General features: G+C 47.1%; 1 protein-coding gene across 1 annotated transcript; it reads left to right on the top strand.

Annotated features, from left to right (window-relative positions):
- The first annotated feature begins 25073 nt into the window (after window positions 1-25073).
- Window positions 25074-92356, top strand: LOC140430422 (cysteine-rich secretory protein LCCL domain-containing 2-like). Its single transcript, XM_072517894.1, has 15 exons — window positions 25074-25583; window positions 26065-26351; window positions 27553-27671; window positions 34407-34539; window positions 36234-36349; window positions 37414-37514; window positions 42232-42393; window positions 65861-65921; window positions 67824-67890; window positions 68507-68640; window positions 69996-70039; window positions 70158-70230; window positions 74059-74134; window positions 83574-83707; window positions 85057-92356. The coding sequence occupies exons 2-15, from the start codon at window positions 26127-26129 to the stop codon at window positions 85106-85108; spliced, it is 1497 nt and encodes a 498-aa protein (XP_072373995.1). The 5' UTR covers window positions 25074-25583; window positions 26065-26126; the 3' UTR covers window positions 85109-92356.
- The last annotated feature ends 51823 nt before the right edge of the window (window positions 92357-144179 follow it).

Genomic DNA, 144179 nt, shown 5'->3' with positions numbered 1-144179 from the left:
TCTTCTCATTAACACAGGTCTGTAAATAGAGGGCAAAGGCAATTGCCAGAACCAGAATCAAAAAATTTAGATTACCCAATTAAAGGGCAATTTATCATGGCAAATCCACCTAACCTGCACATCTTTGGACTGTGGGAGGAAACCGGAGCACCCGGATGAAACCCACGCACACACAGGGAGAACGTGCAGACTCCACACAGACAGTGACCCAAGCCGGGAATCGAACCTGGGACCCTGGAGATGTGAAGCAATTGTGCTAGTCACTATGCTACCGTGCTGCCCAGCTCTTACTGTTTGTGGAAGAGAGCATAAAAGCAGGGATTTAAATGGTTGGAACCAGTATAGAATTATCAAACCTGCGGAAAAGACCTTTGAACAATGTAACCTGCCTCTGATGGGAAGGAAAGAACCAAGTCTGCAGCCAGATTGAGTTACTTCGCGAAGCAAAAGAGAGTTGCCTTCACCTCAAATGAAAATTTTAAATGTCTTTTCCCCATAGTCCCATTTGAGTCTGAAAATCGAAGAATTATTTTTTTTATGGATAAATAAGTTCCAATGTTTTCTTTCTCTACGTTCTTTATGTTTCCTTCCAGATGTAAAACTTTCAAAATGCAGTTGGACAATCTGTATGTACTTTTTTTTGCAGTAAACATTGCTGGATGGCGATAATGTGCAAATATCTCCAGTCTTATCTTGGAACGTGATGGTCTTTTATGCTCAGCTTCCGTTCCAGCTGAGAGAGGTTGCCAACTCAACTCCTGAGGGATAGAACCTAACACTTTTCACAGAATCACACAGTAAAGAAGAGGCCCTTTGGTCCATCGAGTCTGCAGGTGAAAAATACCGGCGATGTCTACCTAATCCCATTTGCCAGCCCTTGGCCCATAGCCTTTAATATTATGACGTGCCAAGTCCTCATCTAGGCACTTTTTAGAAAGGATGTGAGGCAACCCGCCTCCCACCATCCCCCCTAAAGCTCCTGTCCCTCACCTTGAACTTGTCTTCTCCTCATGACTGACCCTTCAACTAAGGGGAACAGCTGCTTCCTATCCACCCTGTCCCTGTTCCCGATAACCTTGTACACCTTGATCAGGTCATCCCTCAGTCTTCTCTGCTCCGAGGTTCCCGCCTCCTTCAAAAAGACCACCACAACGCCAGTACCAAAGAAGAACAAGGTATCCTGCCTCAGCGATTACCAACCGGTGCCCCTGACATCTGTTAACATGAAATGCTTCGAGCAGCTAGTCCTGAGATGGATCAACATCAGCCTCCCAGATGGTCTCGATCCATTGCAGTTTGCTGCAACCAGTCCATAGCAGATGCTATCTCCCTGGCCCTACAATCAACAGTCGAACACCTCGACAACAAGGACACCTATGTCAGACTGCTGTTCATAGACAACAGCTCCGCCTTCAACACCAATATCCTGACAAGACTAAAAACCAAACTCAGCAATCTTGGATTTGACCACTCCTTGTACAGCTGGATCCTTGACTTCCTCACCAACGGACTGCAATCTGTCAGGATAGGTAACAACACCTCCTCTACAATAGTCCTCAACACTGGGGCCCCGCAAGGATGCGTGCTCAGTCCTCTACAGTACTCCCTATACACACACACGACTGTGTGGCAAGATTGAACTCCAATTCAACCTATACGTTTTCGGATGATACGACTGGTGGGTGGTACCTCAACAACAACGAATCAGACAAAGAGGGCAGCAGCGAGGGAGATAGGAGGAATTAGAGACGAAAGGGGAGACACGGTGCGAAGGGCAGGAAAGATAAATGAGGTGTTCAAGACCTTCTATGAGGAACTGTATAGGTCTCAACCCCCAGAGGGAGAGGAGGGGATGCGGCAGTTCCTGGACCAATTGAGGTTCCCGAAAGTGGAGGAGCGGGGGGTGGTAGGCCTGGGGGCACCGATTGGGGTGGACGAGGTTATTAAGGGACTGGGAAGCATGCAAGCAGGGAAGGCCCCAGGACCAGACGGGTTCCCGGTGGAGTATTACAGAAAATATGTGGACTTGTTGGCCCCGTTGATGGTGAGGACGTTCAATGAGGCCAGGAAAGGGGGGACTCTACCCCCGACGATGTCGGAGGCGACGATATCGTTAATTTTGAAGAGGGATAAAGATCCGTTGCAGTGCGGGTCCTATAGACCCATTTCATTATTGAACGTGGACGCCAAATTGTTGGCAAAGGTACTGGCATCGAGGATAGAGGACTGTGTCCCGGGGGTGGTGCACGAAGACCAGACAGGGTTCGTAAAAGGGAGACAACTGAATGTTAACGTGCGACGACTATTAGGGGTGATAATGATGCCCCCAGTGGAGGGGGAGGCAGAGATAGTGGCGGCAATGGACGCAGAGAAGGCATTTGATAGGGTGGAGTGGGAGTATTTATGGGAAGTGTTAAGGAGGTTTGGGTTTGGGAACGGGTTTATTAGCTGGGTTAGACTTCTTTATGGGGCTCCAACGGCAAGCGTAGTTACAGGGCGACATAGATCGGAGTATTTCCGACTATATAGGGGAACAAGACAGGGATGCCCGCTGTCTCCATTGTTGTTCGCGTTGGCAATTGAACCTCTGGCCATGGCGTTGAGAGACTCCAGGAAATGGAGAGGGGTGATTAGAGGGGGGGAAGAACACCGAGTCTCGTTATACGCGGATGACCTATTGTTATACGTGTTGGACCCAGCGGGGGGGATGATAGAGGTTATGCAAATTTTGAGGGGGTTCGGGGATTTCTCGGGGTATAGGCTAAACATGGGGAAGAGTGAATTATTTGTGATACATCCAGGGGACCAGAGTAGAGAGATAGAAGGCTTGCCTCTAAGGAAAGTGGAAAGAAACTTCCGATACCTGGGGATTCAGATCGCTAGGAGCTGGGGAACCTTGCACAGACTTAATTTGACACGGTTGGTAGAACAAATGGAGGAGGACTTCAAGAGGTGGGACATGCAGCCTCTATCGCTGGCGGGCAGGGTGCAAGCAATTAAGATGATGGTCCTCCCGAGGTTCTTATTTGTATTTCAATGTCTCCCTATACTAATCACCAAGACCTTTTTTAATAAAATAGACAGGAGCATCACGAGCTTCGTGTGGGCAGGGAAAGTTCCGAGAGTAAGGAGGGGGTTCCTTCAGCGTAGTAGGGACAGAGGAGGATTGGCACTACCGAACTTGGGCGATTACTATTGGGCCGCCAATGTGGCAATGATACGTAAATGGATGATGGAGGGTGAGGGAGCGGCGTGGAAAAGACTGGAGAGAAAGTCCTGTAAAGGGACGAGTTTAGAGGCGCTGGTGACGGCGCCGCTACCGATCTCACCTAAAAAGTTTACCTCAAACCCGGTGGTGGCGGCAACATTGAATATCTGGGGACAGTGGAGGCGACAGAGAGAGGTGCGGGGAGCCCTGGTGGGGTCCCCAATCAGGAACAACCATAGGTTCGCCCCAGGAAGAATGGATGGAGGATTTCAGAGCTGGTACCAGTTGGGAATTAGGAGGGTGGGAGATTTATTTATAGATGGGACTTTTGCGAGCTTGGGAGCATTGGAGGAAAAGTATAAGTTGCCCTGGGGAAATTTCTTGAGATATATGCAGGTGAGGGCGTTTACTAGACAACAGGTGAGGGAATTTCCGTTGCTCCCGACACAGGGGATACAGGACAGGGTGCTTTCAGGGGTGTGGGTCGGAGAGGGCAAGGTGTCAGAGATTTACCGAGAGATGAGGGAAGAGGGGGAGGAGTCGGTGGACGAACTAAAAGGAAAGTGGGAAGAAGAACTAGGGGAGGAGATAGAGGAGGGTATGTGGGCTGATGCCCTAAGCAGGGTAAATTCCTCTTCCTCATGCGCCAGGCTTAGCCTGATTCAATTTAAGGTGCTACATAGAGCACACATAACGGGAGCAAGATTGAGCAGGTTCTTTGGAGTGGAGGACAAATGTGGGAGGTGTGGCGGGAGCCCGGCAAACCACGCACATATGTTTTGGGCGTGCCCGGCACTGGAAGGGTATTGGAAGGGAGTGACGGGAGTGATTTCGCGGGTGGTGAAGGCCCGGGTCAAACCAGGCTGGGGGTTAGCTCTATTTGGAGTTGCAGAAGACCCGGGAGTGCAGGAGGCGAAAGAGGCCGACGTTGTGGCCTTTGTGTCCCTAGTAGCCCGGCGCAGGATCCTACTCATGTGGAAGGAGGCGAAACCCCCCGGACTGGAGGCCTGGGTAAATGATATGGCGGGGTTCATTAAACTGGAGCAGATAAAGTTTGCCCTGAGAGGATCGGCTCAAGGGTTCACCAGGCGGTGGCAGCCATTTCTCGACTACCTAGGGGAACGTTAGAGGGAAGACAGATGACCAGCAGCAGAAACCCAGGGGGAAGGGGGGGGGGAGGGGGGAGGGGGGTTTAGTTTAGTTTAGGTCAAAGATAAAGGGGTTTTGTTACTTGTGTATTGTTAAAAATTTCTGTATTGTTATTGTTGCGTTTGCTTTGTAAGAGGGGAAAAATTGTTGTTTGGGAAAAAAATTTCAATAAAACATATTTTTAAAAAAAACAACGAATCAGACTGCAGAAGGGAGATAGATCACTTGGTTGCATGGTGTACCGAAAATAACCTCTCTCTAAATGTTGGAAAGATCAAGGAACTGATCATCGACTTCAGGAAGCAGAGTATTTAGCGTGGCCAATTCACCTACCCTGCACATCTTTTGGGTTGTGGGGGCGAAACCCACGCAAACATGGGGAGAATGTACAAACTCCACACGGACAGTGACCCAGAGCCGGGATCGAACCTGGGACCTAGGCGACGTGAGGCTGCAGTGCTAACCACTGTGCCACCGTGCTGCCCTAGAAAAATACTTTTCACTGTACTTCGTTACATGTGACAATAAATCAATCAATCAATCCAACAAAAACAACCCAAGTCTAGACAGCCTCTCGTTATAACTTAAATGTTCCATCCCGGGCAACATCCTGCCGAAACTGATCTGAATGGTGTATCTGAACTACTGACTTTAGTCACTGGGCCATTGCGAGGGTCCTTTATTTCTTTTTAACCATAATCTCTGTGAATGCCAATCTTCTGTTTTTGTTCTTGCAGCTATTGAGTAATGGTTCACTCAGCCTTTGGAAAGTTCTGTTCGTCCCCATAGCATCTGAATTGTTATTTTTTATATCTGTGCCGCACCCATATTGCACTGTATTAAATTCTGAATGCTGTCTATCTGGAAATGGTTTTTAAATTTAACACAGGATGTGTTCCTCAGCAAGATGTTGTGAAATCTTATGCCTGGTTCGACTTGAATTAAGCTTAGAATTTCTGTTGCGCATGCCTGAACCTGTCTTGCAATTTACACTGGTCTATTACTGGAATACAGATATTTTGATTCCTGGCTGGCTGTTGGTAACAGGTCTGGCCAAATGAATAACAAAATTGCTTCGTCGAGTATTCTAGATTTCTTGGAAATCCTCAGCAGGTCAGGCGCCATCCAGTGGGGAAAGAAACAAGAGCCAATGTTTCAGGTCAATGACCATCCATCAGGACTGCCCGACCTAATGAGTATTGACAGCACTGTCTGTTTTATTTCAGATTTCTCGCCTCTGTGGAATTTTGTTTTGTATTTTCAATTTCCTGTTCTCCTCGGTTGACTACCAAGGAAGGATTTGGGAGAAGGGGTGAGGGGGCGGTGGTGATCATCAGTATGAACGATACGTTTGCACAAATAGTCTTGGCTTTTGTAAACAAGAAAGACTAGTTCCAAATGGCAGACACCAGCACTTAATAAATAGGGTCATGTACATTTAGCAGTTCATAAAAACCAGCATTTTTTGTAACAGGAAAGGGCTATTTTCTCTAACAAACCCATCTGCTTGATTAGCCTTCTGCTCTGATCCTGGACCAGACCCTCAAGCGTTTGTTACAATCGGCTGCGGGAGCAGTAACTTTTTGTTTAAAATGGACAAAGTTTGAGATTCTTGGTACTTTTGGTTTTTGATCAAGCAATATAAGCTTTACTCTGCAAAGCCAGAAAAGTAAAATAATTTAAATATCTATCTTACTAACTTTCAGAATTAACATGAGCTACATGTGAATTAGCAGGCGGACTATGGTCAAGCACACCACACTGAATGGCCGCTGTGACCAAGTCAGATCTCTGATTTCTCAGTGAGTAACCCCGATGTCAGTGTCCACTGTGAGTTACACAATCCCCTTAAAAACTGTCTCCTTCACCAGGAAGTTCCAAACGTTTTACTCCAAAGAGGGTGTTAAGAAATGTATTAAAGGGGGAGAGAGGGATAGAGAAACAAAGAGGTTTAGGGAGGAAATTTCAGAGCTTAGATACATCTGAAGGCATAGCTGCCAAAGCGGCACAGTAGCACAGTGGTTATCACTGTTGCTTCACAATGCCAGGGTCCCAGGTTCGATTCCCGGCTTGGATCACTGTGCGGAGTCTGCACGTTCTCCCCGTGTCTGCGTGGGTTTCCTCCGGGTGCTCCGGTTTCCTCCCACAAGTCCTGAAAGACGTGCTTGTTAGGTGAATTGGACATTCTGAATTTTCCTTCTGTGTACCCGAACAGGCGCAGTAGTGTGGTGACTAGGGGCTTTTCACAGTAACTTCATTGCAGTGTTAATGTAAGACTACTTGTGAAACTAATAAAGATTATTATTATCAAAGGTTAATTTTAGGTGTGGCCAAACGGCCTGAATTGGAGGAGAACAGGTGTCTGGGAAGGTTGTAGTTCCCAACTGTAGGAGGTTGCAGAGATATAGAACATAGAATTTACAGTGCAGCAGGAGGCCATTCGGCCCATTGAGCCTGCACTGGCCCCTGGAAGGAGCACCCCACCTAAGCCCACAGCTCTGCCCCATACCCGTAACCCAACAACCCCACCCAACCCCTTTGGACACTAAGGGCAATTTAGCATGGCCAATCCACCTAACCTGCACATCTTTGGACTGTGGGAGGAAACCGGAGCACCCGGAGGAAACCCACGCACACACGGGGAGGATGTGCAGACTCCGCACAGACAGTGACCCAAGCTGGGACCCTGCGACCCTGGAGCTGTGAAGCGACAATGCTAACCACTGTGCTACCGTGCCGCCCGATAAGGACGGATAAGGTGCGGGAAATATTTGAAAACAAGGATGAGAATTTTAAGATAGGGATATTGATTAACTGGGAGCCAATGTAGGTTGGTGATGACATTTGGGGAGTGGAGGGTTTTGGATAACCCTACATTTTTGTAAGGTAGAGGGTGGGAAAACTACCAGAATAACAGTGAATTAGTGAAGTCCAGGAATAACAAAGGCATGGATGAGGGTTTCTGAAGCAGGTGAGCTGAGGGTAAAAACAGGCGATGATATGAATGTGGGTGAAAGATCACTTAGGGGTCAGTTATGGCACAGTTGTTGTTCTTTGAGGAGGTAACAAGGAAGTTAGACAAAGGAGAACCAGTGGACGTGATTTATTTAGATTTCCAGAAAGCCACATAGCAGGCTGTTAAATAAGTTAAGACCCATTGTGTTAAGGGTAAGATCCTGGCATGGATAAAGGATTGGCTGACTGGCAGAAGGCAGAGAGTGGGGATAAAGGGGTCTTTTTCAGGATGGCATCCGGTGACTAGTGGTGTGCCTCAGGGGTCTGTGCTGGAAAAGTTCCTGTGCAACTTTTCACAATGTACATTAATGATCTGGAAGAAGGTACTGAAGGCACCGTTGCTAAGTTTGCAGATGATACAAAGATTTGTAGAGGGCCAGGTGTATTTAGGAAGCAAGGGGGCTGCAGAAGGACTTGGACAAGCTAGGAGAGTGGGCAATGGAGTGGCAAATGAAATACAATGTTGAAAAGTGTACGGTTCTGCACTTTGGAAGGAGGAATGTAGGCATAGACTATTTTCTAAATGGGGAAATGCTTAGGAAATCAAAAGCACAAAGGGACTTAGGAGCCGTTGTTCACGATTCTCTTAATGCTAATGTGCAGGTTCAGTCAGCAGTTAAGAAGGCAAATGCAATGTTCGCATTCATGTCAAGAGGACTAGGATATAAGACCAGGGATGTACTTCTGAGGCTGTATAAGGCTTTGATCAGACCCCATTTGGAGTATTGTGAGCAGTTTTGGGCCCCGTATCTAAGGAAGGATGTGCTGGCCTTGGAAAGGGTCCAGATGAAGTTCACAAGAATGATCCTTGGGATGAACAACTTGTCGTATAAGGAATGGTTGAGGACTCTGGGTCTGTACTCATTGGAGTTCAGAAGAATGAGGGAGGGATCTTATTGAAACTTACAAGATACTGCATTGCCTGGATAGAGTGGACGTGGAGAGGATGTTTCCACTTGTAGGAAAAACTAGAACCAGCGGACACCATCTCAGACTAAAGGGACGATCCTTTAAAACAGAGATGAGGAGGAATTTCTTCAGCCAGATGGTGGTGAATCTGTAGATCTCTTTGCCGCAGAAGGCTGCGACGGCCAAATCACTGAGTATCTTTAAAACTAAGATAGCTAGGTTCTTGATTAATAAGGGGATCAGGGGTTATGGGGAGAAGGCAGGAGAATGGGGATGAGAAAATATCAGCCATGATTGAATGGCGGAGCAGACTCGATGGGCCGAGTGGCCTAATTCTGCTCCTATGTCTTACGGTCTTAATTGTCTGGTTCAGCCACAAATAGTAGGCTTGAGTCTACAATATTTAAATGGAGGAGATTCAATTCATCTAGTACCGGATGTCAGGCAAGCAGTCTGATAACTTAGAGACAGCGTAGGGTTGAGAAAAGTAGCGGCGAAATAGAATTTGGTGTCGTGTGTTCCTGTGGAAACTGATGGAGTGTTTTCAGATGGTGTGACTAAAATGCATCATGTAGATGAGAACCAGGAGGCAAATGATCGGTCCTTGGGTGACACCAGCGATAATGGTGTGGGAGCAGGAAGAGAAGCCTTTGCAGGGGATGCTCTGGCTATGACTGGATGAATTATTGAAACCCAAGATCAGCCATAATTGTACTGAATGGCAGTGCAGTCTTGTCAGGCCATATGGTCTATGGCGCTCCTATTTCTTGTCCCCTTGCGTTCTTATGAGAATTAAAGTAACCCACCCCAGGGTGGCCCACTCGCTTTAACAGATGATGGTGGTTGCTAATGGAAGTTGTCACCCTGCTCTCACTGGATATCAAGTATTCAGGGTCTGGAACATTGATCTCCACGCACAGGGTTGTCTGGAGTGGAGCTTGAACTCAAAATCGTACAACTTTGGGCACAATGTTAAAACTGAGCCAAAGACTCTACCTACGATATAATCTTTTTTGACTTGCCTCTCTCTGTCCCTTTTCTAATGCACACCAGTGCCTATACCTTCCATTGGCAATTGTGTTGATTTACCCACAATAATCTCTCAAGCTTTTACCTGACCTTCTGTAAGGTTATTCCACTTGACACATTTCCTCTTTTGCTTACGTGCTAATCGTTTTACACTCAATCGCAAATAATCATATTTATTAAAAGATGTTCAGTGCTGAGTAATATATTTTCAATTGTATCTTTAATGTAATAAAACAATCCAAAGCACTTCACAAAAAGGTGGGTTGATGTGAATCGACACCGAACATTAGAGGAGGTGACTGAACATGTACGTTATCAGGTGTTTGAAGATACATTTAAAACATTGTGATGGATTTTGATTTATCTGTGTCATCATCAGATTGCCTGAATTTATGCCTATGTGGTGTGACACTACAGAAATTAGAGGTGTTTATGATCTCTGAATTTGTGTGGAAGTTTTACACAGTTGAATAGTTTGAGTCCTTTGTTTTACTTGGTCCCTATGGAGTCCACTAAAAACTTCCAGTATTGGTCAGGTCCTGTGGCTGAAGTTTGTCATTGCTCATCTTGATGCAGAACACTGGGTTATATGTTAACGAGCAGTTTGAATTAATCACTGCCAGAATCTGAGTTTTGCAGCAATTCCAGGAATCACTAATGCAAAACTCTGCTTTGAGAGACATTTAAAATGAAGAAAGGATGGGACAGAGTAAATTTACAAAACAAATCAGACCATTTGTTACCAATGAGAAGTATAACATGATAAAACCCGAGATATAAGATATATGGGTGGCACAGTAGCACAGTGGTTAGCACTGTTGCTTCACAGCGCCAGGGTCCCAGGTTCGATTCCCAGCTTGGGTCACTGTCTGTGTGGAGTCTGTACATTCTCCCTGTGTCTGCGTGGGTTTCTTCTGGGTGCTCCGGTTTTCTCCCACAAGTCCCAAAAGACGTGCTGTTAGGAAATTTGGACGTTCTGAATTCTCCCTCCTTGTACCCGAACAGGCGCAGGAATGTGGCGATGAGGGAACTTTCACAGTAACTTCATTGTAGTGTTAATGTAAGCCTACTTGTGACAATAAAGATTATTAATATTAATTTAAGCCTAATAAAATTTAGCATGGGACACTGGAGAAGTATTTACATAAAAGATTGTGACACTGTCAAATGAACTACTGAAGTTAGTGATTGACACAAAGACCATGGCAACATTAATGAATAGGTCAGATAGACTGGTGAACAAAAATTTAATAAAAGGAAATGGGAATATGAGATTAGGCGTACTGCTCATGTGGCGGATGACGAATGTGATATAAAATAGTTACTTTAGAGATATTAGTTAATGTAATGTAGAAATAAGCCACTTTGATTATGGCAAGTAGAGACAAAGGATTTTAGACCGCATGGAAAAAAGCAGGAAGAGGTGTGTCTATGAGAGTGATGCTGAATTGATAGGGGCCGGAGAAAGGGATTGGAAGTGAGCCAATTAGAATAGATCAAACAAGTCAGGAGGGACATAGGATGACCTATGGGTGTCGAGTATGTGAAACTTGATGCCATTTGAATGTATGAGTACTGATCTCTTTGTCTGGGACATTCACTTAGTCCCGGGGCTGCAGAGAGCAACATGTTATCTGTATCACTGTGGACTAGGTAGCTTGCAAGCTGAATAAAATAACTATTGTTATACTTGCAAATCCATCTCGACTTTTATTGAGGCCAGACTGACGGATAAAGAAATTTGGGATTCAACATTTGGTGCCGAAAACCGGGATTTCTCAGGGCGATCCTGGTCCAACTGCGAAATCAGAATTAGACTGATTATGAACAGGAGGATGGGGAACGAGGGCCCTCAATGTAGAACTGGAAAATGACCGCGCATTGATTGTTCCCCTCTTCTTATCATCTGATTAGTCTGGTCACTCGCGGTTGGCACAGAAAGACCGCCTCGACGAAATCACAGGTCAGTCTGGGGATTAGCAATTTAATTGATGGGATTTCATATTGTTGATTCGGCTTGGGTTAGGGTTTTGGGTTGATGTGACATCTCAAATGATGATTCAATTCCAAGTATAAGGGTTCAGAGGCTGATGGGACTTCAGTAATGAACGTTCAGTCTATTATATGGGTTCAGGGGCTGATGGGACTTCAGTACTGAAGGTTCAGTCCAGTATAACTGTTTTTAAATCTGAAGATGGTTCAACTCTATGTGTGAGTGTTTTAAATATATAGTTGATTAAGCTAAAATTGTCTCCTTGGACTGTATTGGCGAAAAATGCAGTTCCGAGGACTAGTTGAGATTGTGGGGAATGCTGCATATTGGTTGAAGCAGAAGTCTCTCAAAGGGTTAACAGCAGCAGGCAACATCAAAAGACAGACAGTGCTTCTCACTCAGGCTTTGAGATAACAGCAGCAGCCTGTAGTGTAATCGGATACCTTTCCTTTGAGTCAGTGAACACCAGCAAAGTTACGTTTTGAATTAATTAAAGTAAACCAGTGGGTTTCTCCACCTCTTTGATAAAAGTTATTATTTTCGAAAGCAATTGATTGAAATTGCCAGAATCTTAAGTTTTACTTACTTGAAATAATGTTTATCTCATTTTATCAGGAGATTAATAGAAACTTAAAGGAGGTCACGGACAGCATTTTTTAAAAAAGTGTAAATCTGGAGATGATAGTTGATTTTGCCAACACTTATGTGAATGTAAAAGAAAAAAAACTTGTTAAAAGAAAAATTGTTAAGATAAAGAAATAATTAAGTTGTAAATGTTATACAAGTTTGTGTTAAGCAAATTGTAAATTTGGTTCTGAGTTGAGATCAGAGCTAAGCTTGCAAGTTGCAGTAATTCAATTTGAATTTTCAAACATTTTTAAGTTTAAAAAAAAAGCGCAAGTAGAGACAGGAAAGACGTGGGTCAAACAAGAGATGAGCTACGTAGTTCAATGGCTGGCCTTGAATTGACAGAAAAAGAAAAATTCAATAATTTGGAAAAGTAAGCATATCACCTAAGTCTCTCCAAACTAAGCAGAAACCACAAGGTTTGGGAACAAAGGAAGCTGAAACAGATTCTTTTGAAGAGAAAGAACTCCCCCTAGTGACAGGGAGAGATGTTGAAGTCCTGGAACAACCAGGGGAAATAGCTAGAGTGCCCCCTGGTGACATTCGGAGACAGTTACCGATTAGGAAGATGCGAAACCCCGACGCAGTGACTGCGGGAGCGAACCCCATGATAGACGTTTACTTCCCATGGACACCCAGTGAGATGATGGCTATTATGGCTACAATCCCAGATAGAAAAAAATCTCCTGCTGCCTTCGAGGATTCCTTGAGAACTACCATCTCAATTTATCAAGCTGATTCAAGGGACCTCTGGGCCCTAGCCCAGCAGATTTTAACCCCAGCAGAGTACCGCAATTATCTTAACCACCTGAATTATGCTAGTCATGCTGCACTTCAGCAGGCCTATGCGTTAGACGACGATAGAAGGACACAGATCCTGAATGCGTTGAATAGAACATTTCAAAGGCCCATAAATCTTTCTGTTATCTTAGACCTAAAACCTAAGAAGACTGAAGAGCCAGAGGAATTTCTGGAGCGTTTTAATGAAATCTACTGTGGGCAGTCAGGCGACTTGCCACATCAAAATGGTCAGAATTCCCCTCAATATTGTGCTATGTTAATGCATTGCCTACCACCTTCTGTGGTTACTGTTGTGAAATGTAATAACATGAATTGGACAGAGAACGACCCTTCCCAGATGGCAAAGGCAGTCAGATTTTATTGGAAGGAGGGTGTAGGCCAGGAAGGAGGCTCAGTTACAAAGGTTAAGACTGAGTATGTAATGAAAAAGGATGATCTGCGACCCCAACAAGCGGCAGAAATGGTAGTTTACCAGCAGGAGCCCCAATATTGTGACTTTGGGTAGGTGGATCAGCGAGGGGGAGGATATCAAACCCACCCAAAGGGACCCTCAGCTCCTTTTTAATGGCCCACCGAACGAATCAACAGCTCTACAACCGCAGCCCCCTCTGAGGGGCCATTGGTCTACTGGAAGAAGAGGACGGGGCAGATATAGAGGGAGCAATGCATGTTTTAATTGCGGCCGTGCAGATCACTGGCAACAGGAATGCCCCTTTAAAAGACAGGCAGCAGAAGGAGAGGGTACCAACCAAGGGGAGGACAGACGAGATACACTGACTTCTCCCAGGAAAACCCTTTCCCAACACAGGATTGACTAGCTAATTTAGCCATAAGGACTCTCCAATCGGACAGGGAACCTATTATCTCTCTGCAGATAGGAGATCACCATCACTCATTTGTAATCGACACCGGGGCAGCCATGTCTTCTGTGCAATCAGCACTTAAATTACCACTATCCGACCACACGCAGCAATTTTCAGGGTTCCAAGGACAGGTGTGCGAGTATCCTATTTCTGAACCTGTGACAGTCACTTACGAGAATAAGTCTGCAGAGCATCAGTTTGTAGTGACTACTGGATTGGACTGTAACTTGTTGGCCCGAGACTTACTGTGTATCTTCCAGCTACAGCTAGAATGCGGAGATGAGGGGGTAACGGTTACATCATGGAGGATGAGACAACAGTGCTATATTTCTATCACTCCCAGTGGTGGACGTTAGACGTTGAACAGTCACTGCATCACGTTACCCTGGCCTATGACAGAACTGGACGAAACAGGGAGTTGGAGGACAAATACCGGCCATTACTTGAGACCGAATGGCCAGTCAAGGTTACAGCCACAGTCACGGGAAAAGAAGGTACAGACGATTTTGTTACAATATCACCACATTTATGGCCACAGTCAGCTTCGGTAAGCCCTCATATTACACGTCAGGTCCATGACCAGTACCATGCCAGAGATATGGGGCGAATGGTCAGGAGGGCAGTGGATCATTCGGATCCAACAGAGTACGCACTTCAAGTCATGCCGGACGGTACTACCATAAAATATTTTGAGGTCCCTGAAACGATTAACACTCAACTGCAGCATCACAGGGGACATGATGTGTTGGAATACGTCAATCCACAGGTCTGGGCGGAATACCCATCACAAGTGGGAAAGACAAATGTTACACCTATTAAGGTGATGATTAAGGATCATGTAAAGCTACCTTCCATTCGACAATACCCCCTGAAATCGCAAGCTGCTCCATCAATAGATAAATTAATTCAAGAGCTGTTGAAACAGGGTATTTTGGTCCCTTGCCAATCAGAATGTAACACCCCCATACTTGCTGTGCCTAAACCAGCCAAACCAGACCAGTACCGATTAGTACAGGATTTATGTTCAATCAATGCCATCGCATAGCCGTTACATGCTCTCACCCTCCAACAGGATATTATGGTGTATAGCTCCCACTCGGTAATCGCACTACTGAGGCAACTGCAGACTCAGCATCTTACCGCAGCTCGTCAGAATAGGTATGAGATATACCTTTTGAACAATCCACGTCTGACATTTAACCACTGTACCACTATCAATCCAGCCTGTTTTCTTAGTGGTCCCCCTGTCCATGAAGACGCACCTGGCCACGACTGTTTAGCCTTGATTCAGGAAACTACCACAATAAGGGGCGATTTGAGTGACATTTCGTCAGAACAACCTGACATGATTATGTGTGGTCAAATATCCCACCGGGGTTTAGTTAATGACCTACTGCAGGCCCTCCTTATGCCCGCGCAGATTTCCGTTATTAAATGCACTGCCCACACGAATGGTACAACCCCAGTTGACGTTGGTAATGAACGAGCAGATTGTGCAGCGCGAACAGCCGCGCAAATTCAGCAAGTAAGACTAAACGATCTACTATAAATATGTCTGCTTCTGACAAGTCAATGCCAACCATCCAAGACGTCATAAGGTTACAGGAGGACGCTCCTGAGAGTGATAAACAAATGTGGAAACGGTTAGGTTGTACATATGATTCTGTTTCCTCTTTATGGACCACGCCTGCACATCAGACTTGTATGTCTGATGTGCTGGCTTTATGGGTCATTGAATGTGTACACTTTGCAACTCATTGTGGGGCTCGAGGGACTAGTGATTTGTTGCTGGACACTTGGTGGCACCCTAAAATGCAGGGGTTGGCCCAAAGTATCAGTAATCGGTGTTTGATTTGTCAGCAATATAACACCGGAAAAGGTATCCCTTGTGGGATGGGGCAAACCCCGTTGCCCAGTGGTCCCTTTGAGACGCTCCAAATGGATTACATTGAGTTGGAAAGGTGTCAATGTTATAAATATGTTTTGGTCATTGTGGATGTGTTCAGCAGATGGGTCGAGGCGTATCCGACTATCGATAATAAAGCTGCTACTGTGGTTAAAGTCTTGATGAGGGAAATCATTCCCCGGTACGGTATACCAGCTCAGTTAAGTTCTGATAATGGGCCTCATTTTATTGGACAAATTAACAAGGAGTTTTGCTCCCAGTTGGGCATACGCCAGCAGTTACATTGTGCTTACAGACCGCAGGCGGCCGGGTTGGTTGAGAGACACAATCAGACCCTCAAAACTAAATTGGCTAAATTAAGAGCAGACACGGGACTGACATGGCTTAAGTTGCTCCCCGTTGCCCTCTTCCAGCTGCGGGTTACACCTGCGGGACCGGCCCGGCTCTCTCCCGCCAAGATTCTTTATGGCAGGCCTCTTAGAACTCCCTGGAGCCTGCAGGTTCCCAGACTGGTTCAGCTTCATCAGATGACTGAAGAGATGACCACCTATGTTCTAGCCCTCACGCAAGTGCTCAAGGAACTCCATGGCCAGGTCCGCGCGGCTCACCAGCCATCGCCCCCAGTACCTAGCTCACTTTCAGTCCAGCCCGGTAGTTATGTCATGGTCAAAAATTGCACTAGGAAGGGGTCGGAGCCGCGATGGGACGGGCCCTTCCAAGTTCTCCTTACCACCCCCACAGCAGTTAAAGTGGAGGGGCGAAGTGCTTGGGTCCACCTACATCACTGTAAATTGAGTCCATCTCCACTACTGTAAAAGGTCGGATACTAACCTGCCTCCCTTCTCCAGTGCTATTTTACAGGTGTGGAGCATGATGGGGTGGCTACGCACCGTCTGTGTGATATTTGGCCTCACTTCGCTTGGCGTGTTATTGGCGATGGACATGGAAAAGGGGAATATTATGTATCTGTGTAGCCCCAACCAATCTACAAGGTTACATCACCTCTGCAAAGGTGATGTTCTTCGCTGCCCCCATATACGAGGACATGGTATCGACCTCGAGGGTTGTAATCTAGGGATTACTCCCTGTGCCACGTGCCAGTGAGGCTAGAAATAGGAAGATAGAGCAGATAAACACGTGGCTAAACAGCTGGTGTAGGAGGGAGGGTTTCCATTATCTGGACCACTGGGAGCTCTTCCGGGGCAGATGTGACCTGTATAAGAAGGACGGGTTGCATCTAAACCGGAGAGGCATAAATATCCTGGCCGCGAGGTTTGCTAGTGTCACACGGGAGGGTTTAAACTAGTATGGCAGGGGGGTGGGCACGGGAGCAATAGGTCAGAAGGTGAGAGCATTGAGGGAGAACTCGGGAATAGGGACAGTGTGGCTCTGAGGCAGAGCAGACGGGGAGAAGTTGCTGAACACAGCGGGTCTGGTGGCCTGAAGTGCATATGTTTTAATGCAAGGAGCATTACGGGTAAGGCAGATGAACTTAGAGCTTGGATTAGTACTTGGAACTATGATGTTGTTGCCATTACAGAGACCTGGTTGAGGGAAGGGCAGGATTGGCAGCTAAACGTTCCAGGATTTAGATGTTTCAGGCGGGATAGAGGGGGATGTAAAAGGGGAGGTGGAGTTGCGCTACTTGTTCGGGAGAATATCACAGCTGTACTGCGAGAGGACACCTCAGAGGGCAGTGAGGCTATATGGGTAGAGATCAGGAATAAGAAGGGTGCAGTCACAATGTTGGGGGTATACTACAGGCCTCCCAACAGCCAGCGGGAGATAGAGGAGCAGATAGGTAGACAGATTTTGGAAAAGAGTAAAAACAACAGGGTTGTGGTGATGGGAGACTTCAACTTCCCCAATATTGACTGGGACTCACTTAGTGCCAGGGACTTAGACGGGGCGGAGTTTGTAAGGAGCATCCAGGAGGGCTTCTTAAAACAATATGTAGACAGTCCAACTAGGGAAGGGGCGGTACTGGACCTGGTATTGGGGAATGAGCCCGGCCAGGTGGTAGATGTTTCAGTAGGGGAGCATTTCGGTAACAGTGACCACAATTCAGTAAGTTTTAAAGTACTGGTGGACAAGGATAAGAGTGGTCCGAGGATGAATGTGCTAAATTGGGGGAAGGCTAATTATAACAATATTAGGCGGGAACTGAAGAACATAGATTGGGGGCGGATCTTTGAGGGCAAATCAACATCTGATATGTGGGAGGCATTCAAGTGGCAGTTGAAAGGAATACAGGACCGGCATGTTCCTGTGAGGAAGAAAGATAAATACGGCAATTTTCGGGAACCTTGGATGACGAGTGATATTGTAGGCCTCGTCAAAAAGAAAAAGGAGGCATTTGTCAGGGCTAAAAGGCTGGGAACAGACGAAGCCTGCGTGGAATATAAGGAAAGTAGGAAGGAACTTAAGCAAGGAGTCAGGAGGGCTAGAAGGGGTCACGAAAAGTCATTGGCAAATAGGATTAAGGAAAATCCCAAGGCTTTTTACACGTACATAAAAAGCAAGAGGGTAGCCAGGGAAAGGGTTGGCCCACTGAAGGATAGGCAAGGGAATCTATGTGTGGAGCCAGAGGAAATGGGCGAGGTACTAAATGAATACTTTGCATCAGTATTCACCAAAGAGAAGGAATTGGTAGATGTTGAGTCTGGAGAAGGGGGTGTAGATAGCCTGGGTCACATTGTGATCCAAAAAGACGAGGTGTTGGGTGTCTTAAAAAATATTAAGGTAGATAAGTCCCCAGGGCCTGATGGGATCTACCCCAGAATACTGAAGGAGGCTGGAGAGGAAATTGCTGAGGCCTTGACAGAAATCTTTGGATCCTCGCTGTCTTCAGGGGATGTCCCGGAGGATTGGAGAATAGCCAATGTTGTTCCTCTGTTTAAGAAGGGTAGCAAGGACAATCCCGGGAACTACAGGCCGGTGAGCCTTACTTCAGTGGTAGGGAAATTACTGGAGAGAATTCTTCGAGACAGGAACTACTCCCATTTGGAAGCAAATGGACGTATTAGTGAGAGGCAGCACGGTTTTGTGAAGGGGAGGTCGTGTCTCACTAACTTGATAGAGTTTTTCGAGGAGGTCACTAAGATGATTGATGCAGGTAGGGCAGTAGATGTTGTCTATATGGACTTCAGTAAGGCCTTTGACAAGGTCCCTCATGGTAGACTAGTACAATAGGTGAAGTCACACGGGATCAGGGGTGAGCTGGCAAGGTGGATACAGAACTGGCTAGGCCATAGAAGGCAGAGAGTAGCAATGGAGGGATGCTTTTCTAATTGGAGGGCTGTGACCAGTGGTGTTCCACAGGGATCAGTGCTGGGACCTTTGCTCTTTGTAGTATATATAAATGATTTGGAGGAAAATGTAACTGGTCTGATTAGTAAGTTTGCAGACGACACAAAGGTTGGTGGAATTGCGGATAGCGATGAGGACTGTCGGAGGATACAGCAGGATTTAGATTGTCTGGAGACTTGGGCGGAGAGATGGCGGATGGAGTTTAATCCGGACAAATGTGAGGTAATGCATTTTGGAAGGTCTAATGCAGGTAGGGAATATACAGTGAATGGTAGAACCCTCAAGAGTATTGAAAGTCAAAGAGATCTAGGAGTACAGGTCCACAGGTCATTGAAAGGGGCAACACAGGTGGAGAAGGTAGTCAAGAAGGCATACGGCATGCTTGCCTTCATTGGCCGGGGCATTGAGTATAAGAATTAGCAAGTCATGTTGCAGCTGTATAGAACCTTAGTTAGGCCACACTTGGAGTATAGTGTTCAATTCTGGTCGCCACACTACCAGAAGGATGTGGAGGCTTTAGAGAGGGTGCAGAAGAGATTTACCAGAATGTTGCCTGGTATGGAGGGCATAAGCTATGAGGAGCGATTGAATAAACTCGGTTTGTTCTCACTGGAACGAAGGAGGTTGAGGGGAGACCTGATAGAGGTATATAAAATTATGAGGGGCATAGACAGAGTGGATAGTCAGAGGCTTTTCCCCAGGGTAGAGGGGTCAATTACTAGGGGGCATAGGTTGAAGGTGAGAGGGGCAAGGTTTAGAGTAGATGTACGAGGCAAGTTTTTTACGCAGAGGGTAGTGGGTGCTGGAACTCGCTACCGGAGGATGTAGTGGAAGCAGGGACGATAGTGACATTTAAGGGGCATCTTGACAAATATATGAATAGGATGGGAATAGAAGGATACGGACCCAGGAAGTGTAGAAGATTGTAGTTTAGTCGGGCAGCATGGTCGGCATGGGCTTGGAGGGCCGAAGCGCCTGTTCCTGTGCTGTACATTTCTTTGTTCTTTGTTCTTTGTTGACTCATGGAAGGTCATCAAAGTTAAGGAAAATGCAGGAGTCATGAAGCAGTTGCACCGGTCCCGGCGATGGGAAGGGAACATTATATGGACATTGCCTTGTTTTTGGAATACATGTAAATTTGATTTTGGATGTGTTAAGAGTGGTACAATAAAGGTAAAATCAGGCTGTCAGAAGAGCGTAGGAAGAGGCTATGAGAAAGTGAAAGGGACTAGAGAGGATAGGGCGTATGAGAAGGGAAGTACAGCTAGAACGTAGGTTACCGGGAGATACACTGAAGTTAGTTAAAGGCCAAACTAAGGAAAACCCGGGTAGTAAACCTTGGGAGCCCTCGGGGCAATAACCAAGGAGTTGTCTCAGCTACGATTGTTTGCAATGCAGAACCGGTATGCTCTTGACTATCTTCTGGCCCGTGAGGGTGGGGTATGCGCCATAGTGCAGGGCAAGTGTATCATGGGAGTTTAGGACTTGACCGCTAACATCACTAAATTTATGGATCGCATACGGGATCACTTAGACGGGATGCAGGATCTTGGCTCTTGGGGTAACTGGGGATTTGGAGGTTGGAAGGACTGGTTGATAAATATGGTCATGTATTTAGTGGTGGCTATCGGCTGCATCTTTGTGGGCCCAGCCATCCTTAAATGTGTGATGGGTAGAATGCGGGGTGCACTGGAACAGATCAACGCCCCTAAAATCTTAGCTGTCAAAATTCATGAGGGTGCAGCAGATGAAGGGGGGCTACGCCAGGAATTGGAAATGCAGTGACAGATCTTTTTAGATGAGGAACCGTAGCTATGGATTGGATAGTTCGGTTATCATGGAATGATAAAAGGAGGGAATGACGAATGTGATATAAAATAGTTACTTTAGAGATATTAGTTAATGTAGTGTAGAAATTAGCCACTTTGATTATGGCAAGTAGAGACAAAGGATTTTAGACTGCATGGAAAAAAGCAGGAAGAGGTGTGTCTATGAGAGTGATGCTGAATTGATAGGGGCCGGAGAAAGGGATTGGAAGTGAGCCAATTAGAATAGATCAAACAAGTCAGGAGGGACATAGGATGACCTATGGGTGTCGAGTATGTGAAACTTGATGCCATTTGAATGTATCAGTACTGATCTCTTTGTCTGGGACATTCACTTAGTCCCGGGGCTGCAGAGAGCAACATGTTATCTGTATCACTGTGGACTAGGTAGCTTGCAAGCTGAATAAAATAACTATTGTTATACTTGCAAATCCATCTCGACTTTTATTGAGGCCAGACTGACGGATAAAGAGATTTGGGATTCAACACGGATAGGCACGATTTATTTTGTCACTGAACCTTAACATAATTTATAAAAACAGCCACATTCAAAAGATAAATGTCAAACATTTTAACAGTTTATGAAACTTTTAAAGATCTATACTTTAAGATTCATGATTATTCAATAATGGTACCTCCATAGACAGATTTATAAGTTGTTGATTTCTCAACTCTTTCAACTGTCTCAAAGACCAATTGCAATTTTTCCTAGCTTTATTTTGGAAATTTAGATTTGTAAAATTAAGCGATACATGGTACAAAACTGGAAGTAGTTGTCAAAAAATGTATTTCAATAAATCTATGTTAACAAGGATCACAGAATGTGGCCAGTGTTAAATAGATTACTACCCTATTTATGAGCGATGTTAAAATGAAGATAGCTTTAACTAGATTCATTACCACAACCTAGTGAAAGGTAAATATTGGGGAATATAGCTACTTACAGTACAGATTTGAATAAATAGCCCTGTAACCAATATACAATGCACATAAAATTGTTAATTATTATTATATAAAATAATAAATAAACAAATAACCTTTAATATTGTCACAAGTAGGCTTACATTAACTCTGCAATAAAGTTACTGTGAAAATCCCCTAATTGACACACTCCAACGCCTGTTCGGGTACATGGAGGGAAAATTCAGAATGTCCAATTCATTTTACAAGCATGCCTTTCGGGACTTGTGGGAGGAAACCGGAGCACCCGGAGGAAACCCACGCAGACCCGGGGAGAACGTGCAGACGCCGCACAGACAGTGACCCAAGCGGGAATCAAACCTGGGACCCTGGCACTGTGAAGCAACAGTGCTAACTACTGTGCTACCGTGCCACCCTTAGGAAGGGGAGTTGAATGTAAGGGGAATTAAGTGAGACTATCATTGACAGCAGGGCAGCCAATTAGCTCAGACAATGTTTGTGGCCGGTTTTGAACCAGGGACATAACAAGCAGACATAATAACCACTACACTACAGAAACAGGGCACAGCCAATTTCTCCGGGATTCATAGAATCGTACAGCACAGCCTGAGGCAATTATACCCACCTCGTTTGTGCCGATTGTTTGAAGCAAGTATACAATTCGTCCAACTCTCCTGCTCTCTCTACTCCCCATAGCTCCATGTTACAACGTTAGCGAGAAAATATATATATATTAATAAAAAGATGTTTGAGGTTAAAAGCAGCACATGGGGAGTGGAAAACCAGCAGGCAAAGGGTTAAATTGTTGGATCAGCCAGAAACCTTAAGAAAATCTGCGCTCAGGATAATTTAATCATCTTACAGGACATTATTTTTTTTTCTTCTTTTAAAAAAAATTTAGAGTACCCAATTCATTTTTTCCAATTAAGGGGCAATTTAGCGTGGCCAATCCACCTACCTTGCACATCTTTGGGTTGTGTGGGCGAAACCCACACAAACACGGGGAGAATGTGCAAACTCCACACTGACAGTGACCCAGAACCGGGATCGAACCTGGGACCTCGGCGCCGTGAGGCAGCAGGGCTAACCCACTGCGCCACCGTGCTGCCCTTTACAGGGCATTATAATAATAATTGGGAACCCACGTCACAGGAGTATGGCCCCAGCTTGTCTGCAGGAGATTCATTGTTGTACCCAGAGCAGGGAATATAAACCCATTAATGCCTCATCAAGGACTAACAGCATTATTTTAGGTTAAGGGGAACATTCTGAACATGATCTGGTAACTTGCAAAAACCCCACTGTATGAGTAAATCGGCTTCCAATTAAGGGGCTCAGGAAACATCTCTACTGATACCTCCTGATCAGACTGTATTATATGAAATTGATCGATGACGTCAATGCTTATCTGTAACTGTGAACGAACTTAAAATATATATGCATGATACCCCTGTAAAAATCAGAACAGAATTGTGCTAGCTGAAGACAGCAACATCTCCTAGTTCTCCTCTTGTGCACACAGCCATTTTTCGAATAAACAAAAGTTTTACCCACACCACGTGGTCGCAATCGGACTGAGCATTTCTTCCCTCCAATACAACCTAAATATTATTTTGTATCACATGTGAGTATGTTATTTTCCTCTTGCAATACAATTCCCGGCAGAGTTATAACCCTATTGCAACAATCTGTATTCCTTTGATTGACAACTAATTCCCTCTCAGCCAAGTAACCAGGAGACCAAATCAGCCCTTTAACATGAATCTGCATTTGGTTTGCTGGCGTATGAGTTTGTCAGCCACAGAATCTCTATCGTGCAGAAGGAGGCCATTCAGCCCATTGAGTCTGCACTGACCCTCCGAAAGAGCACCCTATTCCCCCGCCCTATCCCTGCAACCTCTTAACCTAACCTATGCATGTCTGGACACTAAGGGGCAATTTGGCAGGACCAATTCACCTAGCCTGCAAACCTTTAGACTGTGGGAGGAAACCGGAGCACCCGGAGGAAACCCACGCAGACACGGGGAGAATGTGAAAACTCCATACAGGCAGTCACCCAAGGCTGGAATTGAACCCGGGCCCCTGGCGCTGTGAGGCAGCAGTGCTATCCATTGTGCCACCGTGCCGCCCCATATCACCAGAAAACTTTTGGTTTCTTTTAGAAAGGTACATGTTTAAAAAGAAAACTGGCTGTTAGGTATTGTACTGGGAGCTCACTTCTCTGAGCTATGGGTGCAGAGAAGGCGAATTCGACCCGCCACCGCTAGAGGGCAGCTTCGGTAGAAACTGACTCCAAGCAACGGGAGCCAAGCATTCAAGGCTACTGCCCCAGCAAAACCCAAACCCACTCCTCACCATCACGGTCAAGCAAGTGACCCGTCCAATTTGTGACCCCCCACCCCCCCTCCAAAAAAACCCACTCAAAACCTAATTTTAAACTAAGCTTCAAACTGTTCACCAAACATCAGGACGTTAACGTTTCACCCAACATAGTTCCTGAATGTCAGAATCCCAACTCGCTTCCCTCAGACATCAATACTTTAATCATCCCTGCACTGCGCACTTTGGTTAAATGCAGGACGGCGGGGGGTGGAATTCTAAAGTGGTGTCTCATTGAGTTGGACATGTGAAAGTGTGAAAGAACAATGGGGCGGCGATGATACATTTTAAATGAATTCTAAAAGGTCCACCCCGCAGCAACATTTCCACCTCGCCTGTTGTTGCAAAGTGCATAATGAACGTCCAAATATCATCTTGGGACGTGGGGGTGACTCTATGTGGCCCCTACCAGCACCGACTAGTCTCCCCCCCCCCCCCGAAGTGCCCTTCACGTTGATGTATTTGGTGTGTATCCCTGTATTTGGGGGAAGGGGGCGTTTAAAACAATTCCCTTAAACTATTGCCTTAAACTTAAGGGCGAGTGAAGATGTGTATTGATTATTGATGCACACTCCAATCAGTCACAATGCAACACAGAAAATGCTGGAAAGTATCAGTGGGTCTGTGTGGAGAGAGAGAAACAAGGGTCATTGTTTCCAGGACAACATGATTCCCAAACCCCTGTTTTCACCCCCGCCCCCCCCCCCCTCTCCAGTGTGCTACCGGACCTCCCGCTGAGCCCTCCCGGCCCTATTGCTCGTTATCCCGGTTGTTATCCCCCTGTCTCCCCCCCCCCCCCCGGCTACAGAGTTGAAAGCCCCTCCGGATAAGGCGCCTCTTTTCTCTTTGGGTCGCGGAGGAGTGGACTTTGGGACAGTGCTGGATGTCAGGGGAAGGGATTCCTTGGGAGAGGGTTTGTGGGGGGCGGGTGGGGTGACACTGCTTACTTCAGCAAACCCCTCTTTCACACACATCAGCTCAGTGGGATTGAAACACAGACACAGAAAATGCTGGACAATCCCAGCAGATCTGACAGCATGTGTGTGTGTGTGGTGGGGGGTGGTGGGGGAGAGAAAGACTGCAAGAGTTAAATTTTGGAGTCCGGATGACTGTGGAAGCTCAGAGAGATAGATTGAAGTGGAGAGAGAGAAAGAGAGAGAGAGACGTAGAACTGTCCCATTGCCTGACCTGGAGAGTGTAAAAGTTGTGCAAACGTGTAGCAGCAGAACACACACACACAACACAAGCCTCAGGTGAAGATGCTGTGGTGTGTGTGTTAGGAGACTCTCTCTGCATCAGGATGCAGTAACTTGTCATTTCTCTCTCTCTGTCTGCAGCGTCACAGCCCAGTCCGCAGCCAACAACATCATTTCACAGGATGTGACCAGCCTGCCTTTTACCCCCCTCCCGCTCTCCGGCACAGATATATATAGAAATTCACCAATCGATTCGTGCAGAGACGCAGTGAGCCGCCATCGGAACCCAGAGACAGAGCTGTAGCCGCGCCGGGAAATCGACCTGCAGCGAGCCGCGGCCCCTTTGAAATCGCCTCCTCTGAGCTGCGGAGATTCCTGAGCGAAGGCGAGCAGCTGGGGGCAGCATCCAGGGGCAACCTTTCCCCTCATCATTCCCACACTAGGGGTGCAAAGTGAGTAAAGGGGGAGGGGGGGGGGGGGGGAGTGAATGTGAAAACTTTCTCGGAGGCAGAAGTTTCTGACTGCCTTGGGCTCAATAGTCACCCCCTCTCCCCCCACCTTCCACCCCACCACCCCCACCTTCCACATCCAAAAAGGGAGCCGGGCAAACACAACCGGTGGGAAGCATTCGGAGCGACATGAGAAAAGACAGATGAATAAAGTGAGCTTTAATCCTTCATCATCAGGTCGAAGCATCCAATAAGGGGAAGCTTCCCAGTCTGTGTTGTGCTGTGCTAAACCACTTCACTTATTTGCTCCATCTGAATGTGCACCATGAACCTTCCAGCTGGTAAGGCCAGGCTGATTTCACTCCATTTCAACATCACTCCTGACCAATGGGGTTCTTTATACCACAGCTGGTACCCAATGTAAACACAAGGTCCAGTTATTTTATCAATAGGTGATTCTGACCTCTTTTTATCTTCCTCCCAGGTTGCTGCCATTGGCTGTTTGGTGCGGTGGTTTGATTTCGTTTGGCTGACCATTTCTCAGACATGGGTCCTACCCTCTCCTGGTTCCTGCTCGCCTTGGGATTGGCCTTGGTACAAGAATCCAGCTGCAGGGCCTTGCTCAACGCCTCGCGTTTCGACTCAGTGCTGGATCATTTCCTCTCCAGGAGCAAGAGGGCCATCCCCCAGATCGACAAAGACGAGGTTTTGCAACTTCACAACCACCTGAGGGGAGAGGTCTACCCGTCATCCTCAAACATGGAATACATGGTGAGTAGGTGCCACAGGGCTCCCCATCCCAGCATACTCTGCTGGCACTCATGTCAGTATCCCAGACATGGAGAGCAGGAAACAATGCATCTATCTGCTGTGAGCAAATGGGAAGTTTTGCTCTTGTTTTAGATTATTTTGCCCTTTTTTGGGCGAGCCGCAATTTAAAAACAAATCAGGCTTCCTTGAAGGTGCGGAATGCTCTGTGTGAATGAGACAGTCACCTAGAGCAGATAGATGTTATTGTACACTGTGCGATTGCTGCATTGCAATTGCTATTTCGATCATTCCAGAAAAAGCAAGGCGGTGCCTCGTGCACTCCTACCTGGGATTCCCAGTGCACTGTCCTGTGGGACAGTCCATCTATTGCTGGACCAGGCCTGGGCTGCACTGCCCCACTTGCCCTATCCTTGAAGCTCCCCGTATTGGGGGGGGGGGGGGGGGGGGCGGTGCTTGACTTCCTCCTTTCCAGATATATGGATGGAAGCATTACTTTACTTGTGTTTGGTTTGCCAGAATGGTGGTGATGCAAACCCAAGTAGGATGAACATAGGGAAAGTGTGAAGAAACCATTATTTATTGGCTTCTGCAAGACAAATCCATGAAATCCCCCTTTATAGCACCTTTTCAGTGTTTGCCCGTGGTTTCTGTTTTTTTCGAGACTTATTTTCCCAATGTGACTCTTTCTAGTAGACTGTGGGTGCCGTTAAAGCAAGATTATAATTCACATGAAGATGTTGGAGCAGGCAATGAATAAAAGTGCAGGGAAGAGTATTTAAGTAATGCATTATATTCAGTACTGTCAATCGAGAAAACTAGACATTTTAATATTAAATATTCGGCTATTACAGCCAACCTCTCTTATTTAACCTTTCCCCGACCAGCAAACGTATTCCTCAAATTCTTATAACTGGAGTTTAAGGTAATTTAGATGCAGAACTAAATGAATATAAAGAGGAATCTAAATGAGTAACTTCATCATCTGTGTTTTCATCTTTCAATTCAGATGCTTCTCAGCCATTATTACTGCACTGAACTGAAATGGTATGTGGGAATGAATGAACAGTAAATGGAGGGGTCTATAATAAAACTTAATGATGGGACTATTATAAGAAATGTTTTAATTCTAGTTGCTGCTCCTGCCTCAGAATGAATTGTTATTTGCATGCCATTATTGAATGTCTGGTGTGTTGTTTTGTAGGAGTGGGATAATGAATTGGAACGGTCGGCCGAAAGCTGGGCCCAGCAATGCGTTTGGGATCATGGACCTTCCCAACTGCTCAAGTCAATAGGTCAGAACTTGGCAGTGCACTGGGGAAGGTAAGAATCTTGCACAGGCACACTGTCACAGCTACAACTCGGTTTGCATGGATCAATTTGAAACAAGTACAGGATCTTATCATAGAGGATCCGATCATTTGGATGCACTACTCTGTGAGTCTAACACTATGGTGTACCTTGTGCGTCAGTCAGGGGAGGCAGTGGTGTGGTGGTATTGTCACTGGACTAGTAATCCAGGGACCCAGGGTAGAGCTCGAATCCCACCACAACAGTTGGTGGAATTTGAATTCAATAAAAAAATCTGGAATTAAAAGTCTAATGGCCACCAGTTGATTGTCATAAAAACCCATCTGATTCACCAATGTCGTTTAGGGAAGGAAATCTGCCATCCTTACCTGGTCTGGCCTACATGTGACTCCAGACCCACAGTAATGTGGTTGACTCTTAAGTGCCCTCAGGGATGGGTAATAAATGCTGGCACAGCCAACGGCTCACACATCCCATGAATAAGAAAAGAAAAATTACATTGCACTCTCCACCTCACCCGTAATTGCCTAGGGGGAAGCAAAAAAACAGATGAAAACTCAGGTTAAATTTGGGGGAACTAAACGCTGAGAAATTCACCTCTGGTCTCCTTTAAGTGATCCATCCATCCATCCATGTTATGATCCAATGGTCGATTTATATTATATTAAAAATGCTCTGACATTATACCGTTCGTGCCATCAAATAATGTTGTCAACTTTTTCCACAATGCATTTTTGCATCTGCATTCATAATGAAAATGACCAAAGTAATCTTGAATTCTGTAATTAACCCCGTCCACCAGTGGTGGCACTGTTTCGCCTTAGTGTTAAATCTCCCCCAGTTCCTCATCCAGTAGTGCTGATGCTCCATGCAACTCCACCACCCTGCATCTCAAATTGCCATAATTCTTTGCCATTTAACTCTAAGACTTTTCAAAGTTCTTATACTGTCCATATTTTCTACAAAATATTACGCATTGTCACAATTTTGGGTGAACATTTTACCATGATATGCCCGCAGCCAATTAATTACCCTGCAACTACATCATCTGACCAGCTGGTGGCTTTGCCTCACAATTTATTCAAAACGTTTTCTGAATAATTTCCAAGTGAAAAATTGCCTGTCACGCTTTCCCAGCAATTACAAATTTTAAAGCTCAAATAAAGATTTAAAATTTTGAAATAACTGTATTTCACAGTAAAATTACATCTCACATTGTCTCTTTTGTGCTGTAGTTCAAGTTTTTAATTTGAAAACTTGAATCTCTTCCAAAAACTTAGGATTGGATTTGATATTTTTGCCCAGAGATTTGATTCTGTGCGCTGAATTTCAATTGTTGCAATCTAAGAATGCTCATTATACCCAAACTCCTAGAAAACGTCAGCACAGCATTGGCATTGATCACATGTTTTCCTTCAGCCCCAAGCACTATTGTCTTTTATTGAGGTAAAGTTTACATTGAATATTTCTTTTCAATATAATAATCTTTATTGGTGCCACAAGTAGGCTTACGTTAACACTCTTACGTTCACACTGCAATGAAGTTACTGTGAAAATCCCCTAGTCGCCACACTCCGGCGCCTGTTCGAGTACACAGAGGGAGAATTCAGAATGTCTAATTCACCTGACAAACACGTCTTTCGGGACTTCTGGGAGGAAACTGGAGCGCCTGGAGAAAATCCACGCAGACGTGGGGAGAACACGGACAGTGACCCAAGCCGGGAATCGAACCTGGGACCCATCGCTGTGAAGCAACAGTGCTAACCACTGTGCCACCGTGCCGCCCTAAAGGGGCGGGTGGAGATGTGAGATAGCTCTATTGACAATGTATCTGCTTCTCACAAAGGAGGCCATGTGATGCAGTGGCAGTGTCTTTACCTGTGGGTGAGAAGCTCCTGATTCAAGTCTCACTTGATCGCTTTGGAAGGTATGTTCATAACATGGCCACAGGTTAGTTATCAGCCTGTTAATCCTTCCAATACCCCTCATGGCAGTTGGTAAGAGCAGGAGAGTTTCCTCGTCAGCCAGGCTGCAGAAGGAAACCGTGAACCAATGCAGTACTTTTTTAAGCCTAAACATGGACCAGTTGCCAATGCCCTCTGAGAGCATGGTACCTGAAGGAGGAGAAAACCTCAACAGGTGTATAAAGGTCAGATAGCAGGCACAATATGATATCTTTTCCATGCTGACATTTGTTCAGTCTTCAAAAAGAAAAATTACTAAGACCAAGTAATTATATCACCTGTATTTTTTGATGCAGTAGTAGCCTTCTGACCCTTGTGCTAGAAGCTCTGGTTTCAGGCCCCATTTCAGAGCCTAATGACCACTGAAGATACATGGCCAAACGGGATGATTATCAGCCAGAAAATCCTTCCAATATACCTGATGGCAGGTGGTAAGAATAGACAAGTTTCTTGCTCAGCCATACTGCAGAAGGCAATCGAAAAGAACTGTAGTATGTTGCCAAGCAAAATGGTGGACCAATCCAGTGGAAGTCCATGGTTGCCAGTTCCCTCTTAGGGCATGGTACCTGGAAGAGGAGTACTTATAGACATTGGAAAAAAAAGATAGTAGCAAATTGCTTACACTCATGAGACAGTGTTTGTAACTATTATTATCATTGGGTCAGAGAGAGACACAGATTGAGGCAAGTTGAATTTTCAAAACAAACAGCTATTCTGAAGGAAACAGGCAAGATGAGGAAAGAATCCTTTGACATCAGGCTCTCTGCCTGGGGATTGGAGTGGGGATCAACTGAATGGAGGGTTAATGATGAGGTGATTCACAGTGGTGCAAGAGGGATGGAAGCATACATGAGGCAGAATGGGAAGTTTAAAGGCAAAGAGGTGAGAGCATAATGGTTGGTAGGAAGGGGAAGAGATAGTGGAGGAGACACAATGGAAAAAGAAGGGGAGGGGCAAGCGTGAATGATTGGAGAGGGCGATTTCATAGAATCATAGAATCATAGAAGTTTACAGCATGGAAACAGGCCCTTCGGCCCAACCAGTCCATGCCGCCCAGTTTTTACCATTAAGCTAGTCCCAGTTGCCCGCACTTGGCCCATAACCCTCTATACCCATCTTACCCATGTAACTATCTAAATGTTTTTTAAAAGACACAATTGTACCCGCCTCTACTACTACCTCTGGCAGCCCATTCCAGACACTCACTACCCTCTGAGTGAAGAAATTGCCCCTCTGGGCCCTTCTGAATCTCTCCCCTCTCACCTTAAACCTATGCCCCCTAGTTTTAGACTCCCCTACCTTTGGGAAAAGATGTTGACTATCTACCTTATCTATGCCCCTCATTATTTTATAGACCTCTATAAGATCACCCCTAAGCCTCCTACGCTCCAAGGAAAAAAGTCCCAGTCTATCCAGCCTCTCCTTATAACTCAAACCATCAAGTCCCGGCAACATCCTAGTAAATCTTTTCTGCACTCTTTCCAGTTTAATAATATCCTTCCTATAATAGGGTGACCAGAACTGCACACAGTATTCCAAGTGTGGCCGTACCAATGTCTTGTACAACTTCAACAAGACGTCCCAACTCCTGTATTCAATGTTCTGACCAATGAAACCAAGCATGCCAAATGCCTTCTTCACCACCCTGTCCACCTGCGACTCCACCTTCAAGGAGCTATGAACCTGTACTCCTAGATCTCTTTGTTCTATAACTCTCCCCAATGCCATACCATTAACTGAGTAGGTCCTGGCCTGATTCGATCTGCCAAAATGCATCACCTCACATTTATCTAAATTAAACTCCATCTGCCATTCGTCGGCCCACTGGCCTGATTGATCAAGATCCCGTTGCAATCCTAGATAACCTTCTTCACTATCCACTGTGCCACCAATCTTGGTGTCATCTGCAAACTTACTAACCATGCCTCCTAAATTCTCATCCAAATCATTAATATAAATCACAAAAAACAGTGGACCCAGCACCGATCCCTGAGGCACACCACTGGTCACAGGCCTCCAGTTTGAAAAACAACCCTCTACAACCACCCTCTGTCTTCTGTCGTCCAGCCAATTTTGAATCCAATTGGCAACCTCACCCAGGATCCCGTGAGCTTTAACCTTCTGCAACAACCTACCATGCGGTACCTTGTCAAAGGCTTTGCTAAAGTCCATGTAGACAACGTCTACGGCACTGCCCTCATCTACCTTCTTGGTCACCCCCTCAAAAAACTCAATCAAATTTGTGAGACATGATTTTCCACGCACAAAGCCATGCTGACTGCCCCGAATCAGTCCTTGCCTCTCTAAATGCTTGTAGATCCTGTCTCTCAGAATACCTTCTAGCAACTTACCTACTACAGACGTTAGGCTCACCGGTCTGTAGTTCCCAGGCTTTTCCCTGCTGCCCTTCTTAAACAAGGGCACAACATTCGCCACTCTCCAATCTTCAGGCACCTCACCTGTGGCTGCCGATGATTCAAATATCTCTGTTAGGGGACCCGCAATTTCCTCCCTAGCCTCCCACAACACCCTGGGATACATTTCATCAGGTCCCGGGGATTTATCTACCTTGATGCGCTTTAAGACTTCCAGCACCTCCTCCTCTGTAATATGCACACTTCTCAAGACATCGCTATTTATTTCCCTTAGTTTCCTAACATCCATGCCTTTCTCCACCGTGAATACCGATGAGAAATATTCATTCAGGATCTCACCCAACTCTTGTGGCTCTGCACATAGATGCCCTTGTTGATCCTTAAGAGGCCCTACTCTGTCCCTAGTTACTCTTTTCCCCTTTATGTATTTGTAGAATCTCTTTGGATTCTCCCTTGCATTATTTGCCAAAGCAATTTCATGTCCCCTTTTTGCCCTCCTGATTTCCCTCTTAACTCTATTTCGACAATCTCTATACTCTTCAAGGGATCCACTTGATCCCAGTTGCTTATGTACGTCATATGCCTCCTTCTTCTTTTTGACCAGAGTCTCAATATCTCGAGTCATCCAGGGTTCCCTACTTCTACCAGCCTTACCCTTCACTCTAAAGGGAATGTGCTTACCCTGCACCCTGGTTAACACATTTTTAAAAGCCTCCCATTTACCAGCCGTCCCTTTGCCTGCCAACAGTCTCCCCCAATCTACCTCTGCAATTTGAAGGGAGCTGCTGAGGAGCTTCTGCCTAACCCAAAGCACACATCTAGCTTGCATCTATTGGTTGTTCAAATTGGCATACCATGCCCTCCCACCCATTCGAAAGAAAAGAAGTCGAGATTTCTACTAACCTGTTTGTGATTAGCACTGCTGCCTCACAGCGCTAGGGACCAAGGTTTAATTCTGGCCTTGGCGACTGTGTGGAGGTTGCACGTTCTCCCCGTGTCTGCTTGGTTTTCCTCAGGGTGCTCCAGTTTCCTCCCACAGTCCAAAAGATGTGCAGGTCAGGTGGATTGGCCATGCTAAATTGCCCCTTAATGTCCAAAGATGTGTAGGTTATGTTAAGGGATTACTGAGATAGGGTGGTGGTGTGGGCTTGGGTGGCATGTTCTTTCAGAGGGTCAGTGCAGATCCAATGGCACGAATGGCCTCCCCTGCACTGTAGGGATTCTATAATTAAGAGTGAGAGAGGTGGAAGAAGAAAAGAAGAGTGAAGATGGTCAACAGGAAGCAGAAATTTGGGTATTTGTCATGTATTAGAATTGAGAGAATATGGGGAGGGATTTTCCACGCTCCCTGTGACGTGTTACCCGACAGCGGGAGGTGGCCCGTCATTGGCCGGTGGCGGGATATTCTGGTCCCGTCACTGTCAATAGGATTTGCCACTGGATCCACCCCAGGCCACTGGGAAACCCACAGCTGAGATTCCCTCTTGGTGAGTCCAGACAATTCCGCCGGCAGAAACGGTCGGGAAAAATTCCGACCTGTGAGTTCCAATCCCAATATAGCAGTTGGGAATTTGGATGTTAACAGAATTGTTAAAAATACTGCTTTTGCTACAAGTCACAAAAGCCCAACAGGTTCATTAATGTCCTTTTGGAGGGAAACCTATCATCCTTACTTGACCCAGCCTGTAAATGACTACAATCCCACACTAACATAATTGACTCCTTACTGCCCTCTGTATCAAACTGATTATTTCTAATGTTTGCCAATACAAATATAAATCACTTAAAGTTAACTTTGTTTTCCTAACAAACTCATATTTTTAGATGGATGTATAAATCCTCCCTCTTATAATGGGAGCTCTGCAAACGCTCTGACCCTGTAATCAAACTCGGAGCCCCACCAGAGCTGGAATTGCAGAACTTCAGCTTCTCAGCCCCTGAGGTCCTAAATTGATGCGAGATTTGCTACTTAAATGAATAATAACATAAAATTAAGGACAGAATTTAAGACTTTTAAAGAGGATTGAATTTTATTCTGTGCACGCCCTGTTTAAATTGAACCCTGCTTCACTTGAATACTTTATCTGGACTCACTATGTAAGTATGGGCAGCATGGTAGCACACTGGTTAGCACAATTGCTAACAGTGCTAACCACTATGCTACCGTGCTGCCCAAAGTGTGGCGACTAGGGGATTTTCACAGTAACTTCATTGCAGTGTTAATGTAAGCCTACTTGTGACAATAATAAAGATTATTATGATTATTATTAACCAGCTGTCCAGCTAACTAAGCTAAATTGACCCCCTCACCAAGCTTGTTTTGGATTAAATAGGTATTAATGACTGGTTCACCAATAATACGTCCTGCGAGTAACGGCTGTGTCAGATTAACGCTTCTGTTGTTTCAGATATCGTTCCCCAGCTTCCCATGTGCAAGCATGGTATGATGAAGTAAAGGATTACACCTACCCATATGCACATGAATGCAACCCTTGGTGCCCCGAGAGATGTTCCGGTGCAATGTGCACTCACTACACTCAAGTAAGTCAAATGCCCGAGAATCACATTACGTTTTGAAACAAATACACAAACCAAATAACGTAAAGGCCAAGTGGTTATTGTAAAGAGCAAAATGTTTGTGTATTCTGGTTGGGATTTACAGCACTTCTGACATTAGTTAGAAACAATTGAATTTTAACCTTTGTTGCTATATCTGCATTGCAGTGGATACATGAGCAAGGTCAGTTAACTTCAAGGGGAGGTGTGACAAAGATTTAAACAATGATTAGTCAAACAATTATGAAGCAAGACAGATTTGATTGGACTTTGCCGAAATCAAACTGATGGCATGGGATCACACTGATGAGATGGTCTTCCACTGCTTCAGTTTGTTCGTTGCAGTATTCACTACAGATGGCAAGGAGATTTCAAAGCTCTCAGGGAGCCTTATTGCTCTAAGAATATTATTTTTAACCATGCTCGTGTTTGTGGACATTACCTGTCCAATGGACTCTGCATTGATGTTAAATTTTGATCAGCGTGCAGGTGCTGGTGACTGTATATGCCTGCGGCCTATGTTGTATTTATGCTCTGACATTTGGGTGGGACACACGTTAACGAATATCAATCACTGATTTGAGATAGCCGTGGAAAATAAAGTGATATGCAAGTTCAAGCAGCACTATGTGGATTAAATATGATCAGTGTAGGGAACATAACACAAGGTGGGATGCAGGCCAGCAGACAGTGTGAGGAAGATACTGAAATTCTGGCCAGCTGGCGCGTGCTGCCAGCTCCGAGAAATACATTAACAGCCCCTCGCTTGGTGCTGTGTTCAGACTGCAACCTCGTTAGCAAAGTTTTTTTTTAATAGGCCATTACTTTAGTGCCAATGATGGATAAACAACTGTCATTAGGATGTGAATGGTGTTCTAATTGAGCTGAAACCTGCTTCAAGTCTTTAGAAGCAGCCACTGGGCCAATAAACGTGGGCTTGGTGTTTACTGTGTCGCGCAGTAAATTTCACAGGAGCTGTTTCCTATAGGGCCGGGTACTAAATCTTAAAATGATTTTTTCCTGGACATCCTGCAGTCTCCCTTTGGGCAGAGGTGAAAAATTGTTTTGCGTTTTCAGATTTCTGGAAACTAAATTTGCCCTGAGACCTTTGTTGTTAATTTTTTTTAAAAAAAGAAGCAGGTTTGGACAGTGCCGACGCGATGCTCCAACTCTACAAACATTGACATCCCATAAAGGTTGTTGCAATTTGCCGCGGGCTGTATCTTGATTCATTTCATAATTAAGAATGGGCTACGCACCAGATCATCTGCCTTTGTGCTTTCACCAATACACTATCCTGAACATCTGCAGACCATTCACTCATGGATCTGACCACTAACTATTCCTTGGCCTTGTATCAAAAGGACAATTCAGCCTTTTGCCTTTCTTGAGCTTGTGTTTGTGCTTTGCACTCTCACTCACCCTCAATCTCATTTCCTCCCATAATCGTCCCTTAGTAGAGATTATACAATGTTGATTATTTTGCAGCCTGTTAAATCAAACGCTTGTCTTGAATGAGTAAAGATGGTTAACTAAGTTGCCTATCTTCTCTTTCAAACCAAAACAAGAAAGTTGCCTCTGCTTATTTTCACTTTGGTTAGCAGTAAGCTATGTTCTGCGCACAAGATGTTCTTAAAGCTCAATTCTTTGTTTAACATTCATTTTGTATTTATTTTCAGTTGGTTTGGGCAACAACAAACAGAGTTGGCTGTGCTGTTAATGTCTGCGGAAGAATGAATGTATGGGGAGAAATCTGGGAGAATGCTGTCTATTTAGTATGCAATTATTCACCAAAGTAAGTTATTAATCATCATCATATAATTTATGCAGATTTATTGCCATTTAGGCAATATGTAACATGGAATCCTTGGATCTGGCGAACAGTTGTATTGCTTTTACAGAGCAATTGGTGAATAACACATTTATTTGTTCTCTATGGAGTGTGTATGTATCAAGTTACACGCAATGTTTCATTGACCTGGTCAAAGAAACAGATGTGAGAGGGAAAACCCATCACTTTATTTTAATCCTGACGGTGATGTACTTCTTTTATTCATTCCTTGGATTTGAGTGTCGCTGGGAAGGCCCCTATTTGTTAGTCAACCCTAATTGCACTCGAGGAAGTGGTGGTGTGTCACCTTCTTGAACTGCCGTAGTCCATGTGGTGTAGATACACCCAGAGTTGCGGAGGCAGCGGCAACATTGGCTTCAGCGCCCCCATTTTACGGAACTGCCAATCAGTCAGGGTCAGTCCGGCGACATTGCGAGATAAAATATATATATCGGAAAATAACCAGATTGGACTTGGATCTCATGTTCGAATAACCTGTCAATTGTTTCTCTTGACATAGTTAATGGCCATTTGGGCAAAATACCAGAGGGCTGCTGATCAGGAATGATAATCCAGAATGAGTCACTAACTTCAGGAGAAGTAGGAAGTAAACTCTTGGGACTAATGTTTATTTTGAGTTCAACACAGCTACCTTTGCTTTTAGTTTAGACATGGACTTTTCTTTTGCTTGAATAAGTGTAGCAAACAGATTTGCAAAAAACTCGGGAGATCCTCCTCTCACCTATAACTTTGAACCATTTCTCTGGATTGTAGGTGATGAGAAATAGCAGGTTTCCCTTCTGTAGTCCAGACATTTATTACTGTGATGGATGGCATGCTGGAGCATTGCTTTATATTACATGATGATAACCATTCTCGCTCAGGATCATACACAAATTTGGCACCTACATTTGGCCTTCATTCAAGAAGCAAAGACACGTAGCTTCATTAGAAAACTTTATTTTAGATTATTTCATCTGAACTGAATTTAGATTTACCTGAATTATTTTCTGTTTTTAACTAACCAGGGGGAATTGGATTGGAGAAGCTCCTTATAAGCATGGCCGACCATGCTCAGAGTGTCCACCCAGCTACGGCGGAGGCTGCAAAAACAATCTCTGCTATAAAGGTACATAAATCTATTGTGCTGCACCCAATAAAATAGATCAGCAAAACACCTTTAACATCCAAAAATAATTCTTACATTTATTTAACAGGAAACACAGGTGGTTTGAACATGGATAAGTGTTTAATTACATTTTGTCCAACATTTTTTGTCACCAATACAACCAAAGTCACTGAGTTAGTGTAGCTCAGCGATCACTGTGGCTGCAAACAGTAACACAAGGGGGGCAATTCTCCGCGGCGCCCGCGCCATCGTGAACACCGTCACGTTTCACGATGGCGCGAACAGGGCCCGGGCACGACCTATTCTGGCCCCCACAGGGGGCCAGCACGGCGCTGGAGCGGTTCACGCCGCTCCAGCGTCCTTACGCGGTGCCAAATGGGCGCCGTGCCAACCCGCGCATGCGCAGTTGGGCCACACCATCCTGCACATGCGTGGGGATCGTCTTACGCACGCCGGCCCCTCACCAACATGGCGCCGGTGTTCTGGGGCCACGCGCGGAAGGAGGTAGGCCCGGGGGGGGGGGGAGAGGCCGGCCCGCCGATCGGTGGGCCCCGATCGTGGGCCAGACCCCATTGGAGGCCACCCCGGTGAAGGAGCCCCCCCCCACAGGCCGCCCCCCACCCCCAGCATTCCCGCAGAATTCCCGCCGGCAGCGGCCAGGGGTGGACGGCGCCGGCGGGAACCTGTCGTGTCGTAGCGGCCGCTCGGCCCGTCCGGGCCGGAGAATCGCCGCTCACCGGTTCTCCGAGCGGCCCGGTGCAAATCGCGCGCCGCTGGTTTCCGGGGGGGGTGGGAGAATCGTGTGCGGGGGTCGTGGGAGTGTGGCGCGATTCGCGCGGCGCCCTGGCGATTCTCCCACCCGGCGTGGTGGGGGTTGAATCGCGCCCAAGGTCTCAGTTAGTGGCTGTCGTTCAGATGAATTGGGTGAAGGTGAAATGTGAAGCTAGCACTCATTTGGGAGAAGGTGGAAATAAAGGCCTGGGTTGAAAGTACCTGAAGTATGAGTAATGGAGACAGGTAAAGTCCGTAAGCAGAGGAATAGACTTAAAGCTTTGAGTTGGGATATGAAAATGAAGGGGCTGGATTCTCCGCCATCGGGATTCTCTGTTACGGGGGCAGTGCACCCACGCCCGGGGAGTTCCTGCCGGCGGGGGCGCGCCACACCAGAAAACCGATGCGGCGGCACGGAGAATCCCGCCCAAGAGGTCAAGTTCAGAATGAGAAACGGCCAACTGGCTCTAAAACCTGGGTAATTATGATTATATTGGGGGATTGAAAACTAAACCTTTCATCCCAAATTGAAGATCAGAGCAGAGGAATAATAAAAAGGGGAGCATAATCGAAGGAGAATAGGACAGACACCATTTTGCACCAACAATGGAAATGCAGAAGAAAATCTGGATTCTTGAAATGGAATATTCTAGATATCATTTGTGCAAAAAAGACTGAATGCAAAATAGCACCAATCAGAATTATAATTAGCTGTAATCATTTAGGATTATTGCTTTCCGCTGTCAATTTAAATTTAATTGAGTTGAACACTCCAACAATTAGTTTATTGCAATACAGTGGCCGCAATCTATCCGTTGCATCCCGCCGGAATCGGGACGGGACACAGCCGGTAGATCCGTGGAGAGGCCTCTCCCGGGATACCCGACGGTCTTGCGCCTCGCAAAATCTAATCAGACATCGCAATCTGAATCCTTCTCATAATAGGCGGGACCCAGACTTGCATGGTTAAAATAGTTGAAAAGCATTTATATCTAAGCGTGCACCGGATGGAGTGGCCACCCGGTATCTATCGGCCTCACTGGGGAGACCCCAGCTGAGCGCCGTTTAGCACTGGTTCCCACAAACCAGGATCAAGCAGAACGGAACTTGGGGGTGGGAGGTGGGGTGGGGATGGGGGGTGGGGGTGGGGTCTCCCAGGCGATCGGAGGCTCCCGGGTGGTCAGCCCTTGGGCAGAATGGCTCCCTGGCACCTTGGCACTGCCAGCCTGTCACCCTGGCAGTGCCACCTGGCCAGGCTGGCACCCAGGTGGCACTGCCAGGGTGTTTAGGTGGCACCTGGCAGTCACTAGGTCACATGCTGGCGTTTTGCCCACACTGGAAACAGGCCCTCGGGGTGCCCTGCCCGTGTGAGGTGGGGTGTGAAGGAGGGGAGGGGGAACTGAAGGACCCTTTTGTAGGTGGGTCAGGCATGAGGGGAGGGACTGGTGGTCACGTCGTGGTTGGGGGGGGGGGGGGTTCGAGACATCGGGGCACCATTTAAAAATGCCGCCCGATCTCTTCCTGCACTGAGGAGCTCCACTCGCCAAAGCACCTCAGTGCAAGAATTGCGGCTAGGTGCGGCCTTGGTGGCGGAGACAGGGAGGGGACGATCCCCGCCGGGGTCAGAGATGGCAACAAAGTGCCATTAGAAAGCAGGGTCATTACCGCCGCTTGTAATCCCACCCAGAAAGGACACTGACTATTTTTGGTTAGATCGTGATCTGTATTTCTCAGGAAGGTTCCTTTTTTTGTAACACTGGGACAGGCATCACATCAGTTTTACATTGGCTGTACAATGCCTAGTTTACTCATGGCGTTTAAAATTTACCTCAGTTTAAATATAAATATGGCCATTAGGAAAAGTAACTGGTGCAATTAAAATCACATTATGCGGTTTCCAGCTTATTTTTCTGTTGTTACAAGTAAAAGATTCCAATGTCTCCCCACTCAGCCTAAATTAATATCATTTTCACGCGACTAATTTTAAATTCTTAATCCAGTTGATTTTGGCTTGCATAATCCACTCAGGCGATGAATAGCTGCTTGTTTCTAAACAGAACCTTTCATTTTGAGCTGCCGGGTACTTTTTTAACAGTTGGCTTGGCACTAACAACCTTCTGAGGAGAATTGAGAGATTATTGTGCTCCAGTTTATTTCTGTTGGGGACAGGTAAGGTGACATGCAAATGGAAGGAAATATAACCCAGCCAAAGAATCAGGAAAAGGACGCGAGAGTTCCCTCAATAGCTGTGACCAGACGGAGCCACACTAATGAGGAAAGTCCCAGGCCCCCATCCTCGCTTTGTGTTGACTGGCCCGACGTATCCTTATTTCTAACAGGAAAATAAAACGGCCAGGATTCCTGCTGCAAAGGGTTGTGCACAGACCCCTGCTGGAAATAGGTGTGGTCAGGTTTGAGATTCGATGTAATAATAATAATAATCTCTTATTGTCACAAGTAGGCTTCAGTGACGTTACTGTGAAAAGCCCCTAGTCGCCACATTCCGGCGCCTGTTCGGGGAGGCCGGTACGGGAATTGAACCCGCGCTGCTGGTCTTGTTCTGCATTACAAGCCAGCGGTTTATCCCACTGTGCTAAACCAGCCCCAACCAGTAACGCCTCCTGAGCCCCTTGCCACTCCACTCAGGCCAGGCTTGTATCATGTACTCCTGTCCAAAACTGCGACTCAGAACGAGGAAAAACCCGATGGGTTGAAGTTTAGTGGCCCTCACTGCCATCTAACCGGAGATACTTTCTCCCACCATCGCTGGTAATGTACTCAGACACAGCATTTTTGCTGTTAAAACTACACTGTACATACAACCAATGGAAGAGAGTTTTTCATGAGTCATAGAATTTACAGTGCAGAAGGAGGCCATTCGGCCCATCGAGCCTGCACCGGCCACACCTCCGCCCTATTTGGATTGACATTTTTATTTTCATACACTTTACTCTTTGATATGTAAAGCAAAATTAGGTTAGATTGAGCGAGATATGGGGGGGGAGGGAATTTCCCACCCGTGTTTCTGGCGGGCGGGGATGGCGGCGAGGTGGAAAATCCACATGGAGCCTCCAATTGGCTCTCATACCGTCGGGATTTCTTGTTGCGGTTGTCCCCGACTCCCCTCCATTTATGTAATGGGATTCCTGCCATGAGAGGTGGGGGATCCTATTAACATACATTGTAATATCATAGCGAGCTTCCCCATCACAGGGTGGGGGGGGGGGGGGGCATAAAATCCAACCCGTGGTGCCTTTGTCTAAGCACTTGAGTATTTCCAAGATGTCCATTTATATTTAGACATATGTATGCGTGTGTGTGTCACGTATGTGTCACAGAGCGTAGAGCATATTTTACAAAGAGATGGTCAGTGGTTGAGCTAGTAGCTGATGTATAAACCTACTTGCTAATACTTGTGCATATTTTGCAAGTAGCCTTTTGGTCTCGGCAGAGGACCTTCCAATCTTTTTTTGCGGGGGACGGGGAAACAAATTGACCAATTCGTTCTGCTTTTCAAAAATCTAGGCTTCTATTTTCAAAGGTGAGGTTTATTATTGGTGTGCAAGTTTATGAGTGTTGGCGTATTAGGGTCGGTTAGTTCAATTGGCTGGAAGGCTTGTTCATGATGCGGAGTGGCGCAAAACAGCTTGTTTTCATTTCCCACACTGGCTGAGGTTGTCTCTCACCTCTTGCCTCTTGCCTCTCACCTGAGGTGTGGTGACCCCCAGGTTAAATCATCACCAGTCCGCTCTCTCTCAAAAGGGGAGAGCAGGCTATGGTCCTCGGGGGGGGGGGCGGGGGGGGGGGGGGTGTAAACTGGGAAGAGGAAATTGAAACACATGAAAACAAAGTGAAAAAAATGTCTCGGTTCACTGCATCTGAATTAAAGTTCTTGGGCCCTGGTGTGCAAAACGCTACTTAACTTTGTTTCAACATTTGTTCTTAGACAAAGCAATGAGACCACAGCACGAGCAAACCAACGAAGTGGAGCCTCCCCAGGTCAACACAGACACATTAATCCCATGGACCGTGCCACATTCCCAACCAAACCCTCAACCTCAACCTCAACCACACCCAAAGGAGGAGCCTAACAGCGTGGAGTACATGAGTAAGGATGAATTTGAGCTTTATGCCTCGTACACTTAAATGCTGCAGTAAGCATCAGGAATGTAAAGTGCTGCTTTGAAGTATAGCCTTGCACAGCTCCCTAGTGTCTCAGGAGCGCAAGTGAAGATTGGTCTTTATTGGAATGCATAATTCCAAATTAGATTCAGAAGCTGAAAGTGGGCTAATAGTAATGTAGCAGTAAGCATTTGTATGGGTGATCCATTTAATTACAAATGGAATCCCCACCAGGCAGTGAGGGATGGCTGTAACCGCATATGTAGAACCAATGATCTGTGAGGAACTTTTGTGCACATGGCCGTAAAGGTGCTTGAGATAGGGACGCATAGCTTCTTGGCACCTTATATTTATAGTTAGAATAGAAACAAAAACATAATTATTCATGAGCATCGGTAATGTCAGTTCTCCTCCTTTGTGTATGCCAGCCGTAGCTAGTTATAGTTTAATATTTTGGCCTTCTTTTGCTGGTCAGTGTTTCCTCTCTGGTCCTTCATTCCATTCCCCTTCCTCATACGTCCTCCTTCACCAATTCCAAAACTTTAGAATTATTTGCTGCGCCTCGTTGTAATGGAGACAAGTTAATGCTTTCTAATATTTATTGTAGAACAGTGCTCAGTACTTTTCTGTCACTTGTCCATCATGAGAACAGTAAATGCCAAAATCAAGACGTTTGTTTGTGAAAGAAAAAGTACACGATCCTTGGACTTTATAAGTAGTAGCTGGAAGCACTAAATCAAGGATTTTGTACTAAACCTTTATAGGTCACTGGTAAAGCCCCAGTTGGAGTATTATGTTTAATTCTGGACGTCACAATCTTTCGGAAGGATGTCAAATCCTTGGAGAAAATATCAAGGAAAGTTATCCGAATTATACAAGGGATGAGGGACATCAGCCAAGCGGAGAGACTAGAGAAGCAGGAGCTGTTCTCCTTAGAACATAGAAAGCTAAGGGGAGATTTAATAGCGATGCTCAAATTTATTAAGGGTCCTGATAGGATAAATAGGGAGAAATTAAATGTAAAGGAAAGACCTATTGTAGGGGCATGGGGAGAAAGCAGGGTGGTGGGGCTAATCGATACCTATCAATGCACTGGCAGAGACACTAGGGCTAAATGACCACCTTCTGTGTTGTAGGACTCTATACTGGTACAGCAAACCATTAACATTTTCCACCTTGTAACATTGGGATCTTTCCCAAAGATTCAACCGTCTTCATTTCAGCTCTCAATCCTTCAGGTTTGTGTAGTCCTGATAATTCAAACTCTACAGTCCCAACTATCCTTTATTAAAGCAATAGTTCCCATGACATTTTCCTGTGTCTCATCTGTCTTGAAGTCTGCTTAATCCAGACAAGCCAAGGTGGTTAAGATTTCTATCGTAACTCCCAAGGCATGATTCAGAGCAAAGGATGCTGTATATATGGTTTATATGTTTATATGGGGCTGGTTTAGCACAGTGGGCTAAACAGCTGGCTTGTAATGAAGAACAAGACCAGCAGCGCAGGTTCAATTCCCATACTGGCCTCACTGAACAGGTGCCGGAATGTGGTGACTAGGGGCTTTTCACAGTAACTTCATTGAAGCCTACTTGTGACAATAAGCTATTATTATTATATGCTACTTATCAGCATACAGGATCTTTAAGATGGGAGATGCCTTTCTCTTTGTGAGCATTCACTAAATGCTTCTGGGAGACGCTATTCACCCAGGATAGATTGAAGACTCAGTAATAGTGAGGTTATTGGGTAATACAAATCTAACCATTGCCCTCAATGCCTTTGTTTGGAGACTCAAGTTTACCTGACTTTCAGCCGCATTATGGGTCTACACAATTTCGAGACTTCAATTTGTGCAGAAGAGATTATCTTGTGAACTAGGCAAGAGGCCGGACCACTAATGAAAGTGTGATTGGATATTGGTAATATATTCCCTGTTCTGAACATCCAATATTTCTTTGATTTGGGCCCCATTTCCTAATTTAGCCAGTACAGATGGGAGAAGGGGGGGGGGGAAAGAGAAAACCCTTCATCTGTAGTAAAGCCACAAGCTGACAAAGTTAGGACAGCCCATTCCATCTTTTGTGAAACAGCTTGAGGTGGTTTCCGGACTCGTCATTCCCCTCGTCCCAGTGGGTTTGGATGATTCAGATTCATCAAGAACTCTCCACTTTAAACGTTTGTCATTCTCCCTCCGCCACCACTGTTTGTCTCGATGCAATTACATCAATGATCAACTTTCCAGGCATACCCGGGTGGCATTGAAAGAATGGGCGTGGAGTGATCACATGGAGCTTTGACACATAAAGGGCTCTGCTGCACCTTATTTTACATCAATTTAGGTCTAATTATATTTATGGATTATAAAAAAGACCCAATTGTCCCCTATGTCATTTAAAACCTTTTTTTGGATCAAATTTAAGAACAACCTTTCAGTCCGGCTGTCCATTATGGCTTTTCATATACATATATATTCTCATCACCTCACCAGGCTCAGGCACTACAGTACCTGCTCCCAGTCCTAGCCATTCTCCTAAATTCCTCTTCCTTTTCCTTCTGTGCCCCCAACCCACATTACACCGATTGATGAAATGCTGTGTAAGTTTAGTCATTTGCAAATACAGTTGCTCATGCTTTTGAGAACACAGGCTTTTGGCATAGTTTCAGCAGTGAAAATGAACAAAACGGGAACAGTGTCAAAGTTTCTTGTGGTCACTTCAAGCCCATTATTTTGGCCACTTTCAATGCCATCCGGGTACACCAGTTCATCACCTGTCACGTTCATTGCCTATGCTTACTATTTATGTACCCGTTCTTCAAACTCAACCACTTCAACCATTCCTTATTTTTGGTCATTCCTCAGAATGTTATTTGTGTTATCTGTGTTGCCTGTTCTTTGATTATCAGTCATGCATGTTAACCCGACTGGATCTGTTCCTTGCACCATCACCTTTTCTGGCAGCGGCTGTTCTGTAATTCTACCATCCTATAAGTGAAATACTGTCCGTGACTCTCTGCAACCACCATGAGAACTATGAACGCCTGTAATAAAGAACAAACAACCGATCGTGTCTCTTCCGGATATGCCTTGAATGGTTTAATTTGCATGAAATGCGATGCCTCTGTTAATTTTATATCTTTCTGTCATTTGGGGGAGTGCATTTGCTAAATATTGACTCAGATTAAGTCATATATTCATAGAGGTCTACAGCACAGAAAAGGCCCTTCGGCCCATCCCATCTGTGCCGGTCAAAAACCAACCACCTAACTATTCTAACCCCATTTTCCAGTACTTGCCCCGAAGTCCTGAAACTTAAAATCTAATTAAGCATTATACCGATAAACTCAGCTTTCTGACTTAGTGGTTGCTTAGTGAACATTGGGGCCGAGCTGATCTGAAAAAAACACTGCTTATGGGAGTAACAGGTTTAACTTCTCCATACCACAGACTGTGAAAATAAGGGGTGGACCCAGCTTCATCAGAGCAGCTTTTGACTTGGGTCGATATCAAGTAAATTAATAGAATCATTACTGGATTAGGAAAAAATACAGATCTCAGATCTAGAAAAGACAGAGTCCTATAACTGTGCGATTCTCCAAACTTTCATTTCTTGTGCATCTAACTGTGGACAATGTTTCCTGTGAAATTAATAAAACCGGCATTCAATTTAGTTCCAAATAAACCAGCAACATGATTTTAAAAGTGCAAATATGGGGCAGGATTCTCCGGTCCGCCAGCCGTGTGTTTATAGGCCGCATGCCAATCACAGGCGGCGGGAGTCCATCTTCCCGCCTATTGTCGAGGGATGTCCTAATGTAAACACCCCATGTCGCCGTGAAACCCGCTGGTGGGGCTGCGCTGCCGGCAGAACATTGAATCGCAACGACCAGAGAAATCTGGCCATGATTTTCTTAATCAAGTGCATATAAATTCTGCCAAATAAATTTCAAGCTAAATTAATCCGGTTCACTCCTCTTTCATTTCAGCTGCATGTTCAATTTTCAAGCAAGGGTTTTCATAGAATTTACAGTGTAGAAGGAGGCCATTTGGCCCATCGAGCCTGCACCGGCCCTTGGAAAGAGCACCCCACCTAAGCCCCACATCTCTACTCCATCCCCGTAACCCCACCTAACCTTTTTGGATACTAAGGGCAATTTAGCATGGCCAATCCACCTAACCTGCACATCTTTGGACCAAGTTTTAACTTTGCAGCATTACATGCTGTATATCTAAACAAGTAGAAGCATGTCAAAATTGAAGAATTTGCATCCTTAATAACACGGTGCGATTTAATAAATAAAAGAGTCCTGTTTTGGGCGGGTTTGCAGGGTCATTCCCAGTGCTTGTAGCACCGGGAACGATCCCGCTATCGAATGAGACTCTGTTAAAAAATGACAGAGTCTCGTTCCCCGCCGAGGACGCACCCAGTCGCATTTCCTTCACTGAGGAGCTCCACTCCCCACTGCAAGAAGAGAAATGGTGCCCGCAATCTCTCGACTCCCCAGTGTGACTCCCCAACTCCTGTTGGGGGATCCTCAAGCCCCCCCCACCCCACCTCCTATGGGCAGGGCACCCCCGGGCCCGATCTCCAGCTTTGGAAAAATGCCATCCGGACACCTTGGCAGTGCCAGCCTGGCACCCTGGCAATGCCCCTGCCAGGCTGGGCACCAAGGCAGCGTCAGGCTGGAACCCAGTCCCAGTCTTATTATTGTTCACTCTTCTGAATTACAGCTACTACCTAGCTCCGTGGTCCCATATTCTACCTAAACCTGCCTCCAAGCCCTGTTACTGTCATTTCTTGTTCATATAACCTCTGCTTAAGGGCGTTATTTTCTCGCACTATCTCCTCTGGTCCTCAATTTAAGTTTCTAATTCCTCCTGACTTTGCATTTCTTGAATAAGCTCTTGCCACAAAATAGGACATTGAGCTCACAGCTAAGCCTTTCCCCATAACTCCTCAGTTGCTCTCTTTATTTCTCTCGGAGGCTGACTGATTGTTGTATCCTTTACACTCCGGCACGTAACTCGGTCTGGGAGGGCCTTTGCTTCTAGAAGCTGGGCCCTGCAGCCTTTGTCTTTCTCTTCAATGTCTCGTGCTTCCTGAAGAGGTCACTCTCTCAGGCCTGCAGTGAGTGGATTTCCCTTCCTCATAAGGGCCCCTGTATTTAATGAACCAATGCCATGTCTAGACAAGCACTTGATAACAGATTCATGCTATTATGTCCCCGCCAGTCCCCCACCACTACCCCCCTCAAATAACAATTGCAATGTTACCAATGTATGCGTAACTAGGTCGTGATCTTAGTTATAACTTTTCAGTGTCCTTTCCGCATTTGTCAGCTGTTGGAATCTTTTAGGCCATTAGCACAATATGTCTGAGTCCTGGAAATGGCTTGCATTTGGGTGAAGAATCTTTTTAATTCTCAGCAACATACGCCATCCAGCTTTCACGAGGAAGATCCAGTCCCATTGCTTGTGTCTGGTGCGCAGGGCAGCCCATGGTTTATGGAACTTTTAAAGGAGTTTCTGTACGGGGTGCCTGTTCTTCCCGCTGCAAATACTAGGGCTGACCGTGAGCACTGAAGAACAAAAACTAAATAACTTTTTAAAGTATTCGCTAAATAAACAATTCCTACACTCAAAAATGCTGACAGAGATGGAGCAATTACTTCCTGGTCGTTGACGAGGCCCCGATCATGTTGGGTTGACTTCCTCATTGTGTACTCGAGTTAGGACCTGGGGCAGGAATTCCCAAATTAGCTTTAAATGTCACCCTAAAATTAAGGTGACCTCAGGCACCAGCAAAAATGAAACTGTCACCAAGCAGCACAGTAATGCTATATAATGATTAAAGTTGCAGCCAAAGATCAGCATATAAACAATACATTATTGTATAAATGATCAATATTTTAAAAGTGCTTTGTAAGAATATTACATGTTTTGTGGGCTCTTGGAGGTTTCACAGCCAGGTTTTCCATGTTCCCGAGTGACAGAAGATTCAGTGAAGCCCATCTACCACTCAGAAGCCCCACATAAACACAGCAATCATCCCCCTCCCCACCAACACACAGCAACCAGCCCCCTCCCCACAACACACAGCAACCAGCCCCCTCCCCCTCACCCAACATACAGCAATCAGCCCCCTCCCCACCAACACACAGCAACTAGCCCCCTCCCCACCAACACACAGCAATCAGCCCCCTCCCCACCAACACACAGCAATCAGCCCCCTCCCCACCAACACACAGCAACCAGCCCCCTCCCCACCAACACACGGCAATCATCCCCCTCCCCACCAACACACAGCAACCAGCATCCTTCATCCCCCCCACCCAACATACAGCAATCAGCCCCCTCCCCACCAACACACGGCAATCAGCCCCCTCCCCACCAACACACGGCAATCAGCCCCCTCCCCACCACCCAACACACAGCAACTAGCCCCCTCCCCAGCAACACACAGTAACTAGCCCCCTCCCCACCAACACACAGCAATCAGCCCCCTCCCCACCAACACACAGCAACCAGCCCCCTCCCCACCAACACACAGCAATCAGCCCCCTCCCCACCAACACACAGCAACCAGCCCCCTCCCCACCAACACACGGCAATCATCCCCCTCCCACCAACACACAGCAACCAGCCTCCTTCGTCCCCCCCACCCAACATACAGCAATCAGCCCCCTCCCCACCAACACACGGCAATCAGCCCCCTCCCCCCACCCAACACACAGCAACTAGCCCCCTCCCTAGCAACACACACCAATCAGCCCCCTCCCCACCAACACACAGCAACCAGCCCCCCCCACCCAACACACAGCAACCAGCCCCCCCCACCCAACACACAGCAACCAGCCCCATCCCCCCACCCAACACACATCAACCAGCCCCATCCCCATACACAGTTATCACCCCCTCTCTCCCCACACACTTAGCCCATCGCCCCACACACACAGCCTTCCTCCCCTCCCTTGTACGCACACAGCAATCAGCCCCTCCCCCCGAACACACAATAATCGTCCCCTCTTCCCCATCCACAAAGTAATCGCCCCCCCACAAAGTAATCACCCCCCCACAAAGTAATCACCCCCCCCACAAAGTAATCAACACCCCACACAAAGTAATCACCCCCCCACAAAGTAATCACCCCCCAAAGTAATCACCCCCCCACAAAGTAATCACCCCCCCCCCCCCAACACACTCACAGTAATCGGCCCCTCTCCCCCACCCCCCACCTACACAGCAATCAGCCTCCCAAGTATGGAGGCAACCCAATAGAGACCCCCTAACTAAGGAGACTTCCCAGTGACACCCTAAATAAGTGACCACTCCCCTCCCCCAAGGGGCCCCTAAATAAGGAGACCACATAGACTGACTAAATAAAGGGCCCCCTCACAGAGACTCCTCCATGAAGACCCCTAAATAAGGAGAATCCCCCTCAGACCTCCCAGAAGAGAGCCCCGTGCCAAGAAGCCTCCCCCCCCACTTCCCCAACACAAAGCAATCAGCCCCTCTTCCCACACAACAGAAAGCTATCAGCCCCTTTCCCCAACACACAGTAAACAGCCTTCCTCATCTCTCCGAACACACAATGTAATCAGCCTCCAGCATCCTCAACACACAGTATTGATCCCCACTCCCCAACACACAGTATTGATCCCCTCTACCCAACACAGAGTATTGATCCCCTCTCCCCAACACACAGTATTGAACCCCTCTCCCCAACACACAGTATTGATCCCCTCTCCCCAACACACAGTATTGATCCCCTCTCCCCAACACAGAGTATTGATCCCCACTCCCCAACACACAGTATTGATCCCCTCTCCCCAACACAGAGTATTGATCCCCACTCCCCAACACACAGTATTGATCCCCTCTCCCCAACACACAGTATTGATCCCCTCTCCCCAACACACAGTATTGATCCCCTCTCCCCAACACACAGTATTGATCCCCTCTCCCCAACACACAGTATTGATCCCCTCTCCCCAACACACAGTATTGATCCCCACTCCCCAACACACAGTATTGATCCCCTCTCCCCAACACAGAGTATTGATCCCCACTCCCCAACACACAGTATTGATCCCCTCTCCCCAACACACAGTATTGATCCCCTCTCCCCAACACACAGTATTGATCCCCTCTCCCCAACACACGTTATTGATCCCCTCTCCCCAACACACGTTATTGATCCCCTCTCCCCAACACACAGTATTGATCCCCACTCCCCAACACACAGTATTGATCCCCTCTCCCCAACACACAGTATTGATCCCCACTCCACAACACACAGTATTTATCCCCACTCCCAACACACAGTATTGATCCCCTCTCCCCAACACACAGTATTGATACCCTCTCCTCAACACACAGTATTGATCCCCTCTCCCCAAAACACAGTATTGATCCCCTCTCCCCAACACACAGTATTGATCCCCTCTCCCAACACACAGTATTGATCCCCTCTCCTCAACACACAGTATTGATCCCCTCTCCCCAACACACAGTATTGATCCCCTCTCCCCAACACACAGTATTGATCCCCTCTCCCCAACACACAGTATTGATCCCCACTCCCCGACACAAAGTATTGATCCCTTTTCCCCAACTCACAGTATTGATTCCCTCTCCCAACACACAGTATTGATCCCCTCTCCCCAACATACAGTAATCAGCCCTCCCCCTCCCCCATACACACACAGTAATCAGCCCCCCCCTCCCCTCCCCATACACACACAGTAATCAGCCCCCCTCCCCATACACACACAGTAATCAGCCCTCCCCTCCCCATACACGCACAGTAATCAGCCCCCTCCCCCAAACACACCCAGTAATCAGCCCTCCCCTCCCCATACACACACAGTAATCAGACCCCCTCCCCCATACACACACAGTAATCAGACCCCCTCCCCCATACACACACAGTAATCAGACCCCCTCCCCCATACACACACAGTAATCAGCCCTCCCCTCCCCATACACGCACAGTAATCAGCCCCCTCCCCCATACACACACAGTAATCAAACCCCTCCCCATACACACACAGTAATCAGCCCTCCCCCTCCCCCATACACACACAGTAATCAGCCCCCCTCCCCATACACACACAGTAATCAGCCCCCCCTCCCCTCCCCATACACACACAGTAATCAGCCCTCCCCCTCCCCCATACACACACAGTAATCAGCCCCCCCATCATACACACACAGTAATCAGCCCTCCCCCTCCCCCATACACACACAGTAATCAGCCTCCCCTCCCCTCCCCTCCCCTCCCCATACACACACAGTAGTCAGCCCCGCTCCCCTCCCCTCCCCATACACTCGCAGTAATCAGCCCCCCTCCCCTCCCCTCCCCATACCCACACAGTAATCAGCCCTCACCCCTCGCCATTCACGCACAGTAATCAGCCCCCCTTCCCCATACGCACACAGTAATCAGTCCCCCCTCCCCATACACGCACAGTAATCAGCCCCCCTTCCCCAGACACACACAGTAATCAGCCCTCCCCATACACACACAGTAATCAGCCCTCCCCATACACGCACAGTAATCAGCCCCCCTCCCCCATACACACACAGTAATCAGCCCTCCCCTCCCCCATACACACGCAGTAATCAGCCCTCCCCTCCCCCATACACACACAGTAATCAGCCCTCCCCCTCCCCCATAGGCACACAGGAATCAGCCCCCCTACCCCACACACACACAGTAATCAGCCCCCTCCCCCACACACACACAGTAATCAGCCCCCCTCCCCCAGGCACACACAGTAATCAGCACCCCTCCCCCTCCATACACACACAGTAATCAGCCCCCTCCCCCACACACACACAGTAATCAGCCCCCCTCCCCATACACACACAGTAATCAGCCCTCTCCCTCCTCCATACACACGCAGTAATCAGCCACCCCCCATACACGCACAGTAATCAGCCCCCCTCCCCCATACACACACAGTAATCAGCCCTCTCCCTCCTCCATACACACACAGTAATCAGCCACCCCCCATGCACACACAGTAATCAGCCCCCCCCTCCCCCATACACACACAGTAATCAGCCCTCCCCCTCCCATACACATACAGTAATCAGCCACCCCCCTCCCCATACACACAGTAATCAGCCCCCCCACCCCATACACACACAGTAATCAGCCCCCACCTCCCCATACATACACAGTAATCAGCCCATCTCCCCCATACACACACAGTAATCAGCCCCCCTCACCATACACACACAGTAATCAGCCCCCCCTCCCCATACACACAGTAATCAGCCCTCCCCTCCCCATACACACACAGTAATCAGCCCCCCCTCCCCCATACACACACAGTAATCGGCCCCCTCCCCTCCTCCATACATGCACAGTAAACAGCCCTCCCCATACACACACAGTAATCAGCCCCCCTCCCCATACACACGCAGTAATCAGCCCTCCCCTCCCCACACACAGTAATCAGCCCCCCTCCCCATACACACACAGTAATCAGCCCTCCCCCTCCCCATACACGCACAGTAATCAGCCCCCTCCCCCATACACACACAGTAATCAGCCCTCCCCCTCCCCATACACACACAGTAATCAGCCCTCCCCTCCCATACACACAGTAATCAGCCCTCCCCATACACACACAGTAATCAGCCCCCTCCCCCACACACAGACAGTAATCAGCCCCCCTCCCCCATACACACACAGTAATCTGCCTTTCCCCTCCCCATACACACACAGTAATCTGCCTTCCCCTCCCCATACACACACAGTAATCAGCCCTCCCCCTCCCCATACACACACAGTAATCTGCCCTCCCCCTCCCCATACACAGTAATCAGCCCTCCTCTCCCCCTCCCCATACACACTCAGTAATCAGCCCCCTCCCCCATACACACAGTAATCAGCCCCCCTACCCCATACACACACAGTAATCAGCCCTCCCCATACACACTCAGTAATCAGCCCCCTACCCCATACACACACAGTAATCAGCCCTCCCCACCCCATACACAGACAGTAATCAGCCCCCTCCCCATACACACACAGTAATCAGCCCTCCCCAGACACACACTGTAATCAGCCCTCCCCCTCCCCCATACACACACAGTAATCAGCCCTCCCCCTCCCCACACACACAGTAATCAGCCCCCCTCCCCATACACACACAGTAATCAGCCCTCCGCCTCCCCATACACACAGTAATCAGCCCTCCCCCTCCCCATAAACACAGTAATCAGCCCTCCCCCTCCCCATAAACACAGTAATCAGCCCCCCTCCCCATACACACACAGTAATCAGCCCCCCCTCCCCATACACACACAGTAATCGGCCCCCTCCCCTCCTCCATACACGCACAGTAAACAGCCCTCCCCCTCCCCATACACACACAGTAATCAGCCCCCCTCCCCATACACACACAGTAATCAGCCCTCCCCTCCCCACACACAGTAATCCGCCCCCCTCCCCACACACACAGTAATCAGCCCTCCCCATACACACACAGTAATCAGCCCTCCCCTCCCCATACACGCACAGTAATCAGCCCCCTCCCCCATACACACACAGTAATCAGCCCTCCCCCTCCCCATACACACAGTAATCAGCCCTCCCCTCCCATACACACAGTAATCAGCCCCCTCCCCTCCCCATACACACACAGTAATCAGCCCCCCCTCCCAAATACACACACAGTAATCAGCCCCCCCTCCCAAATACACACACAGTAATCAGCCCCCCCTCCCCATACACACATTTATCAGCCCCCCTCCCCCATACACACACAGTAATCGGCCCCCTCCCCTCCTCCATACACGCACAGTAAACAGCCCTCCCCCTCCCCATACACACACAGTAATCAGCCCCCCTCCCCATACACACACAGTAATCAGCCCTCCCCACACACAGTAATCAGCCCCCCTTCCCATACACACACAGTAATCAGCCCTCCCCCTCCCCATACACGCACAGTAATCAGCCCTCCCCTCCCATACACACAGTAATCAGCCCTCCCCATACACACACAGTAATCAGCCCCCTCCCCCATACACACACAGTCATCAGCCCCCCTCCCCCATACACACACAGTAATCTGCCTTTCCCCTCCCATACACACACAGTAATCAGCCCTCCCCCTCCCCATACACACTCAGTAATCAGCCCCCCTACCCCATACACACACAGTAATCAGCCCTCCCCACCCCATACACACACAGTAATCAGCCCCCTCCCCATACACACACAGTAATCAGCCCTCCCCAGACACACACAGTAATCAGCCCTCCCCCTCCCCCATACACACACAGTAATCAGCCCTCCCCCTCCCCCTCCCCACACACACAGTAATCAGCCCCCCTCCCCATACACACACAGTAATCAGCCCTCCCCCTCCCCATACACACAGTAATCAGCCCTCCCCCTCCCCATAAACACAGTAATCAGCCCTCCCCCTCCCCATAAACACAGTAATCAGCCCCCTCCCCATACACACACAGTAATCAGCCTCCCCTCCCCATACACACACAGTAATCGGCCCCCTCCCCTCCTCCATACACGCACAGTAAACAGCCCTCCCCCTCCCCATACACACACAGTAATCAGCCCCCCTCCCCATACACACACAGTAATCAGCCCTCCCCTCCCCACACACAGTAATCCGCCCCCCTCCCCACACACACAGTAATCAGCCCTCCCCATACACACACAGTAATCAGCCCTCCCCTCCCCATACACGCACAGTAATCAGCCCCCTCCCCCATACACACACAGTAATCAGCCCTCCCCCTCCCCATACACACAGTAATCAGCCCTCCCCTCCCATACACACAGTAATCAGCCCCCTCCCCCATACACACACAGTAATCAGCCCCCCTCCCCCATACACACACAGTAATCAGCCCCCCTCCCCCATACACACACAGTAATCTGCCTTTCCCCTCCCCATGCACACACAGTAATCAGCCCTCCCCTCCCCCTCCCCATACACACTCAGTAATCAGCCCCCTCCCCCATACACACAGTAATCAGCCCCCCTACCCCATACACACACAGTAATCAGCCCTCCCCTCCCCCTCCCCATACACACTCAGTAATCAGCCCCCTACCCCATACACACACAGTAATCAGCCCTCCCCTCCCCATACACACACAGTAATCAGCCCTCCCCATACACAGACAGTAATCAGCCCCCCTCCCCATACACACACAGTAATCAGCCCTCCCCTCCCCACACACACAGTAATCAGCCCTCCCCTCCCCACACACAGTAATCCGCCCCCCTCCCCACACACACAGTAATCAGCCCTCCCCATACACACACAGTAATCAGCCCTCCCCTCCCCATACACGCACAGTAATCAGCCCCCTCCCCCATACACACACAGTAATCAGCCCTCCCCCTCCCCATACACACAGTAATCAGCCCTCCCCTCCCATACACACAGTAATCAGCCCCCTCCCCCATACACACACAGTAATCAGCCCCCCTCCCCCATACACACACAGTAATCAGCCCCCCTTCCCCATACACACACAGTAATCTGCCTTTCCCCTCCCCATACACACACAGTAATCAGCCCTCCCCTCCCCCTCCCCATACACACTCAGTAATCAGCCCCCTCCCCCATACACACAGTAATCAGCCCCCCTACCCCATAAACACAGAGTAATCAGCCCTCCCCTCCCCCTCCCCATACACACTCAGTAATCAGCCCCCTACCCCATACACACACAGTAATCAGCCCTCCCCTCCCCATACACACACAGTAATCAGCCCTCCCATACACAGACAGTAATCAGCCCCCCTCCCCATACACACACAGTAATCAGCCCTCCCCTCCCCACACACACAGTAATCAGCCCCCCTCCCCCATACACACACAGTAATCAGCCCTCCCCCTCCCCAAACACACAGTAATCAGCCCTCCCCTCCCCATACACACAGTAATCTGCCCTCCCCCCTCCCCCATACACACACAGTAATCAGCCCCCCCTCCCATACACACACTAATCAGCCCCCCCTTCCCCATACACACACAGTAATCAGCCCTCCCCAGACACACACAGTAATCCGCCCCCCTCCCTGATACACACACAGTAATCAGCCCCCCCTCCCCATACAAACACTAATCAGCCCCCCTCCCCATACACACACTAATCAGCCCCCCCTCCCCCATACACACACAGTAATCAGCCCCCCCTCCCCATACACACACTAATCAGCCCCCCCTCCCATACACACACTAATCAGCCCCCCGTCCCCCATACACACACTAATCAGCCCCTCCTCCCCTCCCCCATACACACACAGTAATCAGCCCTCCCCTCCCCATACAGTAATCAGCCCCCCTCCCCCATACATACACAGTAATCAGCCCTCCCCCCTCCCCATGCACACACAGTAATCAGCTCTCCCCATACACGCACAGTAATCTGCCCTCCCCCTCCCCATACACACACAGTAATCTGCCCTCCCCTCCCCCATAAACACACAGTAATCAGCCCTCCCCCTCCCCATACATGCACAGTAATCTGCCCTCCCCCTCCCCCATACTCACACAGTAATCAGCCCTCCCCCTCCCCATACACACACAGTAATCAGCCCTTCCCTCCCCATACACACACAGTAATCAGCCCTCCTCCCCTCCATACACGCACAGTAATCAGCCCTCCTTTGCCATATCCCCCCAAACACAGACACTCTGTATTCAGGCTCTTTGTCTCCCCCATTTACACAGCCATGTTACTCTTTGGTTCTTCCTGCACACTTCCCTCTCCAGCCTGCACCAAGTTGCCGCACAAACATCCGGGGATCCTTTGACACTCGCTGACAGTCAGCAAGGCGCGGCTGGTGAACCATTCGCTTTGGGTTCACCAGCTGCTCCTTGTTGATTGGCAGCGAGCGGGCAGTGAATCCAGGGCTGTCCCGCCAGAGTCTTCTCTTCATGTCTCAGATGAGGGGGAGTTTGTGACCTCATCTCTGTGCACCCCTGCACTGAGGGCTATGACCCACAGTTTGGGAACCCCTGGTCTGGGGGGTAGGTCAATTTAGGGGTTGTATAATTCTGAATAATGCAATGCTTTCAAACAGAACCAGGAAGTTCTGCAGGGAGTATTTGGCTGGCTGGAATCCATTGGCATGGCTGGGTGGAATCGCTTCTCCTACTTTGCTCATTGTGGTGAATGTACAGTACTAGTAATTCACCAGTGTATGAGTATCATGTTCTGCCATTGTGTTACAGCTTTGTTATGTTGTTGACCGTGTGGGCTCCACCTGTGGGCCATTTTGTGGCTTCACCCACAGGGGGATATGTTGGGGCATGTACGGGCTCCGCCCATGTCTCCTCCCCTTGAAAGGAAGTATAAAGAGCAGTTGACCTGTAGGCGGTTCACAGTATTGTACCAGTCGCAGGCAGGCACTGTTCTAAGCTGATTAAAACCACGGTTTACTTCTACTCGTGTCTTTGAGTGAATTGAATGTCGCGTCACTCATGTTGAAAATTAGGCACTTGGCTTTAAATGTGATGGTTTGATGAGTCCCCCGACTGCTCAGACTAAGACTGTGCCTGACCTGGGCTCTTCAACCGAATATTTACCTCCCCTTCCCTGACTACAACCACCCAGCATGTTGGGCACTGAGTGCTGAATTCGGTGCATTTGAGTGCTATAGTAAGAGTTTGGTGACCGAGGGAGTATAAGGCTTCATTTTTATCTAAAGTTTAGTCTTTCTTTTATTTAGTTAATTAACTTAAAAGTTGCTGTTTGGTTTAGAAGAAGGTGAATTTTCAATCAGCTTTAAACAAGCTTCCCCTTGTAAGCACTTGCAGCTGGAGCTTGTTAATTAGTTAATTGGATTAGGCCAGTTTTCAGAGGCTAGATTCACAGTATAAAAGTGATCCCCTACAGTGCAGACTTTGTTTGCACTGAGTGCTGAATTTGGTGCTTTTGAGTGCTATAGTGAGAGTTTGGTGACTGAGGGAGTGCTGAATTTGGTGCATTTGAGTGCTATAGTGAGAGTTTGGTGACTGAGGGAGTGCTGAATTTGGTGCATTTGAGGTGTTATAGTGAGAGTTTGGTGACTGAGGGAGTGCTGAATTTGGTGCATTTGAGTGCTATAGTGAGAGTTTGGCGACCGAGGGAGTTAGGTGAGGAGGGAGTAAGGTGCTCCTTTCATTTTGTTTCCGACATTTCCGCAAAGAGTGAGAAGAGAGCCAGGAGTTTACAGAAAGTGTAGCTGACTGGGAGCAGAGTCAGAGGGCGGAGATCTAGTTAGTCCACAGGGCAGCTATATTCTGTCAGGTAAGAGGGGATGGAGGCTAGGCCAGTTGCATGCTCCTCCTGTAGGATGTGGGTGGTGAGGGATACCACCGGTGTCCTCGCTGACTATACCTGCGGGAAGTGCACCCAACTTCAGTTCCTCAAAGACCGTGTTAGGGAACTGGAGCTGAAGCTGGATGAACTTCGGATCATCCGGGAGGCAGAGGGGGTGATTGAGAAGAGTTACAGGGAGGTAACCACACCCAAGGTACAGGACAAGAATAGCTGTGTTACAGTCAGGGGGAAAAAAACAAACAGGCAGACAGTGCAGGGATCCCTCGTGGCCGTTCCCCTTCAAAACAAGTATACCGTTTTGGATGCTGTTGGGGGGGATGACCTACCGGAGGAAGGCCCCAGCTGCCAGGTCTCTGGCACTGAGTCTGGCTCTGGGGCTCAGAAGGGAAGGGGGGAGAATAGAAAAGCAATAGTTGTAGGAGATTCAATGGTTAGGGGAGTAGATAGGAGATTCTGTTGTCGCGAACGAGACTCCCGGAAGGTATGTTGCCTCCCGGGTGCCAGGGCCAGGGATGTCTCGGATCGTGTCTTCAGGATCCTTAAGGGGGAGGGGGAGCAGCCAGAAGTCATGGTGCACATTGGTACCAACGACATAGGTAGGAAAAGGGGTGTTGAGGTAATAAACAAGTTTAGGGAGTTAGGCTGGAAGTTAAAAGCCAGGACAGACAGAGTTGTCCTCTCTGGTTTGTTGCCGGTGCCACATGATAGCGAGGCTAGGAATAGGGAGAGAGCAGCTGGACATGTGGCTGCAGGAATGGTGTAGGAGCGAGGGCTTCAGGTATTTGGATAATTGGTGCGCATTCTGGGGAAGGTGGGACCTGTACAAGCAGGACGGGTTGCATCTGAACCAGAGGGGCACCAATATTCTGTGAGGGAGGTTTTCTAGTACTCTTCGGGAGGGTTTAAACTAATTTGGCAGGGGAATGGGAACCGGATTTGTCGTCCAGCAACTAAGGTAGCCGATATTCAGGACGCCAAAGCGTGTAATGAGGCAGTGGGGAAGGGAACACTGACAAAGGAGAGTACTTGCAGGCACGGAGATGGGTTGAAGTGTGTATGCTTCAACGCACGAAGCATCAGGAATAAGGTGGGTGAACTTAAGGCATGGATCAGTACTTGGGACTACGATGTGGTGGCCATCACGGAAACCTGGATAGAAGAGGGGCAGAAATGGTTGTTGGAGGTCCCTGGTTATAGATGTTTCAATAAGATTAGGGAGGGTGGTAAAAGAGGTGGGGGGGGGGGTGGCATTGTTAATTAGAGATAGTATAACTGCTGCAGAAAGGCAGTTCGAGGAGTATCACCCTACTGAGGTAGTATGGGTTGAAGTCAGAAATAGGAAAGGAGCAGTCACCTTGTTAGGAGTTTTCTCTAGGCCCCCCAATAGTAGCAGAGATGTGGAGGAACAGATTGGGAAACAGATTTTGGAAAGGTGCAGAAGTCACAGGGTAGTAGTCATGGGTGACTTTAACTTCCCAAATATTGACTGGAAACTCTTTAGATCAAATAGCTTGTTTGTGCAGTGTGTCCAGGAAGCTTTTCTAACACAGTATGTAGATTGTCCGACCAGAGGAGGGGCAATATTGGATTTAGTACTTGGTAATGAACCAGGGCAAGTGATAGATTTGTTAGTGGGGGAGCATTTTGGAGACCACAATTCTGTGACTTTCACTTTAGTAATGGAGAGGGATAGGTGCGTGCAACAGGGCAAGGTTTACAATTGGGGGAAGGGTAAATACGATGTTGTCAGATAAGAATTGAAGTGCATAAGTTGGGAACATAGGCTGTCAGGGAAGGACACAAGTGAAATGTGGAACTTGTTCAAGGAACAGGTACTACGTGTCCTTGCTATGTATGTCCCTGTCAGGCAGGGAAGAGATGGTCGAGTGAGGGAACCATGGTTGACAAGAGAGGTTGAATGTCTTGTTAAGAGGAAAAAGGAGACTTATGTAAGGCTGAGGAAACAAGGTTCAGACAGGGCATTGGAGGGATACAAGATAGCCAGGAGGGAACTGAAGAAAGGGATTAGGAGAGCTAAGAGAGGGCATGAACAATCTTTGGCGGGTAGGATCAAGGAAAACCCCAATGCCTTTTACACATCTGTGAGAAATATGAGAATGACTAGAGCGAGGGTAGGTCCGATCAAGGACAGTAGCGGGAGATTGTGTATTGAGTCTGAAGAGATAGGAGAGGTCTTGAACGAGTACTTTTCTTCTGTATTTACAAATGAGAGGGGCGATATTGTTGGAGAGGACAGTGTGAAACAGATTGGTAAGCTCGAGGAAATACTTGTTAGGAAGGAAGATGTGTTGGGCATTTTGAAAAACTTGAGGATAGACAAGTCCCCCGGACCTGACGGGAGATAGCCAAGGATTCTATGCGAAGCAAGAGATGAAATTGCAGAGCCGTTGGCAATGATCTTTTCGTCCTCACTGTCAACAGGGGTGGTACCAGGGGATTGGAGAGTGGCGAATGGCGTGCCCCTGTTCAAAAAAGGGACTAGGGATAACCCTGGGAATTACAGGCCATAAGACCATAAGACATAGGAGTGGAAGTAAGGCCATTCGGCCCATCGAGTCCACTCCACCATTCAATCATGGCTGATTTCAACTCCATTTACCCGCTCTCTCTCCATAGCCCTTAATTCCTTGAGAAATCAAGAATTTATCAACTTCTGTCTTAAAGACACTCAACGTCCCGGCCTCCACCGCCCTCTGTGGCAATGAATTCCACAGACCCACCACTCTCTGGCAGCACGGTAGCATTATGGATAGCACAATTGCTTCACAGCTCCAGGGTCCCAGGTTCGATTCCGGCTTGGATCACTGTGTGTGCGGAGTCTACACATCCTCCCCGTGTCTGCGTGGGTTTCCTCCGGGTGCTCCGGTTTCCTCCCACAGTCCAAAGATGTGCAGGTTAGGTGGATTGGCCATTATAAATTGCCCTTAGTGTCCAAAATCGCCCTTGGTGTTGGGTGGAGGTGTTGAGTTTGGGTAGGGTGCTCTTTCCAAGAGCCGGTGCAGACTCAAAGGGCCGAATGGCCTCCTTCTGCACTGTAAATTCAATGATAATCTATGATTAATCTAGGACAAAGGTTCGGCACAACATGTGCTGTATTTTCTATGTGCTATGTTCTATGTACACACTATTGCAAGTGAACCCATCTGAAACTATCCACAGAGCGCAGAACAAGACCTAACATCGGCGGTACTTGACTAGGCTTTTCATATTTTCCCACAATTAAAATAGACATAGCTTCTTTAAGGTTAACATGTGGGTTAGCATCTGTCCAATAGTTGTTGCATCCGTTTATTTCATTATATTTTCTAGCCTGTTTCTTCAGAACCAAACAACTGTTCTTAAAAATATTTTCAATCTAAATACATTTTATTTACTACGTAAAACGTGATTTGTGGATTTTTGTGTGCATTAATACATTATATCATACAGTAAAAATACACTTCAGAATCCACACTGTGGATTTGTTTGGGAGATCAAAAGAAGCCTTGTGAAAAAGAATGCTGTGGAATGAAATGCTTATTTTGGTCAAATCTGATCATCTGGGCAAGGTTCAATTAGTTGCACGAAACAAAACATACAATTCGGTTAATGTAATGAAAGACAGCGTTCCCTTCACGCTCCTACTGCCGACAGCCCAAACAGATGGAATGCTCGGAGAGGCTTTTTGTTACAAATTGCCTACTCTTCTGACTGTGCACAAAATGCACCATAATTATATCCTCCAGTCTTCTCCACAAGTTGGCACCTCAGCCAACAACTATACAAGTTGCAAGGTTCAGCAGTCAGCGAGCGCCCTAATGATTTGGTTGATACTTGTGTGTCTACTGCACCGTTTATCAATGTAAGCTGGACAGTAATACATTGGAAATAGTATAAACAAACTCATTGCCTTTACATTGTCTGTCCACGGGTAAAACTGCTCGATTTTTGCTCTGTTGATTTCATGCTATTGGATGCTACAATGGGTGGGCAGTTTGCTCCGACTGATTGTCACCTAGGCAGTGCAGGTTAAAATTGCCTTAATTGTCTCTATGAACCGACTCTTGTCACATCTACCGAATCAATAAGACAGCATTCATAGAAAGACAGGTTTTGTTTCTCCGAGCCGGCTTGTACAACTGATTTTATTCTAAGGTATCCCTAAAATAAATCTAATGGGGTTGGATTCTCTGGTCCCCCCACCGCCCCCAGCCACATGTTTCTCTGCAGTGCGCCATCTGCTGGTGGCGGGATTCTGTCTTCCCACCGCTTGTCAATGCAATTTCCCATTGAAACCACCCCACGCCTCCAGGAAACCCACGCTGCCGGTGGGTAAAGAGGATCCCCCGGCCACGATCTTATCAGCATGATTGATCTTGGCATGAGCAGTAGTCCCAAACTCATGGGTTCACCATGTTCACATATCTGTTTATTCCCAATCAATCACTTATTTAATTTATTCTTAAATGTTGACATGGACCCTGCTTCCATTACTAACTCTGGTACTCAATTCCACAGCCTCATTATCATACAGGGAGAAGCATTTTCTCTCGCTCTCTGTCCCATATCTCTTGCATTTCAGTTCTGTTACGTGGATGGATTGGAGAAACATGGGCTGCTCTCCATGGAGAAGAGGAGTTGGAAGGAGATTTGATAGAGGTGTTCCAAATCATGAGGGGTCTGAACAGAGTAAGACAGGAAGAAACACTTCCCATTGGGTGAAAGATTGAGAACTCTCGGAGGACATTAATTTAAGGTCATTGGGAAAAGAAGCAACAGCGACAGGAGGAGAAATGTTTCCACGCAGTGAGTGGTTAGGATCTGGACTGCACTGTCCGAGAATGTGGTGGAGGCAAATTCAATCAATGCTTTTAAACTGGATTCACAAAATCTTAACAGTGCAGAAGGCCATTTGACCCATCGAGTCTGCACAGGCTCTCTGAAAGAGCATTGTATCTAGTCCCACTCTCCTGCCTTATCCATAACCTTGCACATTCTTTCTTTTAAGATAACAATCCAATTCCCTTTGAATACTTCGATCAAACCTGCTTCTACCACCCTCTCATTCCAGGCTCTAATCACCCCATGGGTGAAAAATGTTTCCTCACACCATTTTTAGTCCTTTTGCCAATTATTTTGAATCTCTGCCCTATAGGTCTTGATGCTTTCAAACAGGAACAGTTTCTCACTATTTACCTGTTCATACTCCCCAGCATCTTGAATACCTCTATCAAGTCTCTTCTCAGCTTTCCAACGAAAACAGTCCCAACCCTCTCCAATCTATCCTCGTGGCTGCAGTTGCTACCCATGGAATCATTCCTGTGAACCTCCTTTGTATTCTTGCCAATGCTTTCACATTCTTCCTCAAGTATGATGCCCGGGACTGGATGCAGTGCTCCAGATGAGGCCTAACTGGCATCTTTTGCATGTTCAATATGACTTCCTTACTCTTGTAATCAATGCCCCTGTTAATAAAGCCTACATGCTTCATTAACTGCTCTCTCAACCTGTCCTGCCATCTTCAATGATTAATGTACATTTACCCTGAGGTCCCTCCCTTCCTACACTCCCTTTAGAGTTTCTCCTTTTATTTTAAACTTTCACTGCACAGTCTTCCTACCAAAATGAATCACCTCGCAGTTCTTTGCATTGAACTTAATCTTGGCCTGGGTAGCATCTTCTTCCTTTGTAAAGACAAAATGAAAAATACTCATTTAATACCACCATTATTTCTCCTGCCCCCATGTGCAAGTCCCCTTTGTTAACCCTAATTGGCCCTAGTATTTCTTTTACCATCTTTTTATTATTTATATGCTGATAGGCGACCTTGAGATTACTTTTATGTGAAGTATTTGAGCTATTTTCATGTTCTCTCCTAACTTTTCTTATTAGTTTTCCACTTCACATCTGGTCCTTCTATATTCAGCCTGATTCTCCATTGTATTTTCTACCTGACATCTGGCGTACGTGCACCTCTTCCTTTTCATCATCATTTCTTCTCTCATCATCCAGGTTCGCTCTGAATTTATTTGTCCTACCTTTCTCCTTCAAGGGAATATACCTCGACGATGCCTGAGTACTTTTTCTTTGAAGGTATTCCATTGTCCAGCCACTGTCTTTTCTGCCAACTCACTCAACTCAGTTGCATTCTCATCCCATCGAAGTTGGCTATCTCCCAATTAAATGTATTATAATCTGAAAAGGAGGAATGGGCAGGGTTCTGGGGAAAAGGCTGGGGATTGTCACTGGGTGAAGTGCTCCATTGAAATGAATGAAATGAAAATCGCTTATTGTCACAAGTAGGCTTCAAATGAAGTTACTGTGAAAAGCCCCTAGTCGCCACATTCCGGCGTCTGTTTGGGGAGGCTGGTACGGGAATTGAACCGTGCTGCTGGCCTGCCTTGGTCTGCTTTAAATGCCAGCGATTTAGCCCTGTGCTAAACCAGCCCCAACCAGACAGAGCAGATAGATGGGTTGAATAGTCTTCTGTGCTATATCCATTCTGCGATTTCACCTTGTATTCATGCCCCCCTAATCTACAGCTTGCAATTGAAGTTATGGGGCAAGATTCTCTGGTATCCCTGTGGTGTGTTTCTCAGCGATGGGCAGCAACCCACCGTTGGCCATTGGTGGGATCTTCTGGTCCTGCTACTGTCAATGGGATTTCCCATTAAATCCACCCACCACCACCAGGAAAGCTGCGGCAGGGGTGTGTTGATGGCGGGGCCAGCAGGTCATACCAACATGAACAGATGGAAAACCTCACCCATTGTTTTTTCAAATCCCCTTTCTCATCCTTTCATAACTTCAAAAGCCTTTATAAAATCACCCGTAATCTCTTCTGATGAAAACTGCCACAATTGTTCTAATCTTTCTTTCTATTTGTGTTTTCTCACACCAGGCAACATTCTAGTGAATATGGTGTTGTACTCTCTCAATTGCCTCAATATCTTTCCTGTAGCATTGAGTCCAAAACACAGTGCAACAACTATGGTTTTACTAAGATTTTACATCGATCCGCCATTGCATCTCAACGTTCACATGCGCACTGTTTCCTTTTCTGATTGACTTAAACTGCTCTGCTTTTGAATTGTTTGTATAAAACGTGACTGTATTCCTACTTTTCAGCTCAAGTCATCAAGTGTGCCACTAAAATGAGAGATCAGTGCAAAGGGACACCGTGCAACAGGTATTGTTGTTGATTCCTACATCTGTATTATTTATGTCTATTCTTGTATTTCCAGTGTATGGCATGATAACTATAAATAACAAGGATACAGTACTTGACTGGAACTCAGGTAAAACATAAAATGTTAGAAATCTAAATTCAGCAAGTCTGAACTGTACCAGGACAGGAGCAGAAGAGCTTCACATAAAGAATGGAAGCCTGGGAAAAATAATCAACTAGACAGTAAATACTTGTAATTGAGTAACCCATGTTGCATCTCGGTAGTGTACAGGCTATGGTTCATCCAATATGTTTCGTAACTTTTGCAGCAGCTTGATAATCGGACAGAGTAATATTGCAATAGGATATAGTAATATTGTAATAGGATATAGTAATAGAATAGAGTAATGTTGTAATACAATATAGTAATAGGATATAATAATATAGTAACAATACAATTGGGTGTAGTAATAGGATATAGTAATATTGTAATTGGTATAGTAATAGCATATGTTAATATTGTAATACAATAAAGTAATAGAAAGCAATATTGTAATAGGATATAATAATAATATAATAGGATAATGATATAGTAATAATGTAATAGGATATATTAATAGAATAGAGTAAGATAAAATAGGATATGGTAACAATACAATTGGGTATAGTAATAGGGTATAGTACTAATACAATAGGATTTAGTAATCGAATAAAGTAATAATGCAATAGGATATGGTTATAGTAATAATGCAATAAGATTTAGTAATAGGATAGCGTAATAATGTAGCCATAGAATATAATAATACAATGGGATATAGTAATATTGTAATAGGATATAGTAATAGAATATGGTAATAATACAATAGGATAAAGTAATAGGCTCTGGTAATACGATATAGTAATAATGTAATAGGTTGTAGTAATAGAATAGAGTAATAATAAAATAGGATATAGTATTAATACAATAGGATATAGTAGTAGAATATAGTAAGAATACAATAGGATATAGTAGTAGAATATAGTAAGAATACAATAGGATATGATAATATTGTATAGGATTTACATGGAGACCCTGATAGAAAGAGAATTGCCCTTTGAGGGACCATTGCCGCAGGAGTCACGTGACTACAAGACACAATTTTATAATTAATAATATCAAGTCTGCCAAGATGCATGACGTTCTTCTATAATAATAGGAAAAAACCCTTCTTGATATGAAACACACAGCTGGAAGCTATATTAACACTTGTGATATGAGGAAAACAAAGTTGTTTTAATGGAAGATGCACACACAGATAACTTGGAAATGGATGGAACACATCAGAACCTTCCATGAAAGCAAAATGCTGCAGATGCTGGAAATCTGAAATAAAAACAGAAAGTGCTTGAAAAACTCAGCAGGTCTGCCGGCTGAGCTCTGAAGAGCCTCAGAGCTCGGAAGAGGAGTCGTGCGGACTCGAAACGTTTCCCTCTCCGCAGATGCTGCCGGACCTCCTGGGTTTTTCCAGCACTTTCTATTTCAGCATCTTTCAAGTGTATATATGGCTGCGTAACATGTGTGCAACAAATCTGCCGTTTCCCCACAATGATGTGACAATTTTGTTACACTGATACCAAGAAAATTGCCTATCGAGCAGTTGATGTTGCCATTAACGGTTACTGCACAGCTGAATGCCAAAGCTTGACATTTGATGTTCTGCTAATAGTTCATCATTAGAAGATTTAATGCATCGGTGCAGGCCAGAAAAAAACTACTTTTAAATGGGCAGTGAGAGCACTTAATATAAATAAATATTTAAAATGTTTTTTTTAATCCATTTGGTTGTTAACATTTATCTTTAAATGCTCTGTGACCTGTTGATATTCAGGTGTTATGCAGTAAACACAGAAATATTGCCTAACAGAGTTCTTGTTGTTAATTAGGTATAAGTGCCCAAGAAATTGCAAATCATCAAAGGCTAAAGTAATTGGAACGCTCTATTATGAAATGGTAAGGACTCAAATTCCTCTCAGCTTGCCATCACCTTAACAACAGGCTCTGGGGTATGGCTACCCCTGCCTGCTTACCTCGCCAAGGATGATAGATAGGGCCAGGAGATGTAGGCCTTTGATGAGGGGGGAAAATAAGGTGCATCTGAGCTATTGTCCCCGGGGGTGGGGGTGGGGGATGTGCCAATCTTCACTCCCCTGGAGTTCCCAGCAAACAAAAACAATCGTGGCTTCCACCCCGATCCTGTGCCAGACTTGTAAGAAGATTACTTGAAAATATATTTTGAGTTGTTCCCTAACTCAGGCCTGGAACTCCATGTAGATCCCACCTCTATGGGAGTCAGACATAATGCAGGCTCCCATTGGAAGGTCATGGTGTGGGAGCACTTACTGTTTTGTGTTCCCATCTCCCATGTTGACCATTTAAGGACAGGCAGTGGCTGCGTTCTGAATAGACCATTCTGGAATCGGGGAGTCCTGGCTGAGCTTGTGGCATTCCATCGGGCTCCCTGTGGAGTTTGTTGGAACCATCATGGATTTGCAGGGGCCAATCATTTTCTTGTATTTTGTCTGGTAGTGCAGCAGATGGACAATACATTTCTTTTGTCTATTTATAGCAATCCAGTATTTGCCGGGCTGCAGTGCACCAAGGAATCATCAGTAACGAAGAAGGCGGGCTTGTGGATATCACTCGAAAAGGAAAAATCCCATTTTTCGTCAAATCGTCTCGAAATGGTGTTCGGTCTCTGAGGTGAGAGCTTCCGATGTATGGGTTAAAGTATTCAAGCCAAATGCTTTCCCTATTTACTGGCTTAGTTTTGAGGCGGCAATTAATTCTTAATAGTTATGCATAAATTAACCAGGGCTAACAGGGTTTTTTTAATTTTCCCGAAACCTTCACAAATACAGACTAAAATTAAAATTCTAAAATAAAATGGACTAGGATTACTGCTTCTGTGGAGGATAAACTCCAACAAAGAATGGTTGCACTGAACGACCTGTCGTCATTTTTATGCAATTGCCTTTCAATATGTATTAATTTATTGGAAGTCACTGTTTGCAGTCTAGACTGGAACGATAAAAATGCATGCATCTTGATCTAATTCCAATCAATATGAGTTATGAGCAAAAACTATGGTACAACATGGCACTAAATGGAGGAATTCGCCATCTTTTGCCATAAAGTTATCAGGAGATTGGCTAAAGCTCTCAAAAAGTTGGATAAATGGTTGTTGTCAGCCACTTTCACTTATCTTTTGGGGGATTGTGCTGATCTCCTGCTGGACATCGCTATGGAAATTTCAAGTAATTATGTAGAGCATGTCTAAGCATGTGGCCACTGAGTTTATTAATCACTGCTTATAAAGGCTAATAAAGCTGGTATATATCAATACGTCAATGATGCCAGTAACTGCTTTTTAGTGACCCTTTTGTAACCAGTTTGCAATAATAATAATAAGCTTTATTGTCACAAGTAGGCTTACATTAACACTGCAATGAAGTTACTGTGAAAAGCCTCGAGTCGCCACATTCAGGCGCCTGTTTGGGGTACATCGAGGGAGAATTCAGATTGTCCTAATTACCTCGCAGCACGTCTTTCGGGAATTGTGGGAGGAAACCGGAGCATCCGGAGGAAACCCACGCAGACACGGGGAGAACGTGCAGACTCCGCACAGACAGTGACCCAAGCCGGGAATCAAACCTGGGACCCTGGTGCTGTGAAGCAACAGTGCTAACCATGCTCCGTGCCGCCCAATCCCCTTTTATCTCACTTATTCACTCATGCACACCCGCACACAAACACACTTTCCCTCAATGTGAGAGATATGAAGATAGCATCCATATGTGTACAATTAATCTACTTGACATTAGCCAACTGTGATTTTCTTGGCATCAGCAATTCACCAGCAAAGAAGGCAAAAAAACAGAAATGCAGGCGTGGGTAGTCAAGATTGGATTCCACAGAGTTTTATTTTTGGTTGTTTTCCATTATGGTACAAGATATCTGACTAATTGAGGGGTAGAAATCGTGACATTAGTGACGTTGACTGTCATTCAAAATGCATCACTGACCTGCAGTTTAATTCGTATTATATTTATTTACAGCAAGTTCAAGTCAGCAAATGGGTTTAGTATATCCAAAGTGACGAGTAAGTTTATTTCTTCAAATTTTCATAACAGTTCAAGAAGTTTCAGTTTATTGCGTACAACCTTCACTTTTAGCGATGTCATTGCCCTGAATGTAATTGTTTGATTTTGTTTCATCAGGCCGGACAGTTGACTGTTATGCTACGGTGGCCCAACTGTGTCCATTCAGCAAGCCGGCCACCCATTGTCCCAGGTAAGAGAGGTACAATGCCCATCAGTTATTTTTCTCCAAAAATTCAGATTAACACCGTAGATTATTATGGAGAAATGTTGTGAGAAAACACCATTAGAACTAACAGATTATGTGATGAAGCTTTGTTAAAACATACCTGAGATTTTATAACTGTGATTTAAATTTATTTCCAAATCATGGGTTTCGCCATCAGCAACTGTGCTTTGCAATATGTTCAGCCAAGCCTTAAGAACAATGAAAGTATCCTGCAATTCCAATTCGATAGAGGTGGCCTGAATTTTGTGTTGAGGATAATGATGGGCGTTGTCTGTATTTCATCTATTCTCTATCTGTATTAATACAGATTAATATGATGTTAATAACACCACGATCAATCAGCCAGACTGTAATATTCTCTCAATCAATGAAGCGGGAGTGGGGTAGCATGGTGACACAGTGGTTGGCACTGCTGCCTTACAGTGCCAGGGACCCGGGTTCGATTCCAGCCTTGGGTGACTGTTTGGATTTTTGCATGTTCTCCCCGTGTGTGTGTGGGTTTCCTCCGGGTACACCGGTTTCCTCCCACAGTCCAAAAATGTGCAGGTTAGGTGGATTGGCCGTGATCAATGTGCACGGAGGTAGGGTGGGGGAGTGAGACGAGGCAGAGTGCTCTTTTGGAGGGTCAGACTGACTCGATGTGCCGAATAGCCTCCTTCTGCACTGTAGAGAGTCTATGGATTCTATGGAAGATATCTTTCATTCTCGCTTCTTCCCACCGTACTTTGCCACATGGGGCGACTGTTGCTACTTTCCGTAGGTTCAATTGCTCTGTTTTATTACCTTTGCTCTCGAGTCGCCAGGTATCTTTATGATACCGCCATGAGGTTCAAGTCCGAGTAATGATCAATAACCCAATACACCGATTAGTAAGATTCAAATCAAAGCACATTTATTATACACAGTAATTGCTACTCATGCACAGATTCTACGTCTAAGTTACTTCTACAACTAACAGGCCTATACTTAACTTCGGACTGGCCCACCAGGTCAGGGGAACAAATGGCCTTTCGTTCGGGTTCTGAGTTTGCGGGATTCGAAGTTGGTACGGATTGGTAGCTAGGAGCGCCTATCTCGTAGCGAGCGTTGAATTAAGACTTACTTCATTCGGCGGTCACTGCACCGGTCACGGTCAATGTTGGTTCGTGTTGCTGGGTGACCCGGGCAGGACGAAGAGGTGAAGAGAGCGAGTTGAACTTAGGGCTTAACTCTTATAGTCCCCAGGGGCTTCCCGCCTTTCGGGGCGGACCCTGTATCTGGTCCCAAGTGATTGGACTTTGTCCCAATCGCTTGGTTCGATTTCTCCAATACTGGAGTGGTTCCCTGATCGATGGGCGGTCTTGAGGTGTTCATTCATCTCCTTTGTGTTGGCTCCTGCTGGCACCGAGGAGTCTGGCTTTGCTTTGTGTGTTCCAAATGTTACTTATTGTTCCCGGGGATTGCTCATCAGTATGTAGATGGCTGCTACATTGTTATGCTGATGGTCGCTGGTATCGATGTTGTCTGGCCTTTTGCAGCGTTAAATACACAGCAAACCTGCACCTGCTGGTTTCTGTCTATGGTGGCTGACTTTCCCATCAGCCTTTGCCGTTTGCCATTTTAAATCGGGAGTTGGCCAATTTAGGTGGCTACAAGACTGCCAGATATACCCTGGCAACTCCTTGCAGGTGGGGAGAGGGACTCTCCTGATCAAGCATGCTGTTGTCCACTGAGTAGAACCCCCAACTCCCCTCCCTGTCCTCATGAGCCCAGCACCCCCTCACTTAATTGACCCCAGTGAACCTAACCAAACTTTCCTTCACCCGGACGCACCCTGCATTGTGAATGATCCAGGCCTGTTGTAGTCCCAGCTGTGGTCACTGCTCCCAATGACGCTGCTGGGACTGAACAGTTACTGGCCATTTGATTGGCTGACAGCTCTTGGGGATGGGTCCTCACCCCTTAAAGGGCGGAATCGAATCAAAACACTCAGGTTGCGGATAATTCTTTTCCCAGCATCAGCCAGCTGCTTTGAATATGTTATCTGTCCCCATCTTCATACAGAATCTATTTATGTCCTTTATCATTTTGTGTGTAGTATTTCTCAAAGTTCAGAATATCACCTTTCTCCATTACATCTTTCAGCTCTGTGAGTCTATTCTTTAATAATAATCTTTATTAGTGTCGTAAGTAGGCTTACATTAACACTGCAATGAAGTTACTGTGAAAAGCCCCTAGTTGCCACATTCCGACGCCTGTTCAGGTGCACAGAGGGAGAATTCAGACTGTCCAATTCTCCATACAAGCACGTCTTTTGGGACTTGTGGGAGGAAACCGGAGTACCCAGATGAAACCCGCGCAGACCCGGGGAGAATGCGCAGACTCCGCACAGACAGTGACCCAAGCCGGGAATCGAACCTGGGACCCTGGTGCTGTGAAGCAACAGTGCTAACCACTGTGCTACCGTGCCACCTATGCACTTCCACTTCTGTCGATCCAGTGGATCACCATCAATGGCTTCTGTTGTCACCTACCCCCCTTCTACAACGCACACTGTCAGGAACGATCCTTGTTTTTCCATATTCATCATTTACATAAAATTAAAGGGTCAGCTCCCATATGAATGCTGCTGGTAGCCTTCTCTAACATGCTTCATATACTTCTCTACCACCGCTCTCAACATCACAACATCCTTCAGGCTATCAGATTACCTGTCACAAGGCACTTCATACAACCGATCATCAGGAAGATCAAAACCCCCACCATCAATTCTCTTTTCCCAATGCTTCTATCTCCAGTCATTTCTGAGCATTAAAACCCATGTACAACCAATCACCACTATTGACTATTTCCAACATTTTCCACTTAAACATCTACCTAAACCCTGTCACTGTTGAAATAGTTCGCTAAGCTTTGTTCACCTCGATATTTGCTTACTCCTTTCACTGCCCATTAGCTCCACCTTGGCCTATATGCAACTGTGTGGGCCTATCTTGTCTTGTATTCATCTTAACTCATTCTTCACACTTTTTTTTACTGACCTACATTGAATTCTTGTCCTCCGATATGTCAAAACATCTCATCTCACTCTTCAAATCTCTCCATGGCCTTACCCTAACATATCTCTACAACCTTTTGATCATGTAAAATCAGCCCCTCCTACACTCTTCCATTGACTCATTTTTTGTGTATGTGTCTCCATCCCTTTGTCCCATAATTGGTGATGGTGCTTCGCAACCTTAACCTTCGGAGCTCCTTCCCTGGATCCCTGCTCACTCCATTTGTCCCTTTTTAAAAGACTTTCCAAAACTTAACTATTTTATCAAACTTTTTCTCACCTTGACTAACCTTTCCCTTAAAAGCTAGGCATCCATTTTCCTTACGCACTTCCATTAATCAAGCACCCTGGAGTGCCAGATTAATGCAAGTTGTTGTGGAAGTGGTATCACTCATCGAGTTATACTTCGTTTTACCAATGTTACTGTGAACAATGCAATTCTGGGAGCTAAGCCACAAGAGTAAACTGAAGTTTAACTGTAATACAAAGTTAAACAAGCATGAACCCTTTTACAACTCCTTAGTCTACAATACTTTATCTCAACCTTGTTTCCACTTGCTGTTGTTTCTTTTGCGTCACCGTTCAACTCCAATTGAGCACTTGGTAAAAACTGGATTTGAGATTTAAAATGAAGAATTTTTATGCCACCTGTTATGTTTGTAGTTGCAAGCTCGTATTAGTTAACCTATAAGTAACATTGATAATGTTTTTTTTGTGCATTTCCCAAGTTATAGACTAATTTATTTGATCCTTAGAATTAACTGCCCACCAAACTGTTTGGAGGAGTTCCCATTCTGGGCACGGGTCATCGGCAACAAAATCTATTCTGACGTAAGTGTATTTTACTTTGCGTAGTTGTTACACTCGCTCCTGCTAGAAAATGTAAGTGTTTGGATCAAGCAGTAGCTATGGGAACTCTAAGCCAAGATACCCACTTTGTGGGATAGGCTGAGCAGCTCGTGTTCACAATGCCTGACTCGAATCCAATGTAAAATCCCACGAACAAAGAAAATTTGTTGGCCTCCGTGGAAAGTTCATCGAGTATTCCGCTTCTCATTTTGCGCTGTACTTCCACTAACGTCATAGCAGTGTTTCCAAAAGCTGGAGAACAGCAACAAGAAGAGGGAAAGCCAGCTCAGGAAATTTCTGTTGCGGTTACTTTACTCTCCATAGAATGTTTAAAGCGTCCTGGGAGTTAATCTCTTTCTCAGTTCTGTTTTCTGTGTGATGAAATGAAATGAAATGAAAATCGCTTATTGTCACAAGTAGGCTTCAAATGAAGTTACTGTGAAAAGCCCCTAGTCGCCACATTCCGGCGCCTGTTCAGGGAGGCTGGTACGGGAATTGAACCGTGCTGCTGGCCTGCCTTGGTCTGCTTTCAAAGCCAGCGATTTAGCCCTGTGCTAAACCAGCCCCTGACCAATTGTGGTTTTGCTGCTGGTTCATTCCAGCAGATGGTGTTCTGTTTTCCAACTCCCTCTGTGCCTATTATGCTGTGAGTGCCATCTTTGAATAAAAGAACACCAAAGCCATGCACCATTTTTCTTCATCAATCGCTACATCCACAACAGACTAGATAACTACTACTGGGGGATTGGTACAATGCATATAATCCAAACCAATAAATGCTCTCCTCCACATAATGTAAAGTGTCTGTGCTAAATATCCCTTGTAGGAATTGCAGTGTTAGGCTGTCGGAGGAACAAAACCAGAAAAGGCTTGTTAAAGAATAGGACGATTACAATTAAAGTCATTCAGAGTGGAAACAGACAAGCCAAATTCAGAATTTAACGAGTATTTATTTGGGCAGGAATGCTAATGTGCTTTGATTTAATAATTGTTGAATGAACTTCTATACCAATTTCTATAATCAGCAGATTTTTTTAACAATTCCTTTTTGCAACATTAATGGTAATAGTTGATTCGCCAGATTTTATAGGGCTGGATTCTCCATTGCGAGTCCGCCCCGCTTCCGCTGCTAGCGAGGACGGAAAATTTGTCCGCGCCGTTTGCTTGTGGCAGGATCCTATACTCCCGCTGTTTGTCAATGGGAATTCCCATTGAAGGCACCCCACGCCGCCAGGAATCCCACGGGCGAGGGTGAGCTGCTGGCGAGACCACAGAATCCCTTCGACCGGAGAATTCCGGCCTATATTTGAGACTCATTAACTTAGCCTAGTGAGCAATTTTAATGGTTTCTTCTATGATTTAGAATCAATCAAGTTGAAACCTAGAATTCAAGTTGTAGCACATAGTCCATTTTAGTTTAAAAGTGATGTCTATCGTTTTAGTCTCTGTTCCATAGTATTGACTACATGTGAAACAACCAGGAACATTAACAAAGTAATTGGCTGAATGGGGAATTCATATGAATGGTCGCACATTCTGATGTCAGCAGGGTCAATTTTCCTTTAAGAGGGACAATCGGATGGCATGGGTCTTAACTGTAGACACACAACTGCAGACGTTCCCAGAGTTAATCCATTGTGTTCCACCTAATGAACAGCTTTTACAGGACTTGCCTAATTATGTGTCAGAATGCATTACTGATATGGAAGGAGATGAAAGAACTGATTCACCGTGTGTAGGACGCACTTTGAATAGTGGTGGTTTGCCAAGAAAAATCACGAGCAGTGTCAGATGGCACAGCTGCGAGCTCAAAGGGCGAGGAAGGGTATATTGTCTGACCATCAGGCTGAAAGCAAATTAATGTAACTGGAAGGGAAAAGAAGGAATGGGGAAAAGCAATGGACGTTTCGCATAAACAGACTAAGGCAAGATAAGCACTGCTATAAAGGAGAGAGAATAAAATAATAATGAAGAATTAATTAGGGCTAGGGTGTATGAGTGGGAGAGAGATGAGTCAATGTCTGTACCTGCCAATCATTGAGTTTGTCTTGTGACAAGAAATAGTGCTCAAATAATAATGCTTGATTAACAAGGACATTAACTGCATTAACCTGATTCACTAGATTGCATTTAGAATCTAATTGGCCGAACTAAGCAACTTCTGTGGTTCTTCCGATGAGCTTTTTCTGGCTTATGCTTTAAACATTAGCTTACCTGTAAATATCTTGTGAAGTTTTATCCATCCATTAGAGATGAATTTCAGCACATCTTGTTGCGCAGTGTGTCGGCAAACATAAAGTACCCACATTTGGCAGTGTAATGGTTTCTTCCCAATAGAGGTACAAGGAGGTCTTGGCGCAGTGGGCAATATCCCTGCCTCTGAATCAGAAGCTCTGGGTTTGAGTCCCACCCGTGGATCTGGTGGTCAAGGAAGGTCCATTCATAAAGCGGCCAAACAGGTTGAGTGTGTCAACCTGCAAAAATCCTTCCAAGCAGGCCAATGTCTGGCGGTAAGAGCGAGAGAGACCCCTGGTCAGCCACGCTTGATTTAGATTTTAAGCTATCCCTCAAGCTTTAAGCCCATTGCAACAGACTAGTGACCTGTTTCGGGAATTAGTAGCTACGAAACCCGACAGAAGTCTGCCTTAGTGCATCACTACGTGTCGGAAGAGAATTGGAATAGAGATACAGGGCTGTTAGTGGACAGGTTTTCCTACTTTGGTGAGTTATTGCAGTACACCAATCTTCACGATTGCCCATTGGTGCATGGTGTATATATAAATGGGCAAAAAAAAATAATGTTTATGCCGGTAACTAGTTATTCCTAGAGACACCTTTTTGACGTAAATCTGCGGGATAAACAAAATCATCATCTCACTCAGCTTCGTGTTGATTACAAGATCATACTGCACTTATGGGTGGCTATTTGAATTCATCCTTCTTGAGAGATCTGAAGGATCCTTGTAGCATCCAAATGTTCCCAGGGATTTTTACTGCCGCATCAGGAGAGTTATTCTCTCCACCATTCTCTGCGCGTAAAAACATTTCCATTTTTTTCAGTTTGAACCTGTGTATCCTTGTCCTAATTTAAATTCCAGATTTGCTTTTAATATTTAGAGTTACATAGAAATGACAGCAGACAAACAGGCCATTCTGCCCAGCTGCTTTATGCTACTGTTCATGGACCACACGAGTCTCTCCACCCTGCTTCCTACCACCTTATCAGAATCATTTTCTAGTCCCATGTCCTTCATAAATCTATTTAGCTTTCCCTAATGCATCTATGCGATTTGCCTCAATAACTCCACGCAGTAGCAAATTCCACATTTCCCTCTGGGAAAAGATGTTCCTTCTAGATTCCTTATTAGATTTATTAGTAACTATTCCATTCATAATTTTACGTGCTTCTTTAAGGTAATCTCTTACATAACTCCCTTCAGGATTGAAAAAGTTAAAGTATCCCCAGTCTTCCTTCATAACTCAGATTCACCACATCAGACCTTGTGGCTGTCCCCTCTGCTGTCGTCAGTGCTTCAATGACTTCCTTGTGTCACGGTGACCAGGACGTGCTCGAAGTGTGGTCTGGCAAGAGCATTGTATGTTTGCTCGTGGATCTCCTTGGCTTATATTCCACTGTTTTGGCAAAGTAACCTGAGAATTTGCTAATTGCTGTCCATTGGTTGGGCATGTTTAGCAGGCTTGAACCTTTAGATTGCCAGTTGATATGTTTACCTACAATCTTGATGATCTTGGGTGAATTGGGAAAATTCCAAGCGCAAGCTTTTGGAAGAGAACTTTATGCATTTTGTTGTTACTAACTCACTTGTGTGGCTGCTGTTCACAACCCGGGTAAGGCTCTATTTTATCTGTTGAACTATATTTCTCTCTGGGTCTCAGAATGAGCACACACATTAACTTCGTCAACTTCAGTGGCTATAAATGAATAATAAAGTAATCATACTTGAATTCTTTAGAGTACCCCATTCTTTGCTCTCTAAAAGCATCTACTGAAAAAATTAAAGTAAACAATTTTAATAATCCCAGTCGAAGGCAGCAGCGCCGTTGGAAATTAAAATCTAAATAGGGTTGTTCCTTTTGCAAAATACTTAAGCCAAGAGTTTGAGTTAAAGAGCAATCCATTATCTTATACCAACTTTATATAATTCTTATAGAAAGGCCCTGGATGTGATAAATCCTTGTGACTCTTCAATAAACCAGGTTCTGCTTATGTATGGAAACACTGTGTGACTATGACTAAAGTAAACGCATTCCTGCACATCTCCAGAGAGCTTTGTTATACACAGTGTCAGTAAATCGAGGCTGACAGATAGAGCACTGCCAGCTATGGAGTACAGCTTCTCCACCAGTGTCCAAGATAGAAAAAGAACAATGAGACGTTAATGTTGGCTAATCTGAATGGAATAACATGTTTTAAGGTTACGCCCAGTTCTTTTACTGCAGTACAAGCAGGCCTGTGTCATGCTGACCGAAGGCTATGATTGCTTTATTATTCGACAGTTAGGAAACTTGACTGTTCTATAGTGTTCACTATCCTATAAGTAAATCTGCGAAATTAGTACACTAAAAGTTCTGTGGTCCGACACTCTGCCAACCCAAATTCTCTCTCTCTGAACCGATATTCTGGGGTGGGGTCTGTCAGGTCTGTTTTTTGATTGGTGATGCCACACTCACCAGTAATGGTTATTGACGGCCTGTCCTCGCACTGATTTTTGCCTCTCACTGCTCTGTGAGCACCATCTCCCCTCGGCACTCCTCACTCCATTCACATACTCCCACAGCGCACGGGAGACCTCAATACCTGCACAATTATCCCGGAGATTTCGCATAGGATGAAAACGTGGAACTCCCTTTATGCTTTAACCGGCATATTTGATTAACTGCCGCTTTCCATTCTCGGAGCACGCCGGCTAACAGAGATTTTCCTATACCCAGTTACTTTGGATCATATGAATCTCGGAGTAAAGAAATGCTTCCCATTGCCAAGTGTTAGTAATAATAGGAAGTGTGACATTACAATTAAAGTGCAGCGTTTTGGATTTCTTTGTGAAGGCTTGAATTTGGACAGGGTGTTTGAAGGCATCTGTGTTTTTAACCTGCCCTTCAATAATCATATTAGGTGTACCCCAAGATTCTACTCCTGGCCATTTATATTTCCCCACTTACATGTTACCTTTTGTTGAGTTGGCATTAAGTCAGTTTCTAACTATAAAATGTCACCATATGGAGCCAGCTCTACTTCCATCACTTACCAGACTCATGATAACTTCTGTGTCATTTGACTGCTGGGAACATGTCAAGTCAGGGAAAAGCAATGACCCTTGCAAGAAAGTTTTGCTCTTTCAAATCTCTGCATATTGACACTGATTCTGCGCCTTTCGCAGATGTCGGGTGGAGATTTATGCAGAGGCAGTGACCCACATGGCTGTTTCTATGGCCATCGGGCCTTTAGTCAGATCAGGGCGAGACTTCTGCCCCTATCTGGAAGGAAGCCCTGCATCTGAGAGCTGCCAAGCCAGCTTTATAGACCCAGCAGCGCCATTGGGAGTGGCAGCCACTGCTAGGACTGCAGGTAATCCTCAACAATGATCATCGCTGGAGTCGGATAACAAGGCGAGCGGGAGGGGGTGGAGGGAAATCACTGAGGCCAGCATGGTGGCACATTAGTTAGCACTGCTACCTCATAGCGGCAGGGACTCGAGTTCAATTCCGGCCTTGGGTGACTGTCTATGTGGCGTTTGCACGTTCTCCCCGTGTGTGCGTGGGTTTCCTCTGGGTGCTCCGGTTTCCTCCCACAGTCCAAGGATGTGCAGGTTAGGTGGATTGGCCAGGCTAAATTGCCCCTTAGTGTCTTGTGCAGGTTAAGTGGCGTTACAGGAATAGGGCTGGGGAATGGGCCTAGATCGGGTGCTCTTTCAGAGGGTCAGTGCAGAATTGGTTGGCCGAATGGCCTCCTGCACTGTACGGATTCTATGCTTCTATGGTAGGTCACGGCAAGAGGGGATGAGATGAAGGGGCTGAGACTGGGAGGACAAGTTGAGGAACAGGTGGGCATAGGTAATAACATGAGGAGGCTGTCTGCATTGTGCACAAGGTGCCCTAGCAAGATGGACAGCCCCCAGCCTGCAACAAAATACCAGCAGTGATTGAAGGAGCCCATTAATTGGCCATTTAATGGCCCAACAGCAGCAAACTGCCGGACGCCTGGAATTAGGAAAATCTCAATCGGGGTAGGCAGGTAACAGGGATGGCCAAATGTATGTCTCCCTACCTGCCTGTCTACTTCCTGGGGGTTTAAAACCCCAGCTGTTTACCCTGGTTGAACCAGATAATGCACATCCTCAGTTTGACCCAGAGTTGAATTTCGAACCTCACATCCCAACCACTGTTGGGAATCCCAAAAACTGTTTATTCCTTAAATGCAACATGGTGCACCCCCAAACCAGATCTCATTCTCACAGCTTCCTAAGATCTGATCCATGCCTTTATCATCTCCCAACTTGACTGCGTTAATGTTCTCATTGTCAGCATCTTAAACTTCACCTCATGTAAACTACAGCTCATCCACATTCTGTCCTTCACATCCTTTCACATAGCAAGTCTGAGTCCCGTATCAGTGCTGGCATTGTCGATCGGTTCACCATTTCCCGACATTCCAAATTGAAAATCTTTGTTCTCTTTTATACAAATTGCTTCGCAGCCAGACTTGTCCTTAAAGTTGCAACCTTCTCTAACCAATACAAGAACAACAATCCCTTACATTTATGTAGCGCCTTTAATAAAGTTAAAAGCCCTACCGTGGGAAATACTCCACTGGGTGGGATTTTCCATCCCCTCTTGCCAGCGGGGTCTTCCATTCCCGCCCAAGTTGTCCTCCCTCCACCCCTGTGGTGGGTTCCCTGGCAACGGAGAGGACGAGCTATGCAAAAGCCTACAGACTCTGGTGGGACTGGAAGATTCTACCTGTGGTCAGTGGCGAGACGCCTCTGTCATGGGAAACTCACCGAGGTGAGCGGATAAATGGCTGCCAGTTCTTTCTTCTGTTTAGCTGTTTCATTCAGCTACTTTGGCCCTGAGCTCTGAAAAGCCTCTTTAAGCACCTCAGCTATGTTACTGCTCACCCATCCTTCAAAGGTCATCCAGCACGAATACACTATGGGAGGTCCCCCCCCCATCCCCCCCCCATCCCCCACACACCCATACCAGTCAACCCGAACCCAATCACACAAACACAGAAAATGCCAGCTTGACATCTACTGCCATGCCATCTGGCAGTGCCACATGGGCACCGGCCAGGTTACCCAGATGGCACCAGCAGTGCCAGGGCACAACCCTGCCCAAAGGGCCTGCAGCTGGGGGCCTCCAGTTCCCTGGGAGACCCCCACAAGTGCCGTTCCGTCTGGTCCCCGCTTTTGGGGACCAGTGCTGAACGGCGTTTGCCTGAGGTCTCCCGAGGCAAAGGGGTTGAATCTCACAAGCCTCAGGTACTTCAGGAATCTGCACATTAGAGTCAGACTAGCTGTCTCGCTCGAATGAGCAGATTTGCCAAAAAGTGACCCCGCCCTTTCTGGGCAGGATTTACATCGCAACGTCTCACGAGATTGCGTTGGACCTCGTGGTGAGCAAGGTAGATCCTGGGAGCGGGGTCTCCTGGCTTTCATCGGCCACGCTGCGACGCAACAACACTTGGCCCATGTCAGAGTATAGGCTTACCAGTTATTGGTGGGTTAATTAACTGAAGTGTGAGGAACAGGTTTAGACATTTTATGGCATCAAGTCTGGATTCCCAGTTTATTGTGGATTAACCAATGGAATCAGGATTAGCTTTTAGTTGTGGATTTTGTACAAAATTAAGTTTTGAAATTTCTAATTTCCAAGCTCAAAATTTTGCTGCTCTAAAGTAGCGAGTGATTTGTTTCTTCTGCCTTGTGTGATCAGCGAGCTGTTATGTGCACAGCAAGCACCTTTTAGCAAATTAAATGCAATTGTGCTTCCTTTTTGGGAAGAATCATATGGAAGCCATAATACAAATGGGTTAGAGTGTATATTAATAGCAACCTTAGTCAGCTTCAGCTGGACTCACACTGTTCGCTGTACACAGCAGAAGGACTGCAGATGTATAACAATTATACTGATACACACAAGTGGAGGCTTAAACAAACGAATTGAGCTGGCAACCAGGTAGTTTTAAAGAGCTCCCTGCTGCGGGTTTGAGCTCTGAAATAGTTGACTTGCCCATTAGCTAGCTCTTGTGGTTTTTGACACTGCATGGTACACATATGCTGCCATGTGTCAGTTGGGATGTAAAACCCATTTTTGAGAGGGAATTATGCCATTTGCACTAGCGGTAAGGCAGCACGGTAGCTTAGTGGTTAGCACTGTTGCTTCACAGCGCCAGCGTCCCAGGTTCGATTCCCGGCTGGGTCACTGCCTGTATGGAGTCTGCATGTTCTCCATGTGACTGCGTGGGTTTCCTCCGGGTGCTCCGGTTTACTCCCACACGTCCCGAAAGAGGTGCTCGTTAGGTGACTTCGACATTCTGAATTCTCCCTCGATGTACCCGAACAGGCGCCAGGATGTGGCGACTAGGGGCTTTTCACAGTAACTTCATTGCAGTGTTAATGTAAGCCTACTTGTGACAATAAAGATTATTGTGAGAATCATTGCAAAGGTCCGAAGAGCAAAGAGCAGTCTAGGGGGGATGGCTTAGATTGATTTGAGCCAGGGTGGCATAGTGGTTAGCATTGCTGCTTCACAGTGTGACTGTCTGTTTGTCTGCGTGGGTTTCCTCCAGGTGCTGCGATTCCCTCCCAGTGGCTGAAGATGTGTAGGTTAGGTGGATCGGCCACGCTAAATTACCCCTTAATTGGAAAAAAATAATTGGGTGCTCTAAATTTTTAAAAATCTCAACGGCAAAGGAAACCAAATGACGTAATGTCGACCTGAATCTTTTTGTCAAATAACCTTTTTGATTTAGAATGAGGACACCTCACTTTTCTTTACTCCCCCTCATTCTACTAACCAAGTCTCCGAAGGATAATAGTGGCATTTCCTTCTAATTTTCTAGCACCACCCCAACTGCTCAATCTAGGCTGTAAACTGAGTTGAGGGGATAAATGGCAGAAAGGTACCTCAGAAAAAAGAGAACTGGCTGCCGGAAATGAGGTTACCATCAATTTTATACTAAAACTGATAAAAGTCTTTATCACTCACTTATTAATGAAAGAGATGTATCAGGGGCAAATGACACCAGGAACATTTCCTCCCCGAGAGTATGCTCTAACATGAAAGCTTGTTTCATCTTTGCCATATATAGATAGAATTTCTAACTGCAAGTGTTGCCAAGGTTTGTGCTGCACAAAGCGCTGAAGGATTCAAATCATTTTTCTGCTTCGCCTTCTAGAGATCGAGTATCTGTCGAACAGCAGTACATGCCGGTGTGATTAAGAACCACATTGGGGGTCTTGTAGACGTGAAACCAGTCGAGAAGAAGAGCCGATACGCAACAGCCTCCAAAAATGGAATTCAGTCAGAGAGGTAACCTTCAGAAATGAAGAAGAAAAATTGCCCGTTACATCTTGTTACAAGTATGGTTGTTTGAGATGATGGTGGATGGCTGTTTAAATTTCTCATCTGGAGCAGGTTGAGATGAGAAGAAATATTTAAGGAGAAATAATCTTTACACACAATGATTTCAGCTCAGAAGGAGACCATTTGGCCAGTCATGTCAGTGCTAGCTCCTTGCAGTCAACATCCTGGGGGTTACCATTGATCAAAAACTGAACTGGACTAGCCATATTGATACTGTGGCTACCAGGGCAGGTCAAAGGCTGGGAATCCTACGGTGAGTAACTCACCACCTGACCACCCAAAGCCCGTCCACCAACTACAAGGCACAAGGCAGGAGTGTAATGGGATACTCTCCGCTTGCCTGGATGAGTGCAGCTCCAACAACACTGAAGAAGCTCAACACCATCCAAGACAAAGCAATCTGCTTGATTGCTCTCCCTTCCACAATCATTCAAACCCTCCACCATTGACGAACAGTGGCAGCCGTGTGTACCACCTGCAAGATGCACTGCAGTAACTCACCAAGGTTCCTTAGACAACATCTTCCAAACCCACGACCATTACCATCTAGAAGCACAGGTGCAGCAGATACTGTCGCTGGGGCAGCATCCTGGAACTCCCTCCCTAACTGCACTGTGGGTGTACCGACACCTCAAGGACTGTAGCGGTTCAAGAAGGTAGCTCACTACCACCTGAAGAGCAACTAGGGATGGGCAATAAATGCTGGCCTAACCAGCGACATCCCCGTCCAGAAATGAATTTTTAAAAAAGGGCAACTTGCCTTGTCCCACTCCCTCACCTTTCCCCTGTTGACCTACGTTTTGTTTTGTGTCTTGAGTTAATTATCCAATTCCCTTTTAAAAGCCACACTTGAATCGAGTTCCACCACACACTCATGCTGTGCATTCCAGATCCTAACCATTTGTTGCATTTTTTCTGCATGTCGTCTTTGGTTCTTTTGTCAATCACATTAGATCCGTGTCCCACTGTTCTCGACCCTTCCGCCAATGGGATCAATTTCTCCTTATCTACTCTGGCTAGACGGTAACCTGGGGCTGGGATCGAACCCGGGTCCTCGGCACCGTGAGGCAGCAGAGGCGGTGTGAAGTCAATGGGAAAAAATTATTTTGGACTTTGTGCCTGCACCTCCAGAACTCCTCCGGAATTAGATTGAAAACTCCCTTTAAGTGGAGGAGCGGGACTTTGCTCCTTGTTCACAGTGATGTTACTGAGATGCTGTGTCAGATCCATAGAGACAGTACACAAGATGCTATCGCTTCACGTTGATCGTCTCTGTCATTTGTGTTCTTTTCCAGTATAAAAAATCCTCCTGACGGGAAAGCTTTCAGAATATTCGCCGTGGCATGAATGAGGGATTAACTGTGAGAGAACTCTTCTGGGTTTGCCAGACTGATTTCCCAGAGCAGGAAGCATGAGCACAAGAAATATTAGCAGGAACTGTGCACATTTGACAGTCGTGAACATCTTCATCACAGGAAAAATTAAACAACATTCTCAGACTACATATCTTGCATCTCATCTGTCAAAAGTAATGGACTCTGGTTTGAACATTCCTATCACTTTTGTACATAATAAATGTAATATTTTGATTAAAGGCAGAAATATAGTTATTTACAGCGGTGCTGGTAAGTCTATAAGTTAAATTGCTCAATATTAATATAGTTAAATATTTACTCTTAGTCTGATATATATTTCAGTGCAATCAGTTGTATTTGGGTTTGTGACTCTCTTACGTTTGTTTTCTTCACTGCAAATTGGCTAAACACCATGGGGCTGGATTCTCCGCAGTTGGGATTCTCTGTTACGCCGGCAGGGCACTCACGTCCGGGGATTTCCCGACGGCATCGGGCTGCCGACAATGGGAAGCCCCGGGTGGGATTCTCCGCCGGCAGGATTCTCCGTTTTGCCGGCTCCCGGGGGGTTCCCGACGGCGTGGGGCTGCCCCGCAATGGGAAACCCCATTGACCGACCGGTGTAACGGAGAATTCCGCCGGCGGGTCGGGAAGAAATGTGGCCCGCCGGGGCGGAGAGTCCAGCCCCCAACGGAGAATCCCTCTGCCGGCGGGGTGCGCCGCACCAGAAAACTGATGCGGCGGAACAGAGAATCCCGCCCCATGTGTGTACATTTTGTGAAATAAATTTTGGAGAAGAGTTAAGGGGAAAGCCTTCGGGACTTCATGGCAGCTTTTCATTTGGCTGGACAGGGTATAAAGGCTGGTAAATATTGGTGGACATCCAGGTTAATCTACCAAACTTTTTGTAATGCTATTTCCATTTACACAGCAAAACAATGGTGACTTTTCTTTGGAAGATACTTGGAGGCTTTATTTGCATTGCCTAGATGGTTTGAATAACCAATTGTGTTCAAGGTTATTGTATCATGTTACTGTTAGATTCTAATGTATGTAAGCTTCATCCTCGCTCTTTGAACTCTGAAATTATAACCTTGCAATCTGTACTTACATCAGTCCCAACCCATCAGATGTCCACAGGCTCATTCTTGGGCTTGTCAACCACAAGGTCATATTACACCAGTAACATCACACCATGGTACATGACATGAGACAAGATGAAGGAATTTGTATATTTTATATAAATTATGGTGGACAGAAAGAACACAGACGTTCAGGCGGTGCCTCATTACCTTCAAGTTTGTAAGTGTCTTGTGGCTGTGCCACCCGCGTGAATACAGGCTCAGACTAATTGAGGACCATATTCCACCTTTGCTTGTCTAATATTCCACAAATTAACTTGATTAAAAGGCAAATCATATCCAAAGTGACGCCATGGCCGGAATTCTCCGGTCGTTGTGATTCACCTTTCCCGCCGGCAGAGCGCACACACGTGCGGGGCTCCGGGCAACGCCGGGTGGTTACAATGAGAAATCCCGTTGACAAGCGGCCGGAAGATCGAATCCCGCCGCCAGCGGATGGCGCACCGCCGAGAGGCGCGCGGCTATGGGAACCGAAGAATCCCGCCCCAAGTAAAAGCAAAATGCTGCAGATGCTGGAAATCTGAAATCGAAACAAAAAAATGCTGGAAAGACCCCACAGGTGTAGCTACATCTGTGGAGAATGCAAAGAGTTAACATCCTAGGTCTGTGACCTTTCATCAGAGCTCTCTAGGCAAAACCATCCCTTTCGCAACAATGCTATCGCAACTCCCAGTTTATTTAATTACCCTCCGTGCTTGTCAAAAAATTGTTCCTTATCCTTTGAGTGCAGAATGCTCAATTAGTTAGACCACACAACGCTGTCACATAGCTTTCCTGCTAAGAATTATGTGCAACTGATGCCCTTACGTACTTACCAGTTCACCTGCGTTACCAAAACTATAGTTATGGTTGGAAGGTTGGGAGTGAGGGGGGGGATAGACGGAACCTTAATTTAAAACCAAATCTTCCGTCACATCAATAATCCCCAGGGAAATGCACATTTATAATGAGGTGACAAACATAAGCAATATTAGATAAATGGATTCATGCATTGCATTCACCACTCAAGTTAAGTTTTCTTTTAATTATCAGAAAAAAAAATTAAGTTCTCTCGTTCTTCCATCGCATGCCTGCAAACCATGAGCGATCTGGAAGATGCTTCCAGAATTAATATTTGCAGGTGCAAATTTTGATCATACTATGAAATATAATTTATTGTGCTGTGTCGGGCCAATGTGGATGGGGCTAGCAGTTCAACCACTTTGATTTGTGTTATGGCATTGTATATGTTTTCATAAATATATATAAAACTATGTACACTGACAACCCGCATTAGCTATTTTTAATACATTTATGAAACTGGGTGCATCATTTCATGATAAAATGACATTTTTCTGTCAACTGACTCTATTGTATCTTGGCTGGGAATTTTTAAACCTCTCCCTGTTATATGTGGTGGAATTCAATGGACATATTTGTTGGCTGTAATGGCAGCGCAAGGTTCAAGCTGAACAGAAAGCTCTAGAGGCTAAACAAAAATGAAACTGTGTATATTATGAAACTGAACTGTGTTTGGAAAGACGTTTAAGACATCTGGTTACACAAAGTCCTTTGCCATGTTTGTGTCATCAAATACTTCCTATTGTGCACAGCCTTCTAACATATTTCAAGTGGTGTTATTCTCGATTTAGCACTCTGTGTCCATGACTACCTTACAGAGGTGCTAACTTTTTTCCCCTGTAAATCCCTTGTTAAAAACAAAACACTCCCTCTTGATCTCTGGGACATACATCGGCCCTGGCCGAAGGAACCATGAAATTATCCTATTTGTTAATGCAAAACTGAAGGCACCACCATGAGGTGCGCAGGAGTGCAAAATAAATTCTGCCCCCCCCCCCCCAATTCTCCATCCACCGGTGGGGGAACCTGCACACAGCCACGGTTGTGGGAACTATGATCCATCGCTTTGTGGCAACGTAATTTGGTGCTGAGCTGAGCTGAGATGCTCCATCACTAAAACCTTTGCAGACATTCGATTTAATGTTTCAATGGTGCACCATTTTCAAATATTATGCTGCGATTCTGGGTGACAGATAGATTTATACAAGGAGAAAGGATCAACAAGCTGAAATAATTTACTTAAGTTTATTTATTTTGTAACTATTTTTAATAAGTGCAGCATTACATTAGTTTGAAATTAGTTTTCTATCTGTCTGCATGCTAGGTTATTTCCCATAATATTCTGCAGAAATTTGGAAAGGAAATTCTGGAATATGAAGAAAATTTGATGGCACATCTTGCTTTCAATACTTTCCCATGTTTCCTCAAGTTAATATAAAATGAATTTCTACAGCTCATAGTGATGTACCTCCAAACAAAAATGTGGGCAATAATGTTTAATAATAATTCCTGTATTTCCAATTCCAAATATTTGTTGAAATTCTCACGCAAATAAAACCCAACCACACTTTAAATGGGTGATCTTTAAGATGGATTTAATGGTTTCAACATGTGGTAAAGTAGTACTTTGAATAAGTTGGATAGCGACACATTTTCTTACTTGTAGAGGCTGAACAGAAGATTTAAGTTGAACTTGCCCAGAAATTACTGCTAGAAAATACTTCTAAAAATTACCTAACGCCTTTGCTTTTTAAATTTGCCAGTACTTGTTCGTTAAAAGTGTTTACGCAGAAAAAGTAATTTTTAAGATAGGCCGAATTATTCCTTTGGTATTGAAATTAAATATATCGGTGGACAAAGTTCACAGTGCACTTAAAAATGCAGCCCTGTATCATTTGTACATGATGGGCAGAATCTTGTGGAGGTGGCACGATGGCGCAGTGGTCAGCACTGCTGCCTCACAGCACCAGGGACCCGGGTTCGATTCCAACCGTGCGTGACTGCCTGTGTGGAGTTTGCGCATTCTCCCTATGACTGCGTGGGTTTCCCCCACAGTCCAAAGAGGAGCAGGTTAAGAGGATTGGCCATTCTGATTTGCCCCTTAGTGTCCAACGGTGAGGTGGGATTACGGGGATCAGACAGGGGATTGTGCCTAGGTAGGGTGCTCTTTCGGAGAGTCAGTGCAGAGTCAAAGGGCCAAAGGACTTCCTTCTGCACTGTAGGGATTCTATGTTGGGGGGCCTAGGCTGCTGGTTGTAGAGCCAGTAGGAGCTCCACGTCACTTCTGTTCAGCAAGGCACTTTGAACAAGAGACCCTACCTGGGAGCCGCAAGCAACCTGGCGCGGGTTTGCTTTTCATGCTCTGGTGAACCCCTGCCCACTGCTGGGTTAATACCTGCGATGGTTGGAAGACGACCTTAAGTCGGAGTTAATTGCCGATTTCTGGCTGCCAATTGGTAATGAGGCAGGAAGGCTGTCCTCAGCCCTTCCATCACAGACCTAATCGGCGTAGAGGCAGAAATATGGGTGGGGCACCAGCCATCCTGCTACCTGAGTAAATATCTCCCCATCACCACACTTGCAATGGCGGAGGGCACACGTTTCTGTCCGGTCACTCTCTTAGAACATTAATGAAAGATCCAGGTTGAGGCTCATTGAGTCTCATCCGTCTGTGTGTGACTTCGATTAAACGAAAACACAACTAAAATCTGTAATAAAAACAGAGAATGTTGGAACGCACTCAGCAGCACTGGCAGCATCTGTGGAGAGAGGAACAGAGAAATAGCAGGAGCGATTTAATGGAGCAGAAACAGTCCCGTTTTAGGTGGGTTTAGCGGGGTGTTTCTCGGCAGCTGCAGTGCCAAGAATAACACCTCTATTTAAGGGATGGCACAGTGGTTAGCACTGCTGCTGCCTCACAGCACCAGTTACCTAGCTTCAATTATGGCCTTGCATCACTGTCTGTGCGGAGTCTGCACGTTCTCTCCGTGACTGCGTGGGCTTCATCCGGGTGCACCGGTTTCCTCCCACAGCCCAAAGATGTGCGGGTTAGGTGCTAAATTTCCCTTTAGTGTCCAGGGATATGCAGGTTAGGTTAGGGGTTTAAGGGGGATATGGAGAGGTGGTTGGCTGAATGGATATGGGTAGAGTGCTCGTTCGAAGGGTCGGTGCAGATACTATGGGCCTCCTTCTGCACTGTGGGGATTCTATGATAAACGGCACTTTGCCTGGTTTATTTAGCCTTGCGAGGAACACCCACCGAGGCTGCGCGAACATCATTTCCTGCACTGATGAACTCAGCTCGCTAGTGCATGAAGTGCATTCACAGATCAGGGCGCTCAGCGAGGGCGAGATCCAAATCGCGACGTCTCGCGAGATTCAACAGCCTTGTCGCATCACCAAGTTAGGTGCGACAAGGCCATTAAATCGCACCCAGCATTACACATTGATAACTTTTCATTAGAACTGGATGATATTAGAAATTAATAAGTAAAGACAGATGCAAGGGAAATTGGGGGTGGTGGGGAAAGTGATAGGGTGGAGGCACAAGTGATTAAATGACAAAAGGGTTGGTGGTGGAAGGTGAAGGGGTATGGTGATTATCATAGAATTTACATAGAATTTACAGTGCAGAAGGAGGCCATTCGGCCCATCGAGTCTGCACCGGCTCTTGGAAAGAGCACCCTACCCAAGGTCAACACCGCCACCCTATCCCCATAACCCAGTAACCCCACCCAACACTAAGGGCAATTTTGGACACTAAGGGCAATTTATCATGGCCAATCCACCTAACCCGCACATCTTTGGACTGTGGGAGGAAACCGTGGCACCCGGAGGAAACCCACGCACACACGGGGAGGATGTGCAGACTCCGCACAGACAGTGACCCAAGCTGGAATCGAACCTGGGACCCTGGAGCTGTGAAGCAATTGTGCTATCCACAAGGCTACCGTGCTGCCCCACGTGCTGATGTGACAGATAATGAAACAATAGGTAGTCCCAAAGGAAGTGTAAATGGTTCCAGCAGTGGAGGAGCAATGCATGAAAGATCTTGCAAAGTAGGAAGGCTCCTGTGATCTGAGAATGTGGGGAAAGGTTACACCCCAGGGTTGCAAATCATTCCACTGGCTGTGTGTCAATCAGGAATACTCCACTCCCAAGCACCAGCCAACACTTCCTTCTCTCCTAGCGACTGTGGCCCAAATTTACTTCAGGGAAATGCACAATTCCGGAAGAGAATGTGGGCCAAGACAATACATTCCTAACAAACAAAAGCAAAATCCTGCAGATGCTGGGAATCTGAAATAAAAACAGAAAATGCTGGGTAAACTCAGCAGGTCTGGCAGCATCTGTGGAGAGTTTATGTTTCGGATCGAAATGATCCTTCTACAGAACATAGTTTTTCATGTTATAATACATTCCAAACATTGTTTAACTTTTATTTTTACACTTGGGGATAATTATGCCTACTGTTGGGACTGTGCAGCAGTCACTAATATCAGTAATATCTGTTTTCAGAGGAACATTCTTAACCAATAGATGTGTGTTTATTTACCTATACATTTATCACCTCCATAATTGAATTTAACCAAATTCACTTTATTATTTGCTCCTCTGTTAAGTGTTCTGATACTTCTGACATTGTTGCTGACTCTGCCCTAAGTGCTACTTAAAAGTGGGCGGTGCCTTTTAGCTGTCCTATGCCAAGGCTTGATTCAATGCTATTGTCATTGTTCCATCAAATGAGCCACTTTAATTAGAAATTTCCAGCCTTCAAGCAGTGGACAGTTTAGAAATATCAGGCTACTCTAATTACATTAACAGTTTAAAAAGGCTACTATTTAATAATTCACTACAAATATTTGAAGCAATTCATACTATGTTCATGAACATGTTGCAAAAATGGAACTCTCTGAATATATTTTAGCAAAATATTAGAACTAGAACCGATTAAATACGGTTTACTAACAGATGTAAATAACAAGGAGCAATGTACCCTTGTGCCTGCACTACTTGTCTACTCTGAACTATCTGTAGGATTCTGATTAGTGTTGGGCTCTCTGCTACCTCAGCCTGTCGTTCTGTTATTACTGGTGTGTGATTACTTTCTATGGAACAATTTGAATACCTTATTGTTATCTTGGGACAAGAAATGGAGAAATAATGGAAACCTTCTGCCTTTTTTAACAAATGTATTTGTAATCATTTTTAAGTGTTACCAAACATAGAAATTTTAAATAAATTGTCATTTATATTGTCAATGGCAGAAGTGAATGTTTATTTTTTGCTTCAACCGCGTCAGCGCAGTGGTTAGCACTGTTGCTTCACAGCGCCAGGGACTGGGGTTCAATTCCCGGCTTGGGTGACTGTCTGTGTGGAGTCTGCACGTTCTCCCCGTGTCTGCGTGGGCTCCCTCCGGTTCATAGAATCATAGAATTTACAGTGCAGAAGGAGGCCATTCGGACCATCGAGTCTGCACCGGCTCTTGGAAAGAGCACCCTACCCAAGCCCCCACCCCCACCCTATCCCCGTAACCCAGTAACCCCACCCAACACTAAGGGCAATTTTGGACACTAAGGGCAATTTAGCAGGGCCGATCCACCGAACCTGCACATCTTTGGACTGTGGGAGGAAACCGGAGCACCCGGAGGAAACCCACGCACACATGGGGAGAACGTGCAGAATCTGCACAGACAGTGAACCAAGCCGGGAATCGAACCTGGGACCCTGGAGCTGTGAAGCAATTGTGCTAACCACTATGCTAAGGTTCTCCGGTTCCTTCCACAAGTCCCGAAAGACATGTTTGTTAGGTGAATTGGACATTCGGAATTCTCCTTCAGTGTCCCCGAACAGGCGGCGGAGTGTGGCGACTAGGGGATTTTCACAGTAACTTCATTGCAGTGTTAATGTAAGCCTACTTGTTGTGGTTGTTGGTTGGGTGGGTGTTATTTACTTTGTTGTTTTTCCTCCAGAAAATTGCTGTTAAAAATTTATAAATGCCTAAATAAAAATATTTTCTCCAAAAAAATGTACGCCTACTTGTGACACTAATAAAGATTATTATTATTGTAATAAAAACGTTATGATTTTCTTCAGCTGTTTGAAGGTATAGGCTGTTCTAAACGCCTGGTTCAGCAATATTCTTCAGGAATGGAAAGTCAGTGGTTATCACTGCTGCCTCACGGAACCGAGAACCTGGGTTCGATCCCGGCCCCGGGTTACTGTCCATGTGGAGTTTGCACATTCTCGCCATGGCTGCGTGGGTCTCATCCCCTCAACCAAAAGATGTGCCGGGTAGGTGGATTGGCCACACTAAATTGCCCCTTAATTGGAAAAATTAAAACAAAAGGAATGGAATCCCTGCTGTCCATACCTGGTTTGATCTGTATGTGAATCATGTCCCATGTTAATCTAGTCAACTCTTAATTGTTCCCCTCAATGCTTTTGCAAGTCATTTAAACATATCAAGTTTCATGAAGGCAGGTGATCACCACTGTTGTACCTGCTGAACCACAGTGTGTATTTAATCCATACACGGTGGACAAATGATTTATTAATACACACACAAGGTTAATACTAATCGATCACACACTAGACTCTAAACTAATACACTAAAACAACCTTAACTTAACTCCCAGGTGACTGGCAAATACAGAGTATATATGGCCTTATCTGGCATCTCGCAATCTGGCGGTGCTGGAGTTCTTGTAACTGGTCATCTGTGTCCTCTGTTCTTGTCCCTTTGGGGATGGCGTGGATGGTCTTCCTCTTGCTAGTTGTGGTAAACCACTGTATTGTATTATACCTGCTGTATGTAACATGCCTGGGCTTGCTCCTGCTGGCTCCGCCTGTGGCTCCTCCCCTCGGGCTCGGGTACAAAGGTGGCCAACCTCCGGCCCTGCCTTCAGTCTGGGGCCGGATGCCAGCAGGTACCTTTAAGCTAATTAAAGCCACAATTTCACTCTCAACTCATCTTCTGTCGTTATTGATGGTACATCAATTTAATTAGCTTAAAGGTTTAAGATGGACCAATCACTCAAACCTGATCGCCTGGAGCTGGACCGCCAAGCAGCCAATGTCACTACCACATTCGAACACTGGCTACGCTGCTTCGAATCCTACATCGAATCCTCCGCCATCGCCGTCGCCGAGACCCACAAGCTGCGAATTCTCAACTCCCGGGTGAGCCCACAAGTATACCTTATTATCAAGGACGCTGCCTCGTACGCGGATGCGATAACGCTGTTGAAAGGACAGTATGTCAGGAAAGTCAACAAGGTGTACGCTAGGCATCTCCTTGCCACGAGGCGACAGCGCCTCGGATAATCGCAAGCTGAATTTCTGCACGCATTGTGGGTACTCGACCGGAACTGCAATTGTAAGGCGGTACCGGTTGTCGAGCACACAGAGTTGTTGATCCGGGACGATTATGTCGCAGGCATAAAGTCAAATTACACCTGCCACCGTCTACTAGAAAGGGGTACACTCGACCTCCAAGAGACAGTGCAGCTTTCGGACTCGTTAGAAGTGGCCTTCCACAACACGGATGCCTACACCTCCGACCACGCGGCACCTTCGTGGTCATCGTGGGCGCCGCAAGCCTGTGCCGCGCAGCAACCCGTCAATACCGGAGCCCCAAAGTGCTACTTCCGTGGCCAGGGTAAGCACCCCAGACAACGCTGCCCAGCGAGGAGCGCGACCTGCAACGGGTGTGGAAAGAAGGGCCATTTCGCTAATGTCTGCCAGGCCCGTCCTGTTTTTAAACCCAGCAGCACTGCGTGTAGCCTGTGGAGGCCGCCATCTTCACCGCCATGTACGACCCCTGGGGGCCGCCATCTTTGAATTACCGCGCCGCCTCCCGGAACCCCTGCTCACCCGATCGTAAGCTGGCCTCCGCTATCCTCGATCAGCCCGCCCACCTTCCGCAGCTCACCTGCATCACCCTCGAACAGTCTCGACCGCATCACCTCGCCAACTCCATGATGGCCGTCTGGATCAACGGCCACGAGACGACCTGCCTTTTCGACTCCAGGAGCACAGAGAGCTTCGTTCATCCAGATACGGTACGCTGCTGCTCCCTCCCAATCTCACCCGCGACCCAGAAAATCTCCCTGGCTTCCGAATCACATACCGTGGAAGTCCGTGGGTACTGTGTTGCAACCCTTACAGTACGGGGCGTTGAGTACAAAAATTTCAAACCCTACGTCCTCCCACAACTCTGCACTGCCGTGCTACTGGGGCTCGATTTCCAGTGCCATCTCAAAAGTGTTACCTTGGAGTTCAATGGACCCCTGCCCCATCTCACCGTCTGTACCCCTCGACCCTTAAGGTAGCCCCACCCCCGTTCTTCGCTAACCTTGCCTTGGACTATAAACCCCCGTCGCCATTAGGAGCAGATGATACAGTGCTCGGGACAAGGTCTTTATCAGGTTGGAAGTCCAGCGACTCCTGTGGGAAGGGATCATAGAGGCCAGTACTAGCCCCTGGAGAGCCCAAGTGGTGGTCGTCAAGACTGGGAGAAGCACCGGTTGGTCATCGACTACAGTCAGACTATCAACCGGTACTCGCAGCTCCATGCATACCCCCTCCCCCACATACCTGACATGGTCAATCAGATTGTGCAGTACCGGGACTTCTCCACCATTGATCTGAAGTCCGCGTACCACCAGCTCCCTATCCGCCCGGAGGACCCCCAATACACTGCCTTCTAGGCAGATGGCCGCCTCTATCACTTCCTCAGGGTCCCCTTCGGTGTCACCAATGGGGTCTCGGCCTTCCAACGGGAGATGGACCGAATGGCTGACCAGTACGAGCTGCGTGCCACGATCCCGTATCTGGATAATGTCACCATCTGCGGCCATGACCAGCAGGACCATGACGTTACCCTCCAAATATTCCTCCACAACGCCAAGCTCCTTAATCTCACGAAAATAAGGAGAAATGTGCTTTCCGCACAACCCGCCTAGCCATCCTTGGCTAAGTTGTGGAAAACGGAGTCCTAGGGCCCGACTCCAACCGCATGTGCCTCCTCCTGGAACTTCCACTCCCCCATTGCCCCAAGGCCCTGAAGAGATGCCTTGGGTTCTTTTCCTACTATGCCCAGTGTGTCCCCAATTATGCGGACAAGGCCCGCCCACTCATTAAATCCACCCTTTTTCCCCTGATGGCTGAGGCCCGCCTGGCCTTCAACCGCATCAAAGCAGATATTGCCAAGGCCGCAATGCACGCAGTAGACGAGTTCATCCCATTCCAGGTGGAGAGTGATGTGTCCGACTTTGCTCTGGCCGCTACCCTCAAACAGGCGGGCAGGCCCGTGGCTTTCTTCTCCCATACCCTCCAGAGCTCCGAAATCCGACACTTCTCCGTCGAAAAGGAAGCCCAAGCCATTGTGGAAGCTGTGCGACATTGGAGGCATTACCTGGCCGGCAGGCGATTCACTCTCCTCACTGACCAACGGCCGGTTGCCTTCATGTTCAATAACACCAAGCGAGGCAAGGTCAAGAATGACAAGATCCTAAGGTGGAGGATCGAACGCACCACCTATAATTATGGTATCTTGTACCGACCACGGAAGCTCAATGAGCCCCCAGATGCCCTATCCCGCGGTACATATGTGAGCGCACAAGTAGACTGACTTCGGGCCCTCCACAATGCCCTCTGTCACCCGGGGGTCACCCGGTTTTTCCACTTTATCAAGGCCCGCAACCTGTCTTACTCCATCGAGGAGGTCAGGTCCGTGACCAGGGACTGCCAGGTCTGCGCGGAGTGCAAACCACACTTCTATCGGCCAGGCAGAGCACACCTGGTAAAGGCCTCCCGCCCCTTTGAGCGCCTCAGCATCAATTTCAAAGTGTCCCTCCCCTCCACTGACCGTAACGTGTACGTCCTCAACATCATTGATGAGTACTCACATTTCCATTTCGCCATCCCATGCCCTGACCTCTGCCACAGCCCTGTCAAGGCCCTGCACGGCCTCTTCGCCTTGTTCGGTTTCCCCAACTCCATCCATAGTGATCGGGGTTCCTCCTTCATGAGTGATGAGCTGCGTCAGTACCTGCTTACCAAGGGCATCGCCTCAAGCAGGACTACCAGCTACAGCCCCTGGGGGAACGGACAGGTGGAGAGGGAGAACGCGATGGTCTGGAAGGCCGTCCTTCTTGCCCTACGGTCTCGAAGTTTCCCTGTCTCCCGCTGGCAGGAGGTCGTCCCCGATGACTCCACTCCATCCGGTCATTCCTGTGTACCGTCACCAATGTGACCCCTCATGAGAGAATGTTTGTCTTCCCCAGGAGGTCCACCTCAGGGGTCTCGCTCCCGTCCTGGCTGATGGTCCCAGGACTTGTCCTCCTCCAGAAGCATGCGAGGAGTCACAAGTCGGATCCCCTGGTCGAAAGGGTCCGTCTCCTCCATGCTAACCCCAATATGCCTACGTGCACACCATGACGGGCGGGAGGACACAGTCTCCCTTCGGGATTTGGCACCCGCAGGTTCCCCAGTGACCATCACCGCTACCCCCGACCTGACACCTTCTCCCTCCATTGCTACCCATGGTGCACCAGGGCCACGGCATACTCCGCTAGTCCCAGTGCATGGCACGCCAGAGCCTTGGGGACCATTGCCAGACACTCATTTACTTGGTGACGCAGAAGACGACACACTCCTGGACACGCAGACCTCAACACTTCATCCGACACCAGTATCCACACCACAGCCGGGACTGCGGCGGTCACAGCGGAAAGCCAAAGCCCCCGACAGACTCGATATATAATTCAACCCGTCCACTTCACCCCTGCCGGACTCCTTTTTAACAGGGGGTGAATGTGGTAAACCACTGTATTGTATTATACCTGCTGTATGTAACATGCCTGGGCTTGCCCCTGCTGGCTCCGCCTGTGGCTCCTTCCCTCGGGCTCAGGTATGAAGGTGGCCAACCTCCGGCCCTGCCTTCAGTCTGGGGCCGGCTGCCAACAGGTATCTTTAAGCTAATTAAAGCCACAATTTCACTCTCAACTCATTTTCTGCCGTTATTGATGGTACATCACTAGTGAAGGGTTCACTGTTGTTGTTGGCTGTCGAAAGCTGTAGTCGCGAGGGCTGCAGTCGAGAGAGCGAGTGGTGGGCAACGCAGCATCTTTTATCCCTGAAGCTTTCACGCTCTTTTGGGCTGTTCCAAGTGACGGTCCAATGGATCGATCAGGTATCGATCACCCTGATCGATCTTGACCAATTAGGGGCGGACACCTTCTTAAAAATAAATTTAGAGTACCCAATTCATTTTTCCAATTAAGGGGCAATTTAGTGTGGCCAATCCACCTACCTTGCACATTTTGGGGCTGTGGGGGCGAAACCCACGCAAACACGGGGAGAATGTGCAAACTGTTCACGGTCAGTGACCCAGAGCTGGGATCGAACCTGGGACCTTGGCACCGTGAGGCAGCAGTGCTAACCACTCTGCCACCGTGCTGCCCTCGGGGACGGACACCTTGATGGCTGGGCGGGTGCCGGTCGGCCATAGCCGTTAGTGTCCGAGGCACGTCGACCTTCCCAAATAAGGAAAGCAGGCGCCGCTGAGTCTGCCACTTATTGTCAGTTTCTACCTGGAGCCCATTGTCCCTGGATGACCTCTTAATGCCCCTTTTCCTATGTTAGTTTCTGCAGCTTTGTATATTTGCAGGCTGCAGCCCGCCTGTGCTCAGGCTTGGCCAAATTTCCCATCGATCTTTGCAGGCGGCCATTTTAGATGGCCACACCACATATCAAGAATTAACTTTTTCTCAAAAAGCAATTATTGCCCACAGGTTTCTAAAATTCTGATACATTCAACATCACATTGTTTCAGTAATCGGTTCTGAAACCAAGCTGTTCCTGTTCCCGATATTTAGATCACCATGGACCAGTCCTGGGTATCACTTGACTGTAAGACCATAAGATGTAGGAGCAGAAGTAGGCCATTTGGCCCATCGAGGCTGCTCCGCCATTCAATGAGATCATGACTGATCTGATCATCCTCAACTCCACTTTCCCACCTTATCTCCATTACCCTCGATTCCCTTACTGATTAAAAATCTGTCTATCGCGGCCTTGAACATACTTAATGATCTCAGCCTCCACAGCTCTCTGCGGTAAAGAATTCCACAGATTCACTACCCTTTGAGAGAAAGAATTCCTCCTCACCTGAAATGAAATGAAAATGGCTTATTGTCACAGGTAGGCTTCAAATGAAGTGACTGTGAAAAGCCCCTAGTCGCCACATTCCGGCGTCTGTTCGGAGAGGCTGGTACGGGAATTGAACCGTGCTGCTGGCATCTGCTTTCAAAGCCAGCGATTTAGCCCTGTGCTAAACCAGCCCCACCTCTGTCTTAAATGGGGGACCCCTTACTCTGCGATTAATCCGTCTGGCCCCAGACTCTCGCGCAGGGGGAAACAACCTCTCAGCAACCATGAAACCAAATCTACTTCAATTCAGCTGGTTCAATAAAAGCAAATTCAAAGCCAGACTTTATGTTCAATTTTAAAAAAACGAACGTCAATGTAGAGTTGAATAGTTGAGCAGACAGCAGCTTTCTCAATGTGAAAGATTTATCCTAAATAAATCGGTTTCGAGTTGGATCGATCAATCAGACCAATTTGCTGGTCCAGGGTCCCATTCAGGATCTCCAAAATCATTGTAGCCACAAAATAACAAATGGCTATTTCAGCATTTTTAAAGAATTTTGATTTTGCCACAACGTATTTCCCCACAATATGGAGTAAAACAAGGAGCAGCGGTGGGAGGATGTTGATGTGGGATGGAAGGAGGTTCATGTGGAGCAAGGAACGGTTGGTCTGTGTGGTGTGTTTCAGTGCTGTAGCCTTACGTAACTTATATTATCACAGTCAAACTGGGACTGGAATTAGAAAAGACAGCGGCAAGGTTTTTAAGGAAATTGACATTTGTTACAGTTTGCAGTGACTAATCAATCATAAGTCACTCCAACAACTGAAGCTCAATTTGCTTCAACCCATTAAGCCTGAACTTGTGACGACCCGGTCACTCTCTACAAGTTTCAGACATGCTTCAGGAGGTCTAGGAAATAAATGTCATTCAATATGTATCATGTCTAGCAGGTTGGTAGTTTATAACATTGTGCCAATGTGGTGTGGCACGATTCGGTCAAACTCGGGCTCAAAGCTTTCTATGTGATGATTTACTGGCATTAAGTGCTAACCACAAAGTATTTCCACACAAGGAAGGCAGAAGTAGAGTGAAAATTTCCAAATGAGTCTCACTGTTTTCATAGAATGGTAGAATCCCTACAGTGCGAAGGAGGCCATTTGCACCAACCCGCTGAAAGAGCACCCCACTCAGGCCCACTGCCCTCCCACCCCACCCTATCCCTGTAACCCTGTGACTTAATCTGCACATCCCTGGACATTAAGGGGTAATTTAGCGTGGCCAATCTCCCTAACCTGCACATCTTTGGACTGTGGGAGGAAACCGGAGCACCCGGAAGAAACCCATGCAAACATGGAGAGACTGCGTAAACTCCACACAGTCACCCCAGGCCGGAATTGAACCCGGGTCCCTGGCCCTCTGAGGCAGCAGTGCTAACCACTGTGCCACTGTACCACCCTGAGCCCCTGAGCCTCCTAATTGTTGATTTGAGCCTCAGCGGTGTAACAGTTCCCAGAGGGTTGGAAGCAGAACTCACTTTTTTATTAATCTAGGTGGGGTTTCTGTACTGTAGGGGCCCTTCTTTATTCATTCATACAACACTTGCCCGCTGACATATTTGAAAATGGGGATGGATCGTAAAATTAAATGTGTGGCCTGCCCAACACCTTCTTGCCCAACAGGCCTATTGAGGCCCTTGAATGGCCAATTGATGGCCACTGAAGGGCCTACTTCTGCCTCTACTGCGAGAATACATGGTGTTGGGGAAGGCAGAATCAAGTTGGGCAACTAGCAGCTTTTATTGTTCAGACAGGGTTGGCCCCTATGCCCAACGGAGGAAATGCCACTAGAGCATACTCCTCCCTGCAAACCTCTCCCCTCCTACTCGCTGGCTTCTGCCAGGCAGGCCTGACCAAAATTCCCAGACTTACCTGAAGCCCAGGATCCATGAACGTTATTCCGTGGGAGCTGCTTGTAGTCCCAGCATTGGCCACTACTCAATCCTGGTTTGCTGAGTCTAGAAAGGTGCCAGCCGCTCAGATTGGCCTGCATCTCTGTAAGGTGGGACTCCTTCCCAGATGGGAGCGGGAGCCCCAGATTAAATCAATTAAGGCTGTTGGGTTTCTGGTCAGCATAGTGCCGGTGGACTTTTCGGTCAGAAGAGTGGGTAATCTATCCAATCATAAAATCTACCCCATTAATTTTGGCAACAACATCAGCCTCTAAAAGTTGCAAAATGCAGAAGTTCAAAATGGTGAACACATATCGCATCCATAACTCCACCAAGAGTGTGCACGCGTCCAAATTTGTTTTCTCCCCAATGTTTGTGCCGAGGCCTAGCTCACTAACTTGTAATAATGGAGCTGGGAATCTGTGTGTTAAATACTATCCCACCCCCTTATCCTTCCTCTTTTTCTTCCTTTCGCTCCCGTTTTCCTATCTTAGTCTTCGTTGCTGGCCTCAAACAGATTTTGGAACAGGCTGACGAACTGCTCCCATGCATCCAGGAAGCCTTCCTCTGACCCTCAGATGGCGTACTTAATCCTCTCCAGGTGGAGAGATTCCGAGAGGTCAGCGAGCCAGTCTGCAGCTGTGGGGGGGGGGCTGCCGATCGCCAGCAGATGCAGGATTCTCGGGCGTGTGATTAGGGAAGCGAAAGCAAGGGCATTATCCCCCTTCCCCATGTGTAACTCTGGCTGCTCCGATACCCCGAAGATTGCCACTATTGGGCATGGCTTCACCCTCACCCCACAACCTTGGACATTGCCTCGGAGAAGGCTGTCCAGAACCCAGCAAGCTTGGAACAAGCCCAAAACACGTGGGTGTGGTTGGCCGGGCCCCTCTGGCACCGTTCACATTTATCCTCCACCTCCGGGAAGAACCTGCTCATTCGGGTTCTGGTCAGGTGTACTCTGTGCACGTTGAGCTGCATTAGGCTGAGCCTTGCAAACGATGTGGGAGGGGCCAACCCCCCCCCCCCCCCCAATCACAGGCGAAACACAGCCAAAATTGACGGGGGAGGAAAATGGAGGGGGGGGGGGGGGAGGGCAAGAAGGAGGACACAAGGTGGGGGGGAGGAGGGGCAGGGAGGGATGGGGGGGGGGGCGGAAGGGACCACAGGCCAAGCCTGAGGGCGGCAAAATGTACATAAAGTCAATTAGGGGAAGGGCACGATAAACCTCTCTGAATAATACACTAAATTAATGCGGCACAAAATGTATATAACTGTCGCTAAATGTGGAAAATGCCATTAAGAAGATCTAAAAAAAAACATGCCAGCACAGTCACCAAATTTGGTCACTGTAAAAAAAAAAATCAACATTTAAAGTTAATGTAAAAAATGTTGTGGATTTACATAGTTCATCATCATCGCTCTCAGTGCTTCATGTACAATGGGTTGCTTTGAAATTGATGATGGTTACGTTGACAATCACACCAGCAACTTTGCACATAGACACAACCGGATGAAGAATCAGCATATTGCGTTTGGCGGTACTACTTGATGGCAAGACGTTTGCACAACACTGCTTTGTTTCAGTTACTTTCACTATGATTAATCTAGGACAAAGGTTCGGCACAACATTGTGGGCCGAAGGGCCTGTTCTGTGCTGTATTTTCTATGTTCTATGTTCTATGTACTACTTCACACTTATTAAAAAATATATTTTTATTCTCCTCATTTTCCACATTTTCATCAAATATACACCCAACGAAAGATCACCAACAATAACAAATACAACAGCAATCCCCCGAGCACTACCCAAACCTCCCCCTACATCCCAAATACAAAACAAGAAAAAGAGACCCCATGATCATCCCATACAGAGTAACCCATAAACCAGACACTCAACCTGCTCCCCCCACAACCAATGTTCGATGGCATCCAATTCTTGAAAATGCATGATAAACAATGAACTGCAGAACCCTTCCATCCTCCCCCTCAGCTCAAACTTCACCTTCTCGAGCGTTAAACCTTCCAGCAGGTCCTCCCGCCAAGCCGAGGCACAGGACGGAGAAGCTGACCTCCACCCCAACAGGATCCGCCTTCGGGCAATCAGCGAGGCGAAGGCTAAGACATCTGTCCCCACACCCGCCTCCAGCCCCGCTGGTCCGACACCCTGAATATAGGGGGGTCGTGATGTCCGTGGGTGGGGTACGGGGGCTGGGGGATCCTCAACTTAACTTTGAGTTAACTTAAAGGGTGCCTTTTAAAAATGGCACCCCGATCTCTGAGGAGCCGGTCTTGCTGCCATCTTTAGTTCCCCACACCAGAAAAGATTTAAAGTGCAAAAAACAGAGTCCTGTTTTGTGTGTATATAGCGGGGTATTTCTTGGCGCCTACAGTGTTGAGAACCACCCAGCTATCTAACAGAACGCTGCCTTTTTTTTGGCCTCGGTTGGGAATGCCTGCCAAGGCCGCACTTCGCTCTCTGCACTGACGAACCTAGGCATTTGTAAATGCTGCCCCAATCTTTCGATACCTGGGACACCCAACCGCAGCCCCCAGATGCACCACTGCCCCAACCTACTCCTTAGGGGGTCCTTGAGCCCCCTCTCACCCCACCTCTTAAGGGCAGGGCACCCCCGGGCCCAATCACAGGCACCTGGGCACCTTGGTGGCACTGCCAGGGTACCTGGTGGCCGTGCCAATGTGCCTGGCTGACAATACCAAGGTGCCCAGGTACCAGTGGGAGTGTAGGGGACCACCCTGCCCAGGGCCCAACCACCCAGGTGTCTCCGACTCCCCCAGGTGCCATTACGTCTGGTCCACGATGTGTGGACCAGTGCAAAATAGCACCATGGGGAGGTCTCCCAGGCACGGGGGTTATTTCATGGGCCTCGAGATAATTGTCTGCAGACATGTTTAAATATGCCTAGTGGCTCACTTAAATATGTTAATCTGGTTCTTGTCCAGTGATGGCGAGGTCCAGATTGCGCCAACTTACGAGATCGCCTTAGATCTCGTGAGGCATTCCGAGCATCGCAAATCTCGCGAGAAGCCTCACCAAGTCGGGTGCAATGAAACCATTAAATTGCACCCAGGTGTGGGATGATTCAGTGAGACTCCAAACAAATGACTAAGCATTGGTGAATAACGATTGGGGTCATGCCCAAACACCCAGCGGGAATCACCCCACAAAACCCACGATATTCCGGCCACGCTGCACCGGAAAGCACCTTGCTGCAGCACAGCGCGGCCGGTAAAAGCCGGGATACCCCGCTCCTGGGACCCACCCAGCTCACAATGCCTCGCGGGATTCAATGCAATCTCGCAAGACATTGCAAGGGAAATCCCGCCCTCAGTTTTTGGCAAATCTGCATATTAGAGTGAGGCAGTACGCCTTACTCAAATGTGCAGATTTCCAAGTTACATGAGGCTTTGGAATTCAATCCCTTCGCCTCGGGAACGGCTTCCCCCAACCGGAGACCAGAAGGAATGGCACTTGTGAGGGTCTCCAAGGGAATTGAAGTGCCCCACCTGCATGCCCTTTGGGCAGGGTGGTGCCCTGCCACTGCCAAGGTGCCCAGGCTGGCACTGCCAACGTGCCAAGCTGGCATTTTTTGCATACTTGAGATTGGGCCGGGGTGGTCCAGCGTGGGGGGCACTGGGGCTGGGGGCCCCTCCAATGTTGCGTTAGGACTGGAGGATACGTTGGGGATTTTTTTGCGGGTCTTGAAGACCGGGATGCCATTTTTAAGTGGCGTCCCGATCTCTTACGGAATGGGGAATTCCGGTGAGCAGCGCTCCCCATTATAAAAAAAGAGGTCCACGTGCGGCCTTGACCGCGCATTCCCCGTGCAGGCCACTTATTCAAAGTTAGTTGAGTAGCCATGTGCTTCCCTTTTGGGAAGATTGTGCCCTTAGTCATTTTTTAGGAGAATTGAACCCAACGTTTCGGGTTGAATGTGACGCTTCTTAAGAGCTATTTGATAAAGAACTATGAATCCTGACTAAAACAAACCATATTCTTGCCTTGGATGGCGTCTTGTGGAATCATATTAGTGCTGTGTAGTGTTTGGAATAAAAATCTGATAAGCTCAGTCATTCGGACTTGAATCTAAGAAATCGCCTGTCCAAACAAGGAAAAGGACTGTTTCAGCAATCGTTGGTGCTGGCTGATGTTTATTTACCAACATTCCTGGTTGGAGAAGGCACATGAAGGCCCCGGTTGTAATGGTAAAGAATAAAAAGTTGAAATTGTTGGGATTAGAAAAATAAGCTGGAGCGACGCTGGACGATACTGAGCCCCATATGGTGTTGCTGTGGCCTGGTGGACTGTGGGCAGCATTTAAACACACACGCTGTGTGCACAGGTCCTGTCTGTGTGCTTACTCTTTACCCACTCAACACTGACTCAAGTTTTCAAAGTAAAAAGTAAACACAAATTTCCACCAACCGAGTGGGCCACTGTTTAATAGCAAATAAATCCTGTTAAGTTTCACCCATAAATATGAGACGTTATAACATTCTCCCTCGTCCATCTGATAGACGAGACTTAAATCCTTCACCAATAAAAACACTGTGTGATCAGACACGCTGCGCGAGGTTGGTTTTACAGGCATCCTTGGCACAGACATTGCCCTCTGCCACCAGTTTTAAGATTAAATTCAAGGTCATATGGCGGTCTCTGGTTTCTGAAGCTCTTTTGGGCATAATTAGCGAGCAACCAGCCTCATTTACCAACCAGGCAATGATATACAATGCAGAGCAATTATATTTCCATCACCTATTTAAAAAGAAAATTTAAAGTACCCGATTCTTATTTTTTCAATTAAAGACCAATTTAGCGTGGCCACACCACCTACCCTTCACACCTTTGGATTGTAGGGGTGAGACCCACACAGGCAATGTACAAACTCCACACCACAGTGATTGGGCCGGGATCAAACGCAGGTTCTTGGCGCAGTGAGGCAGCAGTGCTAACAACTGCATCACCGTGCTGCCCCCGCCATCACCTATGTTGATTGCTTCACCATTGTGGCTGTGGCTGTAGCTTCAACTTCTGAGGTTCTGAGCTCTCCCTGATTCTCTCTGTCACGCTATCTTACTTTTCTCTTAAAGGTTCCCTTAAAACCTAATTCTTTAATTAAGCTTTTGGCCGTCTGCCCTAGTATTGCCTTGCGTAGTTCAGTGACAGATTCTGCTTTATAATGTCCCTATGAAGCTAATGGTGAAAATATACGTTATTGTGGAAGTTGCTGATTCATTTGTACTGGCTCTATTTGATTTTGTAGAAATGCTTTCGGTTATCAGAGTTGTTTAAAGCTGATGAGGTTGACAGGCTGCGGTGTTGCACGTGGAGAAGGCCTTGATTTTCACTTCAAGGTCAGACTGCCCGCTCTCAGTCTTGTATGTTGTAGGTGCCTGTTATATTTCTTTGTTGTCGCAAGGAGAAAAGGTATGGAGGTGCCCAAACTCTGGGCTCTTGTAAAACACAATGAGAGGTTTATACAATCAAGATGGAGCTCTGCTCAAAGCCCTCTCAAAAACTCTGCCGACGTCACTACACATCACGTGGCACAGTATGTAGAGGGATACATAACACCCCTCCTTCTTTGCCTCATTCGTGCAACAACAATTAACATTTATACAACAGATCCCCTGATATCTTATTTCTATCGGTATATACAATTCAAGAAGACTGTCTCTGTGGTGGACGTTTATTTCTTTTTGGTAGAATTCGGTGTTCATGAACTCAGCTATTTGCGACCACAGAAGTATCCTCATTCCTTTCTGTAAATGGTACATCTTGAGATTTTTGTCACTATAGGCATTGAAAAGTCCTAAGAAATTGAATCTGAACCCGTCACTGTCTCTGGTCTCTGTTCCAAGGTATACCTCTCTAGGTCCTCTAAAAGTAGAGGTTCTTAAGAAGTATCTGCAAAGCCACTTTGTGGAGCAAGTAACTGATCAGAACGACGTTGCAAAACTCTTTCATTATCCGGCTGTATGGCGGATGTATGATAGGGTTTTTCAAAGTGCAGGTCATGGACGGGTGTCAGGAGGGTTGCAATGTTCCCGCGATAGTCCCGATCATGGGAGAAGTGTCAAATGGCCGTTACCAGCTTTTAGATTGAGAATGGCGGCCAGTGCTGCCTTTTAATTGAAAATAAATGAGGCTGTGTGCAGTTTTCCGGCCAGAAACAACAGCAGAGAGCAGGTCACGTGCCCTGTACGTATACTTGACGTCAAGTGCCCTCCTTTGTCATGCTTTTGGCGCCAAATCACGGAGCAGAACTGGTTCCATTTTCCACCTGCTGGCAAGAGGATTGCGAAGATGGAAGATGGATTATTTTCTTAACAGTAAGAGATGGCCAGAGACTCACATAGGCAGTGTACCTACTGGACAGGAACTCACAACAGAATCTGCTGGAGAGAGCTGCACAGGAGAGTCCAGGGCAGGACAGCGCAGTGCTAGTGTTAGCTCTGGACAGACCTCCAAGGCCTACAAAGATGAAACTTAACTCGGGAATAAAGCAGTATAAAAATCATTTCTGGAGGTATTGTTTTGTCAATTGTGCTGATGCAAATAAGGATGCAAATCCCAAGTGTGTTGTATGCAGGGAAGTACTGGCAAATGGGAGGAGAAGATACCGATTTTAAAAGAGAATTAGTGGGTGAAAAATTCCTTTTGAGGTTGAGACCCCAGAGTCAGTTATTAACTTAAAGTTGACGTCAAATTAAAAGACTATGCTGTTATTCCTGACCTGTGACACCACATTAAACACATGGCAGAAGCCCATGAGGCTGTCAACCTTCTGGATTAATAACTCCCAGGAGTATCCAGTGCTGAATAAGACAAGCATTTTGTTGCTATTGCCCTTTGCGACAACCTACAAGTGCAAGGTTGGATTTTCCGTTTTCATAATGACGAAGATGGCATAAAGGAACTGGCCGACGTCGGCACCTGATATGCACATTGTCCTCTCCTCTTTTGAACCTGATTCAAGTGAGATCGTGAGGATCAATCTGCCTCCCCTTTCGCATCAAAGGTACGCGAGCATGACATGTGTCGCAAAGGTCGGCTGGCATTGGTCGCGAAGATCGGCCGGCATGGTTCTCAATGGTCGGCCAGTTGGGAAAAGTGGGTCCCGGGAAAAAATGTTTGAAAAGCACTAGTGTTTGATATTGGACCTGTCTTCACTAGGATTATAGCTGGTCCCCATTTCCTGTTATTGGTGTAATAAGATATTAGAAATGCTTTTTTCTCTTCTTGCCAACGTCCCCTGCTTCTTCGATGCTTTGATAGAGTGCTTGCACAAAACATTCAGCCAATCCATTCATTGCTGGATGATGTGGAACTGACTTGATATGCAGTATACTATTCCCTTTCATCCAGTCCTCAAATTCCTTCAAAGTAATCTGTGTACTATTATCACTGACCATCTGCTCTGGTGTTCCGAATCTTGCGAATACTTGTCTGGTTTCTCAATGGTCTGCTCACTCGTCGCTGACTTCACTGTCGCGACTTCTGGCCTTTTTGAGTACACCAACAATCATCAAGAACATGCGGCCTGCCAGTGGAGCAGCATATAATGATTTGTATTCTCTGCCATGGCTGAGTTGGCCATTCGCACGGATTTAATGATTGTAATGGTGGAATGTTCCTTAGTTTTGCACAAGATCAGCATTGCCCAAATTTCTCTTCAATTTGAGCATCTAATCCTGGCCACCAAAAATAACTGTGTGCCAATTCCTTCACCCTTCCCACACCAGCATGTCCCTCATGCAGTCGGTCAAGGACTCTACTACGCAAGCACGGAGGAATAAGCATACCGATTCCCCACAATAGAAATCCATTCCGTACAGTCAACTCAAGTCTTCATGTGCTGTAGGACCTGAGGTCTGGATTTTTCTTATGAACATCTAACAGCATTCTTTTTTGGACCAAGTCCATCACCTTCCCCATCACTGGATCAGTTCCTGTGTATCTTTGAACTTGAGATGAAGTCACAGGTACATTATCCATGAGCAAGGAATACAAAATATCGATGGTATTTTCTTCTGGGTCACGCTTGACATGTAATGGCAATCATGACAAAGTATCAGCATTTGCATGCTGCTCTGACTTGCGATACTGGATACCGTAAGTGTGCGCCGACAATATCAATAATCTGCTAGCTGCCAAAGGAGGTATACCTTTATACAGCCCAAAGATTGTGGTCAAGGGTTGATGATCCATCAAAAGAGTAAAATAATACCCTAAAGGTAATGGTGGAACCTTCTTCCACTGAAAATGATGCTCAAAGCTTCTTTTTCTAGCTGAGTATAATTCAGTTCTTTGCTAGTAAGAGTGCATGATGCAAATGTGACTGGTCGTTCTTCTCTTGAAAGCATAATTGCATCTTCATTTTTGGATTATAATGAACAGCTCTGACTTCAGTAAAGTTTCTTTCATTTCATTGTTTGCATTTTCACGTTCTTCTGACCAGTGCCATGACTGTTAGACACATAGCGACATGTGTAAAGGCCTCAACCGTGTTGCTAAATTCAGCACAAACTTACCATTGTAATTGATCAATCTTAAAAATGACCTTAGTTGTGTCTAAGATTGCAGACATTTCTTCATCTCTTTTGTGTAAACTGTCTTTGTCTATAAGATACTAAAGGTACTTTATGGATGACTTGACAAAGTCACACTTCTTCTTCCTAACTCTCAGGTTGTGGCTCTGTGACCGCTTCAGGGCAGTTTCCAGATTCGTCAAGTGTTCCAGCTCACTGCAACCGGCGATGAGTATATGATCTAAACAACAGGGCACTCCTTTCAACCCACTTAGAATTTGAATCATGGATCTTTGAAAAAGAGCAGGAGCAGATGTTATTCCAAAAGGAAGTCTTCTGTGACAAAACAGACCTTTGTGCGTCACTATGGTAAGTAGTGGCTGTGATTTTCCAGCCACATTCAACTGCAGATATGCTTGTGAAAGATCAATTTTACTGAATTCCTGTCCTTCAAGAAGTCCAGCAAAAAAGTCTTCAATCAGCAAGAGTGGATAATGACCTACGCACAAAGCTGGGTTAATAGTAGTTTTGAAATCTCCACAAATTCTCACTGAGCCACCCTGTTTTAACACAGGAATGATTGGTGTTGCCCAATCACTTGTCACAATAGATTCAATGACTCCTGTCCTTACTAATCTTTTTAGTCCTTTTTCAACTTCAGATTTAATCATCATAGAATCATCATGGAATTTACAATGCAGAAGGAGGCTATTGGGCTAATCGAGTCCGCACCGGCCTTGGAAAGAGCATCCCACCTAAGCCCACACCTCCACCCTATCCCCGGAACCCGGTATCCCCACTTAACCTTTGTGGACACAAAAGGCAATTTAGAATGGCCAATCCACCTAATCTGCACATCTTTGGACTGTGGGAGGAAACCGGAGCACCCGGAGGAAACCCATGCACACACGGGGAGAACGTACAGACTTCACACAGACAGTGACCCAAGCCGGGAATCGAACTTGGGACCCTGGAGCTGTGAAGCAACTGTGCTAGCCACTGTGCTACCATGCTGGTGTATGGTCCTGTTTTAGCTTTGATACATTTGGGTGTACGGTCTGACTTGAATCTTAGGTGTCATGGAGCCTAGCGAATCTTTGAACACCTTCTCATGCTTCTTCAGAAGTTGTAGCAAGTTGCTCTTTGAATCCATTAATTGATTGACTGTTTCTCAGTTAAGCCTAATCTTAGCCAACCATGCTGTGCTAAATAGAGCAGGAACATTTTCACAGACAACCTGAAGAGGCAACTTCGCTGTCTGCTCAATTGCTTCTACTTTCACCAGAATGCATCCTTTTAATGGTATGACCTCTTCAATGTACATCCTTTGGATCACGTTTGACTGCTTTAAAGGCAGATGCTTCAGCTTTTGATGATGAATTGTCTCAGATTTGGGGGATGTTTTTTGAGATGTTTTTGGATGCATTTGATTTACTCCAGCATTCCCCCGCTGAGTGTCCAACTTGCGTACAACGCTGACATGGTTACACCTTTGCAACTGTAGCCATGTAACATGGCTGATTCCCGATTAGAATGGCCAAACCCCGATTTAAAATGGCGAACGGAAGAGGCTGATGGGAAAATCAGCCAACAGGACTCAAACAGACAGCTGCAGGTAAAACAGTGTATTCGCCTCTGGAGAAGCCCGACCAACCGATACCTGCAGCCATCAACATGACAACACCCCAGCCATCTGCATATTAATCAGCAATCCCCGGGAACAATTGATACAGAATAGACACACAAAGCCGGCCCAGACCTTTCGGGGCCAGCAGGAGCTGACACAAAGAAAGGTAAACGACCATCCCTCGATCAAGGAATCGCTCCAGTGTTCGAGAATATCGAACCAAGTGATTGGGACCAAGTCCAATCACTTGGAACCAGGTACAAGGTCCGCCCCGAGAGGTGGGAAGCCCCTGGGGACTATAAGAATAGGGGCCAAGTTCAAATCAACCTTTCTTCTCTGCTCCGCACCCTTCGAGATCCTTGCTGAAAGAGAACGTAAGTTTTACTCCAACGATCGCTACCAGATAGACACTCCTGACTATCAACCTGTACCAGCTTTTGAATCCCGCAGGCTCAGAACCCATTCAAAAGGCCATTCGTTTCCCTGACCTGGTGGCCATTTCCAAAGATAAGTATTGGCCTGTTAGTGGTAGGTAGTAGTTTAGAAGTAGAATTATTGTATAAGTATTAACTACTGTATATAATAAATGAGCGTTGATTTAACTCTTACTAAACGGTGTGTTGGATTATTAATCATTACTCGGACTTGAACCACATGGTAGTATCAGAAAGATACCTGGCGACTCAAGAGCAAAGGTGACAGAATTAGAGCAAATAAACTAAGGCTAAAATGAGCAACACAACCTTGTTCCTTGAGGTATCCATTTTGTGGATCTTTGCTCCAGCCCCGATCTGTGAAACCTCTCTCATTGCAAGCTCCATAGCAGTGGCAACTTGTACAGCAGTATTCAGAGTTAAATCACTTACAGTAAGCAGCTTCCTCTGAATTGCTTCACTTTGTTATCCACAAACCAGCCTGTCTTGAAGAGTATCATCAAGTGTTGTATCAAATTCACAATATCTAGATAATCTTTCTAAAGATGCTGCAAACTGTAAAATAGTTTCACCTTCTTCCTTCTAGAATGAGAGGTCACAGATATAGGCCGAGAACAAGAGGTCACAGATATAGATTGAGAGGCGGTAGGTTGAGAACTGAGATGAGAAGAACAACTTCTCGCAGAAGGTGGTGAGTGTGTGGAATTCGCTGCCCCATAGGGCGATGCAGTCTGAGTCATTAAATGGTTTCAAGAAGGAGATACATTTATGATTTAAAAAAAGGGTTAAAGGGGTGTGGGGAACAGGTAGGGACGTGGCTTTGAGACCAGGGCGAGATCAGCCATGATCTAATTGAATGACAGGGCAGGCTCGAGGGGCTGAATTGCCGACTTCTGCTCCTAATTCCTACGTTCTTAACTACGATGGTGGAATCAGAGCCTTTCTGTAATCAATAACGGTTTTGGAGAGAAATGTCCATAAGTCCATAAGACATAGGAGCAGAACTAGGCCACTTGGCCTAGGTTTTCATTAGTTCACTGAGGGACTTGACTCCTGGTTTTGCCGGTCAACAAGATTCTGTAGCAGCATAAATGTTTTGCGGCCAACTGAGCTGAGAAATGTCACGACCTTTCAGTCCGGTGTCTGATAAGCTATTAAAAACAATTGGAATCTTTCTTCATATGAATTCCATGTTTCATAATCCCCATCAAATGTGCCCATGACGTCTGTTTTTCCCACCATTCCTGGCTCCTAGGGTCTACACTTCCTCCCTTCTGACTGTATTAGAAAATATGGCACTCACATCCCCTTGAACAAGCAACTAGGAATTCTTTCCCTTTTGTGCCTGAGTATTTCGGCTTTTCTACCAAGTAGTAGACCACACAGAGTCGGCATACTTTGAAATCCCGGTTCCCTGCCACCTGTGTATCTTCGCCACGAGCGTGGTCCCTGCAGCCCAGACCACACTCACTTCAATGCAAGTTAGTCTTCCCCATCTGGCGGTCGACTTACTCACAGCTTCTGTCAAACATTTGTTTCACCTTCATATCGGCGGCAGTGCTTCGCCTGACATCCGTGTGTGAGCGAGTCCGGCCCCAGGAATCTTCCGTTGCTCCCGATGCTGTCTCACAATTAGTCGACAAAGATCTTACTTTCAGCGATGCTTTCCTGTCTCAATCCTCATCGCCAATTTTCTCTCCTGTTAATTTCTTTGTTGCCGCAAAGAGAACAGATATGGAAATACCCACACTCTGGATTCTTGTAAAATACGATGAGAGGTTTACGATGAGTAAAATACGATGAGAGGTGTCGCTCATATAAACAAAATGGTGATCTGTGTAGCCGCTTAAAATGGCTAACTCCCGATTAGAATGGCCAAACCCCGATGTAAAATGGTGAACGGAAGATGCTGATGGGAAAATCAGCCAACAGGACTCAAACAGACAGCTGCAGGCAAAACTGTGTATTCGCCTCTGGGGAGGCCAGACAGAATCGATACCTGCGGCCATCAACACAACAACACACCAGCCACCTGCATAGTAAGTAGCAATCCCGGGAACAATATGCTACAAATTAGAAACACAAAGCCAACCCAGACTTTTCGGCGCCAGCAGGAGCTTACACAAAGAGAAGTGAATGACCACCCCTCGATCAAGGAATCGCTCCAGCATTGGAGAATATCGAACCAAGTGATTGGGACCAAGTCCAATCACTTGGAACCAGGTACAAGGTCCGCCCCGAGAGGCGGGATGACCCTGGGGACTATAAGAATAGGGGCCAAGTTCACATCGACCCTTCTTCTCCTCTCCGCACCCTTCGAGACGCTTCTGCTGACCCTCTACAACAGCCGCAAGAAACTGTAAGTCTCACTCCAACGCTCGCTACAAGATAGACACTCCTGACTATTGACCTGTATCAGCTTTGAATCCCGCAGGCTCAGAACCCATACGAAAGGCCATTCGTTTCCCTGACCTGGTGGGCCATTTCCAAAGTTAAGTATTGGCCTGTTAGTTGTAGGAAGTAGCTTAGAAGTAGAATTAATGTATAAGTATTGATTACTGTATATAATAAATGTGCGTTGATTTAACTCTTACTAAGCGGTGTGTTGGATTATTGATCATTACTCGGACTTGAACCACGTGGCGGTATCAGAAAGATACCTGGCGACTCAAGAGCAAAGGTGATAGAACAAGAGCAATTAAACTAAGGCTAAAACAAGCAACATTTTGGCGACATCCTGACGGGACCCGATCTAGAAGTGGAAAACCACTCCGGGAGAACCCAAGAAATTTGAATTAGAAACCCAATTGGAAACAAAAAACCACAAATGTTCAAGCAGTTCTGATCAATACTCATAATTCGGAAGTGTGTGTATGCATGCGTAACTAACAGGGCGATAAGGTAAAACTGATAGATTTTTGTTGCGTCAAAACTGTCGGAAGTCTGTATTTTCGGAAAGTAGCGAAAGCTGTACCCGCATTTACAACACCGCCTTAGCCCCCTGTTCCAAATTTAGAAGAAGCAGTCAGATAGGAAAGATGGCCATGCAGGCAATGCAGCACCTCATGAACCCTGAGGAATTTGCGGTCGCAGCGACCAGCAGCAGTAGAGTGGGACAGTGTCCCATTTGGGAGGAGGAATTCCAGAAATATATCAAGGGCAAAGGATGGCCCCTGTGGAATGATTTCTGTGATCATGAGGAATCAGGTCCCGGAAGTATAGGGCATACTTGGTGGGAGAACCTGAGCGAGATACACAAAAAGGGCTTGGAAAAAGCTCGCAAGCCGAATGGCAATCGTGTCCTGTTTGGCACAATTGCGAGGCACAGAGGATGTCGTCAAGACACTCCGCAAAGAAGTTGAGGGCATACATCGGATGAGTAAAGTCGATGTAAGCGAAGTTGAAAAAGAGAATTTAGAATTAAGGAGGAAATTGACAGCAAAGGATGGAGAGGTGGCAGACGCCAAATGGGGTCACCAGTCTTGTCTGGCGCATTTAAGCAGTTTCCAGTCGCAATATGAAAAGGCCTATAAGGACACGCAACGTGCAGTCCTGGTAAGAGAAGAGACAGAAAAACAGGTAGAGACGCTACAGAAACAGTGTAGTGATCTCAAGGCAGCCTTAAGAGCACTCCACGCTGCCACCACAGAACAAAGACAGAGCACAATAGATCACGCAAAATGCCGGAAGCAGATTGCAAAGCTGCAATCACTGCTTTCTGTTCAGAAAGGTTTTCAGGAAACCTTTGGGGAAAAGTTAGACCAGGAAGACGGCCCTGATTGGGAAGAGTTACATGAAACAGCGCAGAGATATGTTCAGGGAACATGTGCGCAGGGAAAGCCCCAAAGGAGGAAAGTACCCCAACCCCCCACACAGCAGATAGTTCAGGCTCCAATGAACCCAGTAACCACCCACCGCACAGCCACATCGGACGATGCGGAATATCTATATTCCACCCCCTTAACAGTGACCCAATTACAGGACGCATGCGAGAAGATCACACCGTTCCTCCCCGCCTCAGACCCCCACCATTTCTTTGCCACAGTTAAACATCAGGCGAACATGTACGGCCTGGATGAGCGAGAGCATGTAAAGCTCATGGTTTTAAGTTTAGACCCTTCAGTAGCAGCAGCCCTTCCCGACCCACAGAATGTAGGAGGAGGCACCCTTGCAGAAATGCATACCGCGATCCTGGATGCGATCGGGTATAACCGGGGTGACCCCGTAGATGGCCTCAATAAATGTAGGCAGAAGAAATCTGAGCACCCCACAGCGTTCGCTGGACGCCTGTGGATTCACTTCGCAGCAGTCTTCGGAGACGTAGACCGTGCCCATTTGTCCCCAGACAACATGGCCAAATGGACCAGCACCCTTATCTCCCATGCCACAGAAACAGGACAGAAAGCCTGTACCAATTATGATCCCTCAGAAGAGGCCCATAACGAGAAGTGGGTGGTGAAAAGATTGTCCTGCGTTTGGGAGCAATCTGTTCAGAGTAAACCCACCATTAAAAATAGCGAGGAAAAGCAGGCCGCCGCAGACATTCAGGCAGTAAAAACACCTCACAACCCCGCATGGGTAAATGAGGGAAAGAACAGCTCCCCACCCAAATCACAAGAGTGTGACAACTGCGGACAGTTGGGACATTTCGCGAAAGACTGCAATGCCCCTAAAAAGCCATAGAGAGCCCAACAGACAGGCACTCTGAATAAGAAAAAGGCAGAGCCCATCCATAGCGTTAGCGCCCGTTCGGATCGGACGGACTTGACCTGAACGGACTGACGGTGTACGGGCTCCCCCAGTTGGGTCTGCGACACCCTTTGGGATAGGTCAGGACGACCAGTAGTTGCAGCGAAAATTCGGGGACAGCCCATCGAATGTCTCTGGGACACCACCATAAATTCTTCCACCCTATTTCAAAAGGACATGTGGCCCACTACAGCCACTATCACCCTCAGCGGCTTTACAGGCCACTCACAGCAGGGACACATCACAGCCCCGGTACCCATTCAAATAGGAACCATCACCACCAAGCACCCCGTAGTTTTAGTAGACCTGCCCCACACAGCAGAACACATTCTGGGAATTGATTTCATCAATTCCCACCACCTATCATTCGATCCAGTCAACCAGTGTGTCTGGAAGATGGCGAAATCCGCAAGAGCCCCCGCAACGCTCAACATAGGCGAATATATGAACAAAATTAGCGCAGTAGGTGAATTTTGGTTCAACCCGACCACGCTTAGCACGGACAAGCAGGTTAGGGCAGTTCTGCAAAAGAACAGGGCAGCATTCGCGACCCACAAGCACGACTGTGGACGGATGACTGGCTCCGTACAAGTAACAGGACCTGACCCTAGACCCCAAAAACAGTACGGATTTCCCCGGCAGAGGGAGAAATCTTAAAAGTAATAGAGAGCTTATTAGAGCAGGGCGTACTTAGATCAGCAGCCTCCACTAATAATGCCCCGATTTGGCCAGTGAGAAAGCCCGATGGATCATGGCGACTGACCATTGATTATCGGGAACTCAACAAAGTCACCCCCGCAACAGCCCCTACCATAGCAACAAGTCCCGAGACCATGCTCAAACAGGGACTCAATTCCTGCTACTTCACGGTTTTGGACATCAGTAATGGATTCTGGTCCATTCCATTGGCAAAGGCGTGCCAGTACAAATTTGCCTTCACCTGTAAAGCACAGCAGTACACGTGGACATGCCTGCCACAAGGATTCCACAACTCCCCCTCCATTTTCCACCGACAGCTGGCAAATGGACCAGCAAAAGTCTCTCGCCCTGAATGTCTGGTACAGTACGTAGACGACCTACTACTGCAGACAGACACCAAGGAAGAGCACATTGAGCTTCTGTCCGAACTCCTGGAATTGTTACATTCAATTGGTTGTAAAGTCAACCCCAAAAAGGCCCAGATTTTGGAAGAAAAAGTGGTATATTTGGGAACAATTATCACGCACGGTAAACGCGAGATCGAGCATAAAAGGATTGACTCGATCGCTAAATTGCCCCTTCCCCAGAACGTTTCAGCCCTCCGGTCGTTTTTAGGACTGGTTGGCTACTGCCGAAACCACATTGACGGTTTCGCCAGCAAGGCAGCACCCCTCTCAGACCTCCTAAAGAAAGGAGCCCCCTGGGAATGGCTTCCACAGCAGACAGATGCTGTGGACTCTTTAAAACAGGCACTCATAGCAGCCCCCGCACTACAAGTTCCAGACCCGCTTTCCCCTTACGCCATAGAGGTAGCGACCACAGACCGCACCCTTTCAGCCGTGCTCCTTCAGGAACGGCATGACCAGTTAAGACCCGTAGCTTACACCTCCCGACTTTTAGATGTTGTGGAGCAGGGATTTTCAGCCTGTGAGAGGCACCTGCTCGCAGTTTTCTGGGCAGTCCAGTACTTCTCATACATTACCGGACTGGACCCCATCACCATTCTCACCGAACACACCCCCACCAAACTTTTACTGGACGGACGACTCAAGGACGGTACAGTAAGCCAAATAAGAGCAGCCAGATGGACCCTTCTCTTGCAGGGACGGGACATCACTGTGAAAAGGACAAAGACACACACCTACTTAGCCGACAATTTACAGTACCTCGGAACCCCCCATGAATGTGAGATTATCTCTCCACACCACAACACAGGCCCCTTTATCACTAAAACCCCCCCCAGAAAGATAGGTAATTCAACTCAGAGCCCCCCGCACACGGACACATGTGAGCCCATTAAGATTTATGTGGATGGATCTTCCACAGTCTTAGATGGGAAGCGCATAACAGGTTGCGGGATCTATGCCGAGGACGCACAGGGACGCGCCCTCGAGGAAATATTGTTGTAACTACCCGGACACTTAGGCGCGCAGGCAGCAGAGCTTGCGGCCATTGCATATATAGTTGAGCACCCGGATTCCTTCCCCAGCCCAGCAGACATATACTCGGACAGCCTCTATGGCTGTAACAGCCTGATGGAATTTCTGCCCCTGTGGGAAGCAAGAGGATTTGTTTCCGCAGACGGAAAACCCCTCCCCTCAGCCCCATTGCTCCGTCATATTTTAGAAAAAGCCCAGAACAGGACTTTGGGGATCATCAAAGTCCGCAGCCACCATCGTTCCTCCCCCCCTGGAAATGTAAAAGCCGACGCACTTGCTAAGGCAGGTTCCAGACATGGGTATTTTTGGAAACCCCCCGAAAGCGCGCCAGTGAGTGCAGTTCAGGTCACACAGACAAAGATCGAGGATCTAGTGGAGGCCCAGAAGCAGGACACCAATCTCAAGGAGATTGTCAAGGGAAACTATCCAGTTCCCTATGAGAGATTTAGAAATACACTGACCACACATGACGGTGTGGTGTTAAAGGACACCCTTTATGTGGTTCCTGAACAGGACAGGAACCAATTGATTTGTTTGTTCCATGATGGTCATGGACATCAGGGACTCGATCTCACTACAGCCCATCTCAAACAGCTTTGTTGGTAGCCAAACGTAAAGGAAGATATAAGCCATTACCTAGAAAATTGTCTTATCTGTGTGCAGAATAACCCCGACAGATATGCCAAAAAGGCCCAACTCAGCCACACCCGACCCGTTAATGGCCCCTGGACTAACCTCCAGATCGATTTTATAGGTCCATTGCCCCCTTGCAGGAATGGCTATAAATATGTACTTGTGGTCATAGACACATTTACAAAATGGGTGGAAGCATTCCCAGCCCGCACAAACACTGCAAAAACCACAGCCAAGATTCTGACCCACCACATCTTTACAAGATGGGGACTCCCCCACAGCATTGAATCTGACCAAGGCTCCCATTTTACGGAACATCCTCACGATATTTGGCATCACCCAAAAATTCCACATTGCATACCACCCACAGTCGAGTGGTATCGTGGAGCGCATGAATCGGACCCTAAAAACCACCCTCAGAAAAATGGTCCAGCAGAACAACACCACGTGGGACTCAGTCCTCCCTTTTGCGCTGATGTTTTTGCGTCACACTATTACTACATCCACAGGTTACACCCCACACACTCTCATGACCGGACGCCCCATGAAAGGCACAGAATACTTGTTAGGTTTAGACCGGACCAGCCCCGAAGTAACGGCCCTCACACACGAGAAAGCCGTGGAGCAATTAGTTGCAAATGTTAAAACGGCTCAGTTAGCAGCCGCAGTAAAATTGGGCACCAGAAAGAAACAGAGCAAGGCTTGTTTCGACAAGACAGTGCATGCGACTGAGTACGATATCGGACAGCAAGTAATGCTTTCTGTGTATAACCCCAGCACATTCCTGTCACCTAAATACTCGGGTCCGTATTCCATTGCGGACAAAGTAAGCCCATCCGTTTACAAAATAAAGTACCCCAATGGTAAGACTGCGTGGTTTCATATAAACCAGTTAAAGGTTTATGGAACACAGTCGAACCACGCCTACCACGTCATGCTTGACGCAGCACACCACACCCCGCCCACAGCCAGCGTAACCCTACCAACCCCCACCACGTCCAGTCCAGTCATGGACTCGACCTCGACTCCACCCCTGAAATGTACACTCCGCCCCGGAACGCCCACAGTCCGCAGCAGCAGAGACAGCGACTGTGACTCGGACGATAGCCACAGCACGCCTCCCTACTATCCCCATGCAACCGGACCCACACCCAGTGACTCCGGCTACGATCCAAGTGATCCCTTCCTGATCACTTTTCTGAACAAACCCCACCACCGACCACCGAACCACGATTTTGTCCCCACACAACTAGACACCAATTATTGGCACCGTGACAACTCATACCAACTCGTCCGCAACGACGAGAGCGACCCCACCTCACACCATGCAGCCCTTTCAGCCCTAATCCACTCCAGAGTTTGGCACCCGGGAGAAGAGGACGACCTTGGGTCTGACTCCCAAACCGATAACCCCTTTGCGACCCTGTTCGCAACCGAGAACTGAGGTGTCCAGATGATGTTTTAAAAGGAACCGCTTGGGAAAAGTGTTGTCCTGTCTGATGGAACCTGCAGAATGTTTTATGTTGTTTTGTAAGTTTGTTAAATGTTGTACGTCCGACAGGAGAATTTTTTCTCACTGCCACACGCCCATTCGGCCGAAACCTCTGAGGACTTGCCCTCAGAGACCCACCGTTGCCACACGCTTGTTCAGCCGAACTAGCTTGTCTGCAGAGACTGGTCAAGAGACCCACCGTTACCACACGCTCGTTCAGAGGAACTAGCTTTTCAGCTGATACTTGTTCGGGTATCAGACGCCCGATCATAACTGCCATTCTGGTTCGAAGGATAGAACCACTACGGCAGCCCCACCACGATGACTACATTTTTGCCCCCCGTTCTTGTCGGTTGCTCAGGTTGTGGAGAAACGGCTTGAGACCCGCCCTGCCTGGGGACCCCCCCCCACTGGTCAATCACGCTCGGGTAGGGGAGATACGGCATTGGTAGCTGTCCTACCCAGGGACTCCATCCAAATCTTACCCGTCACGACCCATACGCACCTCATTTGGCATTTTTCATTTCAAAAAGTTTTGTTTGTTTAGGGAACCTTTAGGTTGCCAGCCATCTGTTATTTACATCCTGGAACATTTGGATGGTAAATCAGCACTGGTTCATCACTGGGAAGTGTGCCGTGTCCTAAAATTTGTTTTGGAAAAAAAATGAGGGAGTCACACATAGTGACCAATTATAAAGGGAATAATTGGCACCAAAGGACAGATACACTAGCATACCAGATATTAAACAAAGATAGTTACAGATACTATGCTTGTTTCTACAGAACTCCAGAACCTCCAGGACCAGAGAAAATAAAGAGAAGAGAAGAAAGAGAAGGAAAGAGAACAGCCATGAGGACTTCCTTCATCGTGATCAACATTCTGCTTTTGGACATTTGGTTGCGCGTGACCGCGAACCCCATGACTTCAAACCCCCCAGCCGTTAATGTTTCACTGCCCCGCAGTACCCAGAGCCCAGTCACCAGCGACACTGCATCATCCTGGTGTGCCAGGTTCATAACTTGGTACTCCCTGTCCTATGTGATCGAAACACTGTTAGCGTTGGTGATACTCTGCTGTGTAGTGCAGACTATGCGCCTACATAAATGGAGAAGGAGAGCCTACCGTGCTCGAACCCCGGTATATAGGATCAGATCCCCTATGTTCGGTTATGACCAGACCCCCGACCCCCGCGATCTATGATAAAATAATAAAGTGCATTCACTTGCATTTATTGTTGTAAATAAAGAGATGTAAAAAAACTTTTTCATGAGCAAAAAATTGTATGATCCTGAGCTTGACTACCAAGCCAGGAAAGACTGTATGAAATGCTGGTATTTTGTTGGATGATTGAGGAAGGTAGGATAATGGAATGTTTAGCGAGGGTAGTATATTAAGGATAAATTAGAGGTTCCAAGTTTATTGTTTTGTAATGCATGTCCCTGTCTGACATAGCGCCCTTAGAATTGTTAGTTAAAAATTTTTGTGCATAGCTATGGTCAGTGCAGAGGCCATGTAGGAAGTGTCCCCCCCCCGGTCAGGGAATGGAAAGTAACATTCATGATGTGATCCTTCACGCTTCGCGTTAGGATCACAAGGAGGGACTGTTGCTGCTTAAAATGGCTAACTCCCGATTAGAATGGCCAAACCCCGATGTAAAATGGCGAACGGAAGAGGCTGATGGGAAAATCAGCCAACAGGACTCAAACAGACAGCTGCAGGCAAAACTGTGTATTCGCCTCTGGGGAGGCCAGACAGAATCGATACCTGCAGCCATCAACACAACAACACACCAGCCATCTGCATAGTAAGTAGCAATCGTCACTGGACTAGTAATCCAGAGACCCAGGGCAATGTTCTGGGGTCCTGGGTTCGAATCCCACCATGGTAGATGATGAAATTTGAATTCAATAAAATAAATCTGGAATTAAAAGTCTAATGGCTATGAAACCATGGCCGATTGTCGTAAAAAAACATCTGGTACACTACTGTTCTTCAGGAAAGGAAATCTGCCATCCTTACCCGGTCTGGCCTGCATATGACTCCAGACCCAAACAGCAATGCGATTGATTCTTAAATGTCCCCATTATGCTACAAATTAGAAACACAAAGCCAACCCAGACTTTTCGGCACCAGCAGGAGCTTACGCAAAGAGAGGTGAATGACCACCCCTCGATCAAGGAATCGCTCCAGCATTGGAGAATATCGAACCAAGTGATTGGGACCAAGTCCAATCACTTGGAACCAGGTACAAGGTCCGCCCCGAGAGGCGGGAAGACCCTGGGGACTATAAGAATAGGGGCCAAGTTCAAATCGACCCTTCTTCTCCTCTCCGCACCCTTCGAGACCCTTCTGCTGACCCTCTACAACAGCCGCAAGAAACTGTAAGTCTCATTCCAACGCTCGCTATAAGATAGACACTCCTGACTATCGACCTGTATCAGCTTTGAACCCCGCAGGCTCAGAACCCATACGAAAGGCCATTCGTTTCCCTGACCTGGTGGGCCATTTCCAAAGATAAGTATTGGCCTGTTAGTTGTAGGAAGTAGCTTAGAAGTAGAATTAATGTATACGTATTGATTACTGTATATAATAAATGTGCGTTGATTTAACTCTTACTAAGCGGTGTGTTGGATTATTGATCATTACTCGGACTTGAATCACGTGGCGGTATCAGAAAGATACCTGGCGACTCAAGAGCAAAGGTGATAGAACAAGAGCAATTAAGCTAAGGCTAAAACGAGCAACATCTGCTCAAAGCCCACGCAAACATTCTGCTGAAGCCATTACTTTAAAAAATATGTTCTTGGGATGTGCACGTTACTGGCTTGGGCAGCAGTGTTGCCCATCCCTAATTGCCCTTGAACTAAGTGGCATACTAGGCCATTTCAGAGGGGGACATTTAAGAATCAATCGCATTGCTGTTTGGGTCTGGAGTCATATGCAGGCCAGACCGGGTAAGGATGGCAGATTTCCTTTCCTGAAGAACAGTAGTGTACCAGATGTTTTTTTTACGACAATCGGCCATGGTTTCATAGCCATTAGACTTTTAATTCCAGATTTATTTTATTGAATTCAAATTTCATCATCTACCATGGTGGGATTCGAACCCAGGACCCCAGAACATTGCCCTGGGTCTCTGGATTACTAGTCCAGTGACGATATCACTATGCAACCGCCTCCCCACTACACATCACGTGACGCAGAACCAACAAGAGTTTTTTCCAGATGCATAACAGTACCATACCCTTTGGTCTGCTACATGAGAGGGAGAAGGTTGAAGCTTTTGCAACTATATTCAGTACCGAGTAGATGATCCATCCTGGCCTCCCTGTGAAGCACCCACCATCAACGATTCCAGTCTGTAGCCAATTAGATTCACCCCACATTCAGATGTAAGGTTATATGCACTCCAGGGAGTCAGAGACTTTTTATCAGCAAAGAAAGAGGCTCTTCGGCCCATCATGTCTGCACCGGCCATCTATTCTAATCCCATTTTCCCGCACTTGGTCTGTGCTATGATGTTTCAAATGCTCAATTCAATGTTTCTGAAATGTTGTGATTGTTCCTGCCTCTACCACCATTTCAGCATCCTGGCTATACTGCTGAAAGCTTGTTCTCCAAAACTAGCCACACCCTCGTTGTGTATTTATTATGACATTAAATTAGCGATCACTCATAAGGAATTGTGAAAGCACATTGTGGGTCCATTTATTTAAAGTAGGCCCGTGAGAACAAAATACATGGATAGAAAGCTTGAAGCCACCAGCAACAGAGCTGTGTGTGCTGCTCCTGCTCACAGACAAAAGTGAAACTGAGACTGGATCACATGATGCACTTCCCTTCTAGTGATGTCATGTGTGCTATCCTTTAAAGGCAGATTACAACAGCCCCTTGCCAAACCTGCCCAGTGGAGCTACAATACTGGGATCTACCAGAGTGGAAATCGGCCCTGGTATGTCCTGTCCAGATTATGTGTGGGATGTGTGTCAACGTTAGCTTCTTCTGCAGGACTCAGCTACATCCTACTTCATGGCCGGATGGCTAACGCTGCAGCTGGTCTTCGACACTCAGCCAGCTCTCACCTGTGACTCTACATAGCTGCTAGTGCACAGCAGCGACCGCACCGCGGTAACTGTTGATCCACAGGCCAAACCAGGTGAGGGTGGCTTACGTGCTGGTGTCCACATGTGAGGGACAATGCCTATCTCCTGCCACCCTTTTCAAGTGCACATGAAAGCTGCTTTGACAGATGTAGCCGAGGAAATGATATTCCCTTACTGTAGTGAAAGCATCGCAGTCCAGCTGTGAGGACAGCTGTAAAGTTCATCCACACGGGCATAGAAGGTGCTGCAAATCATCCATTGCAGTTGAACCATACCTCCGGTCGCCTTGACTTACCAAGCCAACAGAAACAAATGTGTAAGACTGAGTGTGTGGGGCTGGCCGTACACTGTGATCTCCACTGTGATTAACTCATGCAGTGTTGTTTCTTGAGTCCACACCTTACTGACTTCTTCACACACACCTCGTTATATCCTGAAATGCACTCCTTTGGTGTTTATCCACATACTTGAGTGCATTGCTTCTGAACCCCAGTGCAGAGGTATTCTGGTCGACAGGGAACTATTGCAATGTAATATTGATACTATCAACATTGCTGCTTTAAGCTGAGGAAGCTCAGCTAGCAGAGCTATCAGCAGAGATTCTTCTGGGAGACCACGCAAAGAGTGTAAGGTGAGAGGCAGGTGTCAGCTTTGCTATCAAGTGAGACATTGAAGAAGTTTTGATGCTCTCCTGAGGTTCATAAATGATTGCCTCATGACCCTACGCCTGCCTCTTTTGAACAACAAGCATGGAAGAATAATCTCTGCACAGACACCAACAACGGCCGGATCTGGGAACATGAAGGACGAATTCTAAAGTGAGTTGGACAGAGATGCTGCAAGAACTCCATTGGAGGACATCTCATTGTGATGAGGGGCTTCAGAGCAAGGCTAGGAGCTGACAATCAGGCTTAGGATGGAATGTGCCAATCACCTACACCATAGAAAACATAGAACATAGAAAAATACAGCACAGAACAGGCCCTTCGGCCCACGATGTTGTGCCGAACCTTTGTCCTAGATTAATCATAGATTATCATTGAATTTACAGTGCAGAAGGAGACCATTTGGCCCATTGAGTCTGCACCGGCTCTTGGAAATAGCACCCTACCCAAAGTCAACACCTCCACCCAACACTAAGGGCAATTTTGGACACTAAGGGCAATTTATCATGGCCAATCCACCTAACCTGCACATCTTTGGACCGTGGGAGGAAACCGGAGCACCCGGAGGAAACCCACCATCTTCAAAACTGCCAATGATGTCCTGGGAACACAGAAAAGAAACCATTCAGACTGGTTCGATGAAAATGATGATCAAATTAAGGAACTGCTGTAGGAGAAAAAGTGTGTGTTTAACTGCCCTTTCATTGTAAATGGGGTAGCTGTAGACAAGTTTCCAGACTGGCTCAAATGTGAAAACTTGGATGGCAAACGCTCTGTTGTGGAAATTGACTAAGTCATCAGATTCCATACCCGCAGGGAAATCTCTAGGCTCAGACAGGGTCCCAGGAGAGGTTTACAAATCTGGGAGACCCCAGCTAGCCATCAAACTCACACAGTTATATCGCAGAATGTGGTAGCAACAAAGTATTCCTTAGGAGTTGAAGGATGCCATGATTGTTTCCTTGTCTAATGGAAATAGAAAAAAGCCTTGTTGGCCAACTACAGAGGAATCTCGCTATTTGTGATAGGTTCAAGCAGGAGGTCAACTCGACAGAGCGGTAAACCACATAACACAACGTGTACACTGTTAGAAAGGCAGTGTGGATTCAAGAAATACAGGGGCACTTACAACACGATCTTCACCCTTCAACAAATGTAAGAGAAGTGTCACAGACAACAGATGGGACTCTACTGCATCACAGTTGACCGGATGAAGGCCTTTGTCACTGTAAATAAAGAAGCTTTGTGGTAAGTCTTAGCCAAGCTGATACAGCTATAAATCTGGTACAGCAGTTCACGAAGGAATGATGGCCAGAGTCCTGGCTGTGGTGAATACAATATCCCCTTTGACGTAACAAGTGGTGTGGTGTGAAGCAGGGGTATGTCGTGGGCCCTGTGCTTTTCCATATATTTTTTGGGGCATTTGATGGAAACGTTAATGATATTGTCATGGATTTGTCTAGTACCAGCAGTAACACAAATTTAACAAGGCATAAAAGGATGTGACCTGCTCAGCAACAGGTATAAATCTGTCTAGCGACAGCAGTAGCAAGTCTTTAAAAGGCCAGATGAGATGCGTCTCTCCCAGTGATGAGATTTGAAGGCACTTAGATAGAATCAGATGTGAATAGCTTATTAGTAGAAACAATTTACCTAAATGTTTGGGAGATCAATGAGGTATACACATGCTCTTGTCTAAAGTTAAGGAATTAGATAGTGTCAGGTGAGAGTCCCTTTAAGAAAAGTGTGTTTCATCAAATGGTTGCAGTGATGTCATTGTGTGGGTGGAGCTGGGCTGTCTGTCTGTCTTTCACTTTTGATTTTATGCTGGCAGCTGCAGTGTGTTTTTAGTTTCGTTTTCGGAGTTGAAGAGCTGCAGGCAAAGCAAGCAGATGTATACTGGTATCTCTCTGCAAGCTAAAGAATGTCTTCAGATCATTTGATGATTTCAAAGTAATACCTGTTTCTGTAGAGAATTTAAACCTGCTGTCTTTGTTCAAAAGGGTTTAACTTATGGATTTTGCTAGGAAAGACATTAAGGGTTACCTATAGAGTATTGTATCTTTGGAGTTACGTGTGTTGGTAGTTGATAAACTGTTTACTGTGCGTTTATAAAATGTTAACTGGATTCATAGAATACACATTGTTTTGTTTTAAACATACTGTAGCTCTCTGTTGCACCACACCTGTAAAGTGGGCCCTTGTGCTCCCCATGCCACAATCTATTTAAAGATGTGGGTCAGGTGAACTCCATGATATACTTTGGTGATCTCTAAACCCTGGCCCATAATAATAGAGGGAGACAGCCAAATACACAGAAGCCAGCATCAAAGTGGAACAAAGGTTTAATGACCAGGACCCTCAGGTACAAAGCAGGCCAGTTGACACCGAGCAGCCTCTGAAGCAGACGAGTCAGTTTTCAGCGAACAGCCTGGAGGCCAAGTTTCACATCTAACAACCTCTAAGACTTAGAGCCAGGGCTGTTCAGAAACCTTCGTAAAGGGAGTTTAATTACCATCGCTGGACTAGGGCAAGATGTTTCCCAGTCTTGATTATCATCCCTGTATTGTGTGGTAACTATAATCTGGATTTAACTAATAGATTTATTTAATTTGGATGTTGTTTGGGGGACAGGGGAAGTTTTAATGAGTTCAGGGATCCTAGATATATTTTTGAACATGGGGTATATTCTACATAAACTGTGTGTGTGTGTAATAATTCATATACTTCATTGCCTTAGTGTAGTATAGCCCTGTTGATGTGTATATGACTTTTCTTTAATTTAATAAATAGTCTGTAATAATTGTTACATGTTGCTGGAACCCATTCCCGCCTGGCAGCTTGAACCCCTCCTCCAACTCCTCCAAGCTCGGGAAACCCTCATCAATAAAATGATCACCCGAATCTCTCGATCCCCGCCCGCTGCCATTCCGGAATCCCAGGTGAGGGATTTTGTGCAGAGGCAGGTTTCGACCTTCCCACATCTGCCGCCCTAGGGGCGACAAGATAAGGTGGTGTTGAGAGCAGGAGTGGGGGAGGGGAAGGTTTTGGAAATTTATAGGAAGCTGATGGAGTGGGAGGGAGCCCCGATAGGGGAGGTGAAGCGAAAGTGTGAAGAAGAGCTGGGTGGGGAGTTGGTGGCCGGATTATGGGAGGAGGCCCTGAGGCAAGTCAATGCATCCTCGACGTGTGCCAGGCTCAGCCTGATACAATTCAAGGTGGTCCACAGGCACATGACTGTGGCCCGGATGAGCAGGTTCTTTGAAGGAGTGGAGGACAGGTGTGGGTGATGTGGGCCCACAAATCATGTCCACATGTTCTGGGTATGTCCAAGGCTGAGAGGTTTCTGGCAGGGGTTTGCTATCGTCATGGTCAGAAGTACTAAAGGTAAGGGTGCACAAGAAATAATAACCTGCGGAGCAATCTCAAAAAGTGGCATTGTTTCCTTCAAACAACAAAGAAAACAGGCAGCTGAGGACAAAAGGCAAGCTAGAAATACTGGGCAGTCTCAACAAAACCAGGCAATTCATCCTGGCCCGTGGTGTGGAAAACCAAGAGGTCTGCAGTTGGGCTCCCAGAGCCATGTTAGAACACACAACAGATGGCCTTACGCCCTCGAGATAAGGTAATCTTCAAATAACGAAGGAAAACCGATGTCAACAATGTCCCATCCTTAAGAAGCAGGACAAATCCCATCCAGATAATTACTGCAAATCGGTCTACTCTTAATCATCAGCAAATGATGGAAGTGATTGTTGACAGTGCGATCAAGTGGAACCTACCAACCAATAATCTTCTGATTGATGCTCAATTTGGGTTCAGCCAGGACTTCATTCAGCTCCAGACCTTATTACAATCTTTGTGAAAATATGAACAAAAGAGCCAGGGAAGAAATAAGAGTGACTGTCCTTGGCATCATTAAAACATTTGAACGAGTAAAATTGAAGTCAATGGGAATCAATAGGAAATCCTTCACTAGTTGAGGTCGCAAAGGAAGATGGTTTTGTTGGAGGCCAATCACCTCAACTCCAGAACATTCCTTCAGAAGTCCCTTTGGGCAGTGTACTAGAAACAAACATCTTTCGATGGACTAGACCCAACCATGATTGGCCTTCCCTGGCAGTGTATACCATCCACAAGATGCATCTTGCCAAATTCCTTCAACAGCACATTCAAAACCTGTCACTTCTACCAGCTAGAAGGACAAGGGCAGCAGATGCATGGACACCATCTGCAACTTCCCTGTCAAGCCACGTACCATCTTGATTTGGATGTATTCCATTCCTTCACTGTCACTAGGTCAAAATCCTGGAATTCCCACCGAAACAGCACTGTGAATTTACCTACCCCACACAGACTGCAGTTGTTCAAGACTTCACAACAGCATTTTCTCAAGAGTTATTAGACACGGGTTATAAATTCTGGCCTTGTCAGCAACATCCACACCTCAAAAGATTGAGTGGAGCAGTGCAGAGGAGGACAGGTTTCTCTCAGAGAGTGGAGGAGGAGGAGGGGGAGAAGGTTTCTCAGCAGGAGGCAGTGTTGCCCCTGGCTCATCTGGCAGCATTTCTGTCCTCTCCACCTAAGCTGCGAGCCATGTGTACATTGTCCGCATTTTACGAGGAAGGTGCTCAGCTTTTTCAGACTTCAGAACAGTATAAGAATGGCTGTGAACCTGACCATGATCATGAATTTCCTCACGTTGGGCTATTTCCAGGCTGGAACAGGTAACAGGTGCACCATCTCCCAGTTTGTCATCCATTGCTGTAGAAGGGAGGTCATTGAGGCTCCTTATACCAGGAGAGGGGAATACAAAATTGGGCGTGATTCTCCGTCCCAGCCCACCCATTTTCTGGTGTGGCGCGCCTCCGCCAGCAGTGGGACCCTCCGCCCCGGCAGCCAGCCAATGGGGTTTCCCATTGTGGGCACCCCCACACCGTTGGTAAATCCGCGGGCGTGAGTGCGCTGCCGGTGAAGAGGAGGATCCCGCTGACAGAGAATTCAGCCCAATGTGTTCTCTCTGACCAGAGAAAAGCAAGTGGATCATACCAGGACTTTTGACAGGGTAACATGTTATTAATAGAGTGACATTCCTTTTTGATGATTTATACTGGACCATATAATACAATGTTATCAGTAAATCTAGCTTTAGGAAAAACTTAAATTATTTAAAAATGCTAAAATTTGGCTGCGATTAAAGTGACAATGGCTCATAGCTTCTGGGTTCCCCAGCGTCGCATTTAGGGAGTACCCCTATGATGCACTGGGAATCCATCTAGGAAGTTCCAGTGGAAGGATTTACGCAGCAATTGCCCAGAAGTGCTAATGTCCTCTGGACAATTGCGCTGGGCTGGAAATCATCCGAGAGAAGCGATTTCAATTGCTAACTTCGGATGGTTCTGCCGTCTTTACCCTGATAGTTACTCTGACAGAGTTGACAGAAAAAAAGCTTCTACCTTGTACGATGGGTTTCAAGATGCCCTCGATGTAGCCAGAGAGGTTCTCACACAGGGTCCCATTGCCTGAAACGATAGGACGGCCTGGTGTGTTGGCCTTGTGAATTTTCGGGAGGCAGTGGAGACCTCCAATGCGGGGAGTACGTGGGATGAGAGCACGTAGGGTGCCCACTACCCAGCCTTCAGAACAGTGACCACGACATCACACAACCCTGCCATGGCAATCTCTGCAAGACGTGCCAGATCATCGACATGGATACCACCATTACACGTGAGAACACCACCCACCAGGTACGCGGTACATACTCGTGCGACTTGGTCAACGTTGTCTACCTCATACGCTGCAGGAAAGGATGTCCCTAAGCATGGTACATTGGCGACACCATGCAGACGCTGGGACAACGAAGGAACGGACATCACGCGACAATCACCAGGCAGGAATGTTCCCTTCCAGTCGGGGAACACTTCAGCAGTCAAGGGCATTCAGCCTCTGATCTCCGGGTAAGCGTTCTCCAAGGCGGCCTTCAGGACGCGCGACAACGCAGAATCGCCGAGCAGAAACCTATAGCCAAGTTCCGCACACATGAGTGCGGCCTCAATTGGGAGCTGGGATTCATGTCGCATTACATTCATCCCCCACCATCTGGCCTGCAAAATCCTGCCAACTGTCCTGGCTTGACACAATTCACACCACTTTAACCTGAGGTTACCCCATCTCTGGATCTGTAAAGATTTAATCACCTGCTGATGCTTGTATTCCAAGCATTGTCTGGCAACTTTGAATCTGTCTATATATATGTTTCTGGAACATACCTCTTCATTCACCTGAGGAAGGAGCAGCCTTCGATGAGTTTCGTTTAGCAGTGTCAGGTGAAAGCGGATAGGAAACGTCCGGTAGGTGGACTGCGATGGCCTAAGTGATCTGAGGACAAAAAGGTTTGAGAGGCACTGAAATAAAGTCCCACTAGCCTCCGAAAGCTAGTGACATCGAAACAAACCTGTTGGACTTTAACCTGGTGTTGTAAGACTTCTTACTGTAATATTAACTCAGGCAGACCAATTCCACCCTTGGTCGTTTAAAACAACATTTTATCCACTAATTAGTAGTCTATGTAATCCCATTAAAATGTGCTGTGACTGAGTTAACTGAGTTAACTCTATTCACTCCGGTGTTAATCCTACAGAAAGAAGAGGAAAATCTGCAGAGGTTATGGCAAAAACAGCAGTGTGAACATTTGAAAAAAATTGGAAAAGCGTCGAAGGGATACAAAAACAGAGTCCTTAAAAGAGACAATTCAGATCCAAGGGGCTTAATCATTATTTATATGATCTTTTAGACATCCTTGTCTGTACAGATACCAGTGCACTAAGCCTTTCTTCCCAGAATATAGTTTGACTTTCACCTTAACAGATGTGTTCTGTTTTGAGGCTGGCTGTTCTCCAGGACAGAGAGAAGAGGCACATTGTAAGCTCTTGTGTAAACGTACTGTCCTGACCCAGTTGTGAGGCATATTGGCATAGTACTGTTACCATTGCGCAGGGACAGCTGGCCTGCACTTAGCTCATATTTTTTTTAAAAAATTGTTTGATGAAATGCTCGACTACAGATACTTCTCAAATTGTGATAACGGTTCGGAGCAACACAGACTGAAGCCCTTGAAAAGCGGCAGTATTCAAGTTTACTGAAGCTCAGATTGACTCTCGTTAGCCAATTAAATGGCAGCGCTGGGCTGCAATTCTCCGATGGCGTGGGGTGGCTGCAATGGGAAATCTCAATGGGAAATTGACATGCGGCGGGAAGTCAGAATTCCGCCACCCGCGAACAGTGTGCCACCGAAAAACACATGGCTGGGGAACCTGTGGAGGCAGGCCCTGATGTCTTCACCGCCCTTATTACTGGCGCAGATGGTTGCAAGCCTCTGCTGTTGAATTGAAAAGTGCCAACTAATTGTTTTCCTTGCTGGCTAGAGCTATGTTAGGATTATCTGTGCTGTTGTATTTAAGTGTTGAAAACACATTGTGGATTATCTGGAGACCAGCAAGGGGATAATTTTAACCCCAAAAACAGCTTGGAGACCAAGAACAGGTCATTAAAATATTGACTTTAGCATCACATCAATGACCACACCAACTTCCTGGAGTGATGGAGACTGGTTTCGATCCCTGCGACTAACCTTCTTGCCAATGCTGGGACTTTATTTTAGTGTCTCTCAAACCTTTTTGTCCTCAGATCACTTAGGCCATCGCAGTCCACCTACCGGACGTTTCCTATCCGCTTTCACCTGGCACTGCTAAACGAAACTCATCAGAATGAATAGGAAAGTAATAAATTCATGTGAATTAAATTTTTTTTTAATGTCGTAGGTAAATTATTGATTCATGGCAGCATCAAAAATAAGAGATTTTCAAAATATAAACCTGATACTACTGGAGAAAACTCTTCTTTGAAACATATATTTTTGTGCTCTCAAATCATCACTATAATCTTCTTCTGACAGATTAATTCTTGTTTTACATGTACAATAATCAAACAGAATGGACAGAAACAAAAACTTTGATTCTAAAACTACACGATTGCTGCTTTTGCTGATGATGACTCATGCTGGTCTGGTTGTATGACGCCACGTGGGCGGTCAGGTTGAGGGTTCTGCCCCATTCTCTCGAATTAGCCTCGGCCATGATGTTCCACATCGATGACTTGTATTTGGACCAACCTGTGGACAACCTGAAGGACCTGCGCAGATCACACTCTGAGAACCACTGCCTCAATTAGTGCAGGTGCATGGGGACTTATTGCTGAAGTTAGGAGACATTAGTGCACCGTGTCATCAAAATGAATTATATTTAGGTTTCATTCCAATGTCTTCGACATGGGTTTCCTGGGGTTTGGGGAACTGGCCAGAGAAATTATGAAATTGAGCCACGATTCAGGTGGATATTTAAACTTGTGATTGCCCCGTCTGAATAAAGCTCACTTGTTACCGTTCCCTCAGTGATAGCTTAGGTAGAAAATGTTGGTGTGGCTACAGCTTTTTCTACATTTTCTAAACAACACGATCAGGATGGCTGGAAGTAATGACCGTTTCTGACAACACAACAGAAGAGGAAGCCGAGCATTATCTGAGCATACAGCGAAGCCGAGCAGTATCTCCGGCAGCAGCGCACCCCTCCCCGATGAACTCAATGCATTCTATGCTCGGTTCGAGCAGGTAACCAACAATCCGCTGGCGAGTGCCCCAGCAGTCCATAATTCACCCATTCCCACCATCACAGCTTCCGAAGTCAGATTGGCCTCCCTGAAAGTGAACCCTCGGAAGGCGACGGGCCCGGACGGGATCCCTGGTCGTGCACTCAGAGCCTGCGCGGACCAGCTGGCAGAGGTATTCACGGACATCTTTAACCTGTCCCTACTCCACTCCGAGGTCCCCACCTGCTTCAAGAAGACCACCATCATACCGGTACCAAAGAAGAACCAGGCAACGTGCCTCAATGACTACCGACCAGTGGCCCAGACTTCAGTCGTAATGAAGTGCTTCGAGAGGTTGATCATGAAGCGCATCACCTCCATACTCCCAGAACGCCTTGATCCACTACAATTCGCATACCGCTGCAACCGGTCCACATCACACACCATTTCCCTGGCCCTACAATCATCCCTAGAGCATCTTGAAAACAAGGACTCCTACATTAGACTCCTATTTATTGACTACAGCTCCGCCTTCAGCACCATAATCCCAGCCAAGCTCATATCAAAGCTCCAAAACCTAGGACTTGGCTCCCCACTCTGCAACTGGATCCTCGATTTTCTGACCAACAGACCACAATCAGTAAGAATGAACAACAACACCTCCTCCACAATAGTCCTCAACACTGGCGCCCCGCAAGGCTGCGTACTTAGCCCCCTTCTCTACTCCCTGTACACACACGACTGCGTGGCAAAACTTGGTTCCAACTCCATCTACAAGTTTGCTGACGATACGACCATAGTGGGCCGGATCTCGAATAACGATGAGTCCGAATACAGGATGGAGATAGAGAACCTAGTGGAGTGGTGTAGCGACAACAATCTCTCCCTCAATGCCAGCAAAACTAAAGAGCTGGTAATTGACTTCAGGAAGCAAAGTACTGTACACACCCCTGTCAGCATCAACGGGGCCGAGGTGGAGATGGTTAGCAGTTTCAAATTCCTAGGGGTGCTCATCTCCAAAAACCTGTCCTGGTCCACCCACGTCGACGCTACCACCAAGAAAGCACAACAGCGCCTATACTTCCTCAGGAAACTAAGGAAATTCGGCATGTCCACATTGACTCTGACCAACTTTTACAGATGCACCATAGAAAGCATCCTATCGGGCTGCATCACAGCCTGGTATGGCAACTGCTCGGCCCAGGACCGCAAGAAACTTCAGAGAGTCGTGAACACCGCCCAGTCCATCACACGAACCTGCCTCCCATCCATTGACTCCATCTACACCTCCCGCTGCCTGGGGAAAGCGGGCAGTATAATCAAAGATCCCTCCCACCCGGCTTACTCACTCTTCCAACTTCTTCCATCGGGCAGGAGATACAGAAGTCTGAGAACACGCACGAACAGACTCAAAAACAGCTTTTTCCCCACTGTCACCAGACTCCTAAATGACCCTCTTATGGACTGATTTCATTAACACTACACCCTGTATGCTTCATCCGATGCCAGTGCTTGTGTAGTTACATTGTATACCTTGTGTTGCCCTATATTGTATTTTCTTTTATTCCCTTTTCTTCTCATGTATTTAATGATCTGTTGAGCTGCTCGCAGAAAAATACTTTTCACTGTACCTCGGTACACGTGACAATAAACAAATCCAATCCAATCCAATCCAATTATCCATGGTACTGATGATGTCATCAGCACATGCCATGAAGGAGGTGCACAGGAGAGCGGTGCATAGGAAGGAGGTGCGGGGGGGGGGCGGTGCAGAGGAAGGAGGTGCAGGGGAGAGTGGCACAGAGGAAGGATGTGCAGGGGAGGGTGGTGCAGAGGAAGGAGGTGCGGGGGGGGGGGGGGGTGCAGAGGAAGGAGGTGCGGGGGGGGGGAGGTGCAGAGGAAGGAGGTGCAGGGGAGAGTGGTGCAGAGGATGGAGGTGCAGGGGAGAGTGGTGCAGAGGAAGGATGTGCAGGGGAGGGTGGTGCAGAGGAAGGAGGTGCAGGGGAGGGTGGTGCAGAGGAAGGAGGTGCAGGGGAGAGTGGTGCAGAGGACGGAGGTGCAGGGGAGAGTGGTGCAGAGGAAGGATGTGCAGGGGAGAGTGGTGCAGAGGAAGGAGGTGCAGGGGAGGGTGGTGCATAGGAAGGAGGTGCAGGGGAGGGTGGTGCAGAGGAAGGATGTGCAGGGGAGTGTGGTGCATGGGAAGAATGTGCAGGGGACGTTGGCACAGAGGAAGGATGTGCAGGGGAGGGTGGTGCAGAGGAAGGAGGTGCGGTGGGGGGGTGCAGAGGAAGGAGGTGCGGGGGGGGTGCAGAGGAAGGAGGTGCAGGGGAGAGTGGTGCAGAGGACGGAGGTGCAGGGGAGAGTGGTGCAAAGGAAGGATGTGCAGCGAGGGTGGTGCAGAGGAAGGAGGTGCAGGGGAGGGTGGTGCAGAGGAAGGAGGTGCAGGGGAGAGTGGTGCAGAGGAAGGAGGTGCAGGGGAGAGTGGTGCAGAGGAAGGAGGTGCAGGGGAGGGTGGTGCATAGGAAGGAGGTGCAGGGGAGGGTGGTGCAGAGGAAGGATGTGCAGGGGAGTGTGGTGCATGGGAAGAATGTGCAGGGGATGTTGGCACAGAGGAAGGATGTGCAGGGGAGAGTGGTGCAGAGGAAGGATGTGCAGGGGAGGGTGGTGCATGGGAAGGATGTGCAGGGGAGGGTGGTGAATAGGAAGGATGTGCAGGGAAGTGTGGTGCAGAGGAAGGAGGTGCAGGGGAGAGTGGTGCAGAGGAAGGAGGTGCAGAGGAGAGTGATGCAGAGGAAGGAGGTGCAGGGGAGGGTGGTGCAGAGGAAGGAGGTGCAGGGGAGAGTGGTGCAGAGGAAGGAGGTGCAGGGGAGGGTGGTGCAGAGGAAGGAGGTGCAGGGGAGCGCTGGCTAAGGTTGGAATATTGCGCACAATTCTGGTCGCCACACTACCAGAAGGATGTGGAGGCTTTGGAGAGGGTGCAGAGGAGGTTTACCAGGATGTTGCCTGGTTTGGAGGGTGTTAGCTATGCGGAAAGGCTGAATAGACTCAAACTGTTTTCATTAGAACGACGGAGATTGAGGCGTGAACTGATAGAGGTCTACAAGATTATGAGGGGTATGGGTAGAGTGAATGGGCAGGCACTCTTTCCCAGGGGGGAGGGTTCAGTCACCAGGGGACATAGGCTTAAGGTCCGTGGGCAAAGTTTCGAGGAGATGTGCGAGGCAGTTTTTTACGCAGAGGTTGGTGAGTACCTGGAACACGTTGCCAGGGGAGGTTGTGGAAGCAGATACAATAAAGGCATCTTGACAAACACATGGATAGGATGGGTAGAGAGGGATACGGCACAAGGAAGTGCTGAGGGTTTTAGCAAAGATTGGTATCATGACCGGTCCAGGCTTGGAGGGCCGAAGGGCCTGTTACTGTGCTGTATTGTTCTTTGTTGACTGGATTAATAGACTAAAAGGTATGCCAATATATAAACAGTGGGAAACATTTAAAGGAACAATTTAAAAATCTACATTCTATTGAAAAACAAAAACTCAGTGCAAAATATCCATCCATGGCTTATTAAGGAGGCTAAGGATGGTAAATCATTAAGATCAGTAAAAATAAGAGCTGTATAATGTTTCAAGGAATTATAGTGAATCTGAGGATTCAGAGTCTTGTAGAAACTGGCAAAAAGCCACCAAAATGTTGATAAAAAGGGGTAATAGGATATGTGAGTAAACTAGCTGTGAATATCAAGACATATTGTTAAGAGCTATTACAAAAGTGAAGAGAGTAGCTCGATTGGTCCTTTAGAGGCAGGGGACAGGAGAGATTATTGTGGGGTATGAGGAAATGACAGAGAGATTGAACAAATATTTTGCGTGTGTCTTCATAGTAGAAGACAGAACTTAATAAGAGTGAGGAAACTATCAGCAGAGAAAAAGTACAAGACAGACCGACAGGACTAAAATCCGACAAATCCTAAGGAACCTCTGGCCTGGATCCTTGTGGTTCAGAGGTCTACTCTGGATATCAATGACTCAATGCACACTTTACTTGCATTACAAGCAACGTTTTTATTAACCCAACCTCCTTAGCATATTGATCAATGGACGGGATTCTCCTGGCCCACAGCTGTGTGTTTCCTGGTAGCACGCTGATCTTTGGGGGTGGGATTCTCTGTTTCCGCTGCTTGTCAATGGGATTTCCCAATGAAGACACCCCACGTCACTGGGAAACCCATGGGCAGCGATGTGCTGACGCCGGGAACAGATAATCCCAACGGTCAGAGAATTCCGGCTAATATCGATGTAAAATACTGCTACAAACATCTGCTGATGTATATTCACAATCCCATTGCTTGGCTTCTTGACAGACAGACTGATGCACTATCAATTACGGCGAGATGAGAGTAGAGAGCAATCGAGGCTTTATTACACAGAGATGTGTGGCCTCCTACAGCAGCTTACAAAATGGCTGCAGTTCGGAGAGCACACACATTTATACTCCACCTACTGGGCGCAGCCAGCAGGCAGGGATCTACCCCCGTACCTGTAGTACAGGGGCCTTACCGTAATACTGTGTCTTGGCGGCCATCGGGGTACGCTAAATAGGCATACTGTGGGTTTGCGTGGAGTAGCTGGACTCTTTCAACCAACGGGTCCGCCTTGTGGAGCCGCCCGTGCTTGCGGAGGAGAACAGGTCCTGGAACTGCCAGCCACGTTGGGAGCGAAACCCCGGAGGTGGACTTCCTGGGGAAGGCAAAGAGATGTTCATGGGGGGTTTCGTTAATCGCCATGCATAGGAGCGACCGAATGGAGTGAAGTGCGTCGGGGAGGACCTCCTGCCAGCGGGAGGCTGGGAGATTTCTGGACTGTAGGGCCAGCTGGACGGCCTTCCAGACCGTCCCATTCTCCCACTCCACCTGCCCGTTACCCTGGGGGTTGTAGCTGGTCATCCTGCTCGAGGCAATGCCCCTTTTGAGCAGGTACTGGCGCAGCTCATCGCTCATAAATGAGGATCCCCGGTCGCTGTGGACGTAGGCGGGGAAACCGAACAGAGCGAAGATGGTGTTGAGGGCTTTGATGACGGTGGCAGACGTCATATCGGGGCATGGGATGGCAAAGGGGAATCTGGAATATTTGTCGACCACATTGAGAAAATAAGTGTTGCAGTCGGTGGAGGGGAGGGTCCCTTTGAAGTCCACGCTGAGGCGTTCAAAGGGGCGGGGGGCCTTCACCAGGCACGTATGGTCTGGCCGGTAGAAGTGCGGTTTACACTCCGCGCAGACCTGGCAGTCTCTGGTGATAGCCCTGACTTCCTCGATGGAGTAGGGCAGATTGCAGGCCGTAATGAAGTGGTAAAAGCGGGTGACTCCTGGTTGACAGAGATCATCGTGCAGGGTCCGGAGTCGGTCCACTTGTGCGCTGGCACATGTACCTCGGGACAGGGCATCGGGGGGCTGGTTGAGCTTACCGGGGCGATACAAAATCTCGTAATTAAAGGTGGAGAGCTCATTCCTCCACCGCAAGATCTTATCATTTTTGATCTTACCCAGCTATGTGTTGTTAAACATGAAGGCAACCGACCGTTGGTCTGTGAGGAGAGTGAATCTCCTGCCGGCCAGGTAATGCCTCCAGTGCCGCACAGCTTCAGCGATAGCTTGGGCCTCCTTTTCGAAGGAGGAGTGCCGAATTTCGGAGGCATGGAGTGGGCGGGAAAAGAATGCCACGGGCCTGCCTGCCTGGTTGAGGGTGGCGGCCAGAGCGATGTCTGATGCATCGCTCTCGACTTGGAAGGGGAGCGTCTCGTCGACTGCGTGCATCACGGCCTTGCCGATGTCGGCCTTGATACGGTTGAAGGCCTGGTGAGCCTAGGCCGTCAGTGGGAAGCCGGTGGAGTGGATGAGCGGGTGGGCCTTGTCCGCTTAGTTAGGGACCCACTGGGCGTAGTACGAAAAGAACCCCAGGCATCGTTTGAGAGCCTTGGGGCAGTGGGGAAGGGGGAGATCCATGAGGGGGCGCATGCGATCGGGGTCGGGCTCTAGAACTCCGTTCTGAACCACATAGCCGAGGATGGCTAATCGGTTTGTGCTGAACACGCACTTCTCCTTGTTGTAGGTTAGGTTGAGGAGTTTGGCGGTGTGGAGAAATTTGGAAAGGTTAGCGTCGTGGTCCTGCTGGTCGTGGCCACAGATGGTGATGTTATCCAGCTACGGAAAAGTGGCCCGCAGTCCGTACCGGTCAACCATTCGGTCCATCTCCCATTGGAAGACCGAGACTCCGTTAGTGACGCCAAAGGGAACCCTAAGGAAATGGTAAAGACAGCCGTCCACTTCAAATGCAGTGTATGGGCGGTCCGCCTTGCGAATGGGGAGCTGGGGGTAGGCAGATTTCAGGTCCACTGTCGAGAAGACCCGGTACTGTGCAATCTGATTGACCACATCAGATATGCGTGGGAGGGGGTACGCGTCGAGCTGCGTGTACCGATTGATGGTCTGACTGTAGTCAACGACCATCCTGTTTTTCTCCCCTGTTTTCACCACTACCTCTTGGGCTCTCCAGGGGCTGTTGCTGGCCTCGATGATACCTTTCCGTAGCAGTTCGCTGGACCTCAGACCTAATGAAGGCCCTGTCCTGGGCGCTGTACCGTCTGCTCCTGGTGGCGACGGGTTTGCAATCCGGGGTGAGGTTTGCAAACAGAGAAGGTGGGGCGACCTTAAGGGTCGTGAGGCCGCAGACAGTAAGGGGTGGTAGGGGCCCGCCAAATTTCAGGGTTAGGCTCTGGAGGTTGCACTGGAAGTCCAGGCCGAGTAGCAAGGCAGCGCAGAGGTTGGGGAGGACGTAGAGCTGGAAGCCGCTGAACTCTACGCCTTGGATGGTGAGGGTGGCGATGCAGTACCCCCGGACTGCCACTGAGTGGGATCCGGAGGCCAGGGAGATTCTTTGGTTAATGGGGTGTACTGCGAGGGAGCAGCGCCTTACCGTGTCGGGGTGGATGAAGCTCTCAGTGCTCCCAGAGTCCAGAAGGCAGGATATCTCATGCCCGTCGACCTTCACCTTTGTCGATGCGGTCGCGAGGTTGTGCGGTCGGGACTGTTCGATTGTGATGGAGGTGAGACGCGGCTGATCGTCGGCGGTTGCAGGAGATGAGCGGCCCGATGAGGTGCCCGACGGGCAGAGGTCCTGAGGCGAGGAAGATGGCGGCACCCACGGCAGCACGTGGCCTGAGGCAGGCAAGATGGCGATGCCCTTGGGCCGCACGTGTCCTGGGGCAGGCAAGATAGCTCCGCCCATTGGTTGTGAGGGAAGCAAGATGGCGGCCCCCACGGGCAGCACGTGTTGTGAGGGGAGCAAGATGGCGTCGTCCACGGGCCGCACGTGGTCTGAGGCGACGAAGATGGCGGCGCCCACTGGCCGCACGCGGGGGATGCAAGGACAATAGCGGCGATTGAACGGGCCTGGCACACTGCAGCGAAATGTCCTTTATTGCCGCAGGCCTTGCCGAGTGCGCTCCGCGCCGGGCAGCGCTGCCGGGGGTGTTTTGTCTGTCCGCAGAAGTAGCACTTGGGTCGCCCGGGATTGCTTGTCTGCCGCGCGGCGCAGGCGTGGGGTTGGCTGGGGGCGGTCGCTGATGGGGTCCACGATGGGGTGGCCGCTGGCGGGGTCCACGATGCCCAGGAAGGGTGAGACGTGCGGTCGGGGGCATACCCCTGTACGCTGCGTGAGGTGACTGTGAGCGAGAGCGCTAGTTCCTTGGTCGCCGCGAGGTCAAACGTAGCCCCTTCTAAGAGGCGCTGGCGGATGTAGACCGACCCTATGCCCGTAATGAACGCGTCTCTCATTCACAGGTTAGAATGTTCAGCGGCCGAAACGTCCTGGCAGTCACAGTCTCTCACCAGGGCGAGCAGAGCATGCCAGAAATCTTCCACAGACTCACCGGGAAGTTGGTGCCGCGTGGACACGGGGTGCCTGGCATAGATCTTGTTGGTCTGCTGAGCGTAGTTCTCCTTCAGGAGCGCCATGGCCTCTGCGTAGGTAGGCGCGTCCTGAATGAGGGGAAAGACATCGGAGCTCAGCCGCGTGTACAGAATCTGGAGCTTCTATGCTTCTGGGATTGGGTCTGTTGCAGACCCGATGTATGCTTCAAAACAGGCTGGCCAATGTTGGAAGTCCTTTTTGGCGTTGTCTGCTTGAGGATGCAGCTGCAAGCGATCCGGCTTGATGCGGAGATCCATCTTTGTAAAATCTCTGTGTAATAAATTGATGCACTATCAATTACGACGAGACAAGAGTAGAGAGTAATCGAGGCTTTATTACACATAGATGTGTGGCCTCCTACAGCTGCTGCCGAAATGGCTGTAGTTCGGAGAGCACACACATTTATACTCCGCCTACTGGGCGGAGCCAGCAGGCAGGGATCTACCCCCGTACCTGTAGTACAGGGGCCTTATCGTAATACCCTCGTATGCAGTGCAGTATATACAATATAATACAACAATGGTGACTACCACACAGACAGGGCTGGGCGGTCGAACAATCCTGTTCTGTAACTCATATTGATAGCTGACCTGGTAATCCTTTCTTCTGACTGCAGCTCTGAGTCAGGCAGACGTCTGGCTCTTCTACCCTTCTGTCGGACCTGCATGCTACGTTTGCAGTGATGTTGTTTTCGCATTGGCACCGTGCTTTCAGTCTCAAGTTACTCAACAATGAGATAATGGATCATTGGAATCATCATCACTGCCAACATCCTGATTGTAGCGTTCAAGCCACGCTTGGTTGGTCCTTTGTTCGAGGGTTCTGTGTGTGTTGCTGTCGTTTGATTCCTTTCTGCCTCATGTCTGGGCATGCTCTCCTTTACTTCTGGTCATTCTCTATCCACAACCCACCCTCTTCTTGTCAGCTCTCCATCTACCCAACATCCATTTTGTGTTACACTAAAAATACATTGCTCAATCTCTAATACTACTTTGATAAAGAAAACTAGTGCATAAGTCATTTCAAAAATGTGGATCAAAGAACCAAACTACAAAAATATCAATATTAAAGTATCAACATCTATATAATAATAATAGTTTATTGTCACAAGTAGGCTTCAATGAAGTTACTGTGAAAAGCCCCTAGTCGCCACATTCCGGCGCCTGTTTAGTGAGGCCGGTACGGGAATTGCACCTGTGCTGCTGGCTTTGTTCTGCATTACAAGCCAGCTGTTTAGCCCACTGTGCTGTAGCAAATGCTGGCAAGTTCCATTTTGACAACTTCAATGCGATCTTGATCTATCTCCATATCACAAATGTCAGTGGTTAATTCACAGATGTTATTCTCTCCATTTACTGACAACAAAACCACACTGTTGCTTAACAACAATGTATAGGTTGATGTTGCAAGGCTTATTAATACTCTTGTGTCTGCAGAATCCAGTTAAGTTTCTGATGCACTTCTACTATCCTCATTCTCAATGATAGCCCCTGGGATTCAGCTTGTGTGTCTAGCTGAGCAGAGTTCAGAAAGGATTGCTTGCCACGCAATGCAGACTGTTTACAGCTAGCGTCTGCTGGTGGTCACTGTGAAAAGTGAATCATCAGGTGTAAACTCAACTAACTGTCTCAGGTACTGAAGTGCGAGAAGCTGCGGCAGTGCCTGTCTGTGCATACTGGGACGGTGCGCCCTCAGAGGGAATGAGATCCTCTGAGGAATAATCCTGCCGTTTACTTTGTGACACTTGCTGTACAGGGTGGCATGGTAAGACAGTGGTTAGCACTGTTGCTTCAAGGCACCAAGGTCCCAGGTTCGATTCCCGGCTGGGTTATTGTCTGTGCGGAGTCTGCGATCTCCCATATGTCTGTGTGGGATTCTTCCGGGTGCTCCGGTTTCCTCCTAGAAGTCCCGAAAAACGCGCTGTTAAGCATTTTGGACATTGTGAACCCTCCCTCTGTGTACCCGAACAGGCGC

The sequence above is a fragment of the Scyliorhinus torazame genome, chromosome 10, assembly GCF_047496885.1.
Source record: "Scyliorhinus torazame isolate Kashiwa2021f chromosome 10, sScyTor2.1, whole genome shotgun sequence".
Classification (NCBI taxonomy): domain Eukaryota; kingdom Metazoa; phylum Chordata; class Chondrichthyes; order Carcharhiniformes; family Scyliorhinidae; genus Scyliorhinus; species Scyliorhinus torazame.
The sequence above is the reverse complement of the archived record's forward strand: the minus strand, read 5'-3'. Positions and strand labels throughout refer to the sequence as shown.

Excerpts from the sequence above, each read along its gene's own strand:
- LOC140430422 (XM_072517894.1), top strand. The coding sequence starts at position 26,127 with ATGGGTCCTACCCTCTCCTGGTTCCTGCTCGCCTTGGGATTGGCCTTG. Across the intron at positions 36,350-37,413 it reads GTATGCAATTATTCACCAAA|GGGGAATTGGATTGGAGAAG; the intron begins GTAAGTTATTAA and ends TTAACTAACCAG. Across the intron at positions 67,891-68,506 it reads GAACGCTCTATTATGAAATG|CAATCCAGTATTTGCCGGGC; the intron begins GTAAGGACTCAA and ends GTCTATTTATAG.